Source organism: Crotalus tigris, unplaced genomic scaffold, assembly GCF_016545835.1.
Source record: "Crotalus tigris isolate CLP2741 ecotype Arizona unplaced genomic scaffold, ASM1654583v1 scf7180000019068.10715455, whole genome shotgun sequence".
NCBI classification, from domain to species: domain Eukaryota; kingdom Metazoa; phylum Chordata; class Lepidosauria; order Squamata; family Viperidae; genus Crotalus; species Crotalus tigris.
The window spans coordinates 8556096-8700274 of NW_024097358.1; the positions used below are offsets into that span (position 1 = coordinate 8556096).

Genomic DNA, 144179 nt, shown 5'->3' on the forward strand with positions numbered 1-144179 from the left:
CTGTGCAATGAACTTTGACCTGAGGTTCAGTGTGCCCTTTTGGTGATGGGTTAATCCTATTATATCCTAAAGGTCATGTCTTTAGATTTTGGGTGGGGAATGTAGATTTTAGGGTCATTGTCTTTCTAATTCCATCAGCTCCAATGTTCCTAGCCCCAGTCTAATAATAATGATGATGATGATAATAATAATAATAATAATAATAATAATAATAATAATAATAATAATAATAATGACAGTAAGTGCCGCCTATGCAAAGAAGCTGAAGAAACAGTGGGACCACCTGGTAAGCTGTTGCAAGAAGATTGCACAGACTGACTACAAGCAGCGGCATGACAAAGTAGCAACAATGGTGCATTGGAAGATCTGCAAAAAATATCATTTGCCTGTAAGCAAAAACTGGTGGGATCATAAAATAGAGAAAGTCATAGAAAATGATAAAATTAAACTGCTCTGGGACTTCAGAATTCAAACAGACAAGCACCTGCAACATAACACCCCAGACTTAACAATTGTCGATAAGAAAGACAAAAAAGTCTGGATAGTGGACGTGGCAGTGCCTGGAGACAGCAGAATAGACGAGAAAGAACTGGAGAAGATAACAAAATACAAAGACCTACAAATAGAAATAGAAAGACTGTGGCAAAAGCAAGCAAGGGTAGTACCAATAGTAATAGGCTCCTTGGGTGCAATCCCAAAACTGGAGCACCACTTGAACACCATTGGCACTGACAAATTTGCTATTAGTCAATTGCAAAAGGCGGCCTTATTAGGAACTGCTTCCATCCTGCGACGATACCTGTAATACCATCAAACATCCACATCTGCCTATCCCAGGTCCTGGGTAAGGACTCGATAGGTAGACAAAATGCCAGATCCAGTCTGAACATCTGGCTGACTGTGCGATGATCCATAATAATAATAATAATAATAATAATAATAATAATAATAATAATAATAATAATAATAATAATAAAGTTGGAAGGGACTTTGGAGGTCATCTAGTCCAACCCCCTGCTCAGGCAGGAAACCCTATACCATTTCAGACAAATGGCTGTCCAGTCTCTTCTTAAAAACTTCCAGTGTTGGAGCATTCACCACTTCTGGAGGCAGGTTGTTCCACTGGTTAATTGTTCTAACTGTCAGGAAGTTTCTCCTTAGTTCTAGGTTGCTTCTCTCCTTGATTAGTTTCCATCTGTTGCTTCTTGTCTTGCCTTCATGCGCCTTGAAAAATAGCTTGACTCCCTCTTCTTTGTGGCAGCCCCTGAGATATTGGAACACTGCTATCATGTCCCCCCTCGTCCTTCTTTTCGTTAAACTAGACATACCCAATTCTAGCAACCTTTCCTTATGCGCTTTAGCCTCCAGTCCCCTAATCATCTTTGTTGCTCTTCTCTGTACTCTTTCTAGAGTCTCAACATCTTTTTTATAACGTGGTGACCAAAACTGGATGCAGTATTCCAAGTGTGGCCTTACCAAGGCATTGTAAAGTGGTATTAATACTTCATGTGATCTTGATTCTATCCCTCTGGTAATGCAGCCCAGCACTGTGTTGGCCTTTTTGGCAGCTACAGCACACTGCTGGCTCATATTTAAGTGATTGTCCACTAGGACTCTGAGATCCCTCTCACAGTTACTACTATTGAGCAAGGTACCCCCTATACTATACCTATACATTTGGTTTTTCTTGCCTAAATGTAGAACCTTATTTTTTTCACCATTGAATTTCATTTTGTTAGCTAGTGCCCAGTGTTCAAGTCTGTCCAGATCCTCCTGTATCCTAAGCCTGTCTTCTAGAGTGTTGGCTATTCCTGCCAGCTTGGTGTCTTCTGCAAATTTGATGATTTCCCCATCTATCTCCTCGTCCAAATCGTTGATGAAGACGTTGAAGAGCACTGGGCCCATTCTTCCTGAATGAGATTATCAAATCTGCGTTTTTACAGAGATGGCCTGCTCAATTTCTATTTGGGATTATTAAGAAAAACTGAGCCTGCTTTTCTCCCTTTAAGATCCTTTGGGAAAATATAATATTCTGCCTTTTTAATATCCCCCCAAAATATTTCCTTCTCTGGGGGGGGGGAGTCTGACTTCCTACAATAGTTTAATGCCTCATTAATACTCAAAATGTTCAGATACCAGTACATTGTTGCAATGACTCACTGCATGCCAGCAAAGAGAATCTGTAATGAAAACATGACTCCATATTAATCCCATGCTAATTGACCTAGCCTCTGATCCACTGTAGCACTCTAGTACAGTAGTTGGAGCCATGATTGGGGGGGGGGGGTTCATACATGCAAACAGATGTGCTCTGTGTTTTAATGGTGATTTTTCTGTGGGTCCCATACATTTACACTAGGCTTATACAATCCAGGGAAAATTTTAGTGTGCTCAATTACCAATTGTTGCTAGCTTCTTTATTGATCTATGTATTAATATTCATGAATAAACTAGTGGCTTTATTTATAACTAAGTTAATCAGAAAGCCAGACCTCAGATTTCAGTCCTCTTCCACTTACATCTCCACCGCGGAATGAAACTGAGATAGTACATATTAAAAGTACTGTACAGAGAAAATGCCTAACGCACGTAAGCCCGGAAGGAAACACGCACATAACTTATTGATCACATAGAGTCGGTGAGCATCCCCGATATCTGAACTTTGTAGGAGGAAAAAACTGCATCTGCCACGGAGCGGCAGTAGCTGCCGCTGCTGCTGCTGCATCAACCGCAAAGAGATCAGAAGGAAAAAACAGACACCTCCACCCTCTTCCCCTTAGTAGGCGCGCCCACGGCAGCTCGCTTCAGGTCTCGGGAGCGCGCGCCGTCTAATATTCCCTCTTTCGTCTGCGCCGTCCTCGGCCAATGAGCGGCACTGTTGCTGGCAGGTGCGGCGTGTTTTTGTTTTGGGTAGAAGAATTAGTTGTACTTGAGGAAGGCCGGATTCCTTATTTTCGCCCTTCGGAATCGCGCGTGCCGGGAAGGAACTCTCGCTGACCAGCAGCCTCACGCGCACCGAGATCCTGTCCCCGCCGCCTTCTTGGGAGGGGGGAACACGGCTCCTCCTCTCTCGCCATCCTCCTCCCGCGGAGAAGAGGGAGGACGACGGCCAAGCAAGCGACCGAAGCCGCCGCGCCAAGGAGGTGGGGGGCCAGGTCTGGCCCGGCCTGGCTCGGCTTGGCTTGGTCTCGCCCGAGCTGACCTCCGCCAGGCCTCAGCCATGAGAAGGGAAATGAATGGGGTCACTAAGGGCCGGTTTGAGGTGAGCAGATGGCCGGTTGGATGCTTGGCCTTCGTGAAGTTTTATTGGGTGGGGGAGGCTTTGTTTAGTATGCGGTTGGGGGAGAATTGGAGCCGGGGAAGGGACGAGATCTCCCTGCTGGAGATGCTGCCTTTCCTGTCTCCTTTCCCGACCTGGAGGAGTGATGAAGGGCGGCGGCGGAGGAAGGGGCTGTGCGTTTTCTTGAACGAGTTGGGGCGAGGGGTGGGGGGAACAGCAAGAGCATCCACGGGTGGAGATGTCCCTGGGATGAAGGCTGTCCTCTTCCTCCGTGTCCAGCCGAAGGAAGGGAGTCCGTTTTTTCAAAGTGGATATTGAGAGGAGAGCTAGGAGATCTTTTGTCTGGGCAGAGAAAGCATTCCTTCGGAATAGACCCTTTGCCTGCCTGTCCCTTCTTCTCCTGTGTGCAAACACAACCACCAAACCAAAGATTGCGGGTCGAGGTAGCTCGGCTATTCAGAGGGAAGTGCCGGTGCGGCTGCTTTTTACCGCCGATGCGCCGGCCCTGGCTGGAAGGAAGAGGCTGGGGCTTCGGCTGTGCGTAGCGGGGCCGCAGGAACTGCCAGGACGTATTTGGAGTTGAGGGGGGAGGGGTACTACTTTGCACCGAGTTTTCCGTCCCATCCCCCCGCGACTGTGGGGAGAGGGGAGGAGCCAACAGAGGAAAGAGGGACGGTGGATGGGGAGGAGTCTGAGCACTAGGTTTATGTGAAGTGGAAGTCTCAGGGTAGGGCTGTCGTTTTCGATTGCGGGATTCCCCTTTGGTAGAAATTTTTTTGACAGCGATGTTATTGTTTTGGAGGGTGTGGAGGGTTTGCGGGGGAGATGAGTTCAGAAGAAATAGGTTGTGAATACATCACAAGAACAGAAGGAGCTAGCACGGATCGTGCAGGTGGTTTTTCCGTGTTAATGACAGCTAGTGATAGTCGGATACTTATAAGGGCCTGGCTGATGGTGATGGCAAAAATATAGAGCGAAGAACCGTACAGGAGGGGATGCGGTGGAAATGTGTGTCATATAGGAAGTCCGATGGAGTGACAAAAATTATAAAGCTGCTGCTTCTGCCGCCTCCATAGCCTCGTCTACCACGTATTTTTTTTTCTCGCAATCTGGGGGAAAGGGAGGGGACGTGCCGTGATAGTGCAAAGACGTATTGAGGAACCGTATAATATATGGTGTACGTTTTGGAAAAAAAGACAAAAACTATTTGTATTAGGAAAACAACAGGAGATTGAAGTTATGTTTATGTTGGAGATATGTAGATGAACAAGTATAGTGTATGAAGCTTATATAATTACTGTATAGGTTAATGAAATGAGAACAGCTAGTAATTTGAACAATATCCTAGAGGACATAGATGTTGTATCCATTGCAAGTAATAATAAATGTATTTGGATTTTGATATACAGATATGTGATTATGATTTTAAGGAGAGTGTGGTCCTTACAACTCTTTAACCGGAAGTTGAGCTGTTTTTTGGATGTATAATTGATCATGTCTGTTTGAAATTGTGCAAAGTGAATGCTGAACAGCTATTTTACAACAAGAGCAAATGACTAATGTTGAATATCAGATTGGTTAAAAGCAGAACAATCTAGTGCTATTGTTGATTTTCGTATCATGAAGTTGTGAAAAAGGAAAGAGTGGAATACTTGGAAGCTGAAGGAGAGAGATTTTGGAAGGGGAGCAAGAGTAAACAACAAACTATTCAGGAAAATATGGCATGTAATCAGAATGATCGGGAACTACACAAAAGCGCACCCTATTTTCACCAGTGTTATTTCCAGTGCATTTTTGTGACAAATGTCTTTCCTCCAATTTGGATCCTTTCTGAATTTACGATGGTGTCAAGAAAAAACATGGGAGTCACAAATGTATTCCTTATTTTTTTCTTATTTATGTATTATCATGAATATAAAGCAGGAATAATTTAAGTGCAACAATAATAATCTTGCTTAAAAACTACAACTCTGAACATTATTGTTTCTTCATTTTGTAGTTTAGAAAGGAAAAATAAAACTAACCAGGTGTTATAAAAAGTATTTAGCACCAGATGATAAACCTCCAAACATGAAAAAGAATATCTTCATCCAGAAATTGGCTGTTGGATTAAGACAGGTAATACTGTGTTTTGTTTTTATTTTCCTACTTTATACAAATATTAAACTGCTTGTTGATGCAAGGAACAAATAAAAAGAAGAGATGGTATATTCATTGAATTAAATGTCATAAATTGAATAGCATAGTTTGATGTCGCTAGGTTCAAACTCCACCCCCCAGTCACCTTGTCTGAAAGCAGAAAGTGAGCAGGACTAACAATCTTTGAAAGAGATTTAGCTGCTTAAACTGTACCACTTGAACATTTTTAAATTTGAAATGAGAGAAGAGAGCCATGCTGACTCAGGAATTGTGGGAGTTGAAGTCTATAGGTCATAAAGGGGCAATTAGTTCCCTGCCTCTCTCCTAAGTGTTTTGGAAATCAAATATATTCAAATTTGTTGGTCTTAATTTTGCTTTGCATGTAATACAGTATTTTTATTTAAAAAGGGATATGTACAGTATAGTTTGAGAAATGAATTCATCTTATTAAAAAAGGGAAAATTAGATATTACCATAAATAAAAAAAACTTTCTAAGGGGAAAAATACATTAGTAAAAATACAATATATTTATTTAGTAAAGTAGGATGCAATGAAAACTTATTTCTGTATAAAAAGAAGTTTTTTATGCAGAAAGTATTTGAGTTGTATAATTGAGTTTTGAAAAAAACTGAAAATTAGCTTGAAAACATTTCTATTGCTATGTTTTTCCATAGAAAGTTTTTCATTCTCAAGAATATATTTAAATTACTTAGTAATAATATAAATAAGCACTGTGTAGGCTAAAATGGGAAACTGGAATGGATATAATATAGGTAATCCTTGACTTACAACAGTTTATTTCGTACTGTTCGAAATTACAACAGCACTGAAAATAGTGACTTATGACCATTTTTCACACTTATGACCATTGCAGCATCCCCATAGACACATCAACATTCAGAGGCTTGGCAACTGACTCTTTTTTGAGGGTTGCAGTGTCCCAGGATCATGTGATCATCTTTGGTGACCTGACAAGCAAAATCTATGGGGAAGCCACATTCATTTAACAATTGAGTTACTAATTTAACAACTGCTGTGATTTACTTAACAACTGTGGCAAGGTCATAAAATGGGGCAAAACAATTGTCTCAGCAACAGAAATTTATGGTTCACTTGTGATTGAAAGTCAACGACTACCTGTACTAATCAAGACAGAGTTGTAATACACTTTCTTCTCAAATCCATCTTGAGACAGCTATTCATTGGGGCCATTGAAGTTTTATAAAATAGAATACAGTACTTCCTTAGATAAAGATGGTTAGAAGTAGAAGGGAAGATACATTTAGAGAATATGCACAATACAATTGGGTAATATCAAGAACTAAAGTAATTTACTTTTGGTGAGTAGAAGCTAAAAATGGGAGGAAAAATTGGAAGTAATTTTAAGCTTTTGTATTTCTGGAGAAAGTAGTTGTGCATATAATTCTTTAAGCATGCTAACATCAATATGACAACAGTTGTGCTGTCATTTTTTCTTTGAATTCTGTCTATATTAAATCTATACCATTCAGCTTTTGCAACCATTTCATTGTAAATAATTTCTAAATAAATCTTTGAATATGTATGATTTTCACATTAAACCATACTTATATGCACTGATTCTAATTGCCTTCTCAGATCAAAATTACATTTAAACAGTTCAAATGCTGGGGGAAAATAAATAAGATACCATACCTACACTACATATGAAATGGTCTTTATCAATTTAAAATCACAGAAAATACTTCAGAATTTTCCATAAAATATGGACACTATTGGTAGTCTGGTCACAAATTATTTCATATATGTCCAATCTAACTAAAAACATGTTGCATAACATTTTAATGACCAAAATTCTCAATTCCTGTAAAAGACAGCCTAAAAGCAACTGCATTAATTCAGAATCATAAAACAGCTATAAGGATAATTCCTAAAAAAAAGTCATATTTAACTGGTCTTTAGGAGAGTTACTAATTATTTATAATAATGAACAGATAGGATACCACATTATGCCTAAATAGGAAGAAATTTGAGCAGAGGACCAGAAAGAAAGGTAACATAGATGTATCATAGGAGTAAGTTTAATATGTTTGAAAATTATTGATGAGCAAACAAAATGATATTATTTGACGAGGGACGGGGGGGCCGGAACTAACTGAAGTGATCCTATGTGAACATATGTTGGGAAATTGCCAGCGAGGCTGGTAGGAGGGTTCTAGCTTGGAGTCTGCACAGTCACAAACTTCATAAGTGTGTGACCTCCCCTATGATCCATGAAGCCTTATCTTCTTGTTCCCAGAGCAAGGTAAGCAGTCTGGTGAGATTCTTGTAACAGAGTAGTTACTGACTTTACTTATGCCCAAGTGACTCTGGTTGCTTACACCTAATAACTTAAGAGTTATATAGTTTTTCAGGCATAGGTGTTAAATTGAAACATTTCATAGTGCTAGTGGAAACTTGATATATTTCCAGATTCTTGACTGAACTTCAGAAGATTTTGGCCTGTAACAACTAGACTTTTCGTCAAGGAATAAGGTATTTATATATGTTCCCTGAAATTAAGAAAGTGTTTTGCACGATACAGTAGTAATAGATATTTTTGAGGAATTTTATTGTTTGGCTCTTGAAAAAGACAAAGATGGCAAAGACAATTTTATACACATTGTGAAAAATATATATCCTGAGAATTTTTTTCATGATGGACATCTCACAAGTAGAATGTGAAAAAATAAGTGGCCCAAATGAGCAATGTAATGAGAAGGATTGGACGTAACTTTAAATCACTATACTTGTTACATATTTTTAAAACTGTTATAGTATGAATGAGTTGGGGTACTGAGCTGCTATTTCTCATACAAAGAATGTAGTACAAAACTAAAATATGGTAGCGTTTATATTAGTTCTTATAGTAACTTCATAGTATTTAATTTGTCTGCAAAATTTGTTAACTGTTGAAGGGTTGAGTTTATTTTTAAAGAAATATTTTGACAAGAAAGAACTTTTTCAATAACAAAGATATTGTTTATTAATAATTTTTCCTCTTCTCTTGATTGAAAAAGACTAAAGAATTATAGGGTTTGAGCAGCTAACAGTCAATTTCTGAAGAACCAAAACAGAACATTGGATCTCGCCTTGGATCTTGAATTTGTTGCTTCAAATTATTCACTGTCTTGAAGATTTATAATGCTCACATGATTTAATACTGACAAATGTACTTTAGCTTCCTGAAATTATATACAGAGAAACTCACTGGCAAAAGCTATAGGACAAAAATATTGTTTTTAGTCGAGGTGTTTTCTCTTTAAGTTTAATTTTCAGTTCCTTGCACCCATTTTTTGATATTTCTCAGTTTGTTTGTTTTTTGTCAATACAGATTCTGTCAAGATCTCATGGAAATAGTTATTTGGCTTTTGAAAAATAGCCATAGTATCTTATGTTGTCTTGACTGCATCTTTAACTGAAATATATAAAATTCAGACCAAACACTTAAAACCAGAAATACTTAAAATTGATGAGGGGGGAACTGCATGTGACCCATTTTTGCAGACTCATGAAATCATACAAGCAAAAATTTGTGGCAAACTGTCAAACAATAAGGAGACAAATTCTCATCAATTTTCAGTGCAAACAAAAAACCCTATTCTGTAGTCAGCATAATCTCAAGCATTAGTGTGTTTTGTTTGCTTTAGATTTAGCATGTTATGCAAATTCTGATATTACAGTTCATAATGTTTTTCTAAATATACCTAGAAAGATTTTCTTTAAAGTGAGCACTGGGGAACTACCAGAGGACTGGAAAAGAGCTGATGTAGTTCCCATCTTCAGAAAAGGAAAAAAAAAATGGATCCAGGAAATTACAGACCTATCAGCCTGATCTCAATACCTGGGAAGATTCTGGAAAAGATAATCAAACAACGAATCAGCGAACACCTAGAGGCAAACAAAGTCATTACTAAAAGCCAACATGGATTTGTGAAAAACAGATCATGCCAGACAAATCTTATTGTATTCTTTGACCAAGTGACAAAATTAGTGGATCAGAGGAATGCTGTGGATATAATTTACTTGGACTTCAGTAAGGCATTTGATAAAGTAGATTACAACCTACTACTCGATAAGATAGAAAAATGTGGGTTAGACAGCATCAGCACCAGATGGATTTGTAGTTGGCTGACCGGCCGTACTCAGCGTGTGGTCCTCAATGGAACTGCATCTACATGGAGGGAAGTGTGTAGTGGGATGCCCCAGGGCTCTGTTCTAGGCCCAGTGCTCTTCAACATCTTCATCAATGATTTGGATGAGGGGATAGATGGGGAACTCCTCAAATTTGTGGATGACACCAAGCTGGCAGGAATAGCCAACACCCCAGAAGACAGGCTTAAGATACAGGAGGATCTGGACAGACTTGAACACTGGGCGCTATCTAACAAAATGAAATTCAATGGTGAAAAAAGCAAGGTTCTACATTTAGGCAAGAAAAACCAAATGTACAGATATAGTATAGGGGGTACCTTGCTCAATAGTAGTAACTGTGAGAGGGATCTCGGAGTCCTAGTAAACAATCACTTAAATATGAGCCAGCAGTGTGCTGCAGCTGCCAAAAAGGCCAACACAGTGCTGGGCTGCATTAACAGAGGGATAGAATCAAGATCACGGGAAGTATTAATACCACTTTACAATGCCTTGGTAAGGCCACACTTGGAATACTGCATCCAGTTTTGGTCACCACGATGTAAAAAAGATGCTGAGACTCTAGAAAGAGTACAGAGAAGAGCAACAAAGATGATTAGGGGACTGGAGGCTAAAACATATAAGGAACAGTTGCTAAAATTGGGTATGTCTAGTTTAACGAAGAGAAGGATGAGGGGGTACGTGATAGCAGTATTCCAATATCTCAGGGGCTGCCACAAAGAAGAGGGAGTCAAGCTATTCTCCAAGGCGCTTGAAGGCAGAACAAGAAGCAACGGATGGAAACTGATCAAGGAGAGAAGCAACTTAGAACTAAGGAGAAACTTCCTGACAGTTAGAACAATTAACCAATGGAACAACCTGCCTCCAGAAGCGGTGAATGCTCCAACACTGGAAGTTTTTAAGAAGTGACTGGACAGCCATTTGTCTGAAATGGTGTAGAGTTCCTGCCTGAGCAGGGAGTTGGACTCGATGACCTCCAAGGTCCCTTCCAACTTTATTATTTATTTATTTATTTATTTTTAAAGTCCGGATACAATTATTAGTTCCCTTTAAAAAAGGCACTACAGTCCTCGGGCATTGAATAGTCCTTCATCCTTACTGTAGAGTTATGATGTCTGCTATGGTTTGGTATTAATTAATATATTTCATTTGGTTTAAATAACTTTTGGTTATAAATTTTTAAAATGTTCTCACAATCATAGTGTCATAACTTCCAATGCTTGTCACTACATCCATTCATTTTAGTATGGGGCTCTTTTTTATAACTCGTTTCCACTGCATACAATCAAAAGCAATTGCAACTAATTGCCAGTTTCTGCTATATTTTTTCCTATTAAGGTTTAGCGTATAATGTCTCTACAGCTTGGTAACTCTGCAAAGAGAGATAATAGAATCCTAGACACCCTATTTAAACACACTTTTTGATATTTGGGTTCTGTGAAATTAGTTATGCTAGCCCCTTACAGTTGACACAAATCTTTTCATATCCCTCCCTAATTACTTAGAATTTAAAAAGTGGTAAAGTCAATATATTAACATTGTTATAATCACTTTGTTGATTATATCTTAATGACTTTGTTGGGGGGTAGCAAGCTCATTACAGTAATTTTTTGTGCAGAAATGAGCAAATTGTTTTCTCTACCTGAATGCTGTCTGTAGTAGTTTCAGTGAGAAAAGTGACTTTGGCTACAACAAAACAAGTAGGACAGAGTGTAGCTCAGTAACTACATCCTCACACATACAAATTCCCATCGTGCTCTTCCCTAAAACATTAAACAAGGTGAACAAAAGGAGCAAAATAGTAAGCCAAAGTAATTGGAGCATGTGATTAAACAAGCAAAGGAAAGGTAGCTAATTTTAGTTTACATCAACGTAAGTTTATTATAACACTCCTTACTTTTCTCATCTTGCAAATCCTTCTTGCTTCTACCAAGTATCTATACTGCTTAATTCATTTATTTTCTTTGTTTAAATTTCTTCTCCTTTTTTGAGGATCTCATCAGCTTCATTTAATCATGACTTTGTTGGTGTTCCCATTTCTTTTAAGCCAGTCACTCTTCCTTCTTAAATTTGTTTTGTTTTTGTAGATTCTCCTTTATCCTCTTTGTATGATCACACTATCTCAATATAATTCTTTCACACACTGCACATTCCCTTTGGTATTCAATCCATTCAGTTTGATCCCATCTCTTCTTGCTTTAGTGCATACACTCAAATAATTGGTTCTCTTGCATTCAACTTAACATTTTATATTTCTGCTTACATACCCAACATCACTTCTGTCTAATAAAATGGGCAGAAGCACACTCTTATACATAGCCATATTTCTTTCTTTCAACAAAGATTCATCAAAGAGGAACTACTATAGGACAGAGTTCCTGCTTCTTACTCTCAGAGAATAGCCAGTAAAATGCATGGTTAATGTTATTGAAAGCCACTAAGAGACCAAACAGCATCAGGAGGGTCACACTTTAGAGGCTATCTGTTCATGAGGAGTGCTATCCAGACTGGAAATACCACTGAAATGGATCTAGATCAGGGGTGTCAAACTGCCAGCCCATAAGCCGGACGCCTCATCTGGAAGCTGCGCCCACCCCATTGCTGGCAATGCAAAACCATCCCGATATGTTGCGAGACGTCACGTGACGTCATGAGTTTGACATGTCTGATCTAGATAATCTGTTTTCTTCAGAGTTCTCTGGAGTTGCTGCCCCATCATTTTCTCAACAGTTCCCCTCACCCCAATGTCTGATTGGTGTCTAATAAGGCTCATGTCACTAGGGATTTGGTCCTGAATGAAAAGCTGACCTGGTATGTATTACTGAGACCTAGTTGAGTACCCATCTTAAAATAAAAGGTAAAGCTTACAAAATAAAGAAAAAACAGAACTAAATAATATGATTAGTTTCAGATGGCTTTACAAACAATAAAGCAAAATTTGATTATATTCAAAAATCCAAATCCATATCATGGCTAATAAATGAAATGGTTTGTATTTTCACCATAAGGACACAATTTTAATAAGTTATATTCCTGAATTTTATTTCAAAAATGACTGTTGGAAGTGCGTTAAAATATGCTAGAATTAGTGCTCTTCTAAATTTAAGAATGCATATTATCTTAAATAGCTTGCTAGTCTGAAAAAAAGGAGACTGGCTACTCCTTTTGACTGGCTACTTTGACTAGCTTCTCAAAAAAATACCTCTAAGATGGGTAATAAATACTATATTGATTTTGTGCAATCTGACTAACATTGATATGCTAACATGGAGACATATATTTGTTTGTCCTCCATTAAAGTTTATATTTAATATATTCTGCTGAAAAATGAGATTAGAATATGAAGCAGACTTGGTCTGGCATCATCCTTCAGGCTTTGTCCTTTTGGAATCCTTTATCAAACACAAATGCCATGGTCAAGTTGAGCCTGCTAGTTCTTGGAAATGTTTTGAATAGTCAAGTACAGGACCGTGCCAAGTGTGTGAAATATACATATACCTGCTACACAATTCTCTGCTTACAGTTTCAGATATATAGGGATGATTGTTAGTTAATTAAATAATAGGTTATTTTTTAATTAGTAGCAGAGCATTTTAAGATATTAGTTGAGCTGCAAAATATAACCTGCTTCTGCAGTATTACTTTTCTATTCAGGCAATTTAGAAGCAAAGTACATAGTACTTATTAGTTTTCCTTTATAGAACAAACTCTATTAATTTTATTTCTTTGAGTTATTGATTACAGTTCTGTTCTGTTCTAAGAAGTTCCAAATGTTGCATTTGGTCCCTTTCACACAATCTTCCTCTCTGAAGCCTAAATTGCAACAAACCAAAGAATTGAATCTTGTTCCCTCTGGTTAAAGTACATTCATTCCATCAAGTTTATTAATAATATGTTTTAATAGGCTGGTGGTCTTAGGAAATTAATAAGTTGTAGAATTGGGCAATTGTAAATCCAATCCACTCTCCAGGGTTGTTGTGTGGGAAAAATAGAAGGGAGCATTATATACAGCACCTTGAGTTGTCCAAAATAAAGTTAGAGTATACATCTAATAAAAAGTATAAATTTCAATGAGCTTATTTTATACTTCCCTCTGACTTTTTCTAAACTTAGCTGAGTTTCTCATCCAGCAGACTCCATAGTTCCAAGGAAGTTACGGAAATGAGGATGTTATCATATCAGATTTATCACTTCCTGTTTCTTAGTGTTTTTGATAGAACATAACCTACAAAGGAATGAGTTTAGTATTGATAGAATTCGACAGACCAGATGTTATTAGTCTAGAGATGATATTTCCAAGAGTGGTTTATGATCATTATAATCTACATTAAGTGAAGTGTAGAAGAGAAAACTAGGAAATAGATAGAAACTGCTGAACAGGAAAAGTAACTTTATGTATATGATTTATAAGTTGCAGAGAACGTTAATGCTTATAACACAGAAATTGTGGGTGGCATATACATTGAATATTAAAAATTAAATAAATTGAGGGTTTTATCTTATATTTTTATATTTCAGGAGTATCATTTAGTAAGGTAATGTGCTGGCAGAATTAATTCTTCACTGTTACAAACAGAAATTAAAAATTGATTATTCCCTTTGTTCATATTGAGTTTCTAATATCAAAACAATGAATGAGATAATTCTTTCATTTACATTTTTAGCACTGCCCAATTTTTTATGTTCATTATGAGTTTCAGCAAATTTAATCTTTTAAGTTTTTAAATTCTGGTGCAGACATTAACTGAACTGATTGCTAGCCATGAAATGGTGCGTTTCCTCTATTCCTTTGTTTCCTTACACCAATTCTGAATTTACATCATAGTGGAATAATTCTGTTTAAATGGAAACATTTCTTTCAGAGTTGTTTTTCAATTTTTCAAATTCTATTTCAGTTTTATATGAAGTATGTGGAAGGAACATCCAGCAGTCATATTGTTGGATGAATTTTCTATCTTCAGTGATAAATTAAGGTGAAGTCTAGAAAAATATAGTCTACTATAAATATGCTAGTCTTAAAGATGCCATACAACTCTTCATTGCAATTTTGCTAGGTGATTTGTTTTCATAGTTATGTTTCTAGAATTAGTAAAAACATGGTTAGGAAAATGTATACTTTTTTCAGGATATCTGCCATATAGTTCTACTGCTAGATAAACTGAGATACCTTTAGGTAGACATGTACAATTACAATTACAAAAATGGTAATACTATAAGTATTTAATTTTCCTTCTTTTGATGTGCACTTCATAAATCCTTACTTATGATGCTCAATGTCTTCCATCAAGCACACAGTTTAAGGAATAATGAGGAAGAAAGAAGACACCAATGTAACGGTATAAATTAGCTGAATCAAGTCTTGTGATCAATGGTATGGCATACTTTCAGGTTTTCTTTCTTTCTTTTCCAAGGTGGAATAAGTAAGCACCAGTGCATTTCCCTATCTATGATTGTTAACTATTACTGTATATTGTTTCCTAGCTTCAATAGAAGGTTTACAGCTATAAAGGTCCATGTGATTTTTTCAGTAGAAATGGATGCAAGAAAATAATAAATTAAAAAGTATTTTACAATTCATACAACTTTGCTTAGCTATATAAAGAAAACAACCATTCAGTTCTATTTGCATTTACTCCTTAATCCAGCATTAACTTCTTGCAATGGAGTTGTATCTAAAAGTAGAGGTTCCGTAATTTGAATAACATGGAAAGCACATTTAAATTAATTAGCATTTTAATTAATTAAATTAATTAGAGAACTGTAGGAGGCATTTGTTTTTAGCTTTTACCAGATATACAATTTTTCAGTTTCAGGAAAAAAAAATCAGTTTCTGTTGCTGATAGATTTGGTGTTGATTTCTTTACAGCTATATCAACTTAAAAGGAAGACTGGAGATTCTTTCCCAACTGAACTATTTCAGTTTGTGAGCTAATCAATATTTAGCCAGAATATCAATATTCCATACAATTTTACATCACACAGACAGAATTTATATAAAATGTTTCATGTTTTATGACATAAATAAGGAAACCTGGTTTATTTAACTATAATTGTTAAGCACAATTGCTTGGATATATATCCAAGCAATTGTGCTTAATTAACAATTATAGTTAATGTAATATAATATATTAATTAAGCTAAGTATAAATTTACAATCCACAATGAGTATATTTATATGATATATAATTTAACCTGTCACCACAATACCCACCTGCACACACAGCATGCGTGCACACACATATACACACTTCGTCGTTTATATGCAAGAGATAAACACCTAATATATCCAATTTGGTTTTGAAAGATTTTTTATAAAATGTGAAGTTCTGGCTATATAAAAAAAACATGTAGACAAAATTATGGAGGTACACACATTTTAATTTTTCCTTCACCAGGCAGAAACGCAGTCTATTACAAAGCATTTGTCTTGGCTGCAGTGTTTTTGATTTTTTTTTAAACTAACCCTCTGATTCTCAAAAAAAAAATTAAAAATGGCTCCCAAAATTAGATATAATTTGACTGGTAATTCCTAGTTAAGGAAAACATTTTTATTTACCTAATGCTTAATCTTTTCAGAAAGCCCTTAAAACTTGCCTTTTTCAGCAAGTCTGGGAAACTTCTGATAATAGGGAGCCTGCATGTTGGCTGTATTATATATAAAACACCTTCCTTCTCATGATCTTGTTTTATTTACATTCATTGTTGTTAAATAGTTTTATAGAACGCCAGTTTTATTATACACCAAAGTTACTTCATGGACAGCATATAAATTTGACAAATAAGTGATGCCTAGAGTGTCAGTGAAGAAAGTAAAAAAATGTATCTGATCCAACACAAGTATGTTCTTGTATTCAGGACTACTCTGTTATGAGCACAGATTGTTGGGATTAGGGCACTATATTGTGGTTCTGCTCCTTCCCTAGTTGAGAGTTCCATTCAGTGCTGATGGGGAGCAGAGATCAACTGGATGGCTACTTTTTTTGTAGGGAGCCACAGGAATTGTTTTTTTAAAACTCTCTCCTGTTTAACATTTGCACATACCATTGAGAATGGTCATCGAATATTTGAGATTTGATGTCATCAATATATTGATGATATCCAGGTTTACAATACTGTCCTGGACCAGATCTATTTTGTTTGATTACTGTTTGGTTTAGTTAATCTTATTTTATGTTTCCATTAGTTTATAGACCTACTGTATCTTTTATATCAGAACCACTGAACTATATTTTTCAAAGATCCTGGAACACAGGGGAACTACCAGAGGACTGGAAAAGAGCTGATGTAGTTCCCATCCTCAAAAAAGGAAAAAAAATGGATCCAGGAAATTACAGACCTATCAGCCTAACCTCAATACCTGGGAAGATCCTGGAAAAGATAATCAAACAACGAATCAACAAACACCAAGAGGCAAACAAAGTCATTACTAAAAGCCAACATGGGTTTCTCAAAAATAGATCATGCCAGACAAATCTTATTGCATTCTTTGACCAAGTGACAAAATTAGTGGATCAGAGGAATGCTGTGGACATAATTTACTTGGACTTCAGTAAGGCATTTGATAAAGTAGATCACAACCTACTACTTGATAAGATAGAAAAATCTGGGGTAGACAGAATCACCACCAGATGGATCCGTAGCTGGCTGACCGGCCATACTCAGCAAGTGGTCCTTAATGGTACTGCATCTATATGGAGGGAAGTGTGTAGTGGGGTGCCCCAGGGCTCTGTTCTGGGCCCAGTGCTCTTCAACATCTTCATCGACGAAGGGATAGATGGGGAACTCATCAAATTTGCAGATGACACCAAGCTGGCAGGAATAGCCAACACCCCAGAAGACAGGCTTAAGATACAGAAGGATCTGGACAGACTTGAACACTGGGCACTAACTAACAAAATGAAATTCAGTGGTGAAAAAAGCAAGGTTCTACATTTAGGCAAGAAAAACCAAATGCACAAGTACAGCATAGGTAGCACCATGCTCAGTAGTAGTAACTGTGAGAGGGACCTTGGAGTCCTAGTAGAAATCACCTAAATATGAGCCAGCAGTGTGCTGCAGGTGCCAAAAAGGCCAACACAGTGCTGGGCTGCATTAACAGAGGGATAGAATCAAGATCACGTGAAGTATTAATACCACTCTTCAATGCCTTGGTAAGGCCACACTTGGAATACAGCATCCAGTTTTGGTCACCACGATGTAAAAAAGATGTTGAGACTCTAGAAAGAGTACAGAGAAGAGCAACAAAGATGATTAGGGGACTGGAGGCTAAACATATAAGGAACGGTTGCTAGAATTGGGTATGTCTAGTTTAACGAAGAGAAGGACAAGGGGGGACATGATAGCAGTATTCCAATATCTCAGGGGCTGCCATAAAGAAGAGGAATCAAGCTATTTTCCAAAGCACCTGAAGGGAGGACAAGAAGCAACGGGTGGAAACTAATCAAGGAGAGAAGCAACCTAGAACTAAGGAGAAACTTCCTGACAGTGAGAACAATTAATCAGTGGAACAGCTTGCCTCCAGAAGCAGTAAATGCTCCAACACTGGAAGTTTTTAAGAAGTGACTGGACAGCCATTTGTCCGAAATGGTGTAGGGTTTCCTGCCTGAGCAGGGGGTTGGACTAGATGACCTCCAAGGTCCCTTCCAACTTTACTACTATTATTATTATATATCTATTGTTTAGTATATATTGAGTTTTGTATATTTGATCTTGTAAGCTGCTGAGAGTCCTTAGACATTCGGCAGTCTATAAATATGATAAATCAGTGGTTCTCAACCTGTGGGTCGGGACCCCATTTGGGGTCGAACGACCATTTCACGGGGGTCGCCAAACAACGCAGTCTGCCATTTTTCCCCCTTAGCTGTGCTACTCCCTTTTATTCTATTGGCTTTTGAAAGCCAATAGAATAGACTCTCTTGAATAGAGTCTAATTCTATTGGCTTTCAAAAGCCAATAAGAATTGTCCAGGCTGTCTCTGCCCTGCTGAGCCCACCAACAGTCCCATTCTGCAAACGGTGCTGCACCAGTTGAGTAGTCCTTGACTTACGACCGGTTGAGTAGTCCTCGACTTACGACAGGTTGGGGGGTTGCGGCATTAAAAAGGTTGAGAACCACTGCGATAAATACTAAATAAATATGGTTGCAGATGTTTCCAAATCCCAAATGGATTGCAATCCATTTTGCTCTGATTGTATATTGAGTTATGTTCACATAATAATATCCAAAGTTATTTTTTGCCAGTTTTGTGTTAAGCCATTTTCTGACATAGCCTGTTGTGTAAAATATGTTATGGAATTGATGTGAGTAAACCATGTTAAATTGATTAACTGTAAAAGAATTATTAGTAAGGTCACTTTGATTTTAATAAAGCTTATGATATAATCCATACTGTTTGATGTAAATCAGCCTTCTCTAGCTTAGTATTTTGCAAATACATTTGGGCTGTATCTCTCATTAGCACTTGTAACAAAATTATATTTTATTTATTTAATTTACAAGAGATGGAACCATTTATTTTTTTATTTTACAATATAGTAACACAGTACACAGTACAGTTCATTCCATGTTTGTCCTTGCTGCAGGGAGCACAAGGAAAAGTGATCGTGATTAGCACTTTTGGAATCCTTGCTAGAGCAATGAAAAAGAAATGACCAGAATCACTGAATTTACTGTTCTTTGCTATAAACCTGTCTATTGAACAATCTAAGTAAGAAAAAAAAGCTTTACCTCAAAAGACATTGCAGTAACCTGTGAAGTTGTGCACATACAAAAAGTCTCCTGTAATTAATTTTAGGAAAATCCCATTTAGTTTGTGTGTCTTCAATACTTTTAAATTTCTTTATGAAATTTATGAATTCTGGGAGTTGAAGTCCACAGATGTTAAAGTTGCTAAGGTGAGAAAATATGTCTTAATAAGCTTGCTTTTTTATATTATAAAGTAAATTAGCCAAATAAACATGGCTTAATGTAATGTGCAATCTTTTATTTCTGAATTATCTATTCATATTTGTTTGATGTATAAAGTATAATCCCAGTTTTAAAAAATCCACAAACAATGAATAGTAAGGCCACATGCATTTTGTACATAAACCAGAGATTTGATTTTCCAAGTGACATTCCAGTTCCTATCAGCCACAACCAACCTGGCCATTGGTCAGAGATTGTAGCCCAGCAACATCTAAAGGACCAAAATGCACCACTGCTGAAAATACTTAAATATCTAAGCATATTTATCTGATAGCATTATGCAAATAGCATTTCAGATGCATTCTGCCTAAAAAATATAGATACTGATAAAGTAGAGAACACTTTTTATTAGTGAGATGAGATTTTAAAAACAGGTGTTTTAGCTAATTCATGTTTAACAAACTTTGTTTTTCAAAATCATACCCTGTGGTGCATTTAAAAACAGTTAAGAAGAATTGTATATGTTTCCATCAGAGAACATAATAGAAATCATAAGGAAATGAAAAAAGAATGTAATTTGTTTTGTAAATATTACAAGGTAACAATGTTTTGTAAAGAGTTCTGTATCTACCAGACCTTTGCCAATAGTAAATGTCGGTCCTCTGTAAAACCATCATCAGGTATAGTCTTAATTTTGATATAATACTTATAAAATGTAAAATATAAACAAGTTGAAAGAGCTAAAGAATTAAAAGTAATAATTCATACATAATCCTTAACTTATAAATAGAATTGGACCCAAAGTTTCTGTTGCTAAGCAAGGTAGTTATGTGAGTTTTGCCTCACTTTATAACCTTTTTTGCCACAGTTGTTAAGCAAATCACTGCTGTTGCTAAGGTGGTCATTAAGCAAATCTGGCTTCCCCCGTTGACTTTGCTTGTTGGAAGCCAGCTGGGAAGGTTACAAATGGTGGTCACATGACCCTGGGGACAGTGCAACTGTCAAATACATGCCAGTTATTTAGTGCCCAAATTTTGATCAGGTGACCATGACAATGCTACAATGTTTGTAAGTTTAAAAATCAACCATAAATCATTTTGAACAGTCACTAAATGAATGGTTGTAAGTTGAGGACTGTCTGTACTTCACTGAACATCAGTTATTCAGTATTTCATATAACCAAAATAGGTGGATTGAAAGATCTCCATTGTTCAGTTTAATACTGAAGAAATATTAAGTTCAGACATAATATATTACTATTGACAATTGTATAAGGCCCATTATTAAGTAATTTTGATTCCCATATATTGTCAGTCTATACATATTTACATTTAATTTTTCTCACAATCCTATTTTTTTAACTTGTGGAATATAATTAGAATTTGGAAATGACTAGTAACCCAAGAGTCAGTCATAAGATAGAAATCACATGCTGCATAATATTGGTCTCAGTCAGAAGTTCGTTGTAGCATTTTGATCCAGCTGAAGGTTCTAATGCTTTTAAGGAAGTATCATGCTGTGATCTAAAGGTTAAAATCTTTTATATTTCCTTCTTAAATCTGATGAAGACAATAAGAATAACCATTATAATTGTGTAAAAAAAAACAGTTGCTTTAATTTCTTTTTTGTTGTTAATTTTAAAATACTTGAACATTTCTTGCTGTGCAAATTAAAAACATATATGCAAGATCAATAGTCAGGATGCCTCAATCTGCTCTGTAGTGGTTGAACTCATTTCCTGGTGATTTCATTAACATGTCCACATAGTTTCCTTGGCAACAGTGTGTAAGTGGTTTGTCATTATTTTCTTTTGACATATGTAATAGTTTAACAATTATCATTAAAGAAGTAACATGATAGTTAGATGGAATCCAGTGAAGGTATATATTAAAATAAAAGTTATCTTCTTAATGTAGAAAAGTTAATACATTGAAAGTATTACATTAATCTTTGTTTGCCATACTAGTATTATATATATCATGTTTGCTGTAGTCTGACTGTGGAGCCCAGTTACTCCTCCTCCAGAACCACTACATTTCTAATTTACTGGGACTTTTGCTTTGCTCAGTATTGATCATGCTGGTCTTTATCTTATATTTGCTTTAAAAATAATAAAAAAATATTCTCAAGTTTTGTTATAAATTATACATGGATTCGCTTATTGGTTTAATGTTTAGTTTGGTTTCCTTAACATTTAGAAAATAAAGAAGGATTTAGTAACAGTGCCAGTCCTCTAGAACAGTCCTGCCATGGAGATCATGCTAGCACCATCCCTTAGTGCATATAGGAAAATCTTGGAAGATAGAAATGTTCTGCAGAGAGCATTTTAACCCACCTGAGTCATCTTTTATTTTGTTTCGTAGTGATTTTTATTTCTTGTGTTTTATTTTCTAGAAGTTTGTTTCCATTTTTAAACTTTGACATTTTAAATTTGCTTTCTGTTAAATCAGCCACCAAAAGGGATATATGTATCTAGTTATATTGCATATCCATTGGAAATTTTACCTGGTGACATAGACATGTTTTGTGGAGATTCTGGATAGTAGCCAGACTCATCTCTACTTAAATTGAGGTTGTTTGCTGAATAGTATGTAGTCAGACAAAGTTTGGGGACATAAGGCAAGATATACGTTGAAACACCTGAAAAGATCAGTTTTTAATACAGTGTTAGAATTAACATATCACATGACCCAGTATTTTCAAGTTTATTTAGACAGATGTTTGATCTCCAGTTTCTGAGAATGCACCATTGTTTCATGATCATAATCGGTCTGCCCCAAAATAATAGTTTTGTCTTTAAGGAAAACAGAGCCTATTCAGCTGGTATAATAAAAAAAAATGTTGCCTAGACTCAGTAACTTGTATCTAACATGCACATATCCATATGCTCCAGCAGAAAAAAATGAAAACCCTAGTGTTCATGATCCCAGTGCTATTACAGAGATTAAAAAATAAATATAATATAATTTAAAATTATACATAGTCCCAGCAGCTGAGTGGTGATTGCAGCATATTTCCAAATTACTTTTCAAAATAAACGTACAAACATAATATCTAAAAGCTATCAATCCAATTGATTTAAAAAAATTTTTTCGTGCAAACGCACCTCCCCAATTTTTTTGTATATTGATTTGTGTTGATAAGGATATGATCTATAATGAAAATGCAGAAGACTTAATGTATGTTTTGCTTTTATTTTGTAGATGTTCTCAAATAATGATGAGGCTGTGATCAATAAAAAGCTTCCCAAAGAGTTGCTTCTTCGGTAAGATGTCTTCTGTTTTGTTCAAAGATTGAGCACAGGTTTAATTAACATGAGAGTAAAGCAAGATGCTAGTTGACTGCAAACAACTCCAAAGCCTAGATTCTGCAATCTGGAAAGCTAAACTCCCAAATCTCCTGAATGTTTGCTGTATCAAATTAATTCTGCTATATGCAATGCAGCCTTTAAACAGATTTAGAAAAGAGCTGCTTTCAATGTGGTTGGCATAGTTAAAACTTGGTGTCCCATCTCCTTCATAAGGAGTCATAACTTAAGGAGCAACATTATGATGCCTTTTAAGCCTATTTACAAATACTCAAAGCAAGTGTATTGAAATGAAGATATTTCTAAAACAAGATGGGAAATTGCTAGGTTTGTTTCAGATTCCAAAAAAAGCCATTATTGACAAGTGGTGATCTTCAAGATTTTATTTAGCATACTCAGCTATCTGTGTCCAGATTCCAGTTTGTTCCCAACAGACTGTATTAACTTTTTCTACTGTTTAGAAAATTCCATATTTGGAAAGGATGTAGAAAGCAACACTTGAAGATATAAACTCAATCTCTCTGTTCACAATTGCAGAAATATGGCTCTTATCCTAGAATAAAATCCACAGATTTTAGGTTGATTTTAGCTATCCAGTTAGCTTTGTGGAAGGAAATGTCTGATCCTAGTTTTTTTTGTTGTTGTTGTTAGCCTGTTAAATGCTCATCCATTCTCATACTTTCAAACTCCAAAATTATGGTAACCTAAATAAAGAAAGGGAAGGTTAAATTTGTCTTAAAATATCATGTTAATTTCATCTTCATTTAAGACAGAATAAGCAAATATTATTTTTTTATTTTGTTTCTAGATGAAATTTTAAATCAGTACCCAGTAAAAGCCCTCAAGCAAAAAATGTTTGGGTATTTTAATTATTATGCTTTGAGAGGAGGAATACAAGAAGCATATCTAGGTTTTAAGATATTTCCGCAAAGACTCCCTTTCAAGAGAGCAGTTTGTCACCTTTCTCTGAATTTTCCCTTTTGATTAAAAAATAAGCTAAGGAGATATTTCATTGCACTCATATCAGAAAGTTAGATCAGGTCCTTTTGGGTTTTGTATTAGTATATATTTTTTCTACTTCTTACTTCTTAAGATGAACCTTTTTGTGATTTACCATGAACCCAGTTTCTGCTTTTTTGTGATTTACTTTGTTCCCATTCCCATAATTTTTCTCTCAGTTTCCTCTCTCTCAGCTAACTTTTTCTCCATATTAGTTTGTATTTAAATCATTCCCTTTGCTGCCTTTGGATACTCATTTATTTTATTGTTCCCTATCCTAACAATGCTTTCAGTCCTTCTTGTTTCTTCCTGATATAAATAATTCCAAGGTAAAAGTCACTATTCTGATGTTTTCCTCTTTCCTCTCATTATCTTCCCAGGGCTTCCTAAAAGAACCAATTTTTATGGCTTTTTCTAAATTCCAGCTGGGTGGGACCAAATGGAATAGAGACAAAGTATTGTTCCAAAGAATGTAGGAATCAGTTGGTTAGAGGGCCACTCTTCCTGAATGTATTAGATACAATTGGGAGTAGGTATTAGATACCTGGATCCTGAGCTGTGTAGGATTGAAAATGAAAACCAACATATTGAATTACACCCAGAAATCCACTGTAACTGATCAAACCAATTAAAAGTAATGCTGTTATATGTGTGAAAGGATATGCCTATAATTACTCAAAACACTGTCTTCTGGACGACCTCAAAAGGCAACCACATCTATAAAATCCAAACAGTGACCAAGTCTTGAATGTTTGTGAGTAGGATCATAACTGGTACACAGAGTGGAATTTGCAAAAGCTTTTCCAGTCACATCTGTACTGAGGAGGAGGTATGAGTAAAAAGGGGCCCACACATTATGAACCAATTTGGGATGGGACCATGACCCCCATCCAGAATTAGAAATGGGATTTTCCTGCAATTGGATGGCTTCAAAAGCCAGACCCACTCTATCATGCTAGCATTGGGCCTAAATATATTGTTCCTTATCCAGACCCAAACAGCTTCTAGGCCAGTGATGGCAAACCTTTTAGAGACTGAGTGCCCAAACTGCAATCCAAAACCCACTTACGCATCGTCAAGTGCCGAGTGGTGTGGCCTATTGGCTGGATATGGCCCATTGAGTGGCCGTGGCCCATTGGGTAGGCGTGGCTGCAGTGGTAAGGGCAGACTGGGTGGGACTAAAAAGTTCAATCCAACTTTACAAGACTTTTTCCCGCGAGAAGTTGAAATTGACTGATTGAACCTTTTTTTTTTTTTGCACACGGGGTGGAGGCCTAAAGCGAAAAAGTTTTATAAAACCCAGCTGAAGGCCTAGGACTGGGGCGACGGTGCGCGTGCCCACAGAGAGGGCTTTGAGTGTCGCCTCTGGCACCCGTGCCATAGGTTCACCACCACTGTTCTAGGCACTGGAACAGCATCTTGACTTCACTTTTTCATCTACAGCAGGGCTTTTCAACCTTTTCACCCATTGTACCACTTTTAGGATAAGGCAATATCCGAGTACCACCAGTCACCCAGCAAGATGTCAAAAAGTTGACCCCCCCAAAAAGGAAAAAATGATAAAGTACAGGTAGTTCAACAATTCATTTAGTGACTGTTCGAAGTTACAGTGGCACTGAAAGATGCAAATTATGACCATTTTTCACACTTAATGCTGTTGCAGCATCCTCAGGATCATGTGATTTACATTTGGATGCTTGGCAACTGATTCGTACTTCTGACGGTCACAGTGTCCCAGGGTCATGTGATCACCTTTTGCAACTTTTTGACAAACAAAAGTCAATGGCCAGAGGGGCATGGCCAGTTCATCACTCAGGTTGCGGGTGCCTGTGGGGGTACGGTTGGGGATGTGGGGGGGATCTGTGAGTCTCTTGTAGAGGGGGTGGGACAGACATGGACACCTTCCTTTCCTCCCTCTCTCCCTCCCATTGTTCCTTCTTTTCTTCCTTTCTTCCTTGCCTCCCTCTTTGTCCCTTCCTCCTTCCCTCCCTCCCTTCCTTTCCTTCCTCCTCTCTTTGTCCCTTCCTTCCCTCCCTCCCATTGTCCAGCGTTACGGGAGCGGGGAGGGCATAAAAGAGCCTGGAGGAGGCAATTGGAGTTTGGCCACCACTGCCTCTGCCACCGCCACTGTTGCTGAGCCCCATGGCTGTGTGACAGTGGCTGCTGCAGTTCTTGCCCGCTGCCTCTCCTTGGCTGCTTCCTCTGAAAAGGAGTGACAGTCACGCTTGGTGCAGCCGGAAGCCCAGCACAGACACTGTTCTTCTGCAGGGGGAGAAGAGCGCAGGCAGCGGAGGAGCGCATGGGGGTGGGGAAAGAGGCGCGGCTGCTGGACTCTCTCTAGCACGTTGCGTGTGGCCGCAGCCGGAGAAAAGCAGCAAGCGGGGAAGCGGCTCATTCATTGCTGCAGCCGCAACCCAGAGCCACGCACAGCCCCGGGCATTTCTTTTACGGGCACAGCAGAGCCTCAGCACCAGGCTGGACCCCGGGAGGCTCCTCAGCGCTGAGCTGAAATGCAGCTGCAGCAACTCCAGCCCCTCCCTGGGTGCAAAGGGCGTTTTTCGGGCTCCAACCCCATTGCTGCACTGACCTGCGGGCGAAAACGGGACTTGCTCTCCAAATGAGAGCCGAGGTCAGCGACCGGAGGGGAGCCAGAGTGGCGGGAAGGGGCCTTGCTGGGGAGGGCCGCCCCACGTCCTCTAATGGTGGTTGGAGCGACGAAACGCAGCTGCCAATCCCGCCCTGCTCAGCTTGTCCATTCTTATTCCCCCCTCTCAAAAGGCGATGCTGTAATCTTTACAGCTTTCTGCAAGCAAGTGAGATGAGCAGGAGCATGAGATCAGCGTTTCTGAGACACACGGATTCGCACCCCTGCCCATCTCGCTTGCTTGCCAGTGCCCACAATCTGCCCGGCCTCCCCTCTGCCTGCTTTGCGCAGCGCCTCCTGGGCCCCCCGCGCCCGCCGTTAACCCTCCTGCCACCATGCAGGGTAAGGTTGGCACCCCCGCCCCGCCCAGATGCCCTTGCCTCCCCCAAGCATTTTTTTTTACTCACCTGCTTTCAGCTGCACTCCCTTTCTCCTTTTGCTTCTCTGCCTTCGTTTGCTTCTCTGCCTTCGCCACGTGTTTGTGGGTAAAAAAGAAAAAAAGTTCCATGAAACGTTTTAACTTCTCACAAGAAGTTAGAAAGTCTCATGGAACTTTTTTTTGTCTCACAAACACATGAAGGCTGAGAAGGACAGGAGAAAGGGAATGCTGCTGAAAGCAGGTGAGTAAAAAAAACGCTTGGGGGAAGTGAGGGCATCTGGGTGGGGGTGGGGGGGACCCAGGCTATGCGTCGCGCAGCTCCAGCAGAATCTCCACTGAAGACTGCGTGAGACTGCCTGCTACCCCCAAGGCTGCCGCCAATCAGCTGGAGCTGCGCGCTTTGATCCTGGGCTCTCAGTAGGACCCAGGCAACGTGCAATTCCAGCTGACTTTGCCACAAGCCTGTGCGGCGCTGCTGCCGCTTTAACTCATCCACTTTTACACTTTTTTTTACATTTTCTTTTACATTTTTTTTCAAGCCGTCCTACGCGTACCACCAGCCAAGTGCTCGCGTACCACTGGTGGTACGCATACCACCAGTTGAAAAGCCCTGATCTAGAGTTGTTACAACTTCACATTCATATCCAAAGGTATTTATTTGCCTTTAGAAAAAAAAATCATAATTTTTAGAAATCTAAAAATGAATCTTCAAGGCACTTACAATGTGTAATCATTTTCATCTCCCATGCACTACCTGACAAAGAGTTTTTTTTTTTATTGAAAAGTTTTATACAGTATACAATATCCCAAAACCCACCCACCCCTAACCCTTCCCCCACTTCCCAGTGCTGAGTACAGGGTTACAAATTAACAATCAAATTCTAATTAACATTACCCAACTATATAAGTAACCAAATCCATAAAATACTTTAACTCCCATTTAAGATAAATATAAGCAAATTAAAACAAAAAGAGTAATATAAACAAGTCAATATTAATTAAACCATAATAATACCAAATCTAAAATGAGTTATTATACTATCATTACAAATCTAAAATTTACTCATAAGCTAGATGAAACTTTTTAATCCCATATTTATTCTGAATATAATCTATCCATCTTCTCCAAACCGAAATATATCTTTCTTGTGTATGATCCTTCAAATAGGCAGAAATTTTTGCCATTTCTGCTAAATTTGACACCTTAAACGTCCATTCTTCTATAGTAGGCAAGGACTGACAAAGAGTTTTATGTAATAAGAATTAAAACACAAAAGAAGGGTTTTTCATTTTTTTTCAGACTACAGAATCTGTTGGTTAAAAATAAATTCCTGAAAATCCTGATCCAGAACCAAAGCTGTAGTGCTAGAAAATTGGCTGTTTGCTTATAAACTTAAAATACAGTTTGAAAAATCTCAGTCTAAAGGATCATACTGAAAATTGCACTGTATGGAAATAGAAAATCATGCAAATCAGTTCAGTCATATGAATATTTTTGCTGTTTGATGCCAAGATCTGCTGCCAGTGGAATAGTGAGATATGATAACCAAAGGGGTTAGGCCAGGTTGAGAGTAATTCTAAGCAATTCCATACACTTTAAATCCTGTAGAATCTCCAGAAGAACAATCCCCTCTTCTGGACTGGATAAGGAGATCAGCAGAGATTTAGCTAGACTAACGATAGCTCATCCTCAGCAGATGGCAACACCTAACAAACCCTGCTGCTGAACGTGGTCAGACCTGATTAGCAGAGACATCTGTGTATCCCATAATTTGAATCACACTCATTTCTGTTGTTAAGTTTACAATACTGTGATAAGCCCAGGTCTGTTCATTAGAACTAGGAATCAGTCTGTTTCTAGTAATTATGCCCATTCTGATTAGCTTCCATATTATATATTTTTTAAAATGCATACAAAATATGACAGAAGAATATTAACCAGTTTCTAAGATCTTGATTTATTAATTTAAAGATAATAGTTATAGCAAATTTTATATTTTCATTTTCATTCATCTAGGCTTGAAGTAATCAGGATCACATGTTCTTTTAAACTGTGTAGTAGATGACCATATTTAGTTTAACACAAAAGCAGAATAGCAAATTAGATAGCATACATTCTACTGCTAAGTCTATAATTTTTTTGAGATTCCAGTCTGCTAAATGTTATTGCAGACTTTCTGGTTATACCAGTTTTACATTTCATTAATTACTAGAGAATAGCAGCGTTCACTTTCTTAAATGTGAGCAATAGATTCTAATACTACAAGTGAGATCTATCATAGGAACTGATTAGCAAAAAACTACAAATCCATTAGCTCTGGCTCTTGATAAGATAGTTAGTAAAAGGCTATTTCACATTATGGAATTAAGGAATAATTTAAACTGCTTTGTCATTGTGCCTTGCACTTGGATTGCATTTACTTGCTATAGAGCAGAATAGTATTTAAAACTAGCTTGCTTATTGATTATCATAGCATTTTGCACTTATTGGCTATCATAGCATTTATATTTCTATTATATAAGTAATTGTTTTTGGCTTTTGAAATGTGCTCCCCCCATTTTCTTAGTTTTATAGCATTTGAATATTAAAATATATAAGGACTCTGCTTTCTGGAACATATTGTTAGTGGATAGAGATCATTTGTTTGAGAGGTGGAAAATAAAAGCCTAATCCTCTAGAGAGATAGTTTGAGGATTACATATATATTGTAATTTATTTAAAATTCTCTATTACTGTTTATTTATTAATTTAGAATTTGAATCACAATGGATTCAGTCTTGCAGATCACCCAAAACTATTTCTTTGCCTATGAATCTTAATATACTTGGATCTTAGTCTATGTTTAACCTTGATCAGCTTTCTCTGTTACATTTTTTTAAACTATTACATACATTATGATCTTAATAAACTGGTTGACTGGGCAGCTGATGAATTTATTATTGCATTGTCCTTTGTCTTTCCATATGAAAGACAATTTTCCTATACATGTCTATGACCTTTAATCTATATATAAACTCTAGTACTTTGCTTTCCCGACAGCCAACCAGATGTTTTTGTGAAGCAGTAAAGAAATATCCTTTAAAAATAATAATTGTTATAATAGCCTTAATATTTTTTGTGTGTTTACCAAATTTTTCTGTATGTCATAGGACTTGGAAGGAGTATTTTGCTGTCAGTTTTGAAAGTAACCAAGCACTTAATATATTCTTTGAGTTACATTTTTCATCTGAATACAGGCCTGTTCCTTATGCAAGCATTTCTGGCAAACAAAACACTAGCCAGTATATTAAAAAAAAAAAAGCAGTTTAGATAGTGCTATGCTACAGTGAGGGAAAAAATATTTGATACCCTGCTGATTTTGTATGTTTGCTCACTGACAAAGAAATGATCAGTCTATAATTTTAATGGTAGGTTTATTTTAACAGTGAGACAAAGTCCAGAAAAATGCATTTCAAAAAAGTTATAAATTGATTTGCATTTAATGAGTGAAATAAACGGAGAGGAGAGGAGATAAAACAGGCCGGCCAGGAGCCAATTTACAACTTCATGGCAGCCATCCATGCTGGGTGCGCACAGAGGTGGCAGCGAAAAGTGGGAGAATCACAGCTGGAGAGGGGTCATCCTCCATCAGGAATGAAGAAAGGCATCATTGGCTGGAGGTTTGGCATGGAGGGAGGAAGGAAGGAAGATGGGAAAGAGGGAGGGAGGGAAACAGAAAGGAAGGTAGGAGATGGGAATGAGAAAGAGGTTGGCAGGGAAGGAGGGTAGGAGGGAAAGAGGAAGGAAGGAAGGAGATGGGAATGAGAAGGAGGCAGGGAAAGAGGAAGGAAGGAGATGGGAATGAGAAAGAGGGAGACGGAAGGAGGGTAGGGAGGGAGGGAGGGAGGGAGGAAGGAAGGGAGATTGAAATGAGAGGGAGGGAGGGAGGGTGTGAAGGAAGTTCTACCTTAGCACTTGGCCACGAGCAGCCTTGCTGCCCTTTCGCCATCTCCTTGGCACCTCCTCCTGGACTATTCTGGTTGTCTTGCATCCTATCGCTGAGAATGCTTTGGTTACATTTTTCTGGGTCTCCTTGCATGGAGAGGGAGTAGGCCGCAGACCCATGCACTTTGCCCTCCTGCACCTACCATGAGCAACCTGGCCAAGAAGAGTGAGCATAGCAGCAGCAGCTTCGAGGAGGAGGTAAGGGCAGTCAGGTGCCCCCTCAGTCAAGAGGGACTGGACTGGGTTGGGCTATGGGTCCTGGTGCCGTGGGAGCTTGAGGGCCGGGCTGGACACTTGCCCTCCGCTGCCTAGGCCTCCAGGCAGCCTGCGCCACCATCTGGGAGTCCCTTGCACAGCCCAAGAGGGACAGCGAGGCTCTTTCGGTGGATCATGCCTCGGCACCCACCCCAGTCTCATTCCCCTCCACCAGAGACCCCCGGATTTTCCCCACAGCCCTGCCTCCCCCCCCACAGGCACCCCCCGACCTGAGCAACATTGAGCTAGCCACACACACCCCGGCCACCGACTTTGTCAAAAGGGGATCACATGACCCTGGGACACAGTGACCATCATAGATATGAATCGGTTGCCAAGCATCCGAATGTAAATCACATGAACCTGGGGATGCTGCAACGGTCATAAGTGTGAAAAATAGTCATAAGTAACTTTTTTCAGTGCCATTGTAATTTCAAACAGTCACTAAGCGAACTGTTGTAAGTCGAGGACTACCTGTACTTTATCAATTTTTTCCTTTTTTTTTTTTTTTTGATCATCAAGTTTTTGACACCTTGCTAGACCACTGGTGGTGCTCAAATATTGCCATATCCTAAAAGTGGTACAATCGGTGAAAAGGTTGAAAAGCCCTCAAGCTATAACTTATGAAAATATATCCCACAACAAATTGGTTAGTTTTGAAAATATAATAATGCAAACCTTTCTGCAGATCAAATTATCTTTGACTTTGGGAATATTTGCTAACAAATGTAATGATGTGCCTTCTAGATTCTGTTTTTTTGAGAACTTAAAACATAAATAGTTTTGAGAATTGAAAGCTTCTTGCATGCAAACTGTGAAAATTTATTAATGTAAATTAGCACGTGAGATTTTGAAAGAGAGCTTTATCCAAAGGATTGCCTTATAAATAAGCTTCAGTTTCTACAAGACAAAGACTGGTGTGTTTTCATACAGAATTATTGCATAAGTGGTGGTTTCTGGATTTTTTAATAGCAAAGAATGTTTTGGCATCCCATGTATGGGGGCGTCAAACAAAAAGCATTACATTTTTCTCCATTCATTTGCAATAGGTGTTAAGGGTAACTTCCAATTTTCATGACTTAGAAATCTTGATGATTTTGGTTTTGATGATTAGGAATCTTTCCCTGGGCCTGAAGGCTTGTTTGCCTCTTCTCATTGCCAGTTTGACGTACACTAGAAAGCAAAAAGACAGCATCTTCTTTCTTTTAGTATTGGTAGCAATTACACACTTATGGTAGAAATGAGAAAGTATGAATAATAGTACTAGCAGTGAATTGGTAGTATTCTAGAATATAACCAGAACCTCATTGATATGATGTAATGTCACATGCATTTTATAACATTAAGTTAGATTGTGACTTATCAAATTTTAGCTGGTATTTATCTATAATCTGTTCTGTAAAGATATATAATTGATTTTCCAGGAACAAACTACAATTAGTTAAAAGCTAGCTAATGTTTATACTTCCATATATCCCAAAATAGTATTTTAGATAATTCTGATTTGGTTTTATGCTCCATCCACTAGAAAATTTAGATGGAAGGCAAAAGTAGTTAAACACTCAAAGTGCTCCAAAGATTTTTGCTTTCTTGGTGCTTTTCCTGAACTAAGCCTCCTGCTGCAAACAACCTAGCAATAGGAATCTGTCCAATTGCCTTCCTTCTAAACGCAAAGAGTAATTAGTTGCATAGCTGCTGGAAGAATAGAAGATATAAAGGAACCAACATAGAGTCAATAGAACTTCATGTTCAAATCACCATTTTACTATCTCAGATAACCTTGTCTTTTATAATTTCAGCAGTATAGATATTGCTATATGACAATAGGATTTGTTTCTTAACATTGCAATCTTGATAAAACATCTCTTTTTCAAAGGATGTTTTAAGGAGAACTACCAACTTGCTGACCAATTAATGATCCTATAAAATTATCTACTATTGTTTATTCTCAGTTCTCCAGAAGATTAATGTACTTTCATTAAAAGCTAGGCTTTTTACACTACGGGATGCCAAACAGTAAGTAGAAATTAATAATTTCTATTATTTCCCAGGACATCACCCTCCTATTTTCTCCTGAGAAAAAGAAAAAATATATATATAATGCACTGAACTTGGTGAAAATTATTATAGTTCTTTTGAAACTTTATTTTTTCGAAAACATGATTGTATTTTATATCTACTGTACATAAATACTATGATCAATCTTTAACGTAGAATTTCCTGGCATTTTCTTCAATAGGAATGCATTTACATTCCAGTGTATTCTATAACTATGTGGTCCCAGAGTTTTAAGTCAAGTACTGAAGCATAGAGGTGGGGACTGGTCTTTTAATGATTCTAGACAGGTAATAAGGATTCCAAAATTAATTGTAGAATGAAGTTGAGGCAGTTCTTGAAAGATTTCCATTGTATTGTATTCAGTGTATGATGAAAATGAATATCTTGTATGGGATCATGAATGATGGTTATAAACCACAATGGTTTATGAATCCATAGTAAGCCAAAGTAAAACAAACCACATTAAAGCTTAAATCTAACTACAGACTAATTCTGAAAGGAGCATTAGGTTTGGAAAGAAATATGCTATATGATTTAAAAACTTTTTTCCCTTATACATTAAAATTCCTCCCTTACTTCAAAAACATTCTCCTTTCTATACTAACATCATAGCATAGTACTCTTGTTGGTGGTGAATCGGCAATTCTTCCTGCCAGGGAATAAAATTTTGCTGAGAAAGTTATTATCCAATTCACTAAGTTGTATGTCATACCTCTTTCTTCTTCTGGGATAGCTGTTTTTTCTACTTGCCCTCAAATTTCTGGCAATATATATTCCATTAGTGGGTCTGATACAAAGGCATGGTGGTGTAGATACATTGGCTAAATGCCAGGAGGCTATGAAGATGTCCAAATAGTTTATTAATTTGTTAAATTTATATGCAGTCCATTGTTGTTGACATTGGTTTTAAGGTAAGGCTGCTGACATTTTGTAGTTACAGATCACTCTACACATAAGGAAAGCAAGAAATACTTTGGGTCCGTGACAATAGCTGTCAATCTTTTGCAAAGAATATGTTTTGGGTTCCATGAATTAACATTTTGTTCAGAATTATTCAGTGGTTGAATTCACACATTGTTTTAAGCCTTAATATGTTTCACTGTAGCTTACTGTGGATTCATAAAACATTGTGTTTTATATGCCATCATTTATGAATTTGTTATTTTAAGCAAACTAAACTTCAGTAAACCAAGTTAAGCTGTGGCTTTTTGTGATATTGGAGAGGAAGCTTTTGTTACAGAATGGGACAACTCGCCACAGCCAACTAGCCGTGGCTAACTTGCCACAGCCAACTTACCCTGAGATAACTTGCTGCAGAACAGTTGGATAATTCAATTATTTAAAGTAATTAAACAATTATTTTAATTTTTATCATTCACATTTCATTTTGTTCCTTCTTTGAAATATTTTCTTTAATTATTCTATTCCACCATTTCTTCAACACTATGTTTGTGCGTGAATGGGGAGGATATTGGAGGAACGTATGTGTGAGAATGGGAAGCACTGGGTGAGCTGCGCTTTGCAAGATGAAGTGGGTGGACCAGGTCCGTCAGCATCAGGAAGGCTCTGAAGGAGGTAGCTGCGGGGTGGGGGTGGGAGGCAGGAGGGTTTCCAGCAGGTGCCGTCAGGCCTGCAAATGCGGCGCTGCCCCTCTGCTTTCCAACTCCAAAATTCCAGAGTAAAGTTGGGCAGCCTTTGAGTGCCGCTGACAAGCTGCAAATCTGCTGTAGTCTTGGCTGCTGCCCCTTTCCTTGGCTGGGCGAGGCTGGAGCACTCGGCCTTTAGGCGGTGGGCAGGAGTGCCGGGGAGCACCGCTTTGCAGGACAGAGGTACTTGCAAGTCCTGCCCCAGCTATGTCGAGGAGCAGTGACTGCATCTGTGTCCAGGGGACGAGAAGGAACCAGAGGGGCGCAGAGGCTGGGCTGCCTTCTGGCCTGCTGGATTCAGGGTTTTCCTTTGATTGGGGGCGTATGGCCTGACCCTTACCAAAATGCAAATTCCTTTCTAAGCAGGGATTGGGAAGCTGAAAGCTTCTGTCTTTGTGGCCATTCATTTCTAAAATCCATGGGCTGCTGCTGGGAAGGAGAATCAAAATAGGGCAAAACAAGTGTAGTCCACCATGGTTTATTGATTGCAAAGTTTTCCTTGGGTTTTCCTATCCCTTCCTGGGCTATTGGCAAGGTCTGTACTGAACACCAGGCTGCAAACTACTCAACCGGATTTTAGCCTAGCCCCATGGTGGCAAACCTATGGCACGCGTGCCACAGGCGGCACACGGAGCCGTCTCTGGCAGCACGCAAGCCATTGCTGGGCTGATCTCCCTCCTCTCCGCGCATGCACAGTCTGGTAATAGGCGAGAGGCTATAAAAGGAGCAACTTTCTGTGGAAGCAGCATTTGCTGCAGACAGCTTGAGAGTGAGCACGAGTCGGAGCGGACAGCGAGCGAGCGAGCACAAGCCGACAGCTCGGTGGCCACGTCCACTCGGCACCCAACAATGCATAAGTGGGTTTTGCGTTGCAATTTGGGCACTTGGTCTCTAAAAGGTTTGCCACCACTGGCCCTAGCCCCTTGTACAATCCCAGGCCACATTCTGGAGGTAAGAGGATGTAGTAACAGGAGAGACCTGCAAAATTGATTTGTTATTTATTCTTCTCTTTAGCAGCAATAACTACGTTCTTTGACAACTTTGCTAGCAACCTGCAGGCTGTGAACTTTCCTTTTTCCCTTGGGGAAAGAATTCAGAAGTGCTAGATTTATTATCCTACTAATTATAGTATACCTTGTTGGTTTTTTAAGGAGCTTATGACAAAAAGATATGTCTGAAAATTAAAGGATGTATCGATTTTGTTGTGAGACAGGAAAGGGAAGTACATGGACTTACGCACTTCCAGTTGCTGACAGGTGTGCCACTAATATTCTGACTGGACACCTGCATGCTCTCAGAGCCCCAAAATTATCTTCATTCTTCATAGGACGGTATTGTGGATTAACTAAATTTTTCTGGGTTCTGACTTTAAAATGAGTATCCTGAGCTACGGGGGCCTTTGATCTTCTTAAATACATAATAAATAAAATAAAGAGAACTAAAGGCTCAAAGGCAAGGCAGATTAAAAAGAACGAGACCTTTGGAGTCTTGAATTCCCTTCCTATTAAGAGTTCCTTCCTAACATCAATAAAGGTGGGTTTTCCCAGAAAATATGTGAAGAACTGTAATTAGTGATTTACCTATTTTTTGGGCCTGTGTTTTAATTTATATGTAATGTATGTTTAATCGAGAAGGGCTTGGAGAGGTAGAAGTGGCCAATATGGAGGCTGCACCTTGCCCTCCAGATCTCTGTCTCCCCTGTAGATCTCTGCAGAGGAGGAGGGTGTGGCAGGGGAGCTCTGTGAGGGAAGGCTGACCCAACAAACCAGCATCTTTACCATGCACGATTGGAAATGGGACTCTCCTTTTGAGAAGACCCAGCCTCCCTTGTGCAGGACCCAGGACCCGCTGCTCCCCTGTAGCCTCCTCTTGCTCTCCAGAGATCTGTCAAGATAGGAGTTGGACTCAGAGGAAACTGCTTCCTGCAAACGTCCTCCACCTCCTGCTTTGCTGGGAGGGGGCACTGGACAGAGAAACACCAACGATGTCTGGGATTGGAAAAGAATATCTCTTTAGCATGCTATCCACAAACACAAACATTACAAGCTTGGAGATTTGCATCCACATCTGACCTAGCAAATTGCCAATCATGCCTGGGCTTGGGGAAAAGGCCCTCTCCTGTGGATAAAAGTCCCCAAACCTGGAATGTGATGTGTGTGTGTGTGTGTGTGTGTGTGCGCGCGCATGCACGCGTGCGCCTGGCGCGCGCATGTGCTTGGCTTGGCTGCTAGCAATTTGGGGAGGTGAGGAGTTTGTGGGGAACCGAGTTGTCCCCTCATTGAGTTAGCTGGTGCCATTTGTTCCATTCTGACCCAGCTGTCTCGAGTCAGCTGGGTCCAGTGAGTGGCGACAAACAGGCCACGCCCACCTATTAGGTGGTACTCGAATATTGCCATATCCTAAAAGTTGTACAATCTCTGAAAAGGTTGAAAAGCCCTGTCCTAAAGAATACTAATAATCAAATATTCCTCAAAGTCAAGATCTTTGTAAAAAGCTATCTTTTAATTGCATCATAATTGCATCATAATAAAATGATATCAAGAATGAGGATAAAATTATACTTCATAATCACTATCATATTTTAAAACAATATTTTGTGATATATTATGAGTTTTGTGATTTAATCTTTGCTTTATTCAATTTTGTTTTTAGTAGTACGGTACTTTTTGGTTTGCAATACTAAATAATACAACTATTTGAACTAATAAATGTCATATTTACAGTACAAACATGGTAATTTAGATTGCTTCTATCAGTAGTTTTACTTTGTCTCCACCATTTCATTGAATTAATTTCACTAATTTTAATAATTACTAATTTTGGTTTATGGATTTAAATTGCAAAGAATGCAGAAGCAGAAGATGTATATATCTCTAGCTAACTAAAAGTTAGATACATGAACTAGTTACATTAAATCTTAAGTAATGAAATATATGTTGTAAATTTTTGTCTACTATACTTCAATTATTTAATTATAAATAAATTGATAATATTATGCTTTGAGATAATATACAGAATAAACTGTAAATTATTGTTGTAATAAGGAACAATAATATTGCTAAATTATTACTTTACATAATGACTAATTTTTTTTTACTGATTAAATGTCACATTCTTCTTTCAGTTTTTCAGAATTGAAACCTGGATATTAAAACCAGGTTTCCAAACAAAACTCTTGGTAGCTCTTGCTTAAGTCATTTCACAGTACATTTATACATATGCATTTAGTTATTTGTTTGTATGTGTGTATTTTAACAGAATATTCTCCTTTCTGGATGTGGTCACTCTATGCCGCTGCGCGCAGGTCTCCAGGGTAAGAATGTTTGCATACTAGTACTGGAAAGGCTTTCTCTATTGGGTATCTCCAGATTGTCATCTTGAAACCCATAAACCAAATCAAATCAAATATTTAATACGGTTATAGACTAGCACAGGGGTAGGCAACCCAAAACACTCAAAGAGCCACTTGGACCCATTTCCCACCAAAAACAAAACACCGGGAGCCACAAAATCCTTTTGATATCTAAAATGAAGATAACACTGCATATATCCTTTTTTACCTTTATTATAGGTGTGTGTGTGTGTGTTTGTATACACACACACACATATACACATACATACACATACACATACAGGTAAAAAAAGGATATATGCAGTGTTATCTTCATTTTAGATGTCAAAAGGGTCTCTCTCTCTCTCTCTCTGTCTCTCTCTCTCCCTCCCTCTCTATCTGCCCTTGGTCTGCCTGCCACTCCTCTTCCCCCACTCTCTTTCTCTCTCTCTCTTTCCTCTCTCTCTCTCTCTCCCTCCCTCTCTCTCTCTCTCTTTCTCTCTCTCTCTCCTATCTGCTGTTCACCTGGCAAGCTTCAAGCTGTTGTCCAACAAGTTCAGGGTAAGCAACCTCGTCTCTTTTATGACTCATGGACTTCAACTCCCAGAATTCCTGAGTAAGCCTAGCTGGGCTATCTAGCTCTCTCCTGCCCTTCCTGCTTCCTGCTTCCTGCAGAGACGCAGCAAAGGGAGGAGCTCCGCCCAGAAAGCTTTTCAGCTCCTCGGAGAACACACACACACACACACACAGACACACACACACACACACACACACACACACACACACACACACACGGAGGGAGAGAGAGAGAGAGAGAGAAGGAAACAGGGAAGCGCTATTGCCTCTCTCTGTCTCTCTCTGCAAAGGCAGAGGAGGCTGGGAGCCACAGGGGAAGGCTCAAAGAGCCGCATGCGGCTCCGGAGCCACAGGTTGCCGACCTGTGGACTAGCATATGAAACCCAGGAATATGTCAGCCTTAAGTAATATTCAGTGTGAGCCCATTTTCTCCCGCCCTCTGCAGTTTTTGAACCAATACAGTATCAAAAATGTCCACTTGTTTTGTTACTGTTAATATGCAGACTCCTATGTTACTGGGAAATGGTGGGATTGCAGCTGATGCGTTCTCTTCACCTATAATTCATGCTCACAGGTCCTCGGTAGCAAGAATTTTTGAGGACATGGATAGGAGAGGGCTAACAAAATGGATTTTTATATAGGCAGTCCTCAACTTAAGACCAAAATTGGGGCCAGAACCCCCAGTGATATAGTTATTAAAACCCAGTTTTATAACAAGTTTTGTCATGGTCCTTTACTGAATTTGTTTGTTGGAAGCTCCCTGGGAAGGTTGCAAATGACGATCAAATCATCCCAGGATGCTGTAATCATTGCAAATATGTGCCAGATGCCAAGCACCAAATTCTGATCATGTGATGTGTGGATGCTAAGTCACAAGTGTGAGGACTAACTTTTTTAACACATCATAATTTTGATCATTAAATGAATGATTCTAAGTTAGCTATTCGTAGAGAATACAGAGACATTTCTGTGAGCTATACTTGGCTCAATAATTAAATTTTTGTCTGGGGGAGAAAAAGTCTTAAGATGCTCAGACTCATATTTTGCTGGACAATATCAGGAATAGAATTTTAAAACTGAAGATTGTTACTGAGAACACTGTCCTATATTCCTGTATGATTCATTGTTTCATATAAATACATATGGTATACCTCAGAGGAAATCCTGTTTAATGGTGAATGTACTAGACCATGAGCAGAATAGCACAGTCATTATAATTCACAATGTGAATTGGGTAATGTGGTTTAATAATCCTGGTTTATTCTGTAGCACATTCTTATTACGTGTCTATTACAAGTTTTCCAAACTTGCTACCTTCCAGATGTATTAGATTCCATTTCCCATAATTCCCAGTGGGACTACAAAATACTGAATGTGGATATTGGGAGTAGTTACCCTACCTAGAGAATACTGTGTTGAGAAGTTATCTTAACTTTTAGGAGCTTATTGATCTGAATGCCTCATTTAAAAAGAAATACCAAAAAAGAAATCAAATTAGTCAAAAGGTTGGGCTGTGCATATCCTTCAGAATTGGTACTCTGCAGTACTTGGTGCATGCATGCGGAGGCCAGTTGGAGCAGCTTCTAAAACAGCTGCACAAGCTTGAGAAAAGGCATAACTGCTTTAATACTTCACAACACTTCTGAAGGATTTGCATAACCTTGTTGGAATCAATAAAAGTTGCACTGGGAGACATAATTGTGAAAAATAAGCTTTGCTTAAAAACATTATTGCAAAAACTTTTAAATGATTTTTCAAAGTATGAAATACAGGATCAGTGTGATCAAACTACATAGACATCTTTTTAAAAAGGAGGAAGCAGATTTATAATCTGCTCACTGATTAAATTAAAGATTCTTTGCTGCTCCTCGTATTTCATAAGGAAGCCTTTCTGCTGCTTTAAACATCTGGGCTTTAAATGATATCATCATCTGAATTAAATTGAAATAAGGTAATCCAAGCAACTGCTGTATATTGTATTATATTCATTACACAAAGCCTTCACTCTTAAAAGATAATGAGGCATTATTATTTAGGAAACTGAAGTGTGCATGAGCCAGTTGTGAGTTGTTCTTGCATGTACGTATCCTCTGTAATTTCTGAATGTAAGAATTAAAATGGTTAGCTGCAGAAAGATTAAATCAGATCTGCATTGTTTTAAACTGAGGCATATTTAGAGTGCTTGAATGTATTGGGTCTCATGAGAAAATAACTTGGTATTGCTAGAGGACAGAAGCTTTGGACTGGCTCAAGTAAGTAGAGATCTATCTTATCTACCTTTAGTTTTTCTTTATTTAGAGGAATATATCTGACATTCTTTTTTCAACTTTCTATCAATTTCATTATAGGCATGGAATGTCCTAGCTTTGGATGGTAGCAATTGGCAACGGATTGACCTGTTTGATTTCCAGAGGGACATCGAGGTATAATTAAGTGATATGCAAAAGATTGCCTCTAGATAAACTGTAATTACTGTACTGCCTCAGAATAGTAATAAGTCATGTCATCTTTTCAGATCTTCAGAGACAAATTGTTAATTGTTTTACTCCTCATTCAAAAGAGCCTTTAAAGCTATAGTATGCTTTTAATAGAAAACTATATGTTTTCTATTAAAACTATACTGTGAATGCTTATCTCTGTATGAATTTATTCAGTATCATTTGTGCACAAAGATTTATGTCCCTGACCTGAAAATATTGAAGGAAGAATCCATTATCTGAAGGAGGTAATAATCTCTCAATTTAAACATTGTGCCTTATAATTATATGAATATGATATCTTTGAGGTATAACTAGCATTGACGAGCATGAGGTGACGCATCAAGTATAGAGATTTAGAGTGTCATTAAAAGTCACCATATTAAAATGAAAAGTAGTAAGAATACCACTTGATTTTTTTTTTTTTTTTTTTGAAACAGTCTCCAGGAATTTCTCCTTATGCAATTCTTTATGTGATAGCTAGTGCTGCAAGGATAAACCTCAATAGAAAAAAAAAAATACAAAGGCTGCGTGGATTTGAAAAGTAGTTAGTTGTAATGCTTTGCCCCTTATAAATATGTCTCATGGATTTTTTGGTCCCTGTAGCCAAATTAATTAATTTCTGCCTATTTAGTACTTAAGTATGCTACTGAAGAAAATCCTCTGTTATTTCTTTTTTTTATCAGAATAATTTTTATTAGTTTTCCATTTTACACCAACACAGCTTAGGAACCCACGTGGAAACATGGTGATCCAATTTTTTTTTAAAAAAAAACAAGCAATAACATAGTACTATATACCCAGTATTTCTTAAAAGTTTCCCTCTCTATGTAGAATATTATAATCAAATTAATACATTTTCAGATGAATTCATTCATTATTATTATTAACCATCAACTGCATTATTCAATAAAAATTTTTATCTATAAAAACCTATATTTCTTCACACATTTAAACTTAACCTTAATAAATTCCATTTATTTAAAAACATTATAATCAAGTCATTATCTTTCTAAAACCAATTCATTCATTAATATAACATTTCATCCAAGTTATATAATTAAAAATAAATTAACATACTCTGTCTATTTATATTGTTATAGGCTCATTAAAACATTTCTAAAACAAATTTTCATTGAATATATCACTCTATATAAATTTAATTAATCAATAAGAATTTACAAACTCATTATCCATTCCAAAGATCCTGTATCATGCTTTCTTAATTTTGCAAATATTTAATCTTAAGCTCATATTCATTTACTATTCAGGTGCCCCAAGTGTTGTTGTTGTTTTTTTTCTTTAAGCATTGTTAACTCCAAAAATAAATTCTTCTCTTTCTCACCAATCTTCTATTATTTTTCACTGTGTCTCCAAATCTCCAATAATTAATTCCATCTTTTCCCATTGTACCATCTTTAATATTAAAAACATATAAAGTCTTTTAACAAATTCCAAATCCAAATCAATCCGGATCGCTATAAAACTTTTACCACATTACTATAATCAAATTTAATATTTATATCTTATTCTGGGCTTTTTTAAAATTCCAGATAGATTTCCATAATCGGGCCTCTGCCTGCCACACTATACACACCAAAAAAGAAACTCCCATTGTGCATTTTGTTAAGTTAATGTAAAAGTTATAGCTAGTCTGAATAACTCGTGGCAGAACATCATTTCCCCTTTCTTTTAGCATTGTATAAATTTCAATTAAAATCCTTTCTTTTATAACATCCTCTTTAATCAAACCTTGCTCCTCTTCCTATGATTTTTTCTCTATCACCAAGTCAAATGGTATCTGCAAGCCAGCTTGTTCTTTTGAAGTAAAATCCTCCATTTCCTTATCGTGGATTATTTGTCCATTGGCATCAAGTCTTTTCTCCGCTATCAATTGATAATCCAACTGTGAGTCTACTTCTTCCAACTCAGTAAGCAGAGAGCAAGTCTCTTGAACATAAGCTGATGTTTCACTTAGTCCTTGTGCTCTGCTTTGTCGATACAAAGAAATCTCTTTTGAGCAAGCAATTATCTTCTCCGTATTTTCCAAAATTTTGTCCAAAATATATTTATAAGTAATATCTATGCTGATTTCCTCCATCTTATTATCTTTCAAATCCTTATCCTTTTAGAGGAGACTATATTTAAACAACGATCACAATATCCATCTCCTCCCAGTTTCCTCGCCTTTTTCCTTTGTACAAAATGAAAGCCTTTCCAGCGAACAAAAAATAGCAAGTACAATGAATAAATCTGTCAGAGAGGGTCCCCCAGAAAGTAATCAGATGTTCAATCCTTCCAGATACCATAAAGGTAAAAGCAAACAATATTCTCCAAATTAAAAAGAAAAATAAACTTTCTTGAGGCTCCCAATATCCAAAAATAAAAACAACCATTAAAACAAAAATAAATTTAATCCTTTGTGTTTCTCTTCCCCCATTTAAAAAGCCGCTTCACCAGAAAAGGGAATAATTAAAAAAAAAAACTTTTCACAGGCATAAAGAATATAGAGGTGAAAGGAAAGTCTCACCAAGTTCTCCACGGTGGGTCCGTTTGCTTAGCTGATCTTGTGGCTTGCGGTTGGCACAGCTAACTGATCGGCCATTTTACTGGCCAATCTTTACCCTGTCGGCCCAAAGGAGATACTCGGAGCACAGAGGACATCAACACTCCTCTTCAACTCTCCGAGAAGCCTCCTCAACGGTAGACGCTTCTCCAGAGTGTCTTTTCGACCCTCTGGGGTCTACCGGCAGGGGAAACTCGATTGGCAAAGGGACAACTCCCTTCATTCGACTGCACCGCCACGAACCGGAACCGGATGCCCCTCTGTTATTTCTATCACAAACTGTAACAAATAGCCAAAGTCAGCTTTCGCTACAAAAACTAGCCCTTGACCCCCTGTTTCCCTCTATATAATCATATGCCTGGAATGTATGATTATGTGGCTAAGTTAGCTGCATGGTCTTTTGCAGGCACAAACTGAGAAAGAATATAGCACAATAAACAATATATAACAAGAGTTGGATGACAGCATTACGGTTTGTATTTAATCTTGAAAATATTCAGTTGATCAGTTTGCCACAGAAAAGCATCTTAGTGGCACAAACTTAGCACTACAATATAAGCTTCAGCTTCTATGAACTGACCCTGGAGACCCCTATATATGGACCAAATAAATGCAGGCATTCCATAGAACATACCATTCTGAATATAGTTTAAATGCCCAGAGGTGAAGGAGGATAACAAGATGTGATAAAAATATATCAAATAGGAAAAGATAGTTTAAAGAAAAAAAAGTTGTTTGTAGAATTAACTTGGAAGATTTTCTTCTTGGTCTTCTTCTTACAGGGGCGTGTAGTAGAAAATATTTCTAAAAGATGTGGAGGATTCCTTCGAAAGCTGAGTCTACGCGGATGCCTAGGTGTGGGAGACAACGCATTGAGGTAGAGAGGTCAACACAAATTATTTAACACCTATCTGAGAACTGGGCATAAGATGATAGGGCAGGTAGCTAATTTTGGGTACAAAAATTGAGGATACAGCATCCTCAAATATTTGATTTCTGTGTTATCATAACTATCTGTAACATCAAACTAGAGTATATCTTAGATGTTATTTAAAGGAGGGAAGCATTCTTTCCTATTTCCAGACCAATCCTGCACAAATCATTGAGGGGAAAGGGTCACATTGATAAATTGAAAATCCTCATGGGCCCCAAAGAAATACTAGGAGTGCCAGTCAACTTTTCCATGACTAGTGGATCGGCAGAAAGGCTGGAACTAGCAGCAGCAGCAGTAAAGCTTGGAGGTAGTTGGTAACATGTTTTGGGGGACAGCATTTTTAAAGAAATATTGTAGGCTACATAAGACTGCTTGTGGCCTTTATGTAAGCCTGCTGTAGATGTTTCCTGTCTCCACACAATTCTAAGCAGAAGATTTTTACTCGTATGCAGTACTACACAATAATATAATGGGGAAACTTTTAGGAAAAGGCATTGAAAAAACTGCTTATTTAGCAAATTTATAAACCTATTCATCTTATAAATGTGTCTTAATAATGCACAACAAAGCAAAAACAAATCTAAGGAAATATTGAAAACAATTAGATATAAATTATGGGAGAACATAGATGCAACAACACAGACTGGCTTCAGCTTTTCTCTAGAAGAATAAATTTGGAGCATACTGAAATGCTTGGTTGCATGGCCTGCTTATAAACATGTTTATGATTGAATAAGCACAGAATTCTCATCTTAGATTGAGAAATGTTACATTCAGATTAAGTCATAGGTTGTGAGGTATAACGTTACAGGTAGTCCTCAACTTACAAACACAATTGAGTCCAAAATTTATCTTGCTAAGTGAGAAATGTGTTAAGTAAGTTTTGCCCCATTTTATGACTTTTCTTGTTAAGTGAATCACTGCAGTTGTTAAATTAGTAACAAGGTTGTTAGGTGAATTTGATTTCCCCATTGCTTTTGCTTGTCAGAAGATCACAAAAGGGGATCACATGCCTCTGATATGCTGCAGTGGTCATAAATATGAGTCAGTTGTCAACCATCCAAATGTAAATCACATGATCATGAGGATGCTACAACGGTCATAAGTGTAAAAAAAGTTCATAAGTCACTTTTTTCAGTGCTGTTGTAACTTCAAATGGTCACTAAGTGAATTGTTGTAAATCGAGGACCACCTGTACTACTTCTTTCTGATGCTTCCTCAAGTCATTCCTGGTAAGATGTACAATATCTATTATATTGCTTAAGTAACTAAAATAAATACCTATCAATCCAGTAATGCTTATCCCAGTAGAGCAGGGGTGAGGAACGATGGCCCATGCTGGCCTAGGAATTCTGGGAGTTAAAACCATAAAGGGGCCATCATTTCCCACCTCTGCAGTAGAAATTGGCAAACATATCATTCAGAGGTTATACGATAATATAATCTCTGAACTCCTACATTTATGACATTTCAAAATAATTTAAAAATAGGGGCTCAAACTTTATAGAAGTTTTCAATAGAATTATGTTTCATGGTTTCTTTTTTGCTTCCTAAAAAACTGGGTTTTCTCCCTAGATATTGTCAAAATACTACTTAAAGTTTATGTTGCTAGTTTTACTTTTCACTGCATACAAGATTTTTTAAAAAATCAAATCATTATGATAAAATCTTTCATTAAAAGCCTGAAAGTATTTATGTTTTTTTTTTCATGAAGGACATTTGCCCAAAACTGCAGAAATATTGAAGTGTTGAATCTAAATGGTTGCACCAAAATTACAGATGCGTAAGTGACTTTTATTTTGGAGTTCTGAAATATGTATTAGCTCTTTAAAACTTCAATCTTATAGCACTTAACTGAGAGTGAACTTCATTGGAAATTAGTCTGGACTTCTGAACCATATATAAGATTACATTATGATTCTTCTCCCCAATGGTCTCCCCTGTCCCCCTCCCCGTGGTCCTTTTTTATTAGTTTGCCCAAATATGCTATTTTCATGTAATTGCTATATTTTTTATTTCATGATTAAAAAAGGATGTTGGAGTGGGATTAGAGTAGATTGGTGGTGGAGCTCATCTTAATCTTAATCATACCCGTACCATCCATCCATCCATCCATCCATCCATTATTTTTCAATCTCTCCACCTTTCTACTTCTCTCCCAATTCTCAAGCCTGTCATACGTGCCTTCCTCTTCATACAGTTCTCCACTTCCATAAACCACTCTCAACATTCACAAGCCTTCCAAAAAAATCCATTCTTCCAAACTCCTCCAGAGTGACATCAATAAATTTGCACACTGCTGCCATCTTCATCTCTTTATGTCTCAACTCAGTTTAGTGTCATCTCCCATTTGTAAATTTCCAGTGTTTTCAAATCATTGAAGAAGGTAAGGTGGAATAGTGGCACAATATTTTAATTACTAGAATTAGCTGTTTTCATCCATCTGAAAATGTCTCCAGTGCTTTTTCCTACCTTTTTAAATAAAAACAAAATGAACCTGTGGGTATTCTATTTTCTTCCAGTACATGTACTAGCCTTAGTAAATTTTGCTCAAAGTTACGGCATCTTGATCTAGCTTCCTGCACATCAATAACCAACCTGTCACTGAAAGCATTGAGGTGAGTGTTCAGATTGTTCATAAACTAACTACCTGAATTAGGTTAATAAAAGTAGACTCATAGTGATTTTCTCTGATTTAAATATGTTGGATGTCTTTGTGATGCATTTATTCTCTTCTCTCTCCAAAGGGCCTAATTTACTAATAGTGATGTTGGCCCAGTTTATAACTTAAAGGAATAAATATGCAGTTTTTTTGTACTTAATGTAGCTTGTGAGACTCAGATAAGTGGGACACAGGATGACTTTTTGTATGCCAGTAAATGGTTTTCTAATCCTAGGAGAGTCCCTAAGTTTCGGATTTTTGGTAAACCTTTCAGCAGCCATGATCAGCAAGATTTACATTGGAAATGTTACAAGAAATATGCAAACACAGAATTATGAGTCAAATCAGAGATGCTCTCTTATCTCAAATCCCTAATAGCAGGATGCAAAAACAGACCAATCCCTTTTCTCCAGCCCTATTTCTATGGCTATTAGGTTTGTTCCAGCTGTAGGTTTCAATTGGATTGTCTATTAAGGCTGTACCAGAGAAGAAACAGTTTAGAATAAACATAAGCAAGGGTTAACATACCTTGGTTCCTGAAGCAAGATGTTTATCTTTAGAGTTAATATATACACCTGCATTTTCTTTCTGTGTTCATCCCTTTTCCCCTTCAGTGAGGGGTGCCCTCTACTAGAGCAACTCAATATCTCGTGGTGTGACCAAGTGACAAAAGATGGCATCCAAAATTTGGTGAGAGGCTGTGGTGGACTCAAAGCTCTGTTTCTTAAAGGCTGTACACAGGTACTGTACAAGTCTCCACGGAAAGTTCAGTAGTCTAGAAACCTGGATTTGAATTGGCTGGATTTGTTCAGAAAGTTCAGTAGTCTAGAAAGCTGGATTTGGATTGGCTGGATTTGTTTAGAAAGTTCAATAGTCTAGAAAGCTGGATTGGCTGATTTGTTTCATGTGTTTCATGACTTGCATATGAGACATTGAAAATTGGAAAAAGAATAATTCTACAGAAATCTACTGTTTTGTCACATCAGACTGTACAAAAATGTTATAATAGTGATTCACAATTTGTTCTTTAAATCAGAACATTACAGGTAGTCCTTGGGTTGCAACACTAATTGGGACTAAGTGATATGGATCTAAAGCGCAACATCATTTGATTGCATTTGTTTAGTTACAGCAATCCCAGCATTCCCTGTTGCCATCTTTAAGCGAGGATTGTACATCATTAAGCAGAGACCTGATACGATTGTAACTTGCAATTTCCTACTAGCTTCCAACATGCAAAATTGGGGAAGTTCATAGAAAGTTGCAGTCCTAGTCACCACAATTTTTTCCTCAGGCAGTCCAGAAGGAAGCCAGAGGGTAGATAAATGTTATGGAGTGTGGCCAGGGAGAGATGGATTTTGTGGCACAAGTGTAGTTGGGTGGGGAAGTGCTGGGGATATGAGTTTGGGTAGGTGGGGGGTGCTGCACAGTGCAACTAGGTGCAAAGGCATGTACTTCAGAGTCTGTGACAACTCACTGCAGCCAACTCACTACAGGCAATTTGCCACAGCTAACTCGCTGCTGCCAACTTACTCCAGCCAACTGACTGTGGCCAACTTGCCAGGGACAATTCGCCATGGCCACCTCACCAAGGGACAACTTGCCACAAGACAAGGGTTATACTAATATCGAATAAATAGTGGAATAGAATCATTAAAGAAAAGATGCCAAAGAAGGGACAAAATAAAATGTGAATGACAAAAGTTAAAATATTTTTTATTTTAAATAAATTACATTGAATTGTTGAATTGTCCCAAAGTGAGTGGGCTGTGGTGAGTTAGCCATGGCAGATTGGCCATGCAAGCAGCAGCGAGTTGTCCCATTCCAGGCACTGCACCATGGGTGTGTGGGGGCAGATGCTGAGCCCATTGCAAGCTGGTACAAAGGACTGCAAGCAGAGTTGGTGCTGCATGCATGTGTTATGCAGTAGATGATCCTCAGGATCTTGTACTCCATAGTAGGCTTTCAAATAACAAGTGCCAGGAGCAACTTGCGACCTTCCCTGCTAATGGCTTCCCTATTCACCTTGCTTTATGCGAAGTAGATGGGGAAGGGCATAAATAGGACACTGGAACCATTGTAATTGCAATCTGATTGCCTGAATCTTGATCACATGACTGTAGGGACACTGACCATTGCAACTTTGGATATCAGTCGTAAGTCTCTCCTCCTCTCCCCCCCCCACCGGCTGTAAATTTTGGGCTCAATTGTGGTTATAAGTAGAGGACTATCTGTACAAGAGAGTAAGCAGGCACACAATGGGAAATACATATATGGTAGCATCAGTTATTTGCCAGACGTGCTCAGGATTGCCAGTACTAGACATTCCTTTAATGTATATTCCCTATGATAGTGAACATGTTATTGAGAGATCTGTAAAGAGTGTGTCTTCACAAAGTTATTTTTTTCAGCATTGCTGTAATTTTTGACAAGTTGATACACAACTTGTGAGATTTACTTATATTTATTTTCAACAACATATACTCAAAATTCAAAAGCTGCAGCAGGCAGAGCAATTAGTTAATCATACAACAACGTTTGCAGATTCTTATGGGATCAGTTGCTTTTTTTTAAAGGAGGATGGTGGAAGAAATTGTTTTGTGTTGTGTTGAAATATATCTCCAAATTTCTGGGTTTTGTTATGAATTGCAACTTTATGATCTGTAGTGAGACAGGAGTAAGAAAAGCATGATTGACTGAATATTATCCACTTATACTACAAATGAAAAGTACAGTGAAGAGACCTAGGAAATTATCTATTTTCTCTATTTCTGTCTTTCTCTTAGCTGGAAGATGAAGCTCTCAAATATATTGGTGCAAATTGTCCTGAATTAGTGACTCTGAATTTGCAAACATGCTTGGTAAGAAGTTGCCCCTTATAACCCAGTGTTTTCTCCTTTCTTATACTATGGCAACTTTGTAAATTACCTATCCCATATCATATTCAATGTTTTATGTTGTCAGTATTGGCTTAGCAGAATGATTATTTTATAATAGAAAAATATGGGGTATAAGAAAATGTTTAAAATGTGAGCAATAGAATGGTCAAAATTTGTACTGTACGTTATATTGTCCTAGTTCAAGTAGTATTTTCATGAATCAGGCAGTTGACTTTCTTATCACAATTAGAACAGATGTAATTTTTTCTGCCATTTTTTTATTGTTTTGGACTTTGTGCCTTCAGATTCTAAATTATGAGGATCACTAAGGAAAAAAAATACATCAAGCTTTAAACACAGTAGACGGAGCAAGACGGAGGATTACTTAATCGGCCAATCTTCTGCATGGTCAGGAAGCCTGGTTAACACTGGCACTATCTCTCAATTTCAATTTTTCTTATGACATCTTTCTAGTTTTCTGTCCCATATGACCATTTTATACATATGTGTATACGTATTATAGGGGGTGAGGGAGAATGGCATATAAAAGCATTATATTGGTTCCAAGCCATCAGCGGTCCCATAAATATGATAAATGATTGAAGTCTGCTAATTTGTCTCCAAATTTATCTATTGACCAGAAAAAGAATAAAGGTAGATTGGAAAATTAAAAAGGAGGTAGCAGATATCTGATAACTCTTATCTTTTTAATTGATTAAATTCTCCAAGGCAGCTACTCTGTGAATGGACAAATTCCCCTAGAACAGTGATGGCGAACCTTATAGAGACCGAGTGCCTAGACTGCAACCCAAAACCCACTTATGCATTGTTGAGTGCTGGGTGGGTGTGGCCCATTGGCTGGGCGTGGCCCATTGGCTGGGCATGGCTGCGGTGGTAACAGCAGACTGGATGGGACTAAAAAGTTCAATCAATCAATTCCAACTTTGCAAGAACTTTTTTTTTCCCCGCGAGAAGTTGAAATTGACTGATTGAACTTTTTTTTTTTTTTTTTGCACATGACGGCAGAGGCCTAAAGCAAAAAGGTTTTATAAAACCCAGCTGAAGGCCTAGGACTGGGGCGATGGCACACGTGCCCTCAGAGAGGGCTCTGAATGCCGCCTCTGGCACCCGTGCCATAGGTTCGCCACCACTGCCAAAGAAGCCATTTTTCACAAAAATGTCTTCTCCAAATTTCAAACAAGCCAAATAAAATTCCCAGGGTTAAGGATTCATGCTGCACTTTCTGAATCCCTTGATGCTTCACCTGTTTTTCTCATTACACAAGAAAATCTAAATAAAATTATTGGGTAACAAGGCTTCCACAGCAATCTACTGATTAATAAATGAGTGTATTTGTGCATGTATCCACACATATACATTTATGCAATTTTGAAATGGCAGACTTTTTTTAAGCTTTCTCTTGTAGTTGTACCTGCCTTGATTTCAAACTGCATCTATCCCTCCATTACCCTCTTCCTACTAACACAATTAAAAATAGAATTTTTGTAAGATTTGTTTTCTGGCAATTTTCATTTTAAAATCATAAATTGATACTCCATGCCTAATCCCTTCTATCAGTTGTCATTGTTCCTAGTATAGCATGAATTTTGAATTGAGGGATTTTAAAATACTTCTTTGGCTCAAATGCTTTTATAACCTAGTTTCTGAGCTCTGAACAATCAATCCAAAGGCTACTATATTCACTATGTCGCTATAATGACAAAGCAAAAGTCATCTATTCCATGCTCAAACTCTGAAGACTTTGCTTGACTCCATCCAATGACTAAATGTTTCTAAATTCTCAAATTGGCAACTATTTCTTCACATTTCTATATAATGAATATCACTTTAATATCTTGAAAAATCTTCCAAAACCATTGTAATATTAGCATTTAGTCTGGTAAATCCATCTGGTTTTCATTTGCCTTGTGTATGAACTTTTTCAAAGTTTGTTTGTAGAACACGCTGGAAAAACTTTGATTTGAACTGCCATGCTTTGTTAGTCTTGTCTCCTTTTTATTTTCAACATGTGTTAAAAATACAGTCTGTTTTTCTGTGTGTATAAAAAGAGCTGAAAAAGGAAGTACATTTTTTCTTCCAAGAAAATATCTTGAACCAGTTTGTGGTGATGCCAAAAATGGAACATTTGTCCAAAAAAGGAAATGGTTCGACGTGATTGTATGCATTTGGCATTCTGGCATTCTGGTTTTTTGTAAGTCACTCATCCAACTGTTTCACCAGCAAATAGTTTTTAACATTTAATTTTAGAATTTGCAGAGCAAATTGGACACAGCATCATCCCATTCATGCTTCTCGCTACGAATGATTGACTTTCTTTCCTTTTCTAGCAAATAACAGATGATGGCCTCATTACAATATGTAGAGGATGCCACAAGTTGCAATCTCTATGTGCTTCTGGCTGTTCCAATATCACTGATGCCATCTTGAATGCGTTAGGGCAAAATTGTCCCAAACTTAGGTAAGTAGACTTTTTCTTTGTGATCTCTAAGATTCACACATATGGACTATGTGCCTGTTCGGAGTCTTTTAGAACTTATAGAACTGTTTGATGGGTACTCTATCCTCATGCTTATTTTGTAGCTAGGCCCAGCTCCTGCTGAATCCCTTCAGTTTTGACTATCACTGTATTGCATTTCTTCTTTGAGCCAATCGTATTTCAGCATTATTGAAATACTTTAACTTTTATTTATATTTTCTTTAATCTCAATTCTTCAAAACTTCTTAGGGTTCATCAGGATTAGAAATATTCACCAGGATTAAGAGTATATAAAATGTTTTTAAATTGAACCATTTCAGCTTCGAACCCCCCCCCCCCCAGTTTTGAGTACAAGTGTGTAACTAGCTATTTCAAGTATTTTGGGAACATTTTGAGCTCAAAATAAGTTAGAGTTTCCCAGGACAGGCATATTAAATACACAAATACCTAATTGCCACCTAACACAAATCATGAAAAAGGTAAATTATTTTTCCAATAAGCTATGGAAATCACCATGTTTAAACTTCAAATGGTGTAAGATGCGAATAGTTACCACAACAGTCAGAAGAAGTCAGTCGTTTTGAATCAGTAGCAGTCCGAATACAATGAATCCTTTAAAACAGGGGTCCTCAACCCAAGCCCTATCCGTGGGATGCAGGCAGCACACAAAACCATGCACGCTCTGGTCCATGGAAAAACCTTTCTCCAAGGAACCGGTCCCTGGTGCCCAAAAGGTGAGGACCTTTGCTTTAAAAAACATCATTTGATCCCACCTTCCTGGACAATTTTCATCCTGTTTCCAATCTTCCTTTCTTAGGGAAGATAATGGAAAATGTGGTTGCGTGGCAGTTTCAGAGGGTCCTGGATGAAACTGATTATCTGGACCCCTTTCAGTTATGGTACAAAAATAGCATTGGTCGAGCTTCTTGATAATCTCTGGCAAGAGCAGGATGGGATAATGCAAACATCTTCTCTCTTTGACCTCTCAACAGCCTTCAGTATCGTCAACATGGGTATCCTTTTGGGCCTGGATTGAAGCTGGACAGCACAATATTCCACTGGTTCAGCTTCTTTATTCAAGGCTGATTGAAATTGGTGTTAATAGGAAGTGAGAGTTATAGCCCATGGCCACTTTTGTGGCATGCCACAGGACTTAGTATTCTCTCTGCTCCTTTCTAACATCTACATGAAGTAGCTGGGTGAGACCATCCATCACTATGAGTTGAAGTGTTTTCAGCATGCTGATGATATTCAGTTCTGTATTTCTACCCCTGGTGACCCAAATGATGCTGTTTCTGCTCTCTCACAGTGCCTGGAGGCTATGAAGGCCTGGATGTGGGACAGCAGGCTTTGACTGAACCCTGGCAAGCTTGAATGGCTTTGGGTGCATGGAACTCCAAGATCCAGGACTTTGACATCTTTAGTTCTGGATGGTGTGGCAATGCCCCAGACAGATCCAGTCCACAATTTGGGCATTTTCTTGAACTCTCAACTCCTTGAAGAGCAGGTTGCAGTTACGGCTTCTCCTAGATCAGGAGTCCCTGCACTCAGTCATTCAAACCCGAATCATCTTGCATTTGGACTACTGCAACATGCTGTACAAGGGACTAGCCTTGACGAGCATTCAGAAGCTACAACTGGTACAGAGTGTAGCTGTACCATCAGTTTTGGGCCCAAGAGTGGTCCATATAACAACACTGCTCTGTGGGTTGCACTGGTTGCCAGTCTGCTTCTAAGTGTAAGTGTTGGTAATCACCTTTAAAGCCCTTCATAGCATGGGTCCAGGATACTTGAGGAACCCTTTCAAGTAACAAACTTCATAAAGAGATTTTCAAGAATAATGGAGCAATTGCAGATTTTTGTGTGTGAATATAAGATTTTTAGTTATATATCGTGTTTCCCCAAAAGTAAGACCGACCCCGAAAACAAACCCTAGCTTGATTTTTGGGGGTGGGCCTAACACAAGCCCTACCCCAAAAATAAGCCCTAGTTTTGGGGTGAGGCACATGCCTAAAAATCAAGCTAGGATGGGGGTGGAGCTGCCCCATGCAGCCCACACCTGCTTACCATTGCAGCCAGGCCTCCCATGAATCGACACTTGCCTCGCCCAGCCGGCCCACTTCTTCTGCGGCCGAAGGAAATGCATCTGCAGCTGAGAATGGAGCTCCGGCCTGTATTTTTCCATCAGAGGTCTTCTGGAAAGGCCTCTGCAGCCGAAAACCAAACTATGGAATCCGTAGCTTGTTTCTCGACTACAAAGGCCTTTCTGGAAGGCCTCTGATAGCAAAATGCAGGCCGGAGCTCCATTCTCAGCTGCAGACACATTTTCTTTGGTAGCAGAAGTGGGCCGGCTGGACGGGGTTGTCCATACTGCCACAGCGAGATGAGACCATGGAAAAGACACCCCCCGAAAATAAGACCTGGTGCCTCTTTTGAAGGCAAAAAAATAAAATAAAAATAAGACTAGTTCTTATTTTCAGGGAAATGTACTAGATATGTGGGATAGAATGATCTTACTTTAATTGACCAGTTTGAAAAGGATGAACTCAGAGAATTGTTCATGAGATAGGGCAAATCAGAGAATTGGGAAGATTCTAACATTTTGTGTTAATTGATAAGTCAATTGGAAGAGTTGTAGCATAGATGAAATAGTAAAAGGAGAAAGTTTTACAGTCTCCCTTCATTCCCTTCCTGTGGCTTTCTCATACATCAGCACCAAACAGCCCACACAAATGGGCTTCCTTTGCACTTAAATGGAAATCCTCTGCTGAGAAGGATTCAGTCCCTGACAATATCAGATCCACCGTGTTTCAATCTTTTCCCTTCATTTGAAGCAATGATGCTTTATTCTCTCTTCAATAACTGTGTATCTTATGGCCATCTCCTCCTTTTTTCTTTTTATTGGAAAATGCTTATTTTCTAGCCACTTATAGAGCATTTCATGGAAGGCCTAATACAGTTCTGCCTCCTCCCTATGTTATATTCTTTGACCCATGATTACTCTTCCAGTTAATCTAATTTTCTTGAAAATAGCTTTTTTTGATTGCTGAAACATTCAATTATCAAGAATAGATTTTTTTCCATTATTTTTCTTTTCTTTCAAAATCAGCCTCAGTGTTCCACTTAATACTGGAATTTTTATTGCTCGCCTTTTTTCCCCCTAGCTCTAAATACCAGTAGAAACACTGCTTCATTCTTTCCATGATATTTGTACTTTTTACCTGAACCAAATGCTTGTTTCACTAATGTAAAAAAGTTCATTCCTGGCCTTATAATGCCTATCTAAAGGGAAGAGCTTTCCTCACAATATTCTCCTAATAGATAGTAGTAATCATGTAAGCTTGTTATTAGATATCAGATTTGCCTCTTGCAGTTTGTACGTTTATCAAGAGTGACAACAGAACTGGCAACATTTCCCTAGACTAGAGTATTACCTTAATGAAGCTACAAAGGCAATTTGGAAATAAACCTCTGTTTGGTTATCAATGAAAGACACTCGCAGATACAGAACTTTTATTATACACATTAGAAAATTACAACATTGCATTACTTTTCGATATAACCGCCATTCAAACTGCAGCACTTGTCATAATGTCTTACAAGGTTTGAAATTCCTTAGTAGTAATCGCTCGATGCCAAATCTGGGCTATGAGGGAGGGTGATCAAAAACATCCCAATGAAACTGCTTCAAAAGTTCTTGGGTGCGGTCTAGTGGTGTGCGGGCGAGCATTATCGTGAACCAACACCACACCGGAAGTCAGCATGTCCTGACACTTGTTATGGATGGCTCGTCTGAGTTTTCATAATGTTTCACAATAGACTTCTGAACTGATTTTCAAACCACGCTCCATGAACTTCACTAGCAGTATTCCTTTGGCGTCTTCACATTTGGTAGAATTTTCTATGGCACCACTTCCAATGTGTTGGTTCACAATAATGCTCGCCCACATACCGCTGGATACACCCAAGAACTTTTGAAGCAGTTCCGCTGGGATGTTTTTGATCACCCCCCCCCCCATAGCCCAGATTTGGCGCCGAGCAACTACTAAGGAATTTCAAACCTTGTAGTAAGTTGTGACAAGTGCCTCAATTTGAATGGTGATTATGTCAAAAAGTAACACAATGTTGTAGTTTGTCAATGTGTATAATAAAAGTTCTGTGTCTGCGATTGTCTGTCATTGATAACCAAACGGATGCTTATTTCCAAATTGCCCTTGTATGTGGACAGCTCCTTGATCTCAGGCCTCCACCTTCATTCAGCATAAAAACAGACTCAAACGTACAGTGAGATGCAATCCTTGGAAGGGCTTTCTTTGCTTTGGTAACCTTATGCCATCCAGACTCTCTTCTAAATAAGAAGCTTTTAGATGCACAAATGTGAATGAGAGAAATCATTATAATAAAGCACTGCTTACTTATCTGTAACTGCAGTTCTTACAGTAGTCATCTGCAAATTTACACAATGCAACATATTACCTGGCTTCATCTCCAGTAACCTTAATTTTTCTTCAAGTCTTTTGTATCAGTCTTAGGAATTGAGGGGGTTCAGTGAGGACAGTGCATAGTCATATAGTACATATGAGGATGGGGTTCTTTTCAAAAGATGTTTGTAAGATCTGGGATGACTCTGAATGGGGCTATGTGGACGCACACAACCCACGTACATCAAATCATAAGACTGTTTGAAAAACTATAGTTGCAGGTAAGTAACCAGTTCTTCATCCACAGGACAATGTAGGAGTATGTAAGGATGTTAATATGTTTAGAATATATTCCATATCTTTGTGAGGAAATAATAAAACATCACTATGTAGAATAGTTTCATTATACTATTATGAACAGTGTCCATTTCCCTTTCGAAAGCTAACTTATTCAGAAACAACAATGTGATTCTTCCATAAATTGATTATTAAGATAATTTTGATTAGATCAGTTTGAGAACCTGAACAAAATTAACTTGCCCTGAAACAGTTTTATGAAGCATTGTTGGGAATCAAAGACAGGGCAGTGATATATGTTGGTGAAGGGAGGGGATAGATGACAAAAGGACTCAGCTAAAAGATGTTTCCTTAGCTAAGAAAGGCAAGCAGGAATGGAGATTTTTGTTTCCGAAAAATCTTCATTATTAGTGCTGGGAAACATAGTAAAAATATTAAAATTTAGAAATAAGTCATAAAAAGGAACAAGTTGTTTCTGAAATTTATAGTGTCTTATTTCTTTCTTCTATTAGTGTTTGATTTTCTTGATAGGATTGTTGATATCTAAAATCCCATGAAGTGGGAGTAGGAAGAATTCAACATCTCTCACCTATTTTGGAATAAGGAATTTAAAAAGTATTCCTTAGTTCATATTGGCTTTCTGAGATTTCAGAAGTAGATTTTAAATACTAAAAACTGTTTGTTGATATGTGTGTGTGTGTGTTTATTTGTTTATTTGTTTATTTATTTTCCCCTGCAGGATATTGGAAGTAGCTCGGTGTTCCCAGCTTACAGATGTGGGCTTCACAACTCTGGCTCGGGTAAGCATTTTATGTCAAGGCCGCCTTTTCCATTATAGCTAGTCCTCAAGTTAACAACAGTTCATTTAGTAATTATTCAAAGTTACAACAGCACTGAAAAACTGACTTATGCCCATTTTTCACACTTACAACCATTGCAGCATCCCCATCAATGATCAAAATTCAGATGCTTGGCAACTGATTCATATTTATAACAGTTGCAGTGAAGTCATGTGATCACTTTTTGTAATCTTCTGATAAGCAAAGTCAATAGGGAAGGCAGTTTCACTTAACAACCTTGTTACTAACTTAATAACTGCAGTGATTTACTTAACAACTGTGACAAGAAAGATCACAAAATGGGAAAAAACTCACTTGACAAATTTTTCACTTAGCAATAGAAATTTTGGGTTCAGTTGAGGGCTATCTGTAAATGCTTTTGTTTACTATCTATGCCAGTACTTCATAAGCGGACAGCTTCTGTTTCAATATTTCCTTGGAAGCCATTATGCTGTTGGTGCTGCACTGGAGCTTTAAGGATGGGAGAAAAAAACAGATACAGAGTTTCACATATCTAAATCAGTAATGTTAGTAGGTCTTGAGCCTAAACGGTAGGATTAGTCCTAGTAACAAAGAAGAAAGGGAAGCAAATTGAAGATCAAACTTGATAAGAAAAGAATATCATTCTGTTGCCTTTCCTGAAATATATGAAAAGCAGGACATGATGTCTCAAAAAAAAAAAAAAAAACCCCAACCCACGAGAATGAATGAACATAGAGTTTCCCCCCATTCATGCTTTATTACCAACATTTAGTTAATTAGTCAGTCTTCTCTTTTTGAGTCTAGAAGTGAATCCAAGATACAGGAAAAAACTAACTTATGCTGAGATATGGGAGCTTAGTGGTCTTTTCCAGTCCATATCTTTTCAAATAATATATCCTATGCCTGCTTTTTTGTATGAACATGAAAGATCAGAAAAGAACCAGAATTCTGAGCTCAACAGAATATGTGTTTCCAAGAATTTTTAAGATGATTGTAATTTAATAGTGTTATAGATGCTTGATGTGGTTGAATAGACGATGCAGCAAGTTAATATTTTTTATTGGTGGTGCTTTATCCATCAGTCTAAATTTAGTGCAAATATTACAAAACTTTTTCCTCTAATTTTAATTTTTTTTTTTACTCTTGTATTTTATAACTAGCTTTCTCCAGTCTTGGGCCCCATTGTTCTTGAAATACCATGCCCATACTTCACCTCTGGTCACAGTGGTTGAATATGATAGGAATTGAAATGTAATAACATGGAGATCAGTGACTGGTTTAAGGCCATAATGCATAGATACCTATGCCTCATTAATGTAACCCATTTGAAGTATATTTGATTAGTTACATACCATCCAGTGCTAAAAATAAAACTCAGTTCATGGAATAAGAACAAATTGCTTTGACAGAATTTCAGTAAAATTATATAATCTGTTGCGACTGCAAACTTTTATGTTTTTTTAGAGTCAAGTCAGAAAGGGGGGGGAGCAATATATTTCCATATTTATTTCTGAACAAAATTAACTTGCCCTAAAACAATTTTAATACATTACATGTAATCGAGTTCTCTGGCAAACTTGTTTTTTTTATCCTTATTTTTAAGTAAGTTTTCCAATTGCTTACACTGAAATTATTTCCTAGTAACAAATGAAACTATTCTGCAATACCAGGACATGTTTCAAAAACAAATTAATCTTTAATGTGTATGTTTTCCAGAATTGTCATGAACTTGAAAAAATGGACTTGGAGGAATGTGTTCAGGTAATTGTACTATTTTCAACCTATTTTCTAGATTATGTAGTTAAAAGTTATCTAATGAAAAAGAAATTGTAATTTATCAAGAATATGCTTGATTTTGCTTTTGAGCATCATAGCAAGCAGTGAAGCAAGAAATATTTTTGAGTGATAATTTGGCTGTGAGACCACTCTGTAATGATGAAGATGGGGTATTACTAATATATAATGGGTTATTTACCTAAGGAAGATAATTCATGGTTGTAATGCCACAAGTTGAAATAAGTCTCTGAATCACATTTATTGACTTTGTAATGAAATTCAGAATTAGAACAAGTGCAGGCATATCCAATCTTTTGGCTTGCCTGGGCTGCACAGAGTGAAGAGGAATTGTCTTTGGCCACATATAAATATATAATATAGTTAACATAATATAAATACACATAATAATGTTAAAGGTTTATGGTCTTACAGGGCTGCATTACTTAGCTATCCAGTGCCCCATACAGCCATTGGGCCGCAGGTTGGACACGCTTGCTCTAGTCTAGTGGGAAACAGCTGATCCACTTCCACTTTTCTCTTTTGTGGTCCAGTAAACATCTTTCAAAGTGTGCAATACATAAGGCAGAAAGCTTCCTCACTGTGCTTCATTGGCTGCTTTAAGCAAACAAGGAAAAATGTCTATGCAGTTTCCTAACATCCCATTTCCATTCTTTATTACACATTACCAGAGAGTTTGAGAATATATCAAAGCTTCTGCTCTGCTGCTACTTTGGAGATTAATCAGTTTAGTTGCATACCATTATATTATGAAGATTCACAGACATAATAACTAGGAAAAGGATTAGATTACATGATGGGAAACAACTGGTATGTCATCTACCAGTATCCTTAGTATCAGCCTGGGAATAAGAGGAACAAAGTAGAGAAAAAGTTTTTAAAGTACAGAGGATTGATTTCAGTTCTCCATGGTCTTGTGCTGCTTCTTTTCTTTTAATCAGATCCCTCCATAATTGTCAGCAGTAATTAATTTGTGATTAAGTGAGTTTTCAGGTCTTCTTCAGATTAATGTTCCTCTTAGTTATTAATTGTAAAGAGCCCCAAATTTTAAATCCTATTGAGAAAAATCCTGTATAATTTGAATTAGAAAGAGACACTTTATCTAATTTATGGATACCCTAGAGTTATTATTGGCTTAGAAATACAATACTTTCAGCTTGTGCTTGAGGTGGAAAAAATGAAATTTTGATTTTGGGTTTTACCAATTAGATAGACTTGATGTTATTGAAATGGCTAGTTTATATTATTTTGTAAAAGTAAAAAGTTGAAGTTTGATGTTGATATTCTACTTTACTTTACCAAAGGAAGTCAGAAGTCAATGCCTCTTCTTAATTTTTCTCTCCCTTACCTCACTTCTCCACTTCCTTTTCCCTTCCCTATCTTTTCCGCTATTTACTTTTGTATTTTCATTGTATCGTATACTATAAACTAATAAAACTTTTGGAACAGAAAAAGAAATACAGTACTTTCTATATTAAGCAATTCACATTTTGGTTTTTGGCACCACCCAAAATCCTTATTTTGGAAATGACCAGAGAAAAATCAGTACTTCTCCTAGCAATCCTCCTCTTCAAACTTTATGTTGTGTCTGGAAGAACGCTAACACAAAATGATGCATATGAAACTCCTTGCCAGTACAATACAGAGTTTTAGTTTCAAACATGTCTTTGTTTTCTTCCAGATAACAGACAGCACCTTAATTCAGCTTTCCATACACTGTCCACTGCTCCAAGTTTTGGTGAGTTAATATTTTTCTTGCAGGCTAACATTTTACCCAACCCATTTTTTCATCTGTACTATAGAATTTTAGAATATGAGTCAAAAGAGCCAAGAGAATATTTTATTATATATTTTAGTTGAAGAGCACCTTTAAGAGGCTGAGTTATACAGCTGAACATATACTTTACATACAACCAGATAAAACTCAATATTCCATAAATGCCCTGAATAGGACTGCAGCCTGTTAAATGTCACCCTAAATAGCTTTTATATGTTATAAAAGGGCCAAGTATGCAATAACTTGAAAAAAACACTAGCCTCTGCAGAAATCTGAAGAGGAGAAAAGGGAAGGCCTGGCTGAGGAATTCTGGGAGTTGAAGTCCACAAGTCATAAAAAGACCAAGTTTGAAGACCCCTGCTATAGAACACTCTTCTGGAGATTAGGATTAATGTGTTACACACTTAGCTGTTCCCCCACGTGTCTGAGTCTTGTAGCTTTGCTAGTCAATGTAGATATGATATATTTATGAATTGAATTGTGTATGACATCAAGCATTTGGTTTTATTAAACTGCGATTGTTTTAACATTTGTAAGCCATCCATAATCACTTTGGAGATCATTTACCTATGATTCAAATTTAAAAATTGCAGAGAGGAATTGACATGTTACCCAAAGTATACATGGAATTGGGGTTCTTATCTGAAGAAAAGAGAATCCCTGAGGCCTGTATATTTTCACCTGAAGGATTGTGCAGAATTTCAGCAGAACAGATTGTAGAGGATAATTGAGGCCTGGGTCTGGTAAATTAGATTGAAAAAATCTGCATAGCCAAGTCTTGATTACCACCTGTTGCTTTGTTTTCTCTTTTAATGGCAGAGTTTATCACACTGTGAGCTGATCACTGATGATGGTATTCGCCATTTAGGCAACGGTGCCTGTGCCCATGATCGTTTGGAGGTCATTGAGCTGGATAACTGCCCCTTGATCACAGATGCCTCCTTGGAACACCTCAAGAGCTGCCACAGCCTGGAAAGGATAGAATTGTATGATTGCCAACAGATTACCCGAGCTGGAATTAAGAGACTCAGGGTAAGAATACATTTACATTGTTTGATAGATTGATGTATGTACAGTTCTAGCTCCTGTACTTATTTAACTCTTTTCTCATCCTAACAATAGCTGCAACTACTTAGAACATATTCTTCAAACTGAAAGTAAGAATATATGGCATAATGTCAGCATATTAGACTTAGTATTCAGTTTCAACTGGGAAGCTATAGCTTCAAGGCTCCATTCACCCACAGAATGCACTGGAAATTGGGAGTCAGTTATTCTCTCAGTCCAACCTTTCTTGCAGGGCTGTGATAATTATAAGATAAAATTAGAACAGACTTCCATGTAAACAGCTGAGATAAAAGACAGGACATAAATCTGACAAATCAATAGTAAATCAAAATCTAAGACTTGTTGCCTGGTAGGTTAAGAATGAGATTGAAATTAGTTTCCAACTTTACTAAGTATTCATAGGACCAGGTGACTATTGGTAATTTTCTATAAAAATATATCCTTTTAATAGATAGCCAAAATTTAATTTATCTCATTACTTCCTTCCTTCATCTGAGATATTTTGATTGTTTGAGGGCCTTCCATGCTTTCTTGAGAGAATGGTGATATTCATGGACACTAGTTAGATTCTTCTCAGTGCAGAAAAGCCCTTGCACAGCCTTGCACATTATTTAAAGGAGCTCAAATAAGATAATTATTTACACAGTTCAAGCATCCTAATAACTTAATTGCTGACCCAAATGTTACATCTTGGCCTGATGATGAAATAGCCCTTCAGTCATGCATGTTTGTGTCCCTACACCTCAATTTTGTTTTCATGTGTGAATCAGTGTCTTTTACAAATCTACAGAAAGTGAGATTAAGGGAAGTTCTCTTTACAGAAGCAACCAGATAATAGAGAAAATATTGAAGTAAAAAAAAAATACATATGCATAAAACTAAACTGGGGAAGATTGGAAACAACCCATTGGTTTTCCTTAAAATATCTTTCTGGCTCTTACAGCATATTTTTTCTGCATAAAAAGAGTCTAATATTACTTCATGTTCAACTTTTTTACATAATATTTTCTCTGCATAAAAAGGGTCTAATATTATTTCATGTTCAACTTTTTAAGTTTACAATCTTTGTTCATGTTTTTGGTATTTTAAAGTTTTTCTAAATGGGAAAAAATGTGTTTGTCTTTTCAGACCCACTTACCGAATATTAAAGTCCACGCCTACTTTGCACCTGTAACTCCACCACCATCTGTGGGGGGCAGCAGACAGCGTTTCTGCAGATGTTGCATCATCCTATGACGTGAGAGCCAGTCTACCTTGTGAAAAACAAACTGAGTATTTAAATTACCCTTCTAGAAGTTACAGTGGACACCAGTATCTCTGCCAACAAAATGATGCCAGTGCTCTTTCACCAGGGCCTTTGGAAAACAAAACAGGGGAAGCTGGTGCAAAACATTGTTCCCCTTTTTTATCCCACATAAAAAGACACACACACACACACACACACACAAACACACACACACTCTAATATATACATACTTATTCCAATAGACTGAAGGTCTCTGAAACTGAGGACCTAAATCTATGGGAACTTTATCCCCTTCCCCCCTCCCCCCATTGCCCCGTGGGTGGATTGCTATAATTGTAAACCATTCCTACAAAGCCGGCTCAGAAGAAATCATGGGGTGGCGGGTGGGAGAAAAGAATTGTTGGTTGAATCACTTCGCACTTCAGAAGAACTGCTGTTGCTTCCAAGAGAGGGAGAAGTTGTTCTTTTGACACTGAAAGCAGCAAAAAAAAATGATGTTGGGATTGAAGGAGAGATTTATAACTGAGGAGGAACAAACATGAGCACTGAACCTTGAAGATACTGTTCAGTAGGAGGAAAATGTACAAAGCAAAAAGAAAACACAATGCCCTTGGGTATATTTTTTATTTTAAAAGAAAAAAAAATCATATATGTGTTAAGGAATGTTAAAACAGCAGCCATTGTGAGATGTAGATTCCTGCGCTTCTGTACTTCCTTGTTTTCTGTGCCGGCACATACACTGAGCATGCTCATCTTGGAGGTTCAGCAGTTTCTCTTCTTTTATAATATTTGGCTCAGAGGCTTCCTAGATTGTTGTGATGATAAAGCTAGAAATCTGTAATGTCAGGCCTGCTATCTTTTTCCCCCCATTCTCCTCAGTATCTTCTTTTTTATATAAACTAGATGTCTAAATCTGAAACTGTATGAAATGACTGAACATATAATACACATGCCAAGTTAATATTTCTTTTCAAAAAGGCATCTTTATACCACTAGGAGATAAAGCTTTTAAAACAGCTGTGAAATGGGTTGAAGTTATAAAAGCAAAAACCCTTTTATAAAGATTATTCTACATTTTTTTAAAGAAGTAATGCAATCTGGGGAGAAGAGAGAATTTCTGTCTATTATAATCACTTCCAAAGGAATGGGTGCCTCATAAATCAGAAATGGTATATAAAAATAGGTTATTCTAATTTCAGTGACAAATACCCTCTTCCGTTATTAGATGAACTTGGAAAATTCTTTTTCAAATAGCTGGATATTTATAGAAACTACATCAGATGTTTGCATTTTATTTAGAAATAAGTAGAACTCATGATGGAAAAATTCACAAGGTCCATCCAGTTCAACACTGAAGGATATATTTACTGAACTTGGTTTGATTTGCTTAAAGCTGTTTCAGTGTTTCAAAAAACACTGGAATCAATTTTCAGAAGCCATTTTTAGTGTCAAACATGGTTTCAAAGGGCTGTGGGGATGATACGGCAACATTCCAACATTCTCTTCACAAATAATGCAAATGGAACTCCAAAACACTTGCCAAAGGTCATTATATACTTTCTGTTATACCCAATGTCCTGCTTTTATACATACTTCTTATTAGTGAATATTTATCATTTGCTTTTGCCATTCAAACTATTGGATGTGCTGCTTTTTCTCCTTCTGTACCAGTATTTGACACAGTATGACTTACATAACAGGTTTCTTTTTCTTTTGCAGGACAGTTGACTGCAAAATTTAACGTAGAGTTTAGATCTTTCCCAATGAGGTTCTTTGGTTGTTTGGATTGCAAACTCCCATTATAATATCACACTCATCTCAGCCTTCAGATTTGAACACTATGTATTTCAAACATCAGGGCAATTTTACTATTGTCTCAATACACCCTGTTGATACAAGAAATTGAAACCTACCCTGGAAATGGCAATATTTCAGAATGTTCAGTTGATAAGATCAGGGAGGCAGAAAGACAACAAGGCAAGAGACATTAAGTATTCCCTAAGTTACTTAGTAGTTAGTAAGTTAGATTTTAAAGGGACGGTGGTCTTCACCCACTTCTGGAAGCAAAAGCCCAGCACAGATTGCAACGTGGTATCCAGACAACCTCCCATATTTTACATTAATTTATTTTTCCCTTGCCAAGCTTATAGATGTTTTAAAAACTTTCTTAATTATTCTAAGGTGAGGTAGAATTCCACTGTTTTATTAAATCATTCTGTGACATTATTTTTATTTTTCTTAGCAACACATTTACTTAGAGATCAGAAAATATGTTTTCTCATTGCTCCGTATGAAATTTGTGCTATGATCTCTATATTCACAATTTCTTTTTGCACAGATACCTGCTTTTTTACACAAACATTTACAATGAATTTTATCAACCCCCACCAATATATAGCTTTTATAGAAGTTTAAATTTAGACTGTTCCAAAAGATTTTTTAAAAAATAATTTTTTAAATGTCATTTCTCTCTTCCCTATAATCTCTTCTAATTTATAGTTTTAAATGATCATCTGGCTCAAGTAGGGAAACACAATTATTGATTATCAACTCTAATATATATTATTGATCCAGTGTTACAGTGTAATTCCTTCTTTTCAATCCTAAACACCATGATGGTGATTATTATCCAGAACAAATTAGAAACTTGTATATGTTACCACCTTGTCAGTGGTTAGCAAAGCTTTGAAAATAAAGCTTTGTTTTGGATTTTTTTTTCTATGAACATGGGATAAATGTCATGTGTTACTCATGTGCACAGCCCCTTAGGATGAATGGAAATATTTGCTACATTACATATACTATATTTTCAGTTTAAATGGTTCTCTTAAATGTTCCAATCTGTCTAACAGTAATATAGGGCTACTTGATCAGGGTACAGATAGAAATAGCTGTAATTATGTCACATCTGGGGTTGAGAGAAAGACTGAGCAAATTGGTAAGATGAATTTCTAGGGTTTTCTTCTATGGATTTTTAAGATTCAGCATCAAAATATGCATTTTACTTGCATTCATGACACTAAATAAGGATTTGCCATAATTGCCAATAATGGACTGCATTTTCTGGAGTTAGAACCCCAAAGACAAACAAGGGTGTTATTACTCCATTATTTACCTGGATGTCTGGCTGCTGCTTCAAAGAGCAGATGAGTCTTAGTATTAATGATTAATGTTAGAAAAAATCTTGGCTTTGACAAACATCAGATTTGATCTGAGGAATGTATTATGTGATGAACATTTCCCATTCTCTAAAACTCTATGGGTTGTCCAAACTCAGGAGCTGGATTTGATGAAGATGTATGACTAAACTGCTTCACAAAAAAGATCAGAGTGAAGAAATAGAATTTAACAGTTTCATGATTCTAAATTGATGTGTTAAAATAATTTGTATGAAATGGAGCCAAGACATTCTACAGTAGGATATCTCCCTTTCTACAAGGCAAGGCGAGAAAATACTAATGTTTCTAAAAGCACCATTCCCAGATTTGGCTCTGCTATTTTCCCAAGAGCATTTATGCCCATCAGCTCTGTCTAGGACACCTTTTATTTTCAGACTGTTTCTTCCCTTGTCCTAATTTTCCTCCTTTTCTAGACTGATATGCCCACAAAGCATATTAGCAAGAACTCCTAATGTCCAACCTGGAGATACATCAGAATTCCTTCAAAGCTGGGTCTGGGCCATAAAGTTAGTATGTATTTACACGCCGATGCACTCGCCTCACTTCATTTCCAAAATCTCTTCAACACCATAATTGCTGAGTTACTGGCTACAAACCATGTGACCAGCATAGCTGCTACAGAATTTGTTGCCATCGCTAGGTAGCATGGGCAGTGGAAAGCAAAAAAAAATCCAGCATGCTAGGTATTGTTTCTCTTCACCCTTTTTAGAGGAACCATCACTTCCAATTTCTCAGCATTTATTCCCAGAGACTACCAGGGAAGGCTATGATCTCAGTATCTGCCCTGTATAATAAGAGACGAAAAGGATGGGAAAAGTCCTAGAGTCTTCCTAATCGAATCAACTCAAGGTGTGAGGAGAAGTTCTGCAGCAATCCCCGTATTCCATTCCTGACTGCAGTTGTCGATGCCCGGGCTGCCATCAGACGGGAAAGAGCTGAACATCTAATGGAAGTGTCCTGGTCTCTATGCAATTTAGATAATTCCATTAAAGAACAGACAGAAAGGAGGGGAACAGTCTATGAGCCACCAATAGCCAGCCCCAGAATTCACACATGCAAATTTACCTCAGGTTAATAAATTCTGTAAAACCCCCAATACAAAGTAGGATTTAAGAATTTTTCCAATTTAAGAATTCCTATGACGCACAATTAGTGGATATTTTCTTTGCAGCTCACATGCCTGCTTTGTGCCTCTTCTTGCCTGAAGCATATAACATTTTAGGATTGAATGGGAAAATCATCAGAATTGTGAGGAGTGGCAAAAACTCTATAGGCGGGAGGCTAACGGGATGTGCCCACATAATGAACCCGTATAACTACACATAATCTAAAGAGAGTCACAAGTGTCATGGTAGAGTTCAACAGTGCATATACACTAAGTTGTTATATGCCCTCCCGCAAGTTTCATAAGACAAAATGAAGTTCTTGTCTCAATACAGAAAAAGATATCATTCAAGATACTGTATTTCACATTCGTCATTATTCCTGAACATTTTTTTAGTTTGGATATGTAATGTATAAATTGCCATATCAAATATTAAAGGTTTGGGATGAAAACATCCAATATAGAATATCTCAAGAAAGACAAGAGGTTTATTTAGATATTTCTCAGGTACCCCTTATCTTCCATTCAACAGCTCTTGAGGTATTGATGGTAATCAGTATAGCCAATCTCATATCCCCATGCACTCCTGCCTATAGGATATACTGATTCAGTCATCCTAGATTGAACAGGAAAAAGATTTTTGCAGATTTTGAAAGAACTGGGCGTTATAATCATAATTTTAAAAAGAACCCACTATCGCCCAGTTCATAGCATGTTAGTGCTATTCTTGACACCAAAGAGGGTTGATTTTCCTGGAAATCAATCAATCCCTACCACATACAGATAACTGCCATAAATGAACATGTCCAGACCATAACACAATAGATTAGCTCAATTGAAAGACCTATCCTGAAAATACAGCCTAATTCTGGAATGCTTGAACAAATCCTGTTAATCTTCCTGAGGTTGACAATTGATCTAAAAACATGTATGATCACAAAACTGAGAAATTCATCTCAGACTTCCCAAACCAAGGAGTAAAGGCAGTAAATATATTAATTGGATCAAAGATCTATGTTATGCCTTTACTTTTCCACTAATGTCAAGTTAATGCATTCTATATAATGCAGCTGGACCCCATTGCTATACTTGTATCCAGCCTTTGTGCCTTAGATGAATTCAGTCTTCCCCCAGATTCAGAAATTGATTCTCCCCTCCTATCTTAGCCTTAATGTACAATTAGAGGGTGTTTGGCAAAAACGTGGATGTCAGATGGCTGTTAAGTTTTATTTGAACAGAACAGAGGAATTCAGAATTTAAGTCTTCTCATCTTCAACAGACCCATTTGGGTTGCAGAACTTCATTGGTTGTTTCCTATACCAAAGTAGCCTAAAAGACCCCAAGTATGCCCACTCTTTTACCCATATTTTATTTACTAAATTTGTTTGTTGCCGTCTTGCCATGAGGCGAGACACAAATGTCTCCAAAGATATCTCTGATGCATACTTTTCTGGTATCCTATTTTGTAAAACACAAGCTTAATTTACATGCCTCAGTCAAGCTGTCTTTAGCAGGTAGGTTTAAGGCATTCAGGTATAAAATCCCACCCACCAGGTCATTCTGCTCTGTAATAGAAAAACATATACATTGCGCTTACATTAGAGTCGAGCTCACCCAGTTACTAACCAAAAACCAAAATCACACAGAGCTTCCAATAAGGTTTAACTGATTACATATCTACTTTCATAATAAATTTTGAAAGAGGGATGGTGTCTGTCTTCCCCCAGAAGAAATACCATCTGAATCTTTTGTCTTGCCTCAAACATGAGTCAATGGTGGGGGAGATTCTCCACTGTAAAATGCTGACTATAGTTAGAAGGCTATTATTATTATAATTTACAGTCTTTAATCTTTTCTTATTTAATTAGAAATCACAATAACCTGAGATGTCAAAATATTAATATTGGCATTGGACATGTCTGTACCTAAACAGTAACAGCAAATGCCTCAGCAAAAAATTGCACAGAACTCTCTAGACATATGCTGTGTTATCTATTTTGGAAAACAATACTGACATTTCAGCTGAATTACATAGTAAATGTCCTGGGAATGACTTCAATGACTGATCTGAAGAACCTCCCGCTCTGCTGAGTCAATAAAATCTAATGCTCAAGGTATGCTAATACAGTGATATTGCAAAATTCTAAAGCAATTATTCACAAATATACTTAGTAATATACTTAGCTATAAGATAGAACTGTGGAAATTAACAGTTCAGCATTGTGAAGACTACTGTTGATACTCTGTTGTCTGATACAGTAAGGGGTAGTAGACTAGGAGGGCTCCTCTTAAAATCCACTCTTATCTCTAGTTTTAAGCATGTTCAGCTCCAGATTGTTCCATCTGCACCAGTTGTTCAACCTCCCATTGAACAGACTTATCACCATCTTGCATGAGACCAATGACTATTGTATCATCTGCAAAATCCAATATTTTAACAGAGGGATCTTTAAGAGGTGCAGTCATTGGTATATGGAGAAAAAAGTAACGGGGAGAGCACACAGCCCTGGGGGTGTTTGATCTGATTTTCCCAACCTTCACCTATTGCTTTTTATCTGTCAGAAAGCTTATAATCTGTTTACAAGTATGGACAGGCACAGTTAGCTGAATCAGTTTAGAACGAAGAATTACTGGAATAACAGTACTGAAGTCTGCAAAAAGGACCCTTGCATAGGTCCCTGGGGATTGTCCAGACGTTGGGTATTTGAAGTTTATATACCAAATATATATAGAATTTAGAACCCTAATATCGTAATATAATGGAATTCAATCAATTCCCTAGGAAACCAGTGTCAAAGCACTCACACAAGCACTTTTTAATTAAATAAGTGTTTTATTGAACATTTTACTCCTGAAACTATAGAGTATCTGTTTTAAAATTTTAAGATTGCATTTATACAACAATTGATATTTTGCTTAGTGTGAAAAAAGCTACTTTGGATATATAGAGCATAATTCTCTTTAACAAATATACTAGACATTCACATGGAAATCTTGCCATTTAGTCCCCTAAGTATAAACTATAGAGAAATCTGTACATTTCAAGAACATGGAATCTGTGTATTCACTGCTACTGAAAACTACTGCAGATGTAATAATGGCAATTTACTACAACCAAAATAAGCACATGGATCAATGTGTTTCTATTTTATATTACAACCTTGATCAAGTTCATTGTGTAGGAAACTTGTTGCAAAAAATTACCTAGTTCCCAATACTTGGCCTTCTGTCACCATGAGAAAAAGCTTCCCAAGAAGAAATTTGGAGGAACACATTGGGTAATTTAAGTGGTCTTCAAATTGTCTTTTAGAATTAATTTAGATTTGGATGCACAGTTAATGCACAAGGAATTCTTGTGCTCCAAAATAATGGAAACAGGAGTGTAACCTATTTAACTGGAATTCTAAAATCTATGGTATGCTGTATTGTAAGTATTAACTCTCTTTGGAAATTAATGCTAGGTCTGTGGCATATCAAATGGTTTTCATAACAAATCCATCTACTACAATATAAAAGGACAGATCAAAAATAGTCAATGTATGAAGATTGAAAATCAACATATCTTAATTAAAACGTAATAAGTTTACATGTTCCAAATAATTTCCCTGGAGTAATTTTAGATTTCTCCCCACTTTACAAAGGGCAGACCTAAATTTATTGTATTGTACAATATTGCTAGCAAAATTTATCAGCAACAGTAAAGTTACCAATCAATACCTACCTGAAACAAGTGTTTTCCTCATATCCTGTACAACAAAACACAGATTTAGAATATGGTATATGAAGAAAGCTTTGAGTTGGTAAATTGTAATGTTGTAGGTTAAAGCTTTCATTAATATCTGGAAACTGATTAAAATATTAAGATGGTCAACTTTCCGAACATTCAAATTTAAATGGGATTTCCTTTGCTTAGGAAAGGCAAAAGTTTTTTAAACATCACATAAGTTCTGCATCACAAACTGGATCACTATTCAAAGGGATAGGCGTGCTTTGCGCTCTTGACTTAGCACTTCATATGTGTTTGCATTAATACATTATGTTTATTTCTTATAAAAATAGATGCTCTTGATTACTTTATAATTATGTTGCCGCTTTCCTATTGTGCAGAATTTAGAAATCAATACAAAAAACCCCCACCCAACTGGTAACAGATGGCAGAAAGCTACAGTCATGTTTTAATATAAAAAGCTTAAACAAAATAATAATAATAATATCCAAATAAATTTTTTAAAAAAGATTGCAGTGAAATAATGATTTAAGCCATATGAATCCAGAAATGTTTCTTATGAAAAAATGTAAAAGCTAATGGGTTACAGGCACTTTCTTTGTTGATACATTATTTAATAGCAAGATTCTGTGCACATTTACTCAAATGTCAAGGACTGTTGAGGTCACTAATGGTTATTCATAGATAAGCAAATGAATAAGTGCAAACTAAACTATTTGAAAATCATCCAATCATCCATTTCAATATTTGATTGGCTTTTTAAATTAAAATGCTGGCAAAAGTTGACATCCAATGTCCCGTAATCTGTATTTTATAAATGTAAAAATAACAAATGTTTGAAGAAGTTTCTTTGCTTGCCCTGGTGGTTAGAATATATAATAATTTGATATTTATGGAAGATTGTTACATAGTCTCTTGTATGACCTTAACTCTTTGAATTTCTCCACCAAGAATCATCAATATCTAATTATATTTTCCAGTAGAAGCTGACAAAAACAATTGGCACGTCAATTGTCAAAATCAAAGAAAGCTACACTAATAAAATTGCAACCCTAATGAGTGCACAGACAAATCTGCCTTTTGGTTAAGGGAAGAATGAAAAGCAAATCCTAAAGAGGTTTCCTTTTCAACCTAACATTTTCTAGTGTTGTCATATTGAGCTAACCATTAATAATCAGTTGAAAAGCAAAGCTCTGCATTGCTTGGGCATTTTTATAGAAATTGGCAAAAGTAGATGGCCCTATAGCATTCTCCACAATTCCAGGTAATTGACTGATGCACCATCTGTGCAGTGAGCATGGCTGTTCACCTTCATCACAGAGGCTGCAAACATTATTTGTAGAAAAGGCCCAACCAAAAAACATGGGGCTTTTTTATTTGCCTTGCAAATAAATTGATTAGAGAAGGGGTGTCAAACTGCCAGCCCATGGGCCAGGTGCATCATAGTAAAACCACGCCCACCCCATTGCCGGCAATGGCAAAAAAGCCGTGATATGTCATGACACGTCACGTGATGTTGCGAGTTTGACACCCCTGGACTAGAGGATGAGTTTCCCACACAGAAATACTCTCGACTATAGCTTGCTTCCCTTTACAGCATAATCAGTCTGTGATTGCCCCCTCCCTCTTGCAAGGGAGAATTATTGAGTTTGTAAAGCATCAATACCCATATGTTCATTCTCTTAAAAGCACTTTATCAGGTTTCATCACTACAGCAACCATCTTCCTCCTAACAAAAAATGTGGACTTTTGCAAATGATATCATTAGAAACTGATAATTATGCAAATAGTCATTTTGCTTGCAACTTATTAGATAATCAGTTGATAATATACATCATTCTTTGGAGTCTATGTAAGTGGTGACATGGTTGCCACTTTCTTTTTGCAAAAAAATATGGAAAAAAAATCCCTGTAGTTTATTTCAGTACAGATTCCTGTTGCTAAGATCTGTCTCGGATGATGTCAGCCTTGAGTTCATTGGTGTAGAGTCAATTTGTGGAGTATTGCTATTAATATTCTTATTGCACCTGCTTTTGCATCTTTCAGCTCCCCGTCTTCTTGCAAGCCAGTAGCACACCGTCAAGAAGGTCCTAGTTTATTTTAGAACTAAATGGTAGCCTTCGGCATTCTGTACTGTAGTGACACATAAGACAAGACAAAACCAAGTCACTTTTTAAATAGTTGTTCCTAAAAACAATGGGAGTTTTCATCCTTAGGATGGGCCAGTATTGGGTAATTATAGGGTCTATTTTTGTAACTTAGAAAAAAAATCAAAGAGATTGCTTCAAAGGGAGATTTTTTGCAGTCTTCTTCAAAAGCCTCTAAAGCAGGGGTATCAAACTCAATTTCATTGAGGGCCGCATCAGCATTGCGGTTGCCCTCGAGGGGTGTGTGGTCAGGGTGGGTGTGGCCTACTAGGTGGGCATGGATGGAGTGGGTGTGGCCTACTGGGTGGGCATGGCCAGCTCTACATCGTTCGCGTCAAGGGTGCCTGTGGGAGCCTAGGCAGGAATGGGTCAGATCTGAGGGTCTCTGGCAGAAGGGGGTGGGACGGGGGCAAGCGCCAAGGCATGGTCCATTTCTTCTTTTCTCACAAAGGGTGACACCTCCCCAGCATGCACCCAGGGGGCGGGGCTGACGCAGTGGGCTGGTTCCTCGCTGTTTCTAGACGGCCTTGTGGAGCTAAGATTGAATGCATTTCAGCATAGATGGCCACCACAAAATTGTACAGTGGCTTCCGGCCGGCCTGGGCCAGGGCCAAAGCAGCAGGGGCCGTTCCCTCACTGTTTCCAGGATGGCTTTGCGGGCCACATGAAACCACTTCATGGGCTGCATCTGGCCCTGGGGCCTTGTGTTTGACATGTCTGCTCTAAAGGAATATTTTAAGTTACTTCCCCCTCTGCTGAAATATTAAATGAATTTGTTGTGCTTTGTATACTTAATTGGATAAGTATAATATTTTTTCAGGACTCCACTGTCTACCACTATATGTGCAATATTCTCCTGCTAACTTAAAGAAATACCTTGTATTTATGTAGTGACATATTGCAAAGAATCTCAAGCAGGTTTGAGTCTGGTCACTGCTTGAATCCTGTTCCATAATATGGGGAAGGGGAGGGAAGTAGGGAAAATTACAGAGCCCAAAGAATGTGAACTGCCAAGTGACACTGATAACAAAAAAGACCCCTGCCTCCTGGTTTCTGGTTCCTCTGGTTGGAAGTATTACAAGTATTGAGGGAAATACAGATAGTCCTCAATGTACAATCAAACTGAGCTGAAAGTTTCCTGTTGCTAAGTGAGACTTTGAGTGAGTTTTGCCCTATTTTATGATCTATCTTGACACAGATGTTCATCACTGCAATTAGGTTAATAACATGATTGTTAAGTGACTCTAGCTTCTCCATTGACTTTGCTTTTCAGAAAGTCACAAAAGGTGAACACATGATCCCCCGGACACTACAACTGTCATAAATATGAGTCAGTTGCCAAGTGCCTGAATTGTGATCACATGACCATGGGGATGCTGCAATGGTCCTAAATGTGAAAAATGGTCATAAGACACTTTTTAAAGTGCTGTTGTAATTTTGAATGATCATTAAATGAACCGTTGTGAGTCGAAAACTACCTGTAATAATTTTCACTAATGCCACCTCCTCAATGCCCCCATTAAACCTCCTAAAACAGAGTTGAAGGAAGTGGGGTCCATTAAATGAAGAAGGAATCTCTATACTATCTCAGGCTTCTTGTAACAAAAAAAAAAAAAAAAAATTTCTGGAGTTGTGTCCACTGTGTCATGCACACTTTGCCAACTGAGAGTATATCCAAAATTGAATAATGGGTTCTTGTCTACACACACTCAGGCTTCAATAAATTTATCAGTTCTGAATAAGTCAGAAATCTGTTCCTTTCACAGGCAGATCTACCTACCTTTTGTTACAGCTGCTATGAAGCAAGATTCATCTGGAAGGTTTTTGACCATCTGTGATAACCAGGAGACAACAATGCAAAGTTAGTTCTTGGCTAGAATTCTAAATGCCTGTGTTTGTTTTTTTTTTAAAAAATAACCACTAGTTGCTGGAGAGGGAGAGTTCAGCAACAGATGGCAATATGATAAAGTGAGATTGTCAAGATGTATAAAAGTCAGTGGCAGTGTGTGCATATGTACAGAGAAAAAAATGGGCTGTCAAAGGATCTTGGGGGAGGGAGACTTAATAGAAATGTAATTTAGTTTGTCTGAAACTCTGTTAATGTAAGAATCCCCCAAATAGTTTGTGTAAAGTATCACTGCTTCTAAGCTTAAGCAAAGTGCAGTTTTGAACAGGTGAATGACCAGAACTTGCATTTTTTTTATTTAGATATCAGACTTGATTTAAAGATCTCCAGAATGGCATCTGTGGCTACTACAGTATTGTGCATATGCTATAATTACCTCTCAGAATCTAAGAGGGGTTTGGTCCCACCTCACGTTTTTGTATTTTTAATTTTTATAATCTTTTACTTATAAAAGAATATAGAAGACTGGTTTGTTGCAGAACAAAACATTTATCTCCATCATTATTTTGTCCATAAATACTTTTGGTACCCAAACTTAGAATAATAGGATTAGAACATTAGAGATCTCTTAGTCCAAGGGTGTCAATTCAATTTCATTGAGGGCCGCATCAGCATTGCGGTTGCCCTCGAGGGGCTGGGTGGTGTGGCTAGGGTGGGTGCAGCCTACTGGGTGGGCATGGATGGAGTGGTGTGGCCTACTGGGTGGGCATGGCCAGCTCTACATCGTTCACGTCAAGGGTGCCTGTGGGGGCCTGGGCAGGACTGGGACAGATCTGAGGGTCTCTGGCAGAAGGGGGTAGGACTGGGGCAAGCGCCAAGGCATGTGCATTTTTTCATTCCTCACAGAGGGTGACACCTCCCCAGTATGCACCCAGGGAGTGGGGCCAACGTGGCAGGGGCTGGCTCCTTGTTGTTTCTGGATGGCCTTGTGGAGTAAGACTGAATGCGTTTCAGCATAGATGGCCACCACAAAATAGTACACTGGCTCCCAGCCGGCCTGGGCCAGGGCCAAGGCAGCGGGGGCCATTCCCTCACTGTTTCCAGGATGGCTTTGTGGGCCACATGAAACCACTTCGCGGGCCGCATCCGGCCCCCGGGCCTTGTGTTTGACATGTCTGTTTTAGTCCAACTCCCTGCCCGAGGCAGGAATCCTTATACCATCCCAGAAAAATGGTTGTTCAATCTTTTCTTGAAAACGTCCAACAATGGAGCACCCACAACTCTAATTAATTGTTCTCATTGCCAGGAAATTCCTCCTCACTTCCAAGTGACAAGCTTCCACCCAATTGCTTCTTGTACTGCCTCAGGTGCTATGGTGAATAAATTGACCCAGTCTTTCCTGTAATTGTCCTTCAAGTATTGGAAAACTGCTATCAGGTCTCCCGTAAGCCTTTTCTTTTTTAGGCAAATACACCCGGTTTCCTTAGGCATTCATTATACGATCTAGCTTCCAGATTCCTTACCATCTCTGTTGCTCTCCTCTGCTCTCTTTCTAAGACCTCAGCATCTTTGTTGTATCATGGTGACTAGAACTGAATCCAATGTTCCAAATGTGGCCTCACTAGTGGTACTAACATTTCTTGTTTTCTTGATGCTATCCCTCTCTTAATGCACTAGCTTTTTGGCAGCTGCAGCACACTGCTGATTTATACTTAAGTGTTGGTCCACCAGGACTCTTAAATGCTTCTCACAGTTACTACTCTTGAGCCATGTACTGTACCTGTGTATCTTATTTTTCCTGCCCAAGTACAGGACTTTTCTTACTGAACTATATCTTGTCTGTTGAGATCCCTCTGAATCTTGAATCTACTTTTCAAAGTAAGTAACTTATCCTATGACCCCTACCAGTTGTGGTTAAGTAAAAAATAATCATGGTTGCGAATTAGAAAATCTCCAATTCAAATCTCATTTCTGTCAAGAATTGATGAAGTGGCCTTAAGCAAGGAAATACTTTATTTCAGCTCCAGAAATCTGCAAAGCAGGGATATTTTACTGGTTTGCCTTTCTGAATGGATGGCATTCTTTTATCTGAAAATAATCTATAAAAATCACTGGTAGCTGTTTTGGTCCATATTTTTTTGACAAAATAAAATTGAGGGGTTTTTAATGACTAATAACTCATTACTCATGTGCATGGATTTTGAGCTAACCAGAACTCTTCCATCTATATCTGTATGCAAGATGATAAAAGTTTACAGTTTTAAACTTTTATCATCTTGCATACATGCATACATACATACATACATACATACATACATACATACACACATATATTCTCTAGCACTTACTCGGAATTATCTTTACTACTAAAGACTTTATTAACTTTATTACTACCTGAAGTACTTCTGAGCCACACCTATGTTGATTTTGTATAGTATGCTTTTGAATGCTTGAGTATGTATTACATAAAATGAGAAATGTTACAGTTTACCTCCCCTTCTCTCCCCAGCTAATTCACTTGCTCAAGCCATTTGGAGCACATTTTAGATTGGATTGTGTGTGTTAACTCTATGGGAATGCCATCAAACTTGGTATTTTCTAGATACATTGACTATAGATTATGGGGGTTGTATTCCAGAGCATCAGGAGGGCACGTCCTATGGATGTTGCTCTAAATTTTCACAATTTGAAACTCTACCATTTAGGATAATGAAATTGTGGTCTGCTCTGGATTTCCCAATCAAACATTGCCTGTTTAATATGTCTTTTGAAGCATATATGACCATAATCTATTCTCAACTGCTGAAATTACTTTATGGAAGAAGAAAAAAGCCAATTCATTGGCATCAGCCAAAGTTAAATGCTGGCAGAGCTCACAAAAGGTGCTAGGGTATGGACTGAACAATTAAAATCAGCAGAGGGCAAGAGATGGCTTGTTTTATTCAAATCATCTTTTGGGTTATTTGGGATTAAACTCTTCTCTTCAGTTTACCATGTTTATATAAATAGCAAAACACTTCTAATTAAATCCTACTTAGTTGTTCCAAGAAAAAAAGTTGGAGATACATATAGCTGAAAAAAGCTTATCCACTTCTAAGCTTACCACTAAACAACACTAAAGACACCTTCCTAATAGAGTCCCTTTTTTAGTGAGATGGATAGCTATATAAACTGGAGAAGCAAAGAAGGAAAGAGATAAATAGTGATTGGTCACAGGGTCCAGCCACAATGCTACAGAAATGCTATGAAACTACCAGGGCTTTCCTAGTACAAAGATCAGCAGAAGCAAATGAGGGCATTAGACCCCTTTGATGTGATTGTTGTAGCAGGAATCCTGCAGCATTAAGCAAAGATTTGCCTCCTTGAAAGTGCATGGTTAGAATCCTGCAAGAATTATAATTGTTATCTTCCAATCTCTATTCTTTAATCTTTGGAGACAAGGGGGTCGATCTTCTGTGTTTCTGAGAGGTAAGGCTGAATAAGGCTCATTCTTAAAATAAGGCTCCTCCATACCTGATCATTGACAAGGATGTGAATTCCTGTAGGCCCCTGTTTGGAAACTTGTTGGACCTGATTGGCTGGGACACTAAGCAGTTCTGCCAATTTGTTAGTCAGCTCAGTGGCAGTCAGTTCCTCCAGATATAACTCCTGGTATATAACTTTTGGGGAAAGAACATCAGTGCATGAAATATTGTGCAGATTTAAGAAATACAATTTTAAAAAAAAGATTTACAACAATTTACACAAGAAAATTATGCTATCGGTGCTTTAAAAGTTGTGAAGGAGAGACTGTAATCCCCCAAATGAGCAGCGTAGCTCCCTTGGGCATCATTGTGCCCGCAAATTCCTCCCCTGCTGCTTGCCACACTCCACCTCATCTTAATTTATTTTGTAGACTCTTTCATCAAAACCAGAAGAAAGAAACCCAACTCCCTGGCATGCTGCAATGTAAAGCACTAGCTTCCGTCATCCTCATTATTTCTGAGAATGCCTCAAAGCCTTAAATGACTCCCCTGGGCATTCTTAGAAAATGGTTTGGTGCTTTATTCAGAGCTATGCCCATCTGGCAAGAAAAGCTGAGAACTTAGAAGGGACAATGAGAACTGACTTTGATCAGATTTGCTCTGGATAAATTAGAGTTTTTGTAACCAGCTAAATCTGCCTGGGTATCATTTTGTGAGTAGGAAAAACTTCTTCCAGGACAGCTGTTACTTGCTGGAAAATTCCAGAGCTTCTTGATCTTGCTTTGCAGATCAGTTTGTTGTTTTGCTTAAATTTACATAGATCCCACTTTTCAAAACTGCTAATATTAAATAGATCATAAACATGGCATGCAATATGGCATCTTTTTAAAAATGCAAAGCAGCACCACAACAGAATGTGTGGCAAAAAGGTCTTCTCAGTCAAAGGAGACATGTTTGGCTTGCTTGTTAGGAGGTATACACAGGTGCCCCCAAATCTTCTTTATTAAATAATTCTGACTTACCAGATGCTGGGTTTGGGGGAGCATTGTTCCCACTTATTTCCAGTTCCTTGGACACATAAAGAATGAGACGAGGGCGCACAGTCCTAGAAAAAAGAGAAGGAAGTCAGGCCACTTTCTGTGATGTACCAAGGCCTGGCAGGATGAAATTATTTCAAGGATTAGCTACAAAGTTCTCATCAGCTATGAATTTACTTGATAGTGACTACGGTGGTGAGGTTTGTGGGAGGAGTGGTCAAAAAAAAGTCAAGAAAACAGCCACAGCTGAAGCCCTGCCCCTTTTTATGATCCAGGTGAAACATAGAATATGTTCTGTGTTACTGAGGTACTGCTCCTTTCACCTAAATTATAAAAGGGGGAGGCTTCAGTTGCATAGTTGTGGCTGTTTTCTTGACTTTTTTTAGGCCACTGCTCCTACAGACCTATCCACCCCCCACATGTTAGTGACATGGTTACTGAATGGTATAGGTAAGCTAGACCTTCAAGTCCACAAGTATTATGTATATTTTCACTGCAAGCTTGGGATGGCCAGATGCAAAAAAGGAAGTTTAGCAGCCTGATAGAAAAAGGAATCTTGAACCTCTTCTCAGTTCTCAGATTAAGGAGCCCATTCTCTTTTATATTTGGCTATTCTCTCTAAGCTGTTTTTGAAAATCTTCAATTTTTTTTAAAAAGAAAGTGTTACTTTGGGGAAATGGGGAATTGAATGAATTTAATTCAAATTGTAGCGTTATACTCTGACAAGCCCTCAGCACAGCTAATAGGATGTAAAACAGAGTATGGAAGGGATATATAGGTTTAAAATAATAATAAAGACATAGAATAGGAAGGTATCTTGGAGGTTATCTAGTCCATTCTCTTGCTCAGTGCAGAATTCCCAGACTAGCTACATGCTCCCATAGGCCATCCAGCCTCTGAAGACCTTGAGCTAGCTGGCAGCTCAAATAGTCAGGAAGTTCCTTGTTGTCTAATCTGAAATACTTCCTAATAGTTAATCCCCTGTCTATGGTTTTCTTCTCATGTAATCACTGAACCACAGAACAATACTTATTTTGAGAATGGGTTAGACTTGATTTTACATTTCACCATGTGCTTGTATTAAAGTTCAACCTTGACCTTTGGTGACTTCATGGACTGCTTTGTGAGGTTTTTTTGGTCTCCTGGAACAATGGTTTCATTCTTTCCCAATGTTTATTTCTCTTTTTAATAATGTTTTAATAAAGTTTTTTTAAAATAATCCATAAGCTTGCTATCTTTGTTTATAACACCATACCTCGCTTTTAGAGCATTTGAAAGTCTAATCCCATCTGCCATTCCACAGATCTGTACAAGATCATTGCGGGACAGTTTGAGCAAATCAGTTCCTGGGGGGGAAGAAAAGAATTTGGAATTTGCTGATAATAGATCATTTTCAGAGAGCAAGGCAGAACTGGATAAATGTTTATTTTAGTATATTTATTCTGACCCATCATGATCCATAATGTAGTTAGAATTCTTTTTTTCATATTTGCAATATCAGAGATTGGCAGAGCCCATTTTTCATTATTTTTATCACATAATCAATATATATGGTGTCTTGCAGAGTAGCTTAAGAAAAAAGAGGAAAAAGCATCTATCATAAGAAAATTGCAACTTAAATTCAGCTTCGATATTTCCTTTATCCACCACAATCTATTCAGAATAGTAGGTATTTTCTCCTAATTTAAGGAATGCTGGAAAAAACGGCTGTTCTTCCTCATTTAACAAATTTGTGTGGTGTTTATTTTATGATCTGATGTAGAAGGCCATAAAAGATTCTGGTCTGGGAAAAATGCAAAATTGCAAAGTTATACACTCTTGGATGAGTTTATTGGTGTCTGCACCCTGGAGAAGGAAAGAAGTCTCACCTGTATAACTGGCAAAAACCCTGGAATAATTGGAGAACCTGTTTTTGAGCAACCACTGTTGAGTTTCCAAAATGGAGGCACTTGGACTCAGGGTCTGAAAAGAGGCAGAAAATTTAACAGACATATTTTACCAAGTCTTGAAAATCCACCAAAACAGATTAGAAGAAACCTCTCTCTCTCTCTCTGATGATAACAGATTATTTGGAAGGTTAGATGCTCTTGTCTAGACTATTGCTTTCTTTTCAGGGCCAAGTTGGATCACAGAAAATTTATTCTGGAACTGAATTAGCCCTCATAAATCCTGCAGCCATACTTCATGATATTCATATAATGTACTACTGGTAGAAGCCATCTCATTCTAAAAACCTCTGAGAAATGCAATTGCTTTAAATAAAAACTTTCTAAAGAAAAATATGTATCAGAATTCTAATACATCTTTAATCATTGGGTCCCAAATTAGCCAAGGAGTCATATTCTCTGAATAAAAACCTCTCCTCTTTAATCCAGATGACTCTAGTTGGTTACTGATTCATGGGGATTAGGAAAATTCTTCAGCACATTCTGGAAACCTGCTTTTTTATTATGTTTCATGTATTAAGAATAAGTGCTGCTGTCACAGGAATTGTAGAAAGTGTTTTACTTCAATATCCACTAAGTAAGTAATTCACATTTGGAGGGATTTGCCAAATGTTTCCATTTTAAAGACCCATTTCAAATCTGAAACAGTTATTTTGAGTGAAAAAAGAACCCATGCTGTTTTACACCTCCAAAGCAATAAAAATACTCTCGTTTGCAGTCAGCAGCTGTTTCAAACTCAAAATAGGCTTTTTCAAATATAGAATACTTCATATTTGAACTATTTTGCCCACTGCTAATATCCTGCTTCATCATTATGGCTCCAGATTACATGGGTAAATATTTAGATTTTCATTTTCTAAACCATATGAAAACTATTAGAATTTTCCTACATTCATTGCAATAAGTGGAAAAGTTAGAAATAATGAAAAGGAGTTCTCAAAATCTGCTTTAGCGGCTTTATATACAATAAATCCAGTGCTGTAGGCAAAGTAATGGACGGATACCACCAACCTGAAGATGCATTGGATTACAGCTTCTGACATTCCCAGTTACTCTTAGGCATGTGGAGGTAGTAGGAAAAGCTGGTTAAGGCAGTAGTGTAATCATATAAAGCATAAGTGCTGAACTTGTGGTCCTCCTTCTGGTGAGCTGATATAGAACTCTGGGAATAACTTACAATTGAGCTAGGCTTCTTAATGATGCTGGAAGTTGTGCTTCAGCCATATCTGGAGCAACAAGTCTGGAGCAATAAACCATCTGGACCAACAAGTGTTACCCACTCAAAATTTAAGATGATATACCATAGATATGGACGTGATACCCTATGAGTTTGTTTCTCTCTCCAATAAATTAATGTTGGGAATGGTAATACCATTTAGCTTAACATTTTAATTAAAATGTTGATGAGCCAAACATCAGTTAGCTGCCAACATTAGATATATTGGATATTCTTTCATAAACTAAATTTTCTCCATTATTTTGTTAACTGGAAACAAAACTGTTCTTTACCACCAGAGGGCACTCTTACACTGTTTATTTGAGTGCAAAGTAAGCACAGACTGAATAAAACTTTGTCAATCCCAGTTGACATCATCTATTATTGTGTGGCTTCATCAGTCTGGTGTCTTTGTAAAGACAGCCATTTCTGCTGATCATATTAATCTACTGCTGATAGCTTACTGTATTCTGCATTAAAGCAGGGAAGGCAGGATAGTCAATTAGCACGGACTTTTGGTAAATGATCAAATCATCTCATAATTAACTAGTAGAATAATTCACAAAATGCACTTTCTCTGAAAGCGTTTGCTTTAGTTTAATGGAGAATAGGATTTGGATAAATTCAAAATATCAAAAGATCCATCTAGATTTTATTTCATTTATTTTATTTTACTAATATGGTCTTCATAAATACTTCCACCTGCCTAAAGATGCTATTTGTTACCTCTGCCATGCTCTCTGATGAGCTGTCCAAGGCATAACTGGGTGAGGAGCAGGCCCTGCCAAAAAGAGCGACAAAGGCAATTTACCTTACAGATGTCCCAAGGCCAAAATAGAGAAGGGTACATGCTATTACAGATGCTTGGCCTAGTGTACCTTTCAGGGGTCTGAAGCTTGAAGGGGTGTGGAGAAACAAGACCAGGAGTTGGTGGAGGACTGTTGAGATTGCTGGAGACTTCAGGCCAAGGGGCACACTAAGGAAAAGCATAGGAAGACGGGAGGAGAGAAATGTTATATCCTGGAATTTGCATTTTGCAATTGCTGATTTTAAAGCAAATTTATCATTCTGAAATGAAGCACAATATTGTAGGAGAGGTCATGACTGGTTGGCGTGTTGGAACTGACTCTCCCACGTGACATTTTATTGCATGGTTCGTTAGCAAAGGTATGGGCATATCAGATTTGTGTAATCCCAGCTATTATAGTGTGCATAATGTGTAAACCAATGGTTTATTGAAATATGTAAATTCAGCCATTGTGGCTTATTCAACAATTCATTGTTAAAATAAACCAAGGCTTCAATATATGTATTCAAGTATGTGTGTATACAATCACATACACATACACATATGCATACATATACACACGTATGCATTATATATATATATATATATATATGTAGGTCTTTGGTTGTTCGGGTTTTCTCCCGCGTAAAATTGGAAGTGTCTTGGCGACGTTTCGACGAAGTCCCATTCGTCATCTTCAGGCTGGTGTTTTCAGCTTCGTGCTTCGAAGCTGAAAACCAAAGACCTACATACAAACACCCGCGAAAACCTCAGAAAACAAATATATATATATATATATATATATATATATATATATATATATATACATACATACATACACACACACACACACATACTATACACATATACACACCACAGACAGATAATATTGTTCATATATAGCATGTCTATAAATCCCAGATTTTGAATACAACAGCAAGGGAGAGCCATCACTTTCATATCTCTTAGTGAGCTTCCAGAGATGCTCTGCTGGTTAAAAAATAAAATACTAGAAGATTTAGTATAGTACCATATTATAATGTTGTGAAATGTTATTTTTGCTTTTTATTTTAACCCCATAAATTCATCTCTAGGTTATCTGTCTTGGACTGACTCTTATGTTGCTAATGAAAGTAAACTTCTAAATTACACAGAGCTCCTTGGCCAGACAGCAAAAAAGGATGTGAGAAGAAGCACAAGTACCTCTGTCAATACTGTGCTGTCATATGAAGGCTGGTACTTCTCTCGCTCCTGGAGGGACTGTTTTTCAATCTTCTCCCTATCTGTTTTCTGCTTCCGATCTGCTCCTTTGGGCTGGGAAATAAACAGCCTCATTTAAAATATAGAAAATATTCAGGAACACTTGACTCATGCCAACTAATTATACATCTCACATGACTTCTCTGCATATAGCAATGTATTTTGAATAACTGGTAGTGGAACATATGAACAACCTTCGCTGATGACTTTGTCTTCCAGTCTTTCTGCTACTTAGATCCTTAATGTTCACGCATGAACAATATTGTCCAAGACTATTATCATCCCACAAAACTGCGCATGGATCAGCCTTTAACTGATCTCTCATTCCATTTCCAAATAGAGAAGCATGCTCGGCAGCAGTGCTGGCTCAAGAATACGTGGTGCTTTTAGGCCACTGTGAAGATTTCCATTTTTAGAATGATTTGGAAGGAGGAGTACTCCTGGAATCCCCTAAACTTTGACACCCTCCACTTCAACCTAAAGCTGGTTCTGCTTGGCAGTGATTCTTTTACTCCATCCTGCTTTCATTTTACTATACCCGGGGCAGGGAATAGTAATTGTAGTATCCTTGTAGTAGGAATCCTTCCTTTCGAGTCAGGCAACATTACCTTGAAGACTTTGATGAGACAGCTGGCGGAATGCAAATGTTCCATGTGCTCACCCTTCTCATTGGGCTTGAAGGTGTCAACTTGGATGCGAAAGGGGACCCCTTTTTCCCCACCATTCTTACGAAGTGTAAACTCAGTACTAATGCAGTGGACCTGTTTCAAAAAAAGAAAGAAGAAACAGACAAGCCTCTCTCAGTTGGGAGAAGAGCTGCTGCATCAGATCATAAGCATATCTAGCCAGCCGCTGGTCCCCAAGTGATCACTGAAGGACCTGGGTACCAAGGTCCTTCATACACCATTGGTTTCCCATAATTAATGTGGAGGGGCAATTAACTTTCTGGAAATAATATACAATCACCATAACTAATCAACTTTCTGCATCCTTGAAACTCACAACTACTCTCTCATCTTTGAAGTTTCCTTTGACCAGCTAGAATGAGAGTACCGAGGTCTGGTTGTAACTGGTATTGTTGACCTTGACTGCAATGGCTCTATAAAGTTTTAGGACAGAACATTTTTTTAATCTATCACTTTGGTTCCTTTTGTGTGGAAAGCAGGTACTTTGGTATTGATCTACAACCTTTCTTTTCCAAGCCACTTTTACTTCCCCTGTACATAAAAGCTGGGATTATACAAATCAATTCTTGCCATTTGAAGGTCATTGTTTAAGAAGCAAAAACATCATTTAAACACAAGAGAGTAAAATCAGCAGATAGGGTAGTCACAGGATTATCAAAATATAATAAAAATTGGGAAGGGGATAATTGGTGGAGGTCCCCTAACATAATTTACTGGGTGCCCACTAACCATGAAATGTTCACTAACTTGGTGAGGAAGAACAAAGAAGAATTGATGGCTGAAATTTCAAATGAGGAACAATCCATGCTGACCCATTTTGTTGAATACTCCCCTCTTCCATATCTTTTTCATTCATATTCTATGAATTTCTATCATTGTACCAATATTCATCTATGTCAGAGCATGCACAGTCTTATTGAGCGAGATAACCAGGAGTAAACACAATAAACAGTGGTCTATATTAAATGGTGGTTTATCTTACACTATATACAATATCATACACCAGGAACATACATGGGCTAATACAGGATCCAACACACCACAGTTACAGCAGGAAATGGAAGAGCACACATTTGCGGAGCCTTCCCTTTTATACAAAGCTCTTAAAGGGACACAGACCCAGCTGGCTCTTAAAGGGCTATAAATCCTGCTGAGTCATTCCCATCTTGCATCACATCAACTGGTTAGTTTTTAAATCATTACCATGACAATCTAGTATATAGTTGCTCTAGGCACAGGATTTTGGCTTATTTGTTGTGTAAAGTGGTGACAATTTCAAAATTATGCAGGAAGCTGAATCACAATATTGGTGTGGTTCTGTGGGAAATTTGCTTTTTTCTTATTTTTTTAATAAGATTTTTAATAAGATTTTTATACTACCTTTATTATTTTATAAGTAACTCAAGGTGGCGAACAAAATAATATTCCTTCTTATTCCTAGTTTCTACACAACAACCCTGTGAGGTGAGTTCATCTGAGAGAGAGTGACTGGCCCAAGATCACACAGCCAGCTTTTATCTGTAAGGCAGGACTAGAACTCATGGTCTCCTAGTTTCTGGGCCAACACCTTAACTACTACACCAAACCAGTTCTTTTTTTCTGTTTATTGAGGGAGGGAACTTTCATGACTTTTAAGCCTGTTGTAAGATTTGTGCTACTGTTTTCCTAAAACACAAATGAAAGGGCAAGGAGACAAAGATGAGCCTACTGACAAACAGGTTGCTACCCACCTGCACAAAGACTGAAGTGCGCTTAGTTGGGTCCCACAGGAATTCCACAGTATTGAGCAAAGTGGAAGGCATGTGAGGTTCCAGAATGCCCACAGACATAGGGATATCTACAACAAGCCAGAAAAGGAAAAACCTATCAGACCCTCTCATGAAAAGAGAACAGGGGATCTGGGGGCAGGGCGGGGGAGAGAAAGCTCTATGGAATCAGCCATGGAAATCCCAGTTTGATCAAGTAAAGAATGTTTCCCACACTCTTCCCACCCCCAATTCCTTCTTCTCAACTTTTTCATGGGGATGTTGGCTTGACAATCCTGCAGTCCTCTTTTCAAGGAAGGAGGAGGAAGGGTCTGCAGTGTTAATAAAGTCAACAGGGCAGCCATAACTCTGCCCCAAAGGCTTTGCATCTTGTAAAATGTGTCCCAAAACCTTGTAATGTATTGTGGTGGAAGTTAAGGCTTCTGGGGGTCCTGTGATCACTATTTGTGACCCTGCCAACCAGTTTCCAACGAGAAAAGCAAATAGGGGAAGCTGGATTTGCTTAATAACTGCATGATCCAATTAACAACTGGAGTGATTTGCTCAACAAAATTGGTAAAAAAGGTTGTAAAAATTGAGCATTATTCATTTAACATCCACCTTGCTTAGCAATGGAAATTCTGGTACCAATTTTAGTCATAGGTCAAGTATTACCTGTATAGCAGAGCTGAAATGATCGATCCGTTTCTCTATGTTCAGAGTAGGCATTCTCACAATTACAATCTCTTTGGAAGATTCTTATGAAAGCACATTCCAAGTTAGGGGTTTAGGAAAATAATACCACTCCTTCCCTTTTGAAAATACACCTTACCAATATCTAGGATGCGGTCACCTGGCCTGTTCCATCTCCATCCCTCTAACTGCTGGTGTTCTGTGTATTGCAGTCTTCGATCATGGAAGACCACCCTGATTACACTCTGCTCAAAGGAGAGAGAGGGGGGGGGGAAGAGAGACCCAATATTTTTTAATCCATTTATACCACCAGAATATTGCATTGAGTCATACAGACAACTGGCTCTTCTTTAGGCTGCACATATGGTAGGAAAAATATTGTGAGATTGGTTTAATTAGACTTAACGGTTGCACCACTCATCAGACCAAAGAGATGTTGGAGTGGTATGAATGAATTTTTGGACTCTGTGACTTTTGCCTCAACGACACTGAATTGGTTGAACTATATAAAGTTCTGTTCTGATTAATTTTCAGTCCACTATCTACCGAACAAGATTCTCTTCAGATAGAGTCTGCAAGCAAACCATGATGGGAATGTCCAGGATTTGAGAGTTTCTGAAGAAACAATTATTTCTCTCAGAATTAATGATTAATTATGGGTTCTACTATTCCATAGGCAGTGAATTGAATCTTTTAGAAAAATTGCAATATGTTGCATGAGTTCCATAGTTTGTTATAAGATGAAGCTTCATGAGGACTCAATTTTCAAAAATGCCAATCAGTTCTCCTATCCTATGCCTTACCTTCAACAGCTTCCTTCCCTCAGCAAATTCACCTATTTTGGGATTACACAGCATACGGATTTCATATGATTGCCCTGGAAAATAATAATACACCATGTGGAATGTGAGATTGGCCAAATATGCCAAACATTGCCCCAAAGTCCAAAATATCATCTTTTAATGTTCCATGTTTGTTTCCTAATACATTTTCAAATGAAGAAGAGAAATATGTTAGTAGAAAAATGAAGGCTTACTGAGATTCTAAATTATTGCTCAGTATATCATTGATAAATTAGCAGTAACATACAAAGTATATGAAATTATTTTAACAATGTGAGAAAATACCAAAATTTCTATTATATAAAAATACAAAAAGAACTATTAAAACATTACAGCTAAATATTATATAATTTCCTCTTCATTTTATTCTGACTGATGTACCAAGTTTATAGATATTTAAAAATGTTGGGTGTGTTTTGAAGTACAGAAACTCTTAGATGGTAGTAAGCTATGATTTGCTTAATCACACTTGAACACCAAGTGTGAATTCACCAAGCATGATGGCATAGTTCATATCCCATACTAGCATACATATTCCAGTTATTTTACTGTTAATCTTAAATTTAAATTGATCTGAGTCTTAATCCAACCGATAACAATCCATAATTGCCCCTCCACAGATCATCTATAATAGAATAGAATAGAGCTGGAAGGGACCTTGGAGGTCTTCTAGTCCAGCCCCCTGCTCAAGCAGGAGAACCTATACCATCTCAGCCAAGTGACTGTTCAGTCTCTTCTTAAAAGCCTCCAGTGATGGAGTACCCACAACCTCTGAAGGCAAGTTGTTCCTCTGGTTAATTGTCCTCACAGTTAGGAAGTTTCTCCTTAATTTCAGGTTGCTTCTCATAATGGTTAGTTCCCAACCATTATTTCTTGTCCTACTCTCTGTTGTTTTGGACAATAATTTGATACCCTCTTCTTTGTGACAACCCCTCAAATACTGGAATACTGCTATCATGTCGCCCGTTTCTTCTTTTCTTTAGACTAGCCAAACCCAATTCCTGCAGCCGTTCTTTATATGTTTTAGTCTCCAGGCCTTTGATCATTTTAGTTGCTCTTCTCTGAACTTTTTTCAAAGTCTCAACATCTTTTTTATAGTATGGTGACCAAAATTGGTTGCAGTATTCCAGGTGTGGTCTTACTATGGTTTTATAAAGCGGTACTAATACCTCATGTGATCTTGATTCTATGCCTCTGTTTATACAACCCAGGATTATATTAGCTTTTTTGGCTGCTGCTGCACACTACTGGCTCATAGTCAAGTGATCATCCACTAGGACTCCAAAGTCACAGTTACTACTTTTGAGGCAGGTCTCACCTAATCTGTACTTATACCATTGATTTGTCCTGTCTAAATGTAAAACTTTGCTTTTCTCCACTTTAAAACTCATTTTGTTGGATAGGGCCCATTGTTCAAGTTTGTCAATATTTTTTTGGATCCTAAGCTTGTCTTCTGGGGTGTTGGCTATTCCTGCTAGTTTGTTGTCATCTACAAATTTAATGAGTTCCCCTTCTATTCCCTCATCTATGTCATTTATGAAGATATTGTAGAGTATTGGGCCTAAGATGAAGCCTTGTGGTACCCCACTGCCTACTTCTCTTCATATGGATGTAGTACCATTGAGGACTACTCGCTGAGTATTGTTTATCAGCCAGCTGCAGACTCATCTATCCCACCTTTTTCTAGCTTACTAAGCTGCAGGTTGTGGTCTACTTTGTCAAATGCTTTACTGAAATCTAAGTATACTATGTCCACAAGATTGGTTTGGTATGAACTGTTTTTGACAAACCCTTGCTGGCTACTGGTTATAACTTTGTTTGCTTCTGATTGTTCACAGATCTGTTTTTTGATTATCTTTTCCAGGATCTTCCCAAGTATTAATGTTAGACTGATTGTTTTTTTTAAAAAAATGCTTTAAAAATGATCTCACATCCCCCCTTTCTTACTTTACTTATATCAATGTTTCTCAACTAAGTAACTTTGAGATGTATGGACTTCAAAGTCAGCAGGGAATTTGGGGAGTTGAAATTCACACATCTTAAAGTTGCTCAGGTGAAGAAACACTGATTTATATGAATAAGCATATTCACAGCATACCAACAAAATTTAAAAAAAAAATCTCTGTAAAAATAATCTCCATCTGAGTAAAATGTTCTTCTGTATGTCAGTTGCTAAAATGCACCATGCATTCATACACCATGCTATGCTAGGTTAGTGTTAAGGCAGCCAAAAAGAAGTAACACATTGTGCAGGCCCAACCCATGTGGCTAGTTTTTGGTAAAATATATTGTGCAAGTCTTGACAATGAGTTAATTCAGTAATCAGATTAAGCATATTGTGTAAACACAGTATATAGTTCTAACAAAAGATCTTCTGCTGGATAAAATGCAACCTTTAGCTTTTAATTAGAAAGGCAATCAATCTTACAATGTGTTAGGATTTAAATGGTTGAAAGCCTTATTGTTACCTGGTTCAGCTGTCAGTTCACAGAAGATCTATAATTTACATTTCTCTTCCAACAGTAGAAGCTTTGGATGGAAGTGTGTGTGTGTGTGTGTGTGTGTGTGTGTGTGTGTGTGTGTGTATTCCTGTGACTGTGTGCGTGAATCCTGTAATTTTGAGTCATTGTATGTTATGTAGACAGTGGAACCTGCATGTTGTCTATTAGGTTTACCACGAGGGGGCAGCTTGTAAGAAGAATATGGTTACTTTTCCTCTCTCTCCTGCACCACCTCCCTTGGATTATAAACTCTTACCTTGGTTGAGATAGGTAAGAGTTTCCTCATGCTGTTTGACAGCTGGAGAGGTAACAGCACACAGAATATACTGGAAAGATGGACAATGCTGCTCAGCTGATGTTGAGATACTTGGTTCTTCCTGCTTTAGGAATGGCAGTGCCAGTGGCTCTCTGCAACAGTGAAAAAGGTATGGATAAGAGACATAAAAATGTCACTTTGGTGTAATGGTTCAGACTACAAATTAGGAAACTGTGAGTTGTAATCCTGCCTTAGGCACAAAACCAGCTGGGGGCCAGTCATTCTCTTTCAGCTCTAAGAAGCAAGCAATGGCAATCAATTCCAAAATGTTGCCAACAAAACTTCAGAAACTAGGATTTGCTAAGAGAAACACAGGTGTGTGTGTGTGTGTGTGTGTGTGTGTGAGAGAGAGAGAGAGAGAGAGAGAGAGAGAGGGAGAGGGAGAGAGAGAGAGAGAAGTTGAGTTCTAAATAATACTTAACAGATTCAGAAGCTGAGAAATTACTGCAAAAATGACTGCAAAGTCACACTAATTTACTGTACTTGCTCAATTTCTATAGCCACCCATCTCACATTTGTGATTCTGGATAGTTCACATAATTAAAACAACTATAAGACAATAAACAGATTACAAAACACAATAAATAACACCATTAAAACCAAATTAAAACCATAAAACATAATCGGCAGGAAGTTACAGGTCATATGTCAATCAACACAACCATCTTACAGATTTCACACCACCACTGGATTCCCAGTTATGACATAACACCACGTCTTCAGAATCTTTTAAAAGGCAAATAGGTTTTGTGAGATCTTTCTGTAAACACCTATGTAGTATCTAATTAACAGGATGATGAAAGGAAGAGTTATAAAGTGCATTTTCTCTATGATTATTTGTTATTTTTGCATATTTTTTTTTCCTTTTCCTTTTGCAAATAAGCAGGAGGTAGTAGATCACTGTGGTTTCTAATTCTTGATTGCTTCATGTTAATAATTTTCCCTTCAGAATCCTGCATTGGTTGTAAATTCCTCAGCTGAGGACAAGCTCAGAGGCACTTACTTTTTAGCAGATCACAAATGCCAGGATCTTTATTTAGCATCTACTTTAGCAAAAGCCAGAGGAATTTTTTCAAGTCCACCTGTAATACTGTACAATGATAATGTCCTTAAACTAACCATAATTTGAGTGCCAAGTCTACATTGTTTACTTTAAAAATTTGTTCTCTTTCACATTCTGTTCTGCATTGACATTGTTAGTGTCAATTTTACAAGTGCACGTTGTTTGACTGTAAAATATGTAATTAGTCTTTATCACAATATATATCAGTATTAGTCATTAGTAGCAAGCAACAATTTTGAATTCTCTCTGCCTGTTCCCACAGATAAGTTATATAGAAGCCCAGTTTTCCATTGCATATAAAAAGACTGCATCACAAAAAGGCTTTTGTAAATGTGTCTAGCCAAATTACTAATAATAGGGTGGCCTTGGGCCAATGGCTGACTGTCTACCTAATGTACTTCACAGAAACATTTCATGCTTTCTGGAATTGGATTTCTGACCTTGAGCTCTCAAAAGTGAAATGATTTTTTATATATACAAATGTTTTGTTGCAGGACTGCAGTTCTAGACTTCAACAGGCACCTCTTCCTCTTGAGATACCATTAAAGTCAGGCTGGTGAAAGAAGGTTTGGCTACATAAGCTGGAGGTCTTATAAGGGAGAAGAGTAGTTGTGATGAACAGTAAATGAAAGTGTCAAAAAGGCTGCAAGGGCTTGTGCATCATTAATATTTGTGTAGAAGAGGATAGTTTAACACTTAGTCCTGTTTTTCACAATTAAACAGCCCTTAAATGCAATCCAAAGCAGACGAGGGAAGAAAGAAAGGGAAAAGTACACATCAAATAGCAATTCCAGAGAATAGTGGCTCTCTGCATACTATTTGAAATTTGTCAAGAAATTTGAAAGAAATTAAGAAAAGTCTTCCTGTTAGCCTGAGCAAGATCCAACTCCTGCTGGATGTTGAATATGATCAGTCCTACCTCTAGGCAAAGGCTGGTCTTCTCAAGCAGCAGCGGAGCAAAGATGGGCCCCACACTCCCTCGACATGGCCAAAACAAGATTTGTCACTCCTGTCAGTTTATACCAAAGAAATGGACAAGGTGTGTGCCATTATTCTTTTTTCTTGATCTGGCTCTGATGCCAACACTTCATTTCCTTCATTTAAGCACAGAATGGGAAAAACAGTGATACTCAGGTTTAAGTGGCTTTAAATTTAGAAGATATCAACTTATGGATGAGAAATCATTTTATAGCAACCATCCTGGAGAACACCATGCCAATTCTATGTGAGAAGAATGACAGCTCTGCATACAAGGTATTGGGAAGAGAGAGAGCAAAGTATAGTGAAGTCTTCATCCTCTCTGATAGTCTGACTGACTTTCCAGACATTCTCTTGAAATAAGCAAAATTCTGGAAGCTGAATCACTACAACCATTTCATATATCCCATCATGAACAAGTTGATTTACTTGCATGCTTTTTTCTTCTTCTTGCAGATCTCAGCTGTTGGCATAGCTGGAAAGGGAGGGGTGAAAAAAGAAGCTGCTCACCTTATGAGATTGTTGCCAGGGCAAGGATACATTTCTCCTGGACTTGGCCAGTAATGATCAGGTTGACTATGCCAAAAAAGCATGACTGATGGATTTCCAAAGGTAGACCAGAGAAGTGGCAGGAATTCAGGGAAGGGGAGAAGTCAAGCCTCAGCTCTTCAGCAGTTACTTAGTGCTCTGGAGCGTCATTCCTTTTTTCTTTTTATGCACCTGCTGGCCAGGTAGGTGTGGTCAAAGAAAGGTGTTGTCTGATTGGTGGAGAATGAGGTGCTGTGGAGAACAACTCTTTTTTTTTTACACCATTTCCTCTTAGGTAGACCAGAGCTGCGTGTAGATAATTTTCACCATCAAATGTCTTAGTCATTTCCAAGAGCTAATATATATATATTTGTCTCTGCAGAGATAGAAGGAAGGTATGAGATTTGGGAGAAGGAAAGAAGGAGGAAGGAAAAGCAAAGAAATGACAGGCAGGTAAGGATAGTGAGTGCTGCCAAAGCAGGTAAAAATTCACCAAATGTTGTTGGATAAATCTTAACTTTTATCTATACATTCTGAAAAATGCCCTATTAAATGAAATATAAAGATCTGGGATTTTTAAAACTCTCTTGTAAATAAAGAAGGAATGCAAAACAGATTTTTTTAAACACTAGATCAATGTTTCTCCACCTTGGCAACTTTAATATATGGGACTTCAACGTATCTTAAAGTTGAGAAGCACTACACTACATCACCATTATCATGATACTACAGCAAACTGAATGACAGAGGAAACATGAATTGAAATTTGTTTACCTATTAAACTTTTTATTCTTTCAGGTGCAGGTCAGTTAAAAAGCCAAGGCAACAACAGAACATAAAAAGTGAGCCATTGTTCAGATGTGTTGTCTCGATAGAATGGTTCTGGAATACTTGCGTCTTCCAGTCCATCCACGCATTCCGAAACCTTGCTCGTTTCAAATGTTTTTGCCTTGTTGTTTAGCAGGAATGGGTTTCAGGAGAACTTCCAATGTATCACTATTAAGACAGGCCCCAGCCTGCCTGGCTTGCAAGGGGAAAGGAGTTGCAGAGGGGAGAGTAGTGTCTGGTTGCTAGCAGAGCAGTGGAGAAAAGCCAGGGCAACTATCTATCAACCACACTGAAGATACAATCTCATTTCTCTTCCTGTCTGCAGCCTTATGGCAGAAATAACAGCTTTGGGAATAAAATGCAAAGAGGTTCCATGATTTTTATCTTTCTCTCGTTAAAAAAAACACCACCAAGTTCCTTGACAGAATATGGGTAAATCATTTTGAGCATGTGCAGAATGCTTTCCCTTGAGTATTGAATTATTATTCAGCTCATCTGCACCTGAGAGAATTTTCCGGGCAAATAACTGGTCTTTCTAGCTAACTTGAACTTCTTGCTCTTGGCAGGAGTGATTGTTCTGTGGAAACTTCAAAAAGTGAACCAAATTATGCCCTTTCCAATGTTGTGTCAACTTTAATGGTACAACAATGAGACCAGGCAGTAAAGCAGGGTGACTTGCAAAGGCTGCTGTCTCCTGGGACAGGAAACAGTTTAAGTCTTCACTTCGAAGATGTCCCTAAGTAGACCCACTATTTCTTCTCTGTATGGAAACGGTACAACACTTTTTGAGCATTTATTTATAAGATGATTAAAAAAAAAATCTGCCCCCAATAAACAATTACCTGATCAGTTGACAAAACAAAACACAGTGAAAATACAAAACAAAATGACAACATTGTAAAACAGTAGAGATGACTGTGGCAGGAAGAATACATGCTGTATATTAAAAGCATTGCCAATTTTAAAAGGAATTTGCATTGACAAATACACTATACTAGTTACCAGGTGAGCTTTCCTTGGAAGAAAAACCCAATAATAAGTAAGGACAATTTATTTATAGTCATAAGTTACTTGTTTGTTATGTATAACACACAATTCAAAAGAAAACAGTGGAGAAAGATGAAAAAAAAATCTAAAATTATTCAAAGAGTACAGTAAATTAATTATTCCTATTTATTTATTTCTACTGCATCTCAGTGTATCAAAATGATTGGTTTTCATACTTTCACACACCCCATTACGATATCCTTATGGTCACCTGGTCAAAATTTGAGCACTTGGCAACTGGCATTTATAAACTGCCATTTATGACAGTTGCACTGTTCCCAGGGGTCATGTGATCACCATTTGTAACCTTCCCAATTGCTTCAAGCAAAATTAATGGGGGAAACCGGATTTGCTTAATGACCACATGATTCACTTAACAACTACAGTGATTCACTTAGCAACTGTCGCAAAAAATTGTAAAATGGAGCAAAGTCACTTAACTGCCTTGTTTAGCAATAGAAATTTTGGGCTTTATTGTAGCCGTTAAGTCAAGGATTATCTGTAGAACAAGATTTAGCAATTTCTTCCTATTTTAAGACATGAGTTGGGAAGTATGTTTTCAATATGATTTACTGGGACAGTTAGATAGCCATGGTATTATTAAATGAATGCATCAAACCAGACAAAATGGGCACACAATTATGATGTAAGTGGCTCAGGAAAACAGGGAAAATTGAGTTGGGAACTGATTATACAAACCTTTGATAAATATAGAGGATAAGCATGTATAATCATACTGCTATGACTCAATGCACTTGTGTCAAGTGGCATTTGTTTGTCACCAGACACATGTCATCATCATGCTTTGGCATCATCATTCTTTGCTGTGGATTCTGCTGTGCTTTAGCAATTCAATGTGCTTTAGCAATTGCTAAAGAGAAAGATTTCTATTGTGGCACACACATAATGGGTCAAGTCCTTTTGCCCTTTATTTATTTAAAAAGAACAGTGGCAAAACAAAACAGTAGAAAAACAAAAGGGGGGAAGCAACAGCAACAACAAAAAGTGGTTTTGTGTGTGTGTATGTGTGTGTCTATGAGTATATAAAAGTTTTTTACCTGTGTATATGTGCATGTAAATATTTATATCAAAGTTAGATGGGGCCATAAAGATTTTTTTTCAGTTTTGAAGAACACATTTTTTTAGCAATAGGAATGGCACATAAAATCCATTTCCACTGCCCAGGTATTAATAAATTTGTAGTTTATTGAATTAATATATATAGTGACATCTTACCAGTGAGTAACAATTTCAAGATAACACAAAAGTATTGCATCTTCAAGATATGATGCATTCTCCATTTCTTATTCCTTTTATATACAAATGCAATTGAATCCAGTAAGTCTGAAATGCTGTTTTTTGCAGAATAAGTCATAGTCTAAGTTCTTTTGAAATTTTTGATAACAGACATTAAGACTGTTGCACATTATTCATACAGAACGGAGATTCGTTGTTCTATTCTGTCTTTAAAATGTGCAGCTCAAATACATTTCACACCATGTCAATTAGATAATTGAATGGGATAAAAAGCATACTGGACAAACCACTATTATAATGATGGGAAGCTAATTTTTCTGTAAGTCAGAGTCAAAAATTCATTGCCACAACTATCAACTATCTCTCTCAACTCTATAGTAAGTAGAATCAAAGACTGAATCAAGGGGCCATAATGTCTAAGATCTCATCCTCAATTGCTTACTGCACTCTTTGACTAGGATCAAGTGTAGTGAGAGATCCAGAGAATGAAAGCAAGAATAGATGAGACCTGACTAATTTCAGATAGTCATAATACTTAGAATATATGTTGATATGTCAATCAACATATCAAAATATTGCACAGACAATTTTCAAATTAGAGAACCCATTCATTAAAATAGCATGGTCTATATATGATACCCAAAGTCAATGGGAGATTTCCAGAATCAGATTTCTCCAGTTTGCTCACATTGGTGATCAATCTGAGTGATTCATAGCCATTTCTATAGCAAGACAAAGCCTAAAACTCAACTGAAATGGGGCCAGATCATTAGCTGCTGTCCACGGTGTTTCCATGATAACCATCCACTCAATAATTTTGCCAGAAAAGAGATGACAATTTCAGCTAGTTAAGGCTTAATGATAGTCCTTGAGGTTCAGAGGATACAGCTTCAGAAAAGATTTCTCAGTTGTGTAATTCATGGCAATTAAAATATCTGTTCTTCTAGTAAGAAATATATTTCTCCTTGGAGTGGTAACACACTCAGCTTCCCTAATGTTTCCAAATCCCATGGCCAACCAACTGCTTTGGGACTTGAGATCCCAATGTATTTGAAGAACACCAGATTGAGAAGGGTCAGGCTTAGGTCTACAAGCTAAGATGAAATAACAGACAGGAGAAAACTAGAATCTCCCAAGACTCTCTTGCCAGTAAATTAAACTGGTACTACCAACACGTGCCCAACCAGTATTCTGGGTGTGATCTTTGACTTGGCCAACCAATAAAACCCCTAGCCTTCAAATATAGGTGGAGGAGAGAACTTTATCTTCAAAAACTTGACAAACACTACACCTAATGTGCCTCCAAAAGTAAAGACAAAATTTGCCTTCTCTGTTCCCAAAGTTGAAAGTGTAACTTTTGGAAACAACTGTCAGAGAGCCTGCAAATCCAGCAATAGACCTGTAAAAAGATCTCTTCCTCACAAATACATAAACATGCATCCACACATACAAATATCACAATGTCAAATGTGTTTCTAGTAAACAGTAATGAATAGCATGCGGTGTAAAAGAAACACTGAGCACTTCATACACAAAATTTTAGAACAATAGCACATTAAAGTGGCACATTATATTTATTTATTAGATTTATCTCCTGGCTTTCTTTTTAGTACACAGTGCATTGGCTTCCTCCTTCTGTTTCTCCCCACAACAACAGTTGTGTAAGATACTTTGGGCCGAGAGAGATTGTCCTAGAACCACCCAGTAATTTTCATGGCTGTGCGTGATTTAGATCCTCCTAGCCCAAGGCTTTTAGCCATTATACCCTGTCAGTTTTCATATCCGAGGCTATTAGGATAAGAGCTTACATTACAATTTCCTTTAAAATCCCAGCATGTCAAGCACTACTGCATGGTTGGATCATCATACATTTAATTCCTGACCATATTCTAATCCAACATCTTGCAAGATTATGGAGAATCAGAAAGCTAGGTAGTACTGATTGATCATGGCTACCAAAAGTGCTTCTATCACAATGAAATCTATCCTCTCATGACACAAGAGGACAGGTGACTTGGGGATAATAGGAATTATGGTTCAACTATTGGGGGGGGGGAGAACCTATGGCCTTCCAAATTTCAATGAACTACAATTTCCTCATCATAGGTTTTGTTTTCATGCTTAAATTCTACCTCCCTGTTCTAATGAGAACTGAACTAATAATGGGTTAACTTAAGAGGCAGCACTGATATTAATTATTGTTGCATAGTAAAACATACAGTTGCCTGAAGTATCTAGGAGGTCAAGGAAGAAAAGAAAGAGATCTGACGCAATAAGAGAGGATGCATTCTTTCTGCTCTTGCACAACATTGCTGGAAACTTTTCCATTTTACAGAGAAGTGTTATAAATGTTTCATTATATAAAGCCACATAGTTGGACAATCACTACTGGAATGAAGTCAGACTCGGGGGAGGGGAAAATTGTTGCTTTCTTACCTGTTGCCAGATCATTTCCAATTGTGCTACAGTTTAGTAGCGTCACTTTCAGCATCATAAAAATTAAGTTCCAGCGCATGACAGTCCAGGTGTCATATTAAAGGAAGCCTAATTGCATCTGTATTTTCTACCCCAGATCTGCAGGAGGTAGGGGAAATATTGGGAGGAGAAATAGCTTGATGGTAGAGTGCATTCTTTGCATGCATAAAGTCCCAGTTTTAATTCTCTCCAACATTTCTGTTCAAAGGAACTTGGGTAGTAGGGTTGGAAAAGGCCTTTCCCTGAACTCTTGGAAAATCTTTGCCAGTCTGATAATAGTCGGCAGACATTAAACCTGAAGCAACAAATTTGTTCTTCATAAAAACCCAAGTTCCTATTTACCATAGTTAGGATACTTCCAGACCTCAGTGACTTTTTGTCACTGATCTCTTCTGATACCACTTGAAAATATTACTTTGATGATTTCTAAACATGTGGAGCTCACAAAGAAGGGACTGCCAATGAATTATAGATGGTAGGTTTTGCCTTTTCCTACTCACTCAGCTTCCCACTAAATCATGTTTCTTCCCTCCTTAAAAAAGTGAAACACATTGCTCCAAAGCTACTTATCCTGAACTGATGGCTACCCATTTTGTGGGCATATTGATCTGCCAAGAACTAACTTCTGGGGACAGAGGATGTTGACCATCCCTTCCAATGACAGAATATCCCATTTCTTTAAACGCTAGATGAGGGGTCGGCAAGCTGAAACACTGAAAGAGCCATTGGACCCATTTTCCTCACAAAAGAAAAAACTGGGAACCGCATAATGCGCATGTGCACAGAACAAGAGGCCCATCCAATGTAGCCACTGCCAGCCCCTTCGCTGGACCGGCTGCTCCCCCCAGGCACCGCTCTTTCCCCGGCACCCGCCTGAGCTGCCCGTTGGCAGCAGGAGGAAGAAGGGGAGGAGGAGGGCGAGGAAGCTGCCGCCCCAGCTGCATCCTCAGCCGAATGGGCGGGGAGGGGGGGCAGGATGGGAGGCAGTGACTCCGGCAGCATGGCCTGGCCGCCGCCCCTGCTGCATCCTCAGCCGAACGGGCAGGGAGGGGGAGCAGGACGGGAGGCAGCGACTCCACAGTGCAGCCCAGCAGCTGCCCCTGCTGCATTCTCAGCCAAACAGACGGGAAGGGGGAGCAGGACAGGAGGCAGGAGCTCCAGTGACGGCGGCGCGGCCTAGGCAACACGTCCTCAGCCGAACGGGCGGGGAGGGGAAACAGGACAGGAGGCAGCAGCTCTGGCGGCAGCCACTGCAGTATCGTCAGGGGTCCCCGCCGCCCCGCCCCGCTCCAGCCTGGCCGCCACCCCCGCCGTGTACTCAGACACTTTGCCGTCGCAAGAGGAGGGTGCCAAGGCCGGGTGCACCATGGGCGGCCACGCTGGCAATGGGAAATGCCACTGCAGGGACGAGGGGTGGGGCCCGACCCAACACAGATCCCATCACCCTTGCAGCCCAAGGTCTCCTTCTCCTGCAGCACCGAGGGCAGCGGTGGTAGGCAGTAGGACAATGAAGGGGCGTGCTGCCCGCTCGCCGCCTCTTCGGCCTCGCTCAGTGCGACCGGCAGCAGCAGCAGTGGGAGGACGGCCAAGAGGACCGCGCAGCAGTGGGTAAAGGGCTGGGCAGGCGCCGCTGGGGAATCCGCTGCCCGTGAGATGGCCGAAAGGCACAGGCGGAGAGGGGAAGCTCCGGAAGCTCCCAGTGACCCCCCCCCAGACTAACACAGGCGGCGACGGAGCAGGGTGAGGGGAGACCCGCCGGGCAGGGAAGAGGCACCCTGAGACCGGCCACCCATGGCTCCTTACCAGGGACACCTTTCCAGCAATCCTCCTGGCCACCACTTGCAGTACGAAGAAGAAAAGAGGTTTGTGGGCAGTCCCAGAAACCAAAGAAGTTCAACCAATCAATTCAAACTTCATGAGAAGTTTGAATTGATTGGTTGAACTTTTTTTTTAGTCCCACTTTTTTTTTTCAGACTACACATGGTGGCTGAGGACAGGGAGCTGCAGGAGACGGCTCTGGAGCCGCAGGTTGCCGACCCGTGAGCTAGATGGTAAAATATTACCATTTCTACAGAAACATCACTCCCTCACATGATTTCATTGGAAAATAGATAATGAGAGCTATAAAGATATGCCAGGACATTTCAGGATAATAACTACCTAGTCATGGTGCTGTGCGTTCAGTAGAAGTCTTATCTCAATCTGCATTTCCATCTGGAAAAGTTCTTAGAAATTTGAGACAAAAAACAAAACAGAATTAAGATCACATGAAGTATTAATACTACTTAATGCCTTGTAAGACTACACCTGGAATATTCATCCAGTTCTGGTTACCATGATATAAAAAAGAAGTTGAAACTCTGGAAAGAGTGCAGAGAAGAGCAACAAAGATGGGCACTGCAGGCCAAAACATATAAAAAACGGTTGCAGGAATTGGATATTCTAGTTCAGTGGTGGCAAACCTATGGCACAGGTGCCAGAGGTGGCACTTAGTGCCCTCTCTGTGGGTACACACTCCATTGCCCCAGCCTTGCCATCCCCCGTGGCCCTCTCCTCACCAGCAGCCCCCCCCCGGAGGAGAGTCGCCCCGGGAGCAGCCTGCATGAAGCAGCTCAGCCAAGGACATGACAGCTGGGCAGCAGGGACAAGACTCTGCCCTCACGCCACATCGTGTACATATGCTTCGGGGTGCGGACAGAGAGCGTGGCCACCATGACGCTGCTGGGCTGCCTGGGCAATCTGCTGCGGCGGGCCATGGAGGTGGTGAGTGGCCCTGCGGGCAGGAGAGGCGGGGGCAGGGCAGGGGCAAGGCAGTTTTTGGGCACTCGGTCTCTAAAAGGTTCGTCATCACTGGTCTAGTTTAATGAAAAGAAGGACAAGGAGTGACATTATAGTAGTGTTCTAATATCTCAGGGGCTGCCACAAAAAAGAGGAGGTCAGCCTATTCTCCAAAACACCTGAAGGCAAGGCAAGAAGCAATGGATAGAAACTAATCAAAGAGTGAAGCAACCTAGAACTAAGGAAAATTTTCCTGATAGTTAGAACAATTAATCAGTGGAACGTCTTCAGAAATTGTGGGTGCTTAGAGCAGTGGTTCTCAACCTGTGGGTCGGGACCCCATTTGGGGTCGAACAACCATTTCACGGGGGTCGCCAAACAATGCAGTCCGCCATTTTTTCCCCCTTTTCCTTAGCTGTGCTACTCCTTTTATTCTATTGGTTTTTGAAAGCCAATAGAATAGACTCTCTTGAATAGAGTCTAATTCTATTGGCTTTCAAAAGCCAATAGGAATTGTCCAGGCTGTCTCTGCCCTGCTGAGCCCGCCAAAAGTCCCATTCTGCAAACGGTGCTGCAAGTTGTCTGCAGCGAAGGTGAGCTGTCTGGAAGTTTCCACCCCTCCCTGCTGAGCTACTAAAAATGTAAGTAAAAGAGGGCCAGGGGTGGGAGGTGGGAGGCTGGCAGGCGCAGGGAGGGTTGCTGGCGTGCGTGGGGCCCGTGGCGGGTGCCTTACCTCCCTTGGGCTGGGCCAGCTGGTGGCCCAGCCGGTGGTCGGCCTGCTCCATCTCTGCCGCTTGCCAGCTACACCTTGGCCGACGCAGGGGCAACACCATGCATGCGCGGTGCTCCCGGGCAGGGAAAGTCCTCAACTTACGACCGGTTGGGTAGTCCTCGACTTACGACCGGTTGGGTAGTCCTCGACGTACGACCGGTTGGGGGTCGCGGCATTAAAAAGGTTGAGAACCACTGGCTTAGAGGTTGGAAGACGAGATTGGACAATCTGAAATGGTACTGGGTTTCCTGCTTGAGCAGGGGGTTGGACTAGAAGACCTCCAAGGTTTCTTCCAGCTCTGTTATTTTGTTATTCTGTTAAAAATCCCTAAGTTACTACATATTATATTGTAGAGCAGGGAGGGGATTGGGTTCCTCTCTTGTCAAATTATGAAGAGTCAGAAATCTTGCCAGCTAATCACTAGTATATTCACTTTGTGGATATTCTCACGCATCCAAGTCATAGTTATCTCAAATGTGCTTTTTCAAAAGACAACTGGACTGTTTTTTCTTTGAGGAAGAAGAAAACCATTTATATATCTTACATCCACTTTGTCTTCTACCTATTCTAGACTTAGATAGGCAAGTGGGTGTCTCTCATCTATAAAGGATGCTTGTAGTTTCTGCATAATGACACATGATCTACTATTAGTAAGACACGAGCCATGAATGATGAGTATTCTTAATTTTGCTGGATTACTAACCCCCGGGTTAAATTTCAAGTTTTGGGTGAATTTTTTATGTGTATTTAGACAATAAATACACATAAACAATTTGTCTTAAATTTTTATGCACCTGTAGTATGTATACAATGAGGAAGTTGCATAGTTGTTTTAATTACAGAAATATTTGCTCCTAAGATAAACTTTTCATATTTACCACAAGTAGTTGTTTGGATAGTGGTGTGGGTAATCATACCTGAGTGTAGGAAAAGGCAATACTTTTAAACAATTCCCAGTTCTCAACCAGTATTATAATTTGATTCTGCAAAGATTTGGGAAGAATGTGACTTGTTCAGCATCACCTATTATGGTTATGTCCAAAGCAAATTTTCATCCCAGGGTCTTATTATATTAGCTCAGCTGCCTAATAAAGTTATACAGATTCCTAAGCTAGGGTAGCTGTCAGTGATTTAAAGACAAACAGTGCATTTGCTTAGTATCCTAAGTAACCTTTTAAGTGACTCAGTAACTCGAGTAACCTATTTTAATCAAGAATAAAATTGGGACAAATTCAAAATATATTTATTGTAATAATTTTGAAGTCTTAGTCTTGCTTTTAATTTTTCTTTTAAAATAAAAATAGAATCTTGATCCAAGGAACTGTATTAGGTATAAATGCTTTAATACAGTGGTTCTCAACCTTTTTAATGCCATGACCCCCAACTGGTTGTAAGTCGAGGATTACTCAACTGGTCGTAAGTCGAGGACTACTCAACTGGTGCAGCACCGTTTGCAAAATGGGACTTTTGGCGAGCTCAGCAGGGCAGAGACAGCCTGGACAATTCCTATTCGCTTTTGAAAGCCAATAGAAAAGGCTCTCTTGAATAGAGAGACTTTCAAAAGCCAATAGAATAAAAGGGAGTAGCACAGCTAAGGAAAAGGGGGGGGGGAAATGGCGGACTGCGTTGTTTGGTGACCCCCGTGAAATGGTCGTTCGACCCCAAATGGGGTCCTGACCCACAGGTTGAGAACCACTGCTTTAATAGTTTGATACCATTGTCTTCAGTAATGGCTAAATTATGTTAGTAATTGGAATGTAAAATTAAAATAAATCTGATTGCTTTTGTTCTTAGCTGAATTAGGACAAATTTGTTTAAATGTTCCTCATTTCCCTTTCCCGAAATATTAATTGACCCAATATTATCCAGTTCCCACAGGAAAGAGATTTCGGTTCTAAATTTGCTTTTTGCTTTTTATTTAATCACAATGGACTACAGTGATTATTAGCTGGCAACTGTCATGGGAAAAATCTATTTTCTTTGCTGACAGTGTCTTGTAGCAGATTTATCCTCTTCTGAAATAGGTCGTCTGCAGTCAGGAAAAAGTGAAGGAAATAAGTCAGTCAAGGAGTGATGCTTTGGTTGAGTGGGGGGGTGAAGATCCTTGAGAAAGAGGAAGAGGTGATGGGGCAGGGATTCGGGATATTGAGGGTGCTCCTAATTTACCAAGGCGGACAGAGTGCTAGGAAGTCATTTTGTAGCACTTCTTCCTACGCAGCTTTCTGACTAAGAAGGCTTAGCAAAGGCCAGAAAGATAGAAGAGCTCTGTGAGTCATAAATGCTGCTGTACGTAGCTTTGGCAGCCTACAACTGTCCCATTATTTTGTTTGGACAAAAAGGATGATCCTGGAGTCTAGATGAAGAGAATGGATGATTTCACTTCCTATGACTCTGTGCATATGACATATATTATACTGGTGACAGCTAGATAGAACAGAACTTAAAATAAAGCTTCAGGTTTCTAGGCCTTCAGTCATGTACAGCCACACAAGAGGATTTGGTAGCCAAATGACTGAGCTCCTGTTTTATTTCAAGATTTCCTGGCTTCTTTTAGAAAAGTTTACCCTGAGAATAATTGAGCTATGTCCCACCTGTTGGTCTCCTTCACAATCTATCCATGTGTGGCATAGTGGTCAGACCTTCCTTAGTCAACCTCTTGATTTTCCCTATGTGGAGCTCAGGAGGCAAATCCTTCTGTGGGAGGCCAGCCTACCCTGAAAAATAAATATTTTGGGACTATTAAAAGGCAGAACATTATATTTCCCCAAAGGATCTTAAAAGCAGAAAAGCAGGCCCAAATTTTCTTAATACCCCAAGCAGAAACTAGGCAGAGGCCAGGGCTGTAGAAATGCAGATTTGATAACCCTATTCAGAAAGATTGGGGCCAGGAAGCTTGGAGCTAATGAGATTAGAAAGACAAAGAGCCCTAAAATCTACAATCCCCCACCCAAACTCTAAACACATGACATTTAGGACATAATAGGGTTAACCCATCACCATCAGAATACCAAAAGGACATGCTCAAAAACTCAGGTCAAAATTCAGGCCACAGGAACAGGAAACAACCTCAAACACAAAAGCTCAATAAGGTATAAAAACCCACCACTCCCTGTTACATATGGTCAGCTGCTCCAGAGCCACGTCTTATGGTTCTGCTCTTCAATAAATTACAACCTTCTTTCTAAAGCAGTCTCCATTTTGTTTATTCCCGGCTTGGACTGGCTGAAGATTTTTCTTTCAACACTTCCTTACAGAATTGTAGCCACAAAGACTGTTTCTTTTATTCCCTCCCCTTAAAAGTAACCAGAAGGGCAAAGGTACTTTGGTTCACAGAGAAGACACAAAGCAACAGGAACAACAGCGGCATAGAAGGCTGTATTGAAAGGAGCAATGATGAAACTACTCGCCATCAGTCATCAAGGTTGCAGAAAAGTTGCTGGTGCATCCTTCTTTGGGTAATAAGCCCTCCTGCAAGGATTGTCAGAAAGGCTTTGGCTAAGCTAACTACTAGGTAGTTCTGCTTTTCTTTTGGTTTTGATTTCTGTGGAAGGAGTAGCTTCCTTCTGCTCAAAATACTTCATTGCAGAGCATAGTGCTCTCTGCTGAAGTGGCTAAAGCCTTTTTTAGTTATTTCACTGTGCAATTCAGGGATATAAATTGCAAGGAACCTGCCTTGAATTGCTTTTCCATTTAATTTTTTTGAGAGGGGACAAAAAAGAAAGAGGAGGGAGTTGTGTGTGTGTCTGTGTGTGTGTGCAACAGAGACATTGTGTTCTTAATTGAAAACAGTAAAGTTGCAAAAAGGCAGTGCTGAATTTCAAAAAGAAAAGGCAAAGGAAAGGGTGGAGAGAAAAAAATCTTACAATCTGTCTTTGCATTTCCTGCTGAGCTTGGGGTGTATGAGGGAAAATGAGCTTGGGGTTCACACAACATGCTGTTTTAATGTTCATTGCTTCATTTGGCATACTGGTTTAGCAGTCACTATGGGATGTAAATTGTTACCATGAACAGTCCCAACTGACTGTGGCTATATTCACTACATCATGCTAAGGAAATTAAATAAAAAAAAGTTGGGTGAGAGAAAAGGAGATGAGGTGATGCTGATCGTACTTTCTAGGAAGAAAAAAAATGAATGAAACTATTTTTTAGATTATTGGCCCTGAATCAGATTTGGGCCAACAGTAACAACTGCCTGAACTAGTGCTACTAGCATGTAGCTGCAAATACCTCGATAGCCACCATATTAATGGAACTGCACCTGCATGGAGGGAAGTAGGCAGCTGGGTATCCCAAGACTCTTGTTTTAGGCCCAGTACTTTTCAACATCTTCATCAATAATTTGGACGATGGGATAGATGGGGAACTCATCAAATTTGCAGACAACACCAAGCTGGCAGGAATAGCCAACACTCCAGAAGACAGGCTTAAGATACAGGAGTACAGACTTGAACACTGGGCACTATCTAACAAAATTAAATTCAATGGTGAAAAAAGTAAGGTTCTACATTTAGGCAAGAAAAACCAAATGCACAGATACAGTATAGATGGTACCTTGCTCAATAGTAGTAACTGTGAGAGGATCTCAGAGTCCTAGTGGACAATCATTTAAATATGAGCCAGCAGTGTACTGCAGCTGCCAAAAAAGCCAACACAGTGCTAGGCTGCATTAATAGAGGGATAGAATCAAGATCAAGTGAAGTATTAATACCACTTTACAATGCTTTGGTAAGGCCACACTTGGAATACTGCATCCAGTTTTGGTCACCACAATGTAAAAAAGATGTTGAGACTCTAGAAAGAGTGCAGAGAAGAGCAACAAAGATGATTAGGGGACTGGAGCCTAAAACATATAAAGAACAATTGCTGGAATTGGGTGTGTCTAGTTTAATGAAAAGAAGGACTAGGGGTGACATGATAGCAGTTTTCCAATATTTCAGGGGTTACTACAAAGAAGAGGGAGTCAAGATATTCTCCAAAGCGCCTGAAGGCAGGACAAGAAGCAATGGATGGAAACTAATCAAGGAGAGAAGCAACCTAGAACTAAGAAGAAATTTCCTGACAGTTAGAACAATTAATCAGTGGAACAACTTACCTCCTCCAGAAGTTGTGAATGTTTCAACACTGGAAGTTTTTAAGAAGAGACTGGACAACCATTTGTCTGAAATGGTATAGGACAGTGGTTCTCAACCTGTGGGTCGGGACCCCATTTGGGGTCGAACGACCATTTCATGGGGGTCGCCAAACAACGCAGTCCGCCATTTTTTTCCCCCTTTTCCTTAGCTGTGCTACTCCCTTTTATTCTATTGGCTTTTGAAAGCCAATAGAATAGACTCTATTGAATAGAGTCTAATTCTATTGGCTTTCAAAAGCCAATAGGAATTGTCCAGGCTGTCTCTGCCCTGCTGAGCCCACCAAAAGTCCCATCTGCAAACGGTGCTGCACCAGTTGAGTAGTCCTTGACTTACGACCGGTTGAGTAGTCCTCGACTTACGACCGGTTGGGGGTCGCGGCATTAAAAAGGTTGAGAACCACTGGTATAGGATTTCCTGCCTAAGCAGGGGATTAGACGAGAAGACCTCCAAGATCCCTTCCAACTCTGTTATTCTGTTCCGTTCCATTCCATTCCAACAAAGAGGGGTTGTATCTCCTGCTGCCTTGCAGTGCAATGTTTCTCAACCGCAGCAGCATTAAGTGGTGTGCAGCTCACAAATTCCCCCAATGAGCATGGAATTTTTGGAATTTGAAGTTCAACACAACTTAATGGTGACTAGACTCCATTTCTTTTTGATTTGAAACATTTCACTATTTATCCAAGAAGCTACATGGATAAGATCAAAATATTTTAAACCAGAAAGAAAAGAAGTCCAGGTGTCATGATTCAATTTCCAGGCAACTCTACCAGAGTGACTGAGAATTTTCAGTAGCAACACATCTTAATGTTGCTGAGTTTGAGAAATACTGTTCTGGTGGCCATCCATATTTTTGCAGCCAGGACTGCTACTATTATGCAAACACTGTGCTCTCAAATTGTGACAATACAGCCCCTTCCTCTTGCTGGGTTCTCCAACACCCATACCCATGTCTCCCATGAACCGGATCCTGCCCAAGGCCTTTTTCTTCATGGAACCTTGGCCTTCAGTTTTTCTCTCTTCCAAACAAAGAGGAGAGAGACTCCAGCACTCCTGACCCATTTAACTCAATTGTGGAGCTGAGCACATGAATCCATCTCATATTTTTCTTTATTACGCTTGTAAAAGGAAAGAAAATGTACATGCAGATGCCAATTTCAATTAGTTACGAATGGTAAATAACAAATGACATAAAAGAAAGCATCCTCAAATTGAGTACCTAACAAATCAATAGGATTTTCCGCTATTTGTTTTTGTTACAGTACACAAAAATTATAATTATACTTGAAAGTCTTCCATTCTGCTTCACCATTGTCTATAGCCAATTCCAGTATAAAAAGAGAGATTACATACCAGTTATTCTGATATGTAATCAAATTTCTGTTGAGATGCCATGTAATAATTAGTTTAGCTGGTTCTCCCTCTTAGAGGTTGAGTCTTTAACATGACATAGATTCTCTACCTTAGGGAACATTTCTAAGAGATTTGATGTACAAATGAATACCAGTAGCAATAATTTGCCTTAACAATTCTTAATACCAAATGAAGCAGTGATAAACTATATGTTTGACTGTCGTATGCTCCCAAATCACAGGTGGGAGTTCATTAACGGTCTTTATTAAACAATCTTAGACATGCTCATAAACATGATATAAATATTATTATTGTGATAATTTTAATTCAGGAAACTAGAACAAGTATAATGGTGCATAAATAAGCCTGCTGAGCTAAGCCAAGAAATTGTATTTAAGTTTAATAAGATGTTAAACCTCAAGGAATTGGTCTATTGTGTTAAATGTACTTGCAGGTATTACAAGAAAAGAAGGCCAACCAAAACTGTCCTCCTATTGCTGGGCATCTTTTCTTCTGCCCAACCAATTTTAGAGGGCAAGCGCATTGTGTAGCCTATATCACTTCTTCTCATTCCTCTCCTGCAGCTACCATTACAGCTTGCCTTTAATATTAAAATCTGATTTTTGCTGGAGCTAAGAACTAAGACTGAGATAGGCATGAGAAGCCTCTATAAAAGAAAAGAAAAGAAACACAACATCAACATTTAAGGAAGGGTTTGAATAATAGCTTTTGTGGCTGGAGAATTCTGGGAACTGAAGTCCACCTATCTTAATGTTTTCCAGGTTGAGAACCACTGTCGTAGAAAGACTTAACCATGATTAAATAGCAAGGTACTAGTAATATGGCACCATCCCATACAGCTAGCTGTTCTTTTGAACAGCCAACATGCCCCCCCCAAAGATACATAAAAACCTGGTTCCACATTTGTAGGTGCAATTGCCAACCAGAATTCAGAAGTCTATGGAACAAATGGCAACCACTGTCATTTTTGGTGGCAGCAGCTCATTTTATTTTAGAAGCTTCCAGAAGAATGATTCTACTTATTGTTGCAACAACAGCAACCATGTCTTGATTTCTATGATTTGTGTGTAATCCTTATCTTCATAGTCTTGCTAGATTAGACCAAGAGTCCACATGATAGAGCTTTCTGTAGGTAATAGCCTGCAAGAAGAATGTGTGAAGCTTGTGGTGCCATCAGGGGAAGATTTTAGGGCAGAAAACTGTGGTCTCACTTAATAGAGCAATCAGAGCTTCCCTTTTCTTCCTCCTTTCCCAGCACTAGAACCTTTTCCAGAAAGTTGGATCTTCTCACAGTGTGTTCGATATAGGACAATTTGAGCCTGATCATTTGTTCCTCAAGCGCAAAACTGTTTTGTTTGATGAAACATTGGTTTGTTTTCTTGATTGTCTATGATATTCTCAGGCGTCTTCTCCAATACCAAAGTTAAAAGGCATCGTTCTTCTTCCTATGCTACTAAAAAAACCTGCAACTTTTGCTTCCACAGAATGTCACAGGGTATAGCATAGCTTGAATGATTCAAAACAGGATGGTATGACTAATTTCCACATAGATGCCATTGTTTTTACTATACCCAGATAGCTATAGGCCAGGGGTAGGCAACCCAAAACACTCAAAGAGCCACTTGGACCAGTTTCCCACCAAAAACAAAACACCGGGAGCCGCAAAACCCTTTTGATATCTAAAATGAAGATAACACTGCATATATCTTTTTACCTTTATTATAGGTGTGTGTGTGTATGTTTGTGGGTGTGTATGTGTGTGTGTGTGTGTGTATATATATATATAATACACACACACACACACACACACACATTAAAAATAAAAGTAAAAATATGACTTGGGAATATCCATACTATTAAAACAATGATCACCGAGAGAATGCTTTAAGAGAATAAAATTACATACACACAAAGGTAAAAAAAGGATATATGCAGTGTTATCTTCATTTTAGATGTCAAAAGGGTCTCTCTCTCTGTCTCTCTCTCTCTCTCTCCCTCCCTCTCTGTCTGCCCTTGGTCTGCCACTCCTCTTCCCCCACTCTTTTTTTCTCTCTCTCTTTCCTCTCTCTCTCTCCCCCTCCCCCCCTCTCTTTTTCTCTCTCTCTTTCTCCCCCCCCCTTCTATCTGCTGCTCACCTGGCAAGCTTCAAGCTGTTGTCCAACAAACTCAGGGGTAACCAACCTCGCCTCTTTTATGACTCATGGACTTCAACTCCCAGAATTCCTGAGTCAGCCTAGCTGGGCTAGCTAGCTCTCTCCTGCCCTTCCTGCTTCCTGCAGAGACGCAGCAAAGGGAGGAGCTCCGCCCAGTAAGCTTTTCAGCTCGTCGGAGAACACTGTGAGTGCACTCTTTTACACATACACACAAAAACATAAACACACACACACATACAGAGAGAGAGAGAGAGAGAAGCAGGGAAGCGCAATTGCCTCTCTCTGTCTCTGTCTCTGTCTCTCTCTGCAAAGGCAGAGGAGGCTGGGAGCCACAGAGGAAGGCTCAAAGAGCCGCATGCGGCTCCGGAGCCGCAGGTTGCCGACCTGTGCTATAGGCATTTAAGAGAGGCCAGAGGGTCCTTTGGGATAAAGGCAAGTTATTCATTCTCTCTTCTTTCATCGTGTGGAGATTGAACCTACTGTAGTTAGAAATGCAAGCCTTAATAAACATCTGTTGTGCTTTTTTTCCGTTGTAACTGTTGAGTCCGTGGCGGGAAAACAGACACGAGAAGCAGCTGGAGTTCTCAGTTTCTTTTATTCAGCGTTCAGCTTACAGGAAGATGGCTTCAGCCTCGCCCAAACGCCTCGCAGCCTCTTATATAGGCAACTCCCAGGTAAATGGGTTACTTTTCCCGCGCCAGCACCCGCACATGCGCATGGCGCTGGCGACAGCCTGTCTGGTCCCGGGCAGCTTTGCACCTGCCCGGGACTGCCTGCAAACGCCCGAGCCGTTTGCAAAGGCTCGGGACATAACACCCCTTTCCCCCGGGCTAACACTACTACCAACATACAACATTTATTTTATATGACATTTTGCTCCCCAGTGCTCCCACTGATTACTGGCTTTTGCCTTGCCAGCAATGTTATGTAATCTTCTAGATACTTCGGAGATTTCTTTGCTCTCTGTGACCTTCTTAGCTCTGGGTTACTGGCATAAGTTCCCTGACTGGAGGGAGGCGTGAGCCTGTTCTCTCTATTGTGCTCTGGTGTCTTCCAAGGACTGTGCCCCGATGCCTGGCCTGCTTGCTTGCCCACCGGGCTCGTCAGGCCAAGGCTTCTGTTGCTTTGTGACCTGGTTGTCCTACCTAGCTGTAGACCCTCAGGCCCCTTGAAGTGATAGCCACTGCTGGGCGTCTCTGTAGAACCTCCTAGGTCAGTCCAAGACCCGTCAGGAGGCTGTCCATTCCCTGAACCCCATTCTGTGCTCGGGCTTGTGTGGGTTTCTGTACTTTCCCAAAAGTCAGGTGTTCCCTGATTTGTTCTAGGGTTGTTGTAGTCGGGACTTGGTTCCTCGACTAGCTCTGTGTATGTTTGACCCCCTGTAGGATTTGGGGTAAGGTCAGGCCAACCTTGGGAATTGTGTGCCAGCTCTCTTGCGAGGAATGATTTGTTGGGATGCCCCCGGGTATCCTCCGTTACTGGAGTGCTGTGTGATGTGTGTGGAAAGTGAGTATGCCCCCGGGGTGACTCCCTGGCTGGAGTAGGCGTGAGTGCCTGTTGTGTGGGTAAACTCCATGACTTTCTTTTCGGAGCGATTGCAGAACCTTGGGACGAGCCGTTTGTGGCTCCCTCAGTGGAGATGGGCAGTAGCTCTTGCTCTTCCCTTTGCTCCAAAGGGTCCCCCCCTCCCCCCCTGGAAAAGACCCAGGAGTCTCAGCAGAAAAGTCTCGCCTAGGGCGAAGTTGGTCGATGTGCCGACGCAGGACACGACCGTTGTCCGGGGCAACCTCGTAGGAGAGAGGGCCTGTGATCCTGGACACAGAAGCGGGGACCATGTATGACCAGGCCCGTAATTGCGAGCCCAAACCGGGGCACCCACAAGTAGTTGTCTAGGTGCCCTAGGATGTGAGGTAGATGAAGGCAGTCTGTCCCGATGCAACCGGTCAAGTCTAGTAGTAAGTTGGCGCCCCCAACGAAGTTCAGCTGGACTTCTCCCTGTAGAAGTGGACGGTGTGGTGCGATAAGAAAGGAGAAAGTCAGCCAACCTGTGATGCCAGTCCCCGTAGGTGAGTCTCTTCAAGGCGTCCTTTGCGCATGCGCACCATACGTTCAGCCATACCGTTGGTGGACGGGTGAAAAGGCGCAGACGTGGCATGACGAATCAGGTTTGCCTGTACGAAAGCTTGGAATTCGGAGGAGGTGAATTGAGGGCCGTTGTCGGACACAATGACATCTGGCAGCCCGTGTGCAGCAAAAATCCCCCTCAGTACCTGAATAGTCTTTGCAGGGGTGGTGGATGAGACAGGCCCAACCTCAAGCCATTTTGAATGGCTGTCAACAAGGACCAAGAAGAACTGGCCCTGAAAGGGCCCAGCGTAGTCAATGTGCACCCTAGACCATGGGGACTGTGTTTCCTCCCATCTATGCACAGGAGCTTGGGGCATCTCTGGGCGAGATCGTTGGCACAGGTGGCATGCATGTACCTTAGCCTCCATATCTTTATCTAAAGCAGGCCACCACAAGTGGCTGCGTGCAAGAGCCTTCATACGAACAATGCCAGGATGACCCTCGTGGATGGATTCTAAGACCCTAGTCCTCATTGAGGTGGGAATGACAACTCTGTTTCCCCAAAGCAGACAACCCTGAGAAAGGGACAGTTCGTTTCTTTTGGACCAGAAACTCTGAAACTCAGGACTAGGGCAGTGCTCAGGCCACCCGGACAGGACCCAGGAGCGGACACGTGAAAGTGTGTGATCTGTACCTGTTTCAGCGGTAACATCCCTGGCACTAAGAGGGAGCTCGGGCAAGGCTTGGATTGATAGAATGTTGACAGCTGGCGCGGGGTCAGCTTCTACTACTGGCAGAGGCAACCTACTGAGGCCATCAGCATGGCCCATTTCTTTCCCAGGCTTGTGGAGTAATGAAAAATCATATGCAGACAAAATAGACCACCTAAGCATTCTAGGGGAAATGATTGTGGGGATATCTGCTTACTGTGTGGTAAACATACCAGCAGAGGCTTTATGTTCAGTGAAGACCGTGAAATGCCTGCCATATAGAAAATCGTGAATTTTTTAATTCCAGCAACAACAGCCAGAGCCTCCCTGTCTATCTGAGCGTAGTTGCGCTCGGCAGAAGACAGTGTTCTGGAGTAGTATGCAATAGGAACCTGAGTTCCATCAGACCTGAGGTGACTCAGGACAGCTCCAACCCCGTAGGGGGACGCATCACAAGCGATGCACACAGGAAGAGACTCGTTGAAATGTGCAAGAACACTGTTAGAAGTGAGCAAGGCCTTGACTTCTTTAAAGCAAGCCTCATGTGCTTGTGACCACAGCCACACAGCATGTTTGTCTAGTAGCCTGTGAAGAGGCTCAGCTACACTAGCTTTATGTGGAAGAAAAGAATTGTAGAAATTCAGGAGGCCTAAGAAGGCCTGAAGTTCGGCCTTAGACTTTGGCCTGGGTGCTTCTAAAATAGCAGTTAGTTTGGATTCAGCAGGATGAATCCCAGCAGCATCAATTTTGAATCCCAGAAATTCAGTAGAAGGCACCCCAATCTTGCATTTGTCTTTTCTGAGCTTGAGGCCTGATTTCCTGAATCTTAACAGGACAGCCCTAAGCCTTTCAGCTAGAATGTGTGTGGAGTCTCCTGCAATCAAGACATCGTCAAAGTAGGGGCAGACCCCTGGTATACCTCGTAGTGTGTTTTCCATTACGCTTTGGAAAATCCCAGGAGCGACATTCACTCCAAACTGTAGCCTTTTTACCTTAAAGGCTCCCCTGTGGGTCACAATGGTCTGAGCTATGGCAGCATCATCATCAACAGGCAGCTGTTGATATGCTTGAGCTAGGTCAAGCTTTGCAAAAACACGCCCCCCCTTGAGAGAGGCCAGGATGTGACTGACCACAGGAACAGGATAGGCATGTTGCTGCAATGCCTTATTGAGTGTGCATTTGTAATCAGCACAAATGCGAATGTCCCCATTTGCCTTTAGAGGCGTGACAATGGGGGTCTCCCACGGGCTGGAATCAACAGGTTCTAGGATTCCCTGTTGGATTAGTTTGTCTAATTCAGTATCAATCTTACTTTTTAAAGCAAAAGGGACCCTTCTTGCTTTAATCCTAATGGGAGTGACAGTGGGGTCTAGCTTTAAGGACACAGGTGGTCCTTTGAATGTGCCCAGCTGGGGGCTGAAAACATCTGCAAATTCTTTGCAGACTTCCTGTAGGTCGAGTGTTTGTAAGCTGTTGAGTCCTGTGACGTGTATCCCCAGGGCCTCAAACCAATCGAGTCCTATGAGACTCGTTCGTTCACCCCCTACTACTAATAAGTCTAGTGGACCTTCAAAACTCTTGTATTGCACGTTAAGGGTGGCCTCCCCCTTAACACACACTCTTGAGTTCTGAAAATCTGTTAATACAATATCAGAAGGCCTTAACTTGGCCTTAGTCCCACTACTGGAACAAATCTTCCTAAATGTATGCAATGAAATAATGGAAAGGGCAGACCCTGTGTCTAGTTCCATAGATAATGGAACCCCTTGTAGCTTCACGTTGAGTGACAGCTTTTTCTTCATGGGCTTGTGTGTGCCTGTCCTACAGATGCTTCTTCGCGAAGCGCAAAAACCTACCCTATTCTGGCTGGGGAGTCTGGTACCCTTCAGGCGTTCTTCTTGGGGTTGTGCCTTTCGTCGGCCCAGACACACAGCTGCAATGTGCCCTTGTTTGCCGCATGCCCGGCAGGTAGCGGAGCGGAACTTGCAGTCGGTTCTCCTGTGGCGACCTCCACAGCCGATGCACTTGAGCGGAGCCGAAGAGCTTTCCTTCTGGTTCTCTTCCTTCGCGGGGTGTAGACGGTCGACTTCTTCGTCCGGATCCTCCTCGGAGTTTCGTCGGACGTCTTCCTGGTGCACGGACGCACCCTCTGCACTGCTTCTGATCGGCCGCATGTTCTTGACGGCGCCGCCTGCTGCTTCTTCTGCGGTGACTTCCCTTAAGGCGTCTTGGAAGGATAATTCTTCCTTAGCGAAAAGTCTCTGTTGTAGCTCTCGATGCCTTAACCCGCACACGAATCGGTCCCTCAGTCGTTCCTCGAGGTCCTTGAACTCGCAGGGCTTGGCGGCCTTCCGTAACGCGGCGATGTATTCCTTGGCTGACTCACCGGACCGTTGATCCCTCTGTTCGAAGGTGTGGCGCCATGAGATAACGGACACCTTGGGGTGGAAGTGCTCCTTCAGCAGCTTCTTCAGGTCTGCGTAGCTTACAGACTCTACTGGAACAGGTGCTGCAAGGTTTTCTGCGATTTCGAAGGCGTCTTGGCCGCAAACGCAAAGCAGGGTGGCGCCTTCAAGCTATCTTCCCTCACTTGGTTTGCCTTGAAGTAGTTCTCCATTCTGGATACGTAGGACTCCCACCGCTCTGGATGTGAGACGTCGAATTCCGAAAGCCTTCCGATTTTCGCCATCTTCGGATCTTCAGGAGACGGGTCTATCAGCCAGCCTACCCCCGAATGCGCACCGGATTGGCGGGCAGCTGCCGAGTCGACGCCGTTCCTCTTCCGCCGCTCAGGACTCCTTGGGTAAGCTTACACTTCTTCCTTTCCAGGTAGTGCAAGGCATCCCACCTTCGTCGCCAGTGTTGAGTCCGTGGCGGGAAAACAGACACGAGAAGCAGCTGGAGTTCTCAGTTTCTTTTATTCAGCGTTCAGCTTACAGGAAGATGGCTTCAGCCTCGCCCAAACGCCTCGCAGCCTCTTATATAGGCAACTCCCGGGTAAATGGGTTACTTTCCCGCGCCAGCACCCGCGCATGCGCACGGCGCTGGCGACAGCCTGTCTGGTCCCGGGCAGCTTTGCACCTGCCCGGGACTGCCTGCAAATGCCCGAGCCGTTTGCAAAGGCTCGGGACATAACAGTAACCTTCATTTTTTCCCCTCAATAATCAGTTCAAAGCAAGGTAAAAGAAGGAACAAAAGAAAGGAATATTTACTTTCTTGAGGCGGGAAGGCATTTTATTTTTAAAAAAATGGATGTGAGAAGGGCAAAATTAGGCAAAGGGGCAGAAAAGATCCATTAGCCTGTATGTCCATAATACAGAAGATGTCCAGTATCTCCCCAAATGAGAGTCAAAGCAGTATCTATCTAGATTCGATGTAAGGATACCATTGGAAGCAGAATTTATCAAATTAAGCAAGGCAATTGTTAAATGAGTCACGCCCAATTTTACAATGTTTTTCCCCTGATTGTGTAATGAATCACTGCAGTTGTTAAGTAAATCATGTAGACATTAAATGAATCAGACTTCCCCAGTGACTTAATTCATCACGGGGATGCTATGATGATCATTAAATTTAAGGGCCAATTGTAACTCACTTTTTAAAGATATTGTAACTAAAGGTCACTAAACAAATGGCTGTAAGATAAGGACTACTGTATGCATTCTCTCCTTTCAAAAACTGCTTCATAATAAAATAGGTTCTGTTCTGTTTTAGAATCAGAGGCATCAAAGCGAAACAGGAGTAACAAAACACAACTTATTTATTGAGATCACAAACAGAACAGAACAGCAAACAAAATGGTGCTGGTCCTTTTATATTCCCTTTGCAGGGACAGCATCAGCCTATCAATGCAAGGCTAGTCTCCTGTTGCGTCCTTCGCGAAATGGCAATAACACGAGAAGCAGTTGTAGTTCTCAGGAACTTCTTTATTTCTGTTCAGCATACTGGTTACAAGACGCCGACAACACCCAAAACTCCCGGCCTCTTATATAGGCCATTCCCGGGTCAATCTGCAACTTTTGGCGCGCCAGCACCCGCGCATGCGCACAAGTACTGGTGACAGCCTGTCTGGTCCCGGGCAGCTTGCACCTGCCCGGAACCGTTTGCAATGCCCCGAGCCTGCTTCCACAGGCTCAGGACATAACACCCCTTCCCCCCCCCCCCGGCTAAGACTTTGATCATGCAATAATAACATACAACCTCGTGCGAGCATAGTGCCCATACTACTTAATGCCAGGTATTTCCTCTGCTTCTATCAGTCTCAATGTTCTCTCTCCTGTGTGTACAGGAATGTTCTTTGTTAACTCTGTTTTGCCAGTAGAGTTACAAAATCTTCTAAATACTTAGGAGATCTTCTGGCTCTCTGTGACCTCCTTACTTCTGGGTACCTGCCAAGTGCCCCTTGACTGAGGGGTGGTGCATACCTGTCCCCCCTGTTACACCCTGGTGATTCCCCAAGGACTGTGCTCCAATGCCTGGCCTGCTTGCTTGCCCACCCGGCTCGTCAGGCCAGGGCTTCTTTCTCTGTTTGACCTGGTTGACCTGCCTAGCTGCAGGCTCTCTGGCCCCTTTAAGTGACTGTCACTGTTGGGCGATTCTGTAGAACCTTCCAGGTCCATCCAAGACCTGTCAGGAGGTTGTCTGTCCCCTTGTTCCCGTTCTGTCCCCAGGCTTGTGGGGGTTTCAGTGCTGTCCCAAAACTCAGTTGTCCCCTGAGTGAAGTCAGAGGTGTTGTAGTCGGGATTTGGTTTCTCGACCACCTCCCTGTGTGCTTGCCCCCTTCTAGGGACAGGGTTAGTGTCGGGCCAACTAGAGGGAATGTGTGCCAGCTCTCTTGCAGGGTGTGGTTTGTTTGGACGCTCCCGGATATCCTCCCTGACTGGAGTACTGAGTTATGCGGGTGAGTAGTGATTATGCCCCCGGGGTGACTCCCTGGCTGGAGTAGGCACTGATGCCTGAGTTCTAGTTGGGCTCCGTGAATTCCTGTTTGGAGCACTCGCAGAATTTTGGGATGAGCTGTCTGTAGCTTCCTCATTAATGATGGGCAGCAGCCCGTACCCTTCCCTTTGCCCAAAAGGGTCCCCCTCCCCCCCGGAAAAGACCCAGGAGTCTCAGTGGGAAGGTCCCGTCTAGGGCGGAGCTGGTCGATGTGTCGACGCAGGACACGACCATTGTCCAGGAACACCTCGTAGGACAGAGGACTTGTGACCTTGGATATAGTAGCGGGGACCCATGAATGACCAGGCCCGTAGTTACGAGTCCAAACTGGGGCACCCACAAGCAGTTGTCTAGGTGCCCTGGGGTGTGTGAGTGTGGAAGGAAGTCTGTCCGGATGCAACCGGTCAAGCTTGGTGGTCAGTTTGCGCCCCCAACGAAGTTCAGCTGGGCTCCTCCCGGTAGAAGTGGACGGTGTAGTGCGATAAGAAAGGAGGAAGTCAGCCAACCTGTGATGCCAGTCTCCATAGGTAATTTTCTTCAAGGCGTCCTTGGTGATGCGAACCATGCGTTCAGCCATACCATTGGTGGACGGGTGGAAGGGCGCAGAGATGGCATGACGAATCATGTTAGCCTGTAAGAAAGCTTGGAATTCTGAAGAAGTGAATTGAGGGCCGTTGTCAGACACGAGGACGTCTGGAAGCCCGTGTGCAGCAAAAATCCCTCTCAGTACTTGAATAGTCTTTGCAGTGGTGGTGGAAGAGACAGGTACAACCTCAAGCCATTTTGAATGGCTATCAACTAGGACCAAGAAGAATTGACCCTGAAAGGGCCCAGCGTAGTCAATGTGCACCCTAGACCATGGAGACTGTGTTTCCTCCCATCTATGTACAGGAGCTTGGGGCATTTCAGGGCGCGAGCGTTGACAAAGGTGGCATGCATGCACCTTAGCTTCAATGTCTCTATCTAACCCAGGCCACCACAAATGGCTGCGCGCAAGCGCCTTCATGCGTACAATGCCAGGATGACCCTCGTGGAGGGAACCTAAGACCCTAGTCCTCATTGAGGTAGGAATGACAACTCTGCTTCCCCAAAGCAGACAACTCTGGAAGGTGGACAATTCGTTCCTTTTGGACCAGAAACTCTGAAACTCAGTGCCAGGACAGCTCTCTGGCCATCCAGATAAAACCCAAGAAAGGACACGTGAAAGTGTGAGATCTGTGGCTGATTCGGCGGCCACATCCCTGGCATCTAAAGGAGACTCCGGCAAGGCCTGAATTGAGAGGATATTGATAGTTGGTGCAGGGTCAGCTTCTATTACCGGCAGGGGTAATCTACTGAGGCCATCAACATAGCCCATTTCCTTCCCAGGTTTGTGAAGTAAGGAGAAATCATAGGCAGACAGAAAGATAGACCATCTCAGCATTCTGGGGGAGATGATCTGGGGAGTTTGTTTACGTGTGGTAAACAGTCCCAACAAAGGCTTATGGTCAGTGAAGACCGTGAAGTGCCTGCCATATAAAAAATCATGGAATTTTTTGATTCCAGCAACAACAGCTAAAGCCTCCCTGTCTATTTGAGCATAATTTCGCTCAGCAGAAGACAAGGTTCTGGAGTAATATGCAACAGGAACCTGAGTTCCGTCTGATCTGAGGTGGCTTAGTACTGCTCCCACCCCATAAGGAGAAGCATCACAAGCGATGCACACAGGAAGGGATTCATTGAAATGTGCAAGTACGCTGTTAGAAGTGAGTAAGGCCTTGACCTCATTGAAACTTGCTTCGTGTTTTTGTGACCACTGCCAGACTGCCTGTTTGTCCAAGAGCCTGTGAAGAGGCTCAGCTACACTAGCCTTGTGTGGGAGAAAGGAGTTATAGAAATTCAGAAGGCCCAGAAAAGCCTGTAGTTCGGCCTTAGACTTTGGCCTAGGGGCATGCATAATGGCTTTCAGTTTGGATTCAGCAGGGTGAATCCCAGTAGCATCAATTTTGAATCCCAGAAAATCTGTAGAAGGCACCCCAATTTTACATTTGTCCTTCTTAAGTTTGAGGCCCGTTTTCCTGAACCTCAGCAGAACAGCCCTTAATCTCTCAGCTAAGTTGTGTGTAGAGTCTCCTGCAATTAAGACATCATCAAAATATGGGCAAACCCCTGGTATACCCCGTAGTGTGTTTTCCATTACGCTTTGGAAAATTCCAGGAGCGACATTTACTCCAAATTGTAACCTCTTTACCTTGAATGCCCCCCTATGGGTCACAATGGTCTGAGCTACAGCAGCAGCATCATCAACAGGCAGCTGTTGATACGCCTGAGCTAGGTCAAGCTTTGCAAAAACGTGCCCCTCTTGAGGGAGGCCAGAATATGACTGACCACAGGGACAGGATAGGCATGTTGCTGCAATGCCTTATTTAGAGTGCATTTGTAATCTGCACAGATGCGAATGTCCCCATTTGCCTTGAGAGGCGTGACAATGGGGGTCTCCCAAGGACTGGAGTCGACAGGTTCTAGAACTCCTTGCTGAATCAATTTGTCCAACTCAGTGTCAATTTTACCCTTTAAAGCAAAAGGGACCCTTCTTGCTTTGATTCTAATAGGGGTGACATTGGGGTCTAACTTCAGTGACACAGGGGGTCCTTTGTATGTGCCCAGCTGAGGGCTGAAAACATCTGCAAATTCTTTGCAGACTTCTTGTAGGTTGAGTGTTTGCAAGCTATTGAGCTCTGTGACGTGTATCCCCAAGGCCTCAAACCAATCGAGTCCTATGAGACTCGTTCGTTTACCCCCTACTACTATTACATCTAGTGGACCTTCAAAATCCTTATACTGTACGTATACTGTAACACACTCTGTTAATACAATGTCGGAAGGCCTCAGCTTGGTCTGAAATTCGCTGCCAGAACAAATCTTCTTAAACGTGTGCATGGAAATGATCGAAAATGCAGACCCCGTATCCAGTTCCATAGCCAATGGAACCCCTTATAGCTTCACCTTAAGTGACAGCTTTTTCTTAATGGGCTTGTGTGTGCCTGTCCTATAAATGCTTCTTCGCGAAGCGCAGAACCCCACCCTGTTTTGGCTGGGAACCCTGGTACCTTTCAGGAGCAATTCTTCCTGAGGTTGTACCTTTGGACGGCCCAGACACACAGCTGCAATGTGTCCCTGCTTTCCGCATGCCCTACAGATAGCGGAGTGGAATCTACAGTCGGTCCTCTTGTGGTGACCTCCACAACCGAGGCACTTGGGAAGAGCTGAAGAGCTTCCTTTCTGTTTTCCTTCTTTCGTGGGGTAGAGACGGTCTACTTCATCGTCAGGATCCTCCTCTGGGTTCTTTTGGACTCCTTCCTGGTGCACGGACGCAGTTTCTGGAGTGCTTTTGATCGGCCGCATGTTCTTGATGGCGCCGCCCGTTGCCTCTTCTGCAGTAACCTCTCTCAAGGCATCTTGGAATGATAAGTCTTCTTTGGCAAAAAGTCTCTGCTGTAATTCTCTATGCCTTAGTCCGCATACAAATCTGTCTCTCAGCCGTTCTTCTAGATCCTTGAACTCGCAGTGTTTAGCGGCCTTCCTCAGCACAGCAATGTATTCTTTGGCTGATTCTCCGGGTCGCTGATCCCTCTGTTCAAAGGTGTGGCGCCACGCGATGACGGACAACTTGGGCTGGAAGTGCTCCTTTAGTAGCTTTTTTAGATCTGCGTAGCTGACAGATTCTAGAGGTGCAGGTGCTGCTATGTTCTCAGTGATTTCGAATGCGTCTTGACCGCAAACGCACAGCAGGGTGGCAGCTTTTAAACTATCTTCTCTTACTTGATTTACTTTGAGATAGTTTTCCACTCTGGCTACGTAGGACTCCCATCTTTCCGGATGCGAGACATCGAATTCTGAAAGTCTTCCAATTTTTGCCATTTTTGTAGAAAAGGAAGGGTCTATCAGCCAGCCTAGCCCCGATGCTCGCTGGATTGGCGGGTAGCTGCCGAGTCAACGCCGTTCCTACCGCTCAGGACTCTCTCGGGTAAGCTTACACCTGTCTTCGGTCGATGTAAGGCAATCCAACCTTCGTCGCCAGTGTTGCGTCCTTCGTGAAATGGCAATGACACGAGAAGCAGTTGTAGTTCTCAGGAACTTCTTTATTTCTGTTCAGCATACTGGTTACAAGACGCCGACAACACCCAAAACTCCCGGCCTCTTATATAGGCCATTCCTGGGTCAATCTGCAACTTTTGGCCCGCCAGCACCCGCGCATGCGCACAAGTACTGGCGACAGCCTGTCTGGTCCCGGGCAGCTTGCACCTGCCCGGAACCGTTTGCAATGCCCCGAGCCTGCTTCCACAGGCTCAGGACATAACATCTCCCACCTTGCACATGCTCATAGGGCTGGAGACAGCCTGTCTGGTCCCTGACAACCACATGGTCTGCCCGGGCCTTCTGCAGCCTCCTGAGCCTGCTGAGTCATTCAGTAGGCCAGGACATAACAGGTTCTGTACAGGTGTCTAGGAGAACTGCAGTCCAAGTATTAGGGAGACAGTATTAGGACAAAAAATGGGAAGAACCAGCCAAAAACCTAACTGAAATGTAATTAAAGCTGGTAATTCAATTCATGATTCCTCCCTCTGTATTTAGTAATGTCTTTTTTCTTGTCAAATTAGAAACTATTGTTCAGTATTAACTTTTGAAAGAATTTGAAAGCTACATCTAAGATTTTCAGGGAATGGAAGTAGCCCTGAGCCTTAAACCAAACATCTTTTTATCAGTTTAATTATGACAAATGACTGTTCTAGAAAAAAGCACTTTGTCAGCACTACAAACATCTTTCTTCCCACCCACAATGTGCAACACCATAAAGAAAAAAATGGGGTTCTAGATATATGCATGAGCTGAATATCAGTTCATAAGGAGAGATAATATGGCCCAGTGAACTGCACACTTGAACATGACACCAAATCCTTGCAATGTGTGGTCTTACTGCATACACACCTTGATAAATGACATGAGAGCACATGGGTATATAAGTTTCAAGCATTCTTGTCTATGATAATAAAGATTCTTGCCTTGGGAGGTTTGGATTAGAAGACTTCCAAGCACCCTTCCAGCCTTATTATTCTGATTAAATGATTCTATTTGAAAATAAGGGTTCATGAGAAAGCAAGATGGCTGTCTCAGCTTTGGCCCAACTGGAATGCAGGGACCAGAACTAGATTAGCAGCTCCTGTGAAGATATATTCAATACATCTACAACTTGTTTAAAATCTAAATCTGTCTTTTGCAATAGCACTTTTCTTCTATCTTGCCCAGCATCTTGTGTTCTTAAACGTTGTTGATTTATAGGATAAAAGTCTCCTTTAGAAATTTTACACGGGAAGGTGTGTCATAAATTATCTTATTTAAATAAATAACATAACGGAAGTGTTCAGCTTGAAAATGTGAACAAAATGTATTTTTAAAGATGTTTTGGGACCTTGTAACTATTTTACAGAGGGCTGATTGTCCCATCCTTTACTGCTTTAGGAATTAGCCTTTGAATGAAAAAGCCTATCTTATTGTTGAGGTATAGATCTGTGACTCTTTCTCCCCAGGGAATTTTTGACACTTTCCCATTTCTCTCTGTTGGAGTTTATTTGTAAACAAATAAGCAAAGGGTGTCTGACATAAGTTGTATCTCTCCCTCTATCTTTAAACCCCCAGCCCTTATTTCTCTTGTTTATACAGTATACATCCCAGAGGCTCTCACACTGTCCTAAAAACTGAGCATGTGTTTGATGTCAAAACATATGGAGATCAAAGGCCTGAAGGAGAGCAGCAGAGAGAAGAATTCACATCCAAAGTTGGGGTGCCTGGAGTCCAGCTGTAACCCCCTAGTAATGTTGCTTGTATGTTGCAAAGAGAGGAAGAGTATGTATCACAGCGAAAAGGAAATAAACAGGTACAGATTGGAATAACAGTTTGATATGATATGGATGCAATGGTAGGAATTATTATCTAATTTTAGTAAAATAAATCTCACTATACAGAAATCTTCTGTATTTCTGTTCAATCTTCAGTCTAAGCAATCCAGAATGGTCCTTTAGGATGGGTGGCCATTCAAATCTTTTAAATAAATTAAAATAAATAAATATGTCTGCATTCTAAGTATTCACAGATTAGGGTCAACTTCTTGGCTGCTGCCACTGCTTTCTCTTTTGAATTTTTTTATTTTTTAAACAGGACTTGTGGTGGAGATGCTTTCACAAAGAGAGTGCTTCTCCATAAATAAATTTATATGGACGCTCTCTGGGAGAAGCAGAGAGCTCCTCTCCATGAGCATTGCTGCAGATGCAGAACAAAAGTGCAACCAGAGATACGTTTATTTTGCACTCTCCTCCCCATCTATGTTGCATTTATTTTTCATGCTTTTCCCTCTGCTTTCAACATTGGGCACAATGAGTTTCCTGCTATCTAGGATTTCCCTTTTTTCCTAACCAAATAAATAAAATAAGCTGACATTTTGCTGCTGCCTCACTTCAGGTAACTTTCAGATAAATTGGACAAAATCATTCTCATTACATAAATGTTTTTAAGGAGAAAAAATCTATAATGAGACCATTATGACCCATTCATATTTCTTTAGAGATGCTGTTATAAATATATCTATAACAAAAATGTGACATTACAAATAAATAAGATAAAATGCACTTGATTTAGTAGGCAATTGAAAAATTCACCATTCTAAGTTGCCAGTTTTGATATATTTTAGCTTTCCTTACTTGGTAAATCCTTTTGTGATATGTATCGGCTCTTTTAACTGAACTTTATACTTTCTCTCTCTCTCTCTCTCTCTCTCTCTCTCTCACACACACACACACACACACACACACACACACACACACACATTCCTTCCATACAAAGAAATTAAAATAAATTTTCATTTTTATCGCCAGTGCTTCTATTGAGCAGCCTCCTGCTACATGCATTCAGTTGTGTAAGCAAGTACAAATATCACTTTGCACAATACTGCATATAAGATATTGTTTCTTTTGAGCTGAAGTTGGAGAATCTGTGGTTGTCCTAATATTGCTAAACTATAACTGCCAGAAGCTGTGGCAAGGAATTCTGAGAGTTCATAGAATCTTAGAAATCTTAGTTGAATCCTTTTTTCAGTGCAGGATTCATTACAAGAACATTTCCCAATCTGGTCAACTATGTATGGACTTACATTCCTAGAATTCTTAGAAATAGTTATGCTGGCTGGGGAATTCTGGGAATTAAATGTATACTTCTTGAAGTCACTTGGACTGAGAAACACTACCCCTAGGTCTTAGGTAAATGACTTAATAACTTTTTCAGGACCTCCAATGGAAGAAAATGTTTCATGTGACAGTCTGTTCCACCAACAGACAGCTCATACAGGTGGGAAGTTCCTCCTGACATCTGCTCTGGATATCCTTCCTTGTAATTCTAAACCTCTGTTGAAGGTCCGAGCCTCTTCTATGTAACAACCTTTCTAATTATTTGAATATTGTTATCAAATCTCCATTTAATCATCTCTTGGCTATTCATACCCAGACCCTTTCTTTGTTCCTCATAGGTCTTGATTTTCAGACCCTTCATTACTTTGGTAGCGCCTTCCTGAACCTGCAGTGAAATTTTCACAGTTTGAGTGAAAATAGATGTTCCCTCAATGTTCTCCATCAAGTCACTGATAAAAATATTCAACTGAGCCCTGTAGAACTCCACATATTAGTTTCCCCCAAGCTGAAGTGCAGCTGGGTAACGAGTTGTGTAATTCAGTGACTTCCAGCAGGCTACCAAGTCTCCATTTGTGCTTTTCTTGCAGACTGAAATGGACTATGTGATTATATTTGCACTACATACTAACTCCACAGTTAAGTGATTTTCATCTAATTGTCTGGATTCACAAGTACAAACTGTAAAGAAGCCACACAATCACGCTGAAGGATAAACAAGCCAACATAATATCAATCACACTATAGCTTCATAAACTGTGTGAACTCAATTCATTTGTTGGGCCAAACGTGCATTCTCCAGGTTTAGACTTCACCAGTCTACCTCTTGCCTCTCTCTATATCCCCAAATGTTCAAAAATTGTCAACTGTTAGTAGAAGAAAGGTGAAGCAACAATTACAGGCCTTGGGTGTGGGGCGGATAATTCTGTACTTTGGATGTTTTCTATATACACATGCCCAAGTTTTCTTACCTGTTTTCAGTAAATACTATTTCACGTACAAAGCTAGTAAAGCTGCAATGTCCTGCCTTTCTGTTAGGGAGGAGGAGAATTTTATGGATAGACACAGAACAAAAGAAAAACTGCTTTTTCTTTAACATGTAATCCTTTTCAGCCATTTATTTTGGTCTGAAGCTGAACTCCTTCCTCCTTTGTAGGATGCTTAGGCATTTTCACTTGCAAGGCCAAAGAATGTCTCCACATCTCTGTCCTAAAGATAGATCATTATGGCCTGTTGCTGCCTGCCCTGTTACTATTTCAATTGTGAAGCAGATTGTTTTCTCTTTTTTCCTACTACCACCATAGCTACTCCAGCTTTACAACAAGTTTGCCACAGGTGACATTTGTTATTTATTTGAGCAATTTAAATCTTGCCTTTCTTCTAAGAGTTCAAGGCAGAATGCATACTCCATTTTCCTGTGTTTTTTTTTAACTGTAAAACAGCAACTTGTAAGTAGGGGGAAGCATTAGTCATAATCTAAATTAAAGCTGACTCTCTCAAGCACAAATTCTGGATGCTGGCCAACATGATGTAGAAGTAGTTAATTCTGAGTGTCCCAGTCATGTAAATCGCAGCTAATCTGCAGAAATAAAGAAATAGCATAGAATCTTCTTCTATCTGCTTCATTTGTTTAGAAATAAGGCCATTTTGGTGAAAAAAGAAACATATGGAGCCTAGGAAAAATAATGTAAGTAAAAATATTAAATATTAAAAATAATAAAAATAATATAGGGAATCCATATTTTTTTTTAGAAACAAGCAGAGACTATCAGGATTAGCCCAGTGGGTCACAATCGGAAATGTAATGCCATATCTTAAGCTATGGCTGGCTTCATCTGCTACCCCAGTCCTATAACAGTTGTTATATTAACTGTTTGCGTGCAACTTCCTACTTTGACATCTGCATTTTAAATTATTTGCCCAAGTGTCACTGGGAAGATAGGGGCTTCTCAGAAAAGTTCCAGGCTGCAAGAACCTTCAAAGAATTATAGTGCCCCCTGCAGCCTCAAAATAAGAACAGCACTATTTCAAGTACATCACATCTCTCGAATTTTATTTCTTTTTTTATTAAATTTATTTGTGAACCATCTCAGCACAGGGAACTCTCGATAGCTTACTATAAAAGCAATAAAGCCATAAAAATAAACAATTCTAATAACAATAACATACAAATACAAATTATAATTAAAAGATGGGGAGAGGAGCAGGATGCATGTGTGTGTGTGGGGGGGTAAGATCTTCTATTGGTCCATCAATCACCTCCAATGTAGGGGCCCCAACTCAATTGGCAGAGCCAAGTCTTCAGGCTCTTGAGGGAGGCCAGGAGGGTGAGAGCAGATCTCATGTTCGAGAGCAAGATGTTCCAAAAGGAATGAGCCACAGCAGAGTAGGCTCTACTCCTGGTTTCCGCCAGCTGGTATTCCTTGACTAGCAGGATCTGCAGCTTGCCTGGGGCGGCCAGTCCCATTGTGGTGTGACAGTTCCTTAGGTAACCTGGACCCATGTTGTGCAGGGCTTTAAAGGTGATCATCAACATCTTGTGTTGAACCGGGAGGCAAACCGGCAGCTTACGGAACAATAGTATAACATGGGCTACTCTAGATGCACCAAAGACTGCCCATGCCAGCATCAGTTGTAGCTTCTGATTGTTATTCAAGGGTAGCTCCATGTAGAGCACATTAAACTAGTCTAGGTGTGAGATGGCCAGGCCCTGAATGACTAAAGCAAGATCCAGGAAAGCAACTGGTGCTCAGGGTGAAGTTGTGCAAAGACTCTCACACACATGACTGCCACCTGCTCTTCAGGCAGGAGTTGTGAACCCAGGACAATTCCCAAGTTGCAGACCAGATCTGCCTAAAGTAATGCAATCCATCCAGATCTAAGGATGTTAAAGTCCTGGATCTTGAAGCTCAATGCATCCAAAACCACTTGATCTTGCCAGGATTCAGCCAAAGCCTCTTGTCCCCCATCCAGGCCCCACATTCTCCAGGCACCATGAGAAGGCAGCAATAGCACTCTTGAATCACCAGGGGCAGAGATATGAAATTGAATATCATCAGCGTGCTGAAGATACTTCAATCCATGATGACAGATGATCTCACCCAGTGGCTTCAAATAGATGTTGAAAGGAGTGGAGAGAATATTAAGCCATGTAGCGCACCATAAAAGAGCAGCCGCAGGCTGGATTTCTCACTCCCTATCAACACAGATTGGGGCCAGCCTTGGAGAAAGGACCTGAACCAGTGCAAGACTATGCTGCCCAGTCCCAAACCCTATAGCTAGCCCAAAAGAAGATGGTTTAGAGGTCAAGGAGAGCAAGGATGGTTGCACTACACCCATTCCCCTTTTACCAGAGATAGCATCAGAGATCATACTATCTCTGGCCCATAGAGCCTGAATCCTGACTGGAAGGGACCCAGATAATCATTTTCATTTGGGTGTGTGGTGGTCTCCCATGAAGAATGAGACACGCATGTAGGTATCTCGGGATGAGAGCCCAGAGCTGACTCCAAGACTCTTTTTTATTGTTACAATAGTTTTTACATCACACGGTGTAATCAAAAGGTGTATACAAGGGCGGTTACAATGTATCACATAGCAGACACTTTCCAGATGCAAGACTGTGCAGGTGGGTGATGACTCATCCATCCTGTTTCCCATGTTCTTATCAGAGCCTGTCCAAATGGCTGATGGATGTGTTCCGTGGCTGGAACGGTCTGTTTTGGTATGTCAAGGACTGTATGGGAGCAAGTCTATAAGCAAATCTATGCAATTATTCCCACATCTCCTCCTTTTCTGTTTTTTTCAATGTTGCATTCCTCCAATTCCAGAAGGGATTTTGTTTCACTGATTAAGGCCTCCTTCCTAGTGGAGGGCGTAACATTTTTGCACATTTGCAGGAGGGAGGGAATACATTGAATGCAACAACATAGCAATACAATTAATATCAAAATGGTTACTATAATAGAAATCAAAGATCATAGCCAGGATCCATCCGGCAGCCAGGACCAAAGGGCACCCCAAATGTCCACGGTGCCTGATCCATCGCTGCGTAAGGGACTGTTTTGGATCATAGATTCCATTTTTCTTACTGTAGTGGAAATATTAGGTTGAAAATCATGTATATACATACAACAATGAGAATGAATTAAAGCACCGCCTTTTGCTGCTAAAATAATATTTAAAGCATACCGATTTTGCAAAACTACTTCCCTTATTTCCCCCATTTCTTGATTAATCATTTTAATACTGTTGATTGTTTCATTAAACATATGAACAGTCCAATTGTTAAGCAAATGAAGGTCCCGATAGTTCATGGCAACTCCTAGATTGGGTAATATCCCTCTGCTGATTTGAGTCTCTAAACTACCACCCAATGTTAGGGCTGGATCCGAGGAACCAGTATCACCTTTGTTCTGTAGGCGTCCATCAGGGAGATGAGGCACGGCATATACAGCAGGGGTCAAAAGGCCCAGTGTATAGGTGCCTTTCCAATCCCTAGGCACTTGGCGATAGGCTCTACGGCCACATAGTAGCCACATATCGGATAACTCATAATAACCCTGGCGAGACTCATTAGCAAATGTTATTATGGATTCCATGTCAAGGCAAGCCATGTAGGTACTGACGTTCATCCATTGATTGCTTCGATAAGTGTCGTTTATCTGAGTAAGGTTGCTTTTGATGGATTTGCATTTCTTTGCGGAATTCCATATAATAACTTGTTGACAATTACTATAATTTCCCAAATAAGTGGCAGTACTGAATAGTCCTGTGCTATAAAAACAAAATCGGGCAGGTTCCATTATACGAGCGTCCACTGCATATGTCATATTCAACGTCTCTGTTGTTACGTTGCACAACTGTTTCCATTCTGTTTCATTGAACGGGATGGCATGAAAAATGAGGCCACCACGACTGTCACCAGGAATTTGCATGCAAATCCAATAGTTCATGATGTTAAGTGTAAGAGCAGTGTGCCTGGCATCCCGTACAAAAGCATTAAAAGCCCACAGTCCCTGATCCTCATATGCCTGGCTGAGGTGGTGTACGTTGAGCCATATAAGGATGAACACAACGAGCTGGAGTCCAAATGATCTCACCATGGTCGTCTATTGCAGCGTAGCCTCGACCACAGGTAATGAGGGAGGCAGGCCCTTTCCAGGTGGGATCAGGCAAATGTTGATAGTATACCTGGGGGCGTGAAGAATCTGTGGGAGAAGCAGAAAAATGCCTGCTTCCGGCAGTTGAGCCAGGGGTGCCAGAAACATTCAAAAGGTTTAAGGTAAAAAGTACAAGATTAAGAGTGTTTTGTATCCCAGGCAAGCCAGGGGTATTTTCCCCTTTCTTTTTTGCATGCATGTCTAGAGCCCTTTTTACAGTCTGATTGGCTCGTTCCACGATCGCTTGACCAGTGGAGTTATATGGAATGCCAAATTTATGAACAATAGACCAGCGAGTGCAAAACTGCGCAAAGGAGGTGCTGGTAAAAGCAGGACCATTGTCTGTTTTTATTTCGTTTGGGTTGCCCAGGATAGAAAAAGTACGAATGCAATGATTAATAACATGTTTAGCAGACTCACCCCTTTGAGAGGTGGCCATAATAAAACCTGAATAGGTGTCAATGGAAACATGCAGATATTTCCAGGGGGCAAATGGCAAATATTGCATAACATCCATTTGCCAAAGTTGACAGCTCTGCGTCCCTCTTGGGTTGACCCCTTGAGGAACAGAGTGTGCTTAGAGGCTGCAGGTGGGACATTGTTGTATGATAACCGCAGCCTCTGTAGCCGTTAAAGAAAATTGTTTCATTAAAGCCTTCTTATTTTGATGAAAATACGAATGGCTGTCCCATGGGGTTATGGGAGATAAAACAAGGACAGAGATGTCCTGGTGAGTCGAGGCGGCTGAAGCGGCAGCATCCGCCTTGGCATTGCCTTCGGAGATAATACCGGGGAAAGGTTGGTGACTTCTAATATGAGCAGGAAAAAAACAAATAGAGCGGGAATGGAGAAGGTATTGGAGTGTGAGAAATAAACTAAGGAGAGAGTCATCCAATGAGGGTGACACATATGAGTCAGATAAAGAGGTGAGAACTTTATATACATAAAGACTATCTAAAATAAGATTAAAAGGTTCAGAAGGAAAAGTTTGTAAAGCTAAGATTGTAGTGGCAAGTTCAGCATGCTGAGCAGAAGTTTGAGGAGGAGTAATTTTTCTGTGCCATTGTTCACCCTTCTTCCATACACATGAGCCGTAGGTCTTGCTGCCATCAACATAGAGGTGACAGCCTTAGAAATGGGAGAAGAAGAAATAGGGGAATGCAGAGAAATTGAGACATTATTAAGGAGTTGGAAGCGAGGGTCAGAGGGAATATGACAGGAAACAGATCCTGCCCAATCAGCAAGAGAAAGTTGCAATACATCTGAAGAGGCAAATAAAGGTTCCCATATAGTAAGAGACATGGGGACATATAAAAGAACAATATCAAATCCAATTAAACATTTTGCTCGAAAACGGCCCTTCGTAATTAAAAGAGTATACATATATGGCAGTGGATTGATAGATTTGCGAGGGGTATTGGGGAGGTGAATCCATTCGACAATGGAGACCCTCCCCTTTTGATGTTGAAGAAGGGCAGCTGTAGGAATAGAGGGAATATTAAATATAGCCAAAGACAGAGGCTCATTGGGAATGGCTCGGTCCACCCAGCGGGTGGAGAGGGCACTATTAATTAAGACAAAGACATGTTTTTGAGTGGGGTTAAGAACAACAACAGAGGAGGGGGAAGTGTGGCCTCACAGAGCCAAAAACAAGGGTGCCAATTGGGCAGTGGTGAGTGCAAGAAATGGGCGCACAAAATTTATGGTGCCCAAGATTTGTTGTAGAGCAACTAAAGTGAGAGGAGAAGGAAGGTGAATGGCAGGAAGTACCGGAATAGAATGAGAGGCTAGGACTTTGTGTCCCAGATATAAAAAGGGAAAATGGGTCTGAACGTTTTCCAGGGTGACAGTAAAGCCATAAGAAGCTAAAAGCTGAATGAGTTGGAGAAGGACAGTTTGCACTGTGCCGGGAGGACCCTGTGCGGCTAGGAGAATGTCATCCATATAGTGATAAAGCAAAAAGTTAGGATAGGATTTGCGAAAAGGCAACAAGGCAGCGTCCACAAAAACTTGACATATAGTGGGGCTGTTAAGCATGCCTTGGGGAAGAACAGTCCATTGATAGCGAGGAGTAGGTCGGGACATGTTAGTTTGAGGCAAAGAAAAGGAAAAAAGTTGTTTGTCACCAGGGTGTAGAGGAATGGTAAAAAAACAGTCTTTTAAATCAATAACCGCCAAATCATAGTCTTTGGGGATCATATTTGGGTTGGGCATTCCACACTGTAGCGGACCCATGGGTTTAATTATTGTGTTGATAAGGCGGAGATCATAAATAAGTCTCCATTTGCCTGATTTCTTCTTGACTACAAATACTGGGGTGTTATAAGGTTCCAAATGGCCAGATTGTATTTGCTGATATACCAGTTTCTGCAACGCTTCCTTTTTTTCTAAAGTAAGTGGCCATTGGTCTACCCACACGGGGGTGTCAGAAAGGAGCGTAAGCTTCATGGGTGAAGGAGGCATTATTAGTCTTCAAGAATTAACTTCGCATCAAATTGAAAGAGTAAGTCTCTGCCCCATAAATTTGTGTGAAGGGGGAGGACAACAGGTTTAAATTTAGCAAAAATGCCTTTTGTGACTCGTTGCGCAGTAAGCCAATTTTTACTGGAGCTTGCTTGTTGAAGTCCTCCCTCTCCCCTGACTGCTGGTGAGAATTCGAGGGGCCAGTTAGAGGGCCATTCAGCTGTCCTTATGACTGAGACATCCACACCGGAGTCTACAAGACCAGAGAAGAGAATGCCATTGATTAAAAAAGGCATCACCAGTTTTTGGGGAGTAATTTGCTTTGTTAGTGCCAATAAATCAGAGGAAGGGTTCCCAGAGTGAGGCGCATACGCAACCTCTGGAAGGGATAGCGCTGCACGCGGTAATAGAACCAAGCGTGCCACCGTATCCCCCCGGTTCATTGTGACAGGGAGATTGGTATAAAATTGGACTTTTAGGGTGTCTCCATACGTGGGATCTATCATACCTGGAAGCACAAACACTCCTTGTTCCCGAGCAACAGGTGTGGGGAGGATCATTCCCTCCGTTTCCGGAGGCAAGGGTCCAGAATAAAGGGTTTCAGCAACCGTGAGTAGGTTAGGAAAAGTAACAGAAAGATCAGAAGCCAATTTTAAATCAATGCCAGAAAAATATTGCGAAGCAGAAGAAGGAGTAGAGTCCGAAAAGGGTGCAGCCTTTGGAGAGGGGTTAGCTGCAGACCCCTCTGTTAGTTTCCCCGATTGGACTGAGAGGAACAACACTGATTGGCCCAATGAAAATCCTTTTTACATTTTGGGCACACAGTTTTGGGCTTGGCTCCAGGGATGGCAGCGGGTCGAGCTGCGCCGCCTCCCAGGGCTCTGCATTGCTTTTTAAAATGACCAAGTTTTCCACAATTGAAGCAAGTGCCTTGGGGTTGATTCCCCTTTTGGATTGCGGCTGCAAGAGTGTCCATTTGAAAAGCATTGGTTCCCAAGCGTAGCCGTGGGACTGGAAACAAGTGGTTTAAGAATGGACTGGCAGTCCGCATTTGCATGTTCATAAGCCAATTTTATGAGGATTTCATTTGCCGCATCTCTGTTTGAAATTTGACCCTCAGTGGCAACTTGCAGGCGATTCACAAAGTCTGCATAGGATTCAGTCGCAGTTTGGCAAATGGCAGAAAAAGACTGAATCGGGGTGCCAGACTCATCAACGCGAGCCATGGCGGAAAGAACACAAGAATTAATGATCGGGAATGCGAAGGGGGTGAAAGTTTGAGCCTGAGCATTAAGGGTAGCAAAAGCGCCTTCTCCGAAGAGTTGTTCCGCTGTCCATTGTGAACCTGGGCGATTAGCTCTGTTTTGTGCCTCTCTCTTATATTCAGATTCAAAGACTACGTATTGCGTTCCATTAGGAAGCATACGGAACGGATCTTTCCAATCTTGAGGCAACATTCGATATGCGCTAGCAACTGAGTGTATCAGTCCCCGAGTATAGGGACTGGTTATGCCATAATCTTTTGTAGCCTTTTTCAATTCTCGGATCATAGCCAGGGGAAGTGCTTCCCAATCAACCACTATGCCCGCTGCGGTATGTTGGTAAGTAACAGGGAACAACTCTGTCTCGGATAGGTCAGAGACGCTCAAATCACCATTTTTTCAAAGCCTTTTGATAAGCGCCACAGATGATTCTGGGCCGGGAGACAGGTGGTAACGTGGCAGGAACAGGAGAGGCTGTTTGTTGTTTATCAGGATCCATAGAATTTTCAGGGGCAGAAGGAGGGTTAAAACCAGCTCTGGGTGGCAAGGGAGTGGCCAACATAACAGACGGACTTTTGTACGGTGGAGGGTCTAATAAAGGCTGATGAGGCGAGTCAGCATGGGTTTGAATCAGGGTATAGGCAATTTTCCAAAGGCACAAAATCTCTGGTGGGGCTCTCGGAGACTGATGGAGGACGGCACCAATTTTTCTCCATGTATCCACTTTTAAAGATCCAGACTCCAGATAGGATGAGCAGTTAGCCCATACATAAGCAAGCAATTTAATAGCCTCAGATTTAGAAAGGTGACGGGTTACTTTCTTTTCCTGATCAGTAAGATATTTTTTCCTGCCAAGTAGTCTCAGCTCTTCCACATGATGCTTTTGAGCTGAGACATTCCCCCCCCCATACTTACGAAGAGGAGTCAGTCGCCAGCAACGTCGTCAGGTTCACCAAGCCTATTCCAGGCGATAAGTAAAGGGTCGGCAGGGATGTATCCCTTAGTGGATCACGTCGGGGTCACCAGTTGTGGTGGTCTCCCATGAAGAATGAGACACGCACGTAGGTATCTTGGGATGAGAGCCCAGAGCTGACTCCAAAACCTTCTTTTATTGTTACAGTAGTTTTTACATCACACGATGTAATCAAAAGGCATATACAAGGGCGGTTACAATGTATCACATAGCAGACACTTTCCAGATGCAAGGTTGTGCAGGTGGGTGATGACTCATCCATCCTGTTTCCCATGTTCTTATCAGAGCCTGTCCAAATGGCTGATGGATGTGTTCCGTGGCTGGAACGGTCTGTTTTGGTATGTCAAGGACTGTATGGGAGCAAGTCTATAAGCAAATCTATGCAATCATTCCCACATGGGTGCCTCTGGAACTATCAAGCAACCACCTTTCCTATTACCTTCCCTAAAACAGGAAGATGGGAAACTTGATGGAAATTGTCCAGGCAGGTGGGATCAAGTGGTGTTTTTTTTTTCCCCTTTCAGGAGGGAGCAAACCAGAGAGGGCCTACTTAAAAGCCCTGGGAATGTCCCATCCTGCAGTGAAGAATTTATCATTACCTGAATCCATCTGTCAATCATCATCCTAGAGGCTTTCACCAACCAGAAAGGACAAGGATCTAGGAGTCTCTTAAGTCTTTTCTAAGAGATGCCTAGAGCAGTTCCTTCATGAACCACAGGGAGAGTTTGGCATGAGGGGTTGGAAGAGGCTGCCCAGGCACAATACCATCCAGATTCTTGGCTGACCTTTGATTCCAGGACATTATTAAGGCTTCAACAGGGCCATGCAGCAAAGCCCTCAAGTTATCCCCTAGTTTCCTCTGGAAACCATTTGGACCATCAGTGGACAGCTTAAGTGGTCCCCCTTCACTGAGAGGGTCAGCATAAGAGAGTCTCAAAGAATCATGACAGAGATCTCCCACCAGATCACTTTGCCATTGCTCCAACAAAAAGATCAAATCTAATATGTGACCACTGTCCTGAGTCAGACCCGTGTCTGCCATGATGTTTATGAATTCTTGGGCTGCCTCCAAAGCCAAATCCAGGGAAGCCAGACTGAAGTTCCCCAGAGCCACAAATCTAGAGAACTCCACTGCCAACTCTGAGACAGCCTCCAATACTCAGACAGGGAGGCTGGTACACTAGCAATAATACCAACTGATCTCAGGAGCCTGGCTTCAGAAACAGGATCTCCTAGCCAGAGACTTGAGGAACAAGGCCTCTAAAGCCAAAAGAGACTCTCTGATGAGCACTGTCACCCCACCTCTACTGCCCAGAGGTCTCAGCTGGTGCCAAACACTAAACCCATCTGGGTACATCTCCTAGAGGGGAACCCTCCCATCTGGAGTCAGCCACATCTCAGTGATGTATACCAGGTTAGCTTACTTCTCCTCAATAAGTTCCTAAATAAGGGGACTCTTACTATTAACCAATCTGGTATATACCAGCAGCAGCCGAAGCTCTGGGCCTCTGTCGGTATACTGCATACAAACTGGGAATAATCTCAGGAGGCCAGAACACACCACTAATACTACACATCAGGGGCATCTTCCCTGTAACAACCTGCCCTCTGGCTCCTGTAGCATTCCATGCCTGTCACTATGGGCAACAATTACATGTTTTTCAGAAAAAGCAAAGAGTGTCTATCTGATGCTGCCCAGAACATTGTCCCCCAGAATCTATAATCAAGCACAGTTCTCACCTTGATCATGGTGATTGGGGACTATGGAAACTGAAGTCTACAACAACTGTTGTGGGAAATAAACTATCATATTGCAGCCATAGTTTGTTTAAACAACCACTGTCCAGATATTTAGGATTGTAATGGACATCCAGAGAGATTTGGCTTTGGGAAAATGTAGCTAATAATGAATTCAAATGACAACATGTAAAAACCTAATAAAGCAGTGTATCTCAATCTTGGTAAGGTTGAAGGTGAGTGGAGTTCAACGCCTAGAATTCTCTAGCCAGCATGCTGGCCGAGGAATTCTGGGAGTTTAAGTCTACCTATCTTTATCTGCAATGACAAACACTTATAAATATATGCACATATCAAATGAAGCATAATTTGAACATTTTTAAATAAAAAGAATGAGTAAATATCTAAAAATAGCAAACCTCTATGAACTTGATGCTCAGACCAAATTGTTCTTCCATTCTCCTCCACAGGCTTACCTGTGAGAAGAAAGTGTTAACAAAGCAGTGGGATAGCAGAATGTCACTTGCTTATGAGCTGGGGAGCTATATACATTAAAGAGAGAGACTGGGGAGAGAGACTATATATATATATATCCAAGACGCACATACGCATACACAGTCTCCTGTTCAAAAATTTGCTGGCAGGGTGGCTGGCCAGGAAAGTTGGCCATGGAAGCTTTAAAAATCCCTATTGCCAAACCTGCTACAGTATATGAAACGAGGAGCAGGGCATCATCTGCGAGGATGTCAAGTGGCAGCTTCAATCAGGTGGCCAAAACCCTACCTTGACTTTTGTTTTACCTCCTCTATAAATACCCTAATTCCAATATTTTACTGTCCCTGATCTGGACTGTAGACAAGGCCACTGCAGGTGGCCACTAAGTAACGGGGGAGAAAATGTACCAACAGTATCGTCCCATGTACCATTTATGTAGTCATAACAGATGACTGTTCTTTGTCAAATGTGGCTGCTTCTGAAAAACTAAACGAAGATGGGCCTGCGGTAATTAATTCTTAGCAGGAAAGCAATTAGGAAGTTATAGGGTTAAAGGCTAGACTGGGAATTCAAAAGAACATTCAAGAATTATAACTTATAACTCTTCTGTATCATATTCAACAGTAGATTACCGTATATTCTTAGTGTTGTAGTTTGAAAATATTCTTGGGTAAGATGACATTCTCTGAATTGATTTGGCATGATATCAGTGTGAACTAATGCTCTCTATGGATAGTCAGCAAATCCAAGAATAGATCTGTGGCGTTTATCTTGCACCTTCAAAACACTGTGTTTTAAAATATTTATCTGCAGGGCAGTCTGCAAATGTTGTAGAGGATAATGTTTTGATAAAGGAAAAGACTGGGAACCACTCCATATGTTATAACATCAGAATATAGTACAATCAAGTTCTCAAATCATTATGGAGAAGGATGGAAGGAATTAAATATATAAATTAAATTACCTTTATAGTACTAGTGGCTATTGCTATATTTATATGTTCAACTAGATCATTTAAAAAACAACAATTGCATTTATATAACATCCTATCCTATTAATGTTAACTTTGGACCTTTTTTGTGACTCAACATGTGATATGAATAAAGATTATTTGGTGAGCCTGTATTACATAGTGTATTAGGCAAATTCAGAAAATGGGTTAATTCAGTAACTAAGTTAGGTATTTTTGGTGGATGCAGCCTTGGGTTTCAGAGAAATGGGTCATTCTTCAGGGATAGGCTACACAGAGCCCTCCCATTTTGTTTATTTCTGTTTTCAGTTCTAAATAACTATAGCCAGTATGAAGGATGAGAAATAATGGCAGACACAATGCACTATGTATTTGAAAGGACTCAAACCATGCAACCCTGGCCTAAGAGATTGATTTAAGCAAAACTTTAAATTTGTTTTTGCTGTTGTCCAGGATTATTTTGGCTTTAAACATTTCACCAACATTTGTTAAAATGTTCCAGCCTTTCTGCAATCAGGGACTTGCCTTGCTGGCTAAAGATAATATAATAGTTATAATTTCATTAGTCATCAGTGAGAAAGTTTTGCACTTTTCTTTTTATCTTCAGATTTTTGCCACTCCTGGAAATCACATGTAGTCTTCCAAGTGGAAAGTCACTTGTGGAGCACACCATATCACAGCTATGCAGATATGCCCCTTATTCAAATGGTTCTCCACTGAGGAGAGGGATACCTCAGATTTAGCAACTTGGTTACGCTTGTCTTAAGTAATATGTAATCTTTCTCTTCCAGATGACTCAGCAGGGCGGCAGGTGAGGTTCCTCACTCCTTGTCCTCCTTAAACGTCTACCAGCATCATTTCCATCTCAGCAGCATTTTTGCATACACATTTTCATAACTCTTCATCCTAAAGCTAGCTGCATTGCAGCTTCTTAGCAGTGGGTAATAAATCCATTCATGGTAATCAACTGCTAAATATAGCCAATGCTGGAAGCTTTTTATACCCTAGCACACCTGACTTAGCTGAGAAAAGAGGAGGGGCTAGGACATTTGAAAGGATGTTTGGGATGCTTCTTCAGCAATTACTTGGATTTCATGATCCAATAGTTATTGTTATTATTTCTACTACTATTTTTCTTTGCATGTTTCTCAAAAAAAAAAAAAAATCACCAGCCAAGCTATATGCTCAAAAGCAAACTGATGGGTGAATTTGGAATTAATGACTATACTTGGTTTTCATCCAAAGCCACAATTTAGTTCTGCATGACCACATGGGCTGGCAGTCAAATATTCTGCAAACTTATATGAAAATAAGCCCTATTGACTTCAAGGGGGCTAATTGCCAAAAAAATGAATAACATGCAGCCCACTTGTAAATACTAATACAAATATGAATTCCCAATGAATTTTCTTATAGGGCACAATATTTTCTGTCTAAGCATCTTTTATTTTGTGCATTCTCCAGCTTTTTGTAATACTGAATGTATAAAAAGATGTAGACCAGAACAAAAGCCAACTTATCCACTGAATTTTGGGAACCAGAAACATCCTCCTTACCTCCAGATGCTTCAGTGTTAGGAGCAGCCATTCGCTAGGAAAGTGAAGTTGTAGTTCCTATGTAGCTATTGTCTTCTGATATTGTCATTTGACATAGTTTATCTTTTCTTAAACTGGCACCCTGGACTATGTTCTCCCATCATCTTATGTCATTCTATCGTTATCTAAGACAATGGAATGGTGTAGAGTCAGAGAAAGCTGCCCTCATTCTAAGACTTAGCCTCATTGTCAAAAAGTGGCCTTTGGCTAAGTGGAGAGTAGGCTGTCTCAGCCTATGTCCTTCAGATTCCTTGCTCCCCTGGATATTTCTCTGATTACCTTATCTCTTCTCATTTCTTCTCTTTTTGCCTGTCTGTTCCTTTCCTTTGGTGTCAGTCCAGAGGTATCTGTTTCCTGTGTTGTTGTGTTATCTCTTTCTGCCGCACTTCATCCCTCTTGTCTCCTCTATGTCTTTATCTCTCCATCCTTCTCCAGTTCCAGCCTTGCCTATCTGTCAATTAAACCACCACACACAGTCAGAGAACAATCTCATTCATATTAAATGAAACAGCATTCTTTAAAAAGCAAAACAAGACTAATCCAGTTGGATTTCATTCTGGAATAAGAGGTCAGAGATCTTTTTAAAGCAGCCTGAGGAACAAAACCTGATGTCAGCCCCCTCTGCTCAGTTTTCTAATTGAAAACACACACACATACACACACACACACACACACACACACACAGAGAGAGAGAGAGAGAGAGAGAGAGAGAGAGAGAGAGAGAGAGAGAGAGAGAGAGAGAGAGAGAGAGAGAGAGAGAGATTATTTAAGCTAAATGTTAATTCACTCTGACAGTCATGGAGAAAAGAATGGTTTCCTGAGTGACACTGTGGAACAATAACAACCTATATTTATATGATTTGACTTTAATAAGTTATTCAGTTAGTTTTACAACAACTCTTTGAGATAGGCAAATAGTATTACAGGCAGTCCTCAACTTACAACTATAATTTCTGTTGCTAAGCAAGGCAATTGCTAAGTGAGTTGTGCCTGATTTCACCACATTTTGCCATAGTTGTTAAGCAAATCACTACAGTTGTTAAGTGAATCGCCCAGTCGTTAAGCAAGTCCAGTTTCCTCCATTGACTTTGCTTGTCAGAAGCTGACTGGGAAAGTCACAAATGATGACCACATGACCAATACACGCCAGTTACCAAAGATCCAAATTTTGATCACATGAAAATGAGGATGCTACAATGGTTGTAAACCACTTTTTTGTAACTTTGAATGGTCACTAAAACCAATAATTATAAGTCAAGGGCCATTTTGCACTCTATTTATACCTTGCACTATATAACTGTTTCTTCCAGTGGGTAGTAATCCAGATAGACAAGATTGACTAACTATTTACTGTACTCTGCATATTCCCTTTCTTTGCTCAGGTCAAAAGATGCAACAGATGAGGGTGAACAAGCCAAAGCTGAGAGTGGATGGCTAGATCTGCTGATAGAAATGTTGCTAGGGATAGGAGGAGGAAAGATTTTTAAAAGACCATCCAAAACCAGCAATTAATTCTTAGGAAACTGGTAGCTTGATTATTAGCAAAAGTGAATTGTAGAAAGTACCTTGTTCCAGCTGAAGCCAGCCATACCAGGAAGC

General features: G+C 39.7%; 2 protein-coding genes across 6 annotated transcripts; one reads left to right on the forward strand and one right to left on the reverse strand.

Moving 5' to 3' along the window:
* Positions 1-2804: 2804 nt before the first annotated feature.
* FBXL20 (F-box and leucine rich repeat protein 20) lies at positions 2805-65092 on the forward strand. 4 transcript variants are annotated; one of them, XM_039359160.1, is made up of 16 exons: positions 2895-3262; positions 5280-5398; positions 22700-22761; positions 38028-38082; positions 41025-41099; positions 44502-44596; positions 46368-46436; positions 47176-47271; positions 47930-48056; positions 50102-50176; positions 52543-52673; positions 58149-58209; positions 59947-59991; positions 61706-61762; positions 62621-62833; positions 63998-65092. In XM_039359160.1, the coding sequence occupies exons 2-16, from the start codon at positions 5351-5353 to the stop codon at positions 64103-64105; spliced, it is 1317 nt and encodes a 438-aa protein (XP_039215094.1). In that variant the 5' UTR covers positions 2895-3262; positions 5280-5350; the 3' UTR covers positions 64106-65092. The 4 variants fall into 4 exon arrangements, with proteins under 4 accessions (XP_039215098.1, XP_039215094.1, XP_039215096.1 ...); XM_039359163.1 differs by lacking the exon at positions 2895-3262 and adding an exon at positions 7872-7934; XM_039359164.1 differs by lacking the exons at positions 2895-3262; positions 5280-5398 and adding an exon at positions 2805-2888.
* Positions 64742-95344, reverse strand: LOC120315195 (transcription factor CP2-like). 2 transcript variants are annotated; one of them, XM_039359158.1, is made up of 15 exons: positions 95164-95344; positions 92553-92704; positions 89757-89830; positions 89093-89198; positions 88246-88352; positions 86438-86590; positions 85773-85883; positions 84661-84758; positions 84509-84563; positions 82489-82582; positions 81876-81966; positions 80606-80688; positions 79633-79778; positions 76054-76105; positions 64742-74259 (listed from the first exon to the last, which is right to left on the reverse strand). In XM_039359158.1, exons 1-15 carry the CDS (start codon positions 95244-95246, stop codon positions 74222-74224), a joined length of 1443 nt encoding a protein of 480 aa, XP_039215092.1. In that variant the 5' UTR covers positions 95247-95344; the 3' UTR covers positions 64742-74221. The 2 variants fall into 2 exon arrangements, with proteins under 2 accessions (XP_039215092.1, XP_039215093.1); XM_039359159.1 differs by lacking the exon at positions 89757-89830 and having other exon boundaries at positions 95164-95322.
* Positions 95345-144179: the final 48835 nt, after the last annotated feature.

Bases quoted from the DNA above. Each gene is read 5' to 3' on its own strand.
- FBXL20 (XM_039359160.1), top strand. From the start codon at position 5,351: ATGAAAAAGAATATCTTCATCCAGAAATTGGCTGTTGGATTAAGACAG. The intron at 41,100-44,501 runs GTATAATTAAGT...TTCTTCTTACAG, and splicing joins ATTTCCAGAGGGACATCGAG to GGGCGTGTAGTAGAAAATAT. The intron at 52,674-58,148 runs GTAAGTAGACTT...TTTCCCCTGCAG, and splicing joins CAAAATTGTCCCAAACTTAG to GATATTGGAAGTAGCTCGGT.
- LOC120315195 (XM_039359158.1), bottom strand. From the start codon at position 95,246: ATGCTTTTTTGGCATAGTCAACCTGATCATTACTGGCCAAGTCCAGGA. The intron at 84,759-85,772 runs GTACTTGTGCTT...GCTTTTCCTTAG, and splicing joins ACAGCACAGTATTGACAGAG to TGTGCCCCTTGGCCTGAAGT. The intron at 82,583-84,508 runs GTAACAAATAGC...GCCTCTTTTCAG, and splicing joins CATCAGAGAGCATGGCAGAG to ACCCTGAGTCCAAGTGCCTC.